The sequence below is a fragment of the Ranitomeya variabilis genome, chromosome 1 (genome assembly GCF_051348905.1).
Source record: "Ranitomeya variabilis isolate aRanVar5 chromosome 1, aRanVar5.hap1, whole genome shotgun sequence".
In the NCBI taxonomy this organism is placed as follows: domain Eukaryota; kingdom Metazoa; phylum Chordata; class Amphibia; order Anura; family Dendrobatidae; genus Ranitomeya; species Ranitomeya variabilis.
This window is the reverse complement of record NC_135232.1, coordinates 546,523,834-546,668,012: the sequence shown is the minus strand read 5'-3', so window position 1 is coordinate 546,668,012 and position 144,179 is coordinate 546,523,834. Positions and strand designations below refer to the sequence as shown.

At 47.4% G+C, this 144,179-nt stretch overlaps 1 protein-coding gene across 2 annotated transcripts; it reads left to right on the top strand.

Annotated features, from left to right (window-relative positions):
* The first annotated feature begins 50,254 nt into the window (after positions 1-50,254).
* DENND4B (DENN domain containing 4B) lies at positions 50,255-119,701 on the top strand. Of its 2 annotated transcripts, XM_077255113.1 has the most exons (28): positions 50,255-50,527; positions 64,905-65,218; positions 65,289-65,541; positions 69,327-69,396; positions 69,467-69,636; positions 69,703-69,944; positions 70,663-70,729; positions 70,798-70,856; positions 72,000-72,144; positions 72,228-72,403; positions 72,479-72,579; positions 72,656-72,871; positions 72,947-73,092; positions 74,203-74,342; positions 74,423-74,546; positions 74,619-74,825; positions 74,978-75,106; positions 98,724-98,895; positions 115,391-115,573; positions 115,673-116,082; positions 116,161-116,277; positions 116,351-116,526; positions 117,555-117,690; positions 117,764-118,006; positions 118,101-118,200; positions 118,287-118,455; positions 118,525-118,589; positions 118,674-119,701. In XM_077255113.1, the coding sequence occupies exons 2-28, from the start codon at positions 64,923-64,925 to the stop codon at positions 118,817-118,819; spliced, it is 4,458 nt and encodes a 1,485-aa protein (XP_077111228.1). In that variant the 5' UTR covers positions 50,255-50,527; positions 64,905-64,922; the 3' UTR covers positions 118,820-119,701. The 2 variants fall into 2 exon arrangements, with proteins under 2 accessions (XP_077111228.1, XP_077111235.1); XM_077255120.1 differs by lacking the exons at positions 117,555-117,690; positions 118,101-118,200; positions 118,287-118,455; positions 118,525-118,589; positions 118,674-119,701 and having other exon boundaries at positions 50,388-50,527; positions 117,764-117,927.
* Positions 119,702-144,179: the final 24,478 nt, after the last annotated feature.

The following is a 144,179-nucleotide window of genomic DNA, read 5'->3' as shown; positions in this document are numbered from 1 at the left end:
CCGGCAAGCACAGCGGTGACGTCAGACGTCACCGCTGTGCTCGCTTTCCGGCCGGCAGACGCTCACACAGTGGAGAGAAGCTGAGACGCTGGAGGACAGACACCGGAATGTAAGTATGTACTGTTTGTTTTTTTACGTTTACGCTGGTAACCACGGTAAACATCGGGTTACTAAGCGCGGCCCTGCGCTTAGTTACCCGATGTTTACCCTGGTTACAAGCGAAGACATCGCTGGATCGCTGTCACACACAACGATCCAGCGATGTCAGCGGGTGATCAAGCGACGAAAGAAAGTTCCACACGATCTGCTACGACGTACGATTCTCAGCAGGGTCCCTGATCGCTGCTGCGTGTCAGACACTGCGATATCGTAACGATATCGCTAGAACGTCACGAATCGTACCGTCGTAGCGATCAAAATGGTACTGTGTGACAGTACCCTTAGACTGAAAGACCCTGGGTGGTTCTAAGGCTAGGTTCACATTGCGTTAATGGGCACGCGCTAGTGATGTGCCGTTATTTTCTGACGGACCTCGGACGCTGCTTGCAGCGTCCGAGGTGCGTCCGAGGTCCGGTCCTCGCTAGCGCAGATTGGGGATCTGCGCTAGCGGGATCGGCAAACGCGATCCCTATAGAAACATTGCGTTAGCGCAATCCGCTAGCGCTATGCGCTTAACGGATTGCCCTAACGCAATGTGAACATAGCCTAAGGGTAGCTTACATGCCTTGGGTATAAAAAGACTCAGAGATCACATCCTGGAGGAGACTGAAGTACACAGAGCTACCAGCCAGACATTCTGCAAACCACCCAAGAGACAAAAGAAAGGACTGCAGCCAATTCATCATGGCACCATCACGAGGGACACTGATCTATGAATCTATTGGAAACAACCCAGGGGTTTTCGGCTCCGGTTGGAAGGACACAGATCAGATCCAGTGACCATCTCTGAACCATGGATCTGTTTGGAGAAAGCCAGGGTTGGGACCCGCTGGTCGCCTGGTTCCATGGAGATGGTCAGATAAGCCAGGTGGTGACCCTCGTGTCAACTGGCTTTGGACCTTGTATGGACTCTATGGACAGTTCCTGGTCATCTACCTATGCTTGTCGTTACCCCTTCTCTGTGCGTTCATCCACAGATGGAGTAGCGACCCTGGGAGCTCTGACATCGTGCTGAGGTAATCGGTTTTTGACAACTATGAGAGACAATTACCTTTCACAACTGGTTCAGGACCCAACAAGGAGGGGGGCACTGCTAGACCTAATATTAACCAACAGGCCAGACCGCATATCAAATATAAGGGTTGGGGGTCACTTGGGGAATAGTGATCACAAAATAATAAGTTTTCATGTAACCTTTAATAAGATGGGTAGTAGGGGGGTGACAAGGACACTAAACTTCAGGAGGGCAAATTTCCAACGGATGAGAGAGGATCTTGGTGCAATTAACTGGGACGATATCCTGAGACACAAAAATACACAAAGAAAATGGGAGACATTTATTAGCATCCTGGATAGGACCTGTGCACAGTATATACCGTATGGGAATAAACATACTAGAAATAGGAGGAAACCAATATGGCTAAATAGAGCTGTAAGGGGCGCAATAAGGGACAAAAAGAAAGCATTTAGAGAATTAAAGGAAGTAGGTAGTGAGGAGGCATTAAATAAATACAGAAAATTAAATACATTCTGTAAAAAGCAAATCAAGGCAGCAAAGATTGAGACCGAGAGACTCATTGCCAGAGAGAGTAAAAATAATCCCAAAATATTCTTTAACTATATAAATAGTAAGAAACTAAAAAATGACAGTGTTGGCCCCCTTAAAAATAGTCTGGGTGAAATGGTGGATGAGGATGAGGAAAAAGCCAATATGCTAAATGACTTTTTTTCATCAGTATTTACAAAAGAAAATCCCATGGATGACAATATGATCAGTGATAAAAATTCCCCATTAAATGTCACCTGCTTAACCCAGCAGGAAGTACGGCGGCGTCTAAAAATCACAAAAATTGACAAATCTCCGGGCCCGGATGGGATACACCCCCGAGTACTGCAGGAACTAAGTACAGTCATTGATAGACCATTATTTTTAATCTTTAAAGACTCCATAATAACAGGGTCTGTACCACAGGACTGGCGTATAGCAAATGTGGTGCCAATATTCAAAAAAGGGGCAAAAACTGAACTCGGTAATTATAGGCCAGTAAGCTTAACCTCTACTGTGGGTAAAATCCTGGAGGGCATTCTAAGGGACGCTATACTGGGGTATCTGAAGAGGAATAACCTCATGACCCGGTATCAACACGGGTTTACTAGGGACCGTTCATGTCAGACTAATTTGATCAGCTTCTATGAAGAGGTAAGTTCCGGACTGGACCAAGGGAACCCAGTGGACGTAGTATATATGGACTTTTCCAAAGCTTTTGATACAGTGCCACACAAAAGGTTGTTACATAAAATGAGAGTAATGGGGATAGGGGAAAATATGTGTAAGTGGGTTGAGAGCTGGCTCAGGGATAGGAAACAAAGGGTGGTTATTAATGGAGCACACTCGGACTGGGTCACGGTTAGCAGTGGGGTACCACAGGGGTCAGTATTGGGCCCTCTTCTTTTTAACATATTTATTAATGACCTTGTAGGGGGCATTCAGAGTAGAATTTCAATATTTGCAGATGACACTAAACTCTGCAGGGTAATCAATACAGGTGAGGACAATTTTATATTACAGGATGATTTATGTAAACTAGAAGCTTGGGCTGATAAATGGCAAATGAGCTTTAATGGAGATAAATGTAAGGTCATGCACTTGGGTAGAAGTAATAAGATGTATAACTATGTGCTTAATTCTAAAACTCTGGGCAAAACCGTCAATGAAAAAGACCTGGGTGTATGGGTGGATGACAAACTCATATTCAGTGGCCAGTGTCAGGCAGCTGCTACAAAGGCAAATAAAATAATGGGATGTATTAAAAGAGGCATAGATGCTCATGAGGAGAACATAATTTTACCTCTATACAAGTCACTAGTTCGACCACCCTTAGAATACTGTGCACAGTTCTGGTCTCCGGTGTATAAGAAAGACATAGCTGAACTGGAGCGGGTGCAGAGAAGAGCGACCAAGGTTATTAGAGGACTGAGGGGTCTGCAATACCAAGATAGGTTATTACACTTGGGGCTATTTAGTTTGGAAAAACGAAGACTAAGGGGTGATCTTATGTTAATGTATAAATATATGAGGGGACAGTACAAAGACCTTTCTGATGATCTTTTTAATCATAGACCTGAGACAGGGACAAGGGGGCATCCTCTACGTCTGGAGGAAAGAAGGTTTAAGCATAATAACAGACGCGGATTCTTTACTGTAAGAGCAGTGAGACTATGGAACTCTCTGCCGTATGATGTTGTAATGAGTGATTCATTAATTAAATTTAAGAGGGGACTGGATACCTTTCTGGAAAAGTATAATGTTACAGGGTATATACACTAGATTCCTTGATAAGGCGTTGATCCAGGGAACTAGTCTGATTGCCGTATGTGGAGTCGGGAAGGAATTTTTTTCCCCATGGTGGAGTTACTCTTTGCCACATGGGGTTTTTTTGCCTTCCCCTGGATCAACATGTTAGGGCATGTTAGGTTAGGCTATGGGTTGAACTAGATGGACTTACAGTCTTCCTTCAACCTTAATAACTATGTAACTATGTAACTATGTAACTGGCTTTGGGCCTTGTATGGACTCTATGGACAGTTCTTGGTCATCTCCCTATACTTGTCGTTATCCCTTCTCTGTGCGTTCATCCACAGATGGAGTAGCGACCCTGGGAGCTCTGACATCATGTCATACTGGAAATACATGGAGACGCAGTGATATTTTATATGCGCTCATGTAACCATACAATTCCAGCCATGGTGGGATTGTTCTGTTTGCTATTGTGTGCTGTGGTTCAATAAAGTATTGCCACACTGTTTTACCTTAACCCTGTGTTGTCTGTGTAGTATATTGCCCACGGGGAGATAGAGCGGGCGTTCAGTGGTATGAGCCGTGGTCCATGCAGTCTTGCTAAAGACAGCCGGGCCAGCGGACGAGAGCACCCACTGACCCCGTTTCTCCACAATTGGTGGCAGCAGTGGGATTTTATATGCACCCATGTAATCAAGGAATTCCAGCCAGCGTCCTTCATTCAGAATCCAGCCAAGGCAGAGTGGACCTCCTGAAACACGGGGTGGTACCTAAAGAGGTACTACAGCACAGTAGACCCCGTTACACTCAGTATATATTTTTAGTACATTTTTAGTACTATTTACTTAGGTGGTGGTTGTTTTAGTCTTCTTCATCTCCTTATGTGGAGTCGTTTCCATCATGTTTTTATATTTTTTATGTGGTTTTTTTTGTTCATTGTCCTCTTTTTCTTTTTTTATCTAGTATTCTTACTAAACATTCACGCTGTATGGCCCGGCTGCTAGAGATCATCGCCGTTTTGTTCTGGACCCTGCCTGCCTCCCTGGTCACTGTTATGAATAGAAAGGATGTGCTTTTCTTCATATATATTATTTTTCCCATAACACATAACTGTAACCATTTTGTCACAGTTATTGATATGATATTTGCACTTGAGTCACTTTATTATTATAAGGAAGTTTTTTCCTCTGTTTAATATATATCACGTTCCCATAATGATTTTGATTACGTGACTATTATGCACTCCTGTCACTTTAGCAATATTTATGTTAAACTTTTTTATTGTCTGTATATTATGTATACTGTTTGTCTTTTTAATATAATTCAATGGTATTGACTGCCTTTTGATTGTATATATGTCACACAGAATGTTCAGTGAGGAGGTTAGTGTATACAGACTTACGTCCTATCCCCTGTAAGATGGCCGTCCCCTTGGGCTTTAAAAAAATGGCCGCTGTGAGCCCGCATGCGCATTACGATTCCATTGTACTTCACCTCTCCAGCGGCTATCATTATCCTTCATGTGCGCATGTTAGATGATGTCACCTGGCGGACTTCCACCTCCGTGCGTGCATGATGGTGACGGCTATGGGGGTTGTGGAGCTTGGTCTCTGGTGCACGTGCGCCTTTAATCAGCGGCAGTTCCGGTTTGCGGATTATTTAAACATATTAGAATGGTCAATGTTCAACCCCTTTTGAGAAAGCTTGACCCCGAAACGCGCGTCAGGGGGCTGCTGGGGCAAGTGGGAGAGCCGTCCGTTTACTTCATGGGTAAGCATGCATGGATGATTAATTGACAAGGAGTATTGTGCGGGGTACTGCTTTTGGCACCCATTTATTGTATAAAAATACCCCTTGTTATGTGGGTAGCACTTGGATCATTACAGTTGTTGATGGTGTGCTTGCCCTTTAGCTCTTTCCACCTAAACCAGCTTACCTTCAGGTTTCCTCCATATTTCCTATCTGTATGGGTTACAATACCTGTTATTTATTGGTATGTATTTTTGTAATAATAAAGTTTCTTCTTTTATGACTATTATGGTTTAAGGGATTTGTATACTCCGTTTCTTCTCTTTATTCTATGGTTATTGGAGTTGTCCTGGTGACCCAGTGAGTCTGGGCATTAATTCTGGGAGAGCTCGATCTTTCTGCTCTCGGCTACAAGATAAGATTGCGCTTCATGATTATTTTTTTGCGCAGAGAATCCGGGAACCGGTAGCCCGAGGCTTATGTGGATTATAATACACGGAGCAGAACCGGAGGGCATTGAATTACATGGACTTTGCCCATATTTACCTGTGGCACAGCAGCACTTTGGTGCCTGGAGTCACCGTGAAAGGACCCCAGTAGGCACGGCTCAAGCTGCCTGCCATACAAGTACCTGTCTCAGGACAGGAGAACGAATAAGGACCTTGTTTGAGACACTTAGTGGGACCTCAGAGACAGTGAGCGCAGAGTGGAAGGTCCCTACCTAACCTACCTAAGGAGCCCGCTTGTCTCTGGACTGCCCGGACTCCTAACCAACCTGTTGCTGGTACCCTGGACTGTGGCCTGTTAGGCCACAAGTAAACCAGGTAAAGACTTATCACTTGTCTCCTCCATTTATTCACCGGCAACACCATCTACACCACACATCATAGGTCCCCTGGGGACCCAGCTTTACCTGTGGGTAGTGTAACATCTGGGCTGCTGCAACATCCCCCAGGGGACCCCTTTAATGCAGCGTCGGTCCCCCTATTGACCGAACTCCATAGGTGGTGTCACGACAAACTTTGAACATTAACCCCTTTAACGTTGATGCCCAGGGCCACGGACCGGGTCGCAGCCATCGTGACATCCCCCTTTGTGACTGGACCTGGCACCGAGTACCCCACTGCCCTGTGGGCGCATCAACTTTGGCGTCAGAAACAGGATTTTGTGCCCTGGCATCGCCAGGTACTGTGACAGTTTGCCGCCAAAACTGCCATTGCGGAGACATACCTTCGTGGGCGGAGCAGCTGGAAAGAGCGCAAAGCAGGAGAAATGGGTGCCGCACTGCTGAGAGGAACGCCAGAAGTGAAGGCGCCGTACAGCGACGCCAGAAGTGAAGATGCTGCAAAGTGCCGAGCAGCGCACCGGAGGAACCGCTGCAGACTCCAGAAAGGAGGCACGGCTTGTACCAGGTTAGCGAGGGGGAAGAGCCATGTTCGACTCGGGAGGATTGGCGACGGACGCAGCTGCAGGCCCCATAGCACCCTCAGGCCCTGCAGTGGACCCACCGGCAGGCCCAGTGATGCCCCCAGGCCCCACAGTGGAAGCAGCCGCAGGCCCCGTACTGCTACCAGGCCCCGCAGAGCCCGCAGTTCCAGTAAGCCGGCTGGACACCGCCACAGCTACGGCGCCCATCATGCCCCTCTCCATGCCATAAGTACCTGGAGCCGCACTCCGGAGAGTCACATACTTTAAATGACTTTAAGGAAAGGCTCTGTAGCCTGTTTGAATTTTATCCTTTGACAGAGCATCAGAAAATTAACATTTTGACTGGTCAGCTGATTGGTGCGGCCCTGAGAGAGGTAAAATCCTGGCCAGATGTGATAAAAGGACTGTGCAGTTCTTTGGTAAGCTAAAAGTTACCTTTGACACCCGCACCGCTGCAGAGATAAAAATGAAGTTCTTCGGGTTTAATCAAAAACCACAAGACAGTATACGGGACTATGCCCTCAATTTGAAGGAGGCGCTCCGGGCTGTTAATCAAGTGGATCCTAACAGTGTACAGGATGGAGATAGACTCTTAAAAGAGAAGTTCATTTAGGGGCTCCTGTCCAGCACCCACAGGACTTAGTTACGCATCCTGGCCTTGCAAATCCCTAACCTGGACTTTGCGCAATTTAAGGACAGAGCCATCCGGGTGCTACACGAACCTCTGCCCAGCCGTGCAGTGCCTCTTAAGCGTCCAGCCCTCAACTACCACCAGGAGGTGGCATCGTATCCTCAGGTCCCCGTTGAAGCTGATGCACAGGTCGTAGATGAGGATTCTTCTACAGGACTATGCCTCCGGGTGAAGGAACTGACCAAGAGTGTTGCTGCATTAGCCCGGATCCTACAGTCTCTACAGGAATCCCCTAAGGAGAGGATCAAGCTGGCTTCCAGACCCAAGAACGTCCCCTGGCGACGACAGAAGAGGATCCCGCCGACCAGAGGGAGAGACGACGATGGTTATCACCAGGATGAATGACCCATCTGCCGCCGCTGCAACCAGGCAGGACACATTGCAAGGTACTGTCATTTAAACGAGCGACCCCTGGGGCAAAGGGCCAAACCCCAGGAATAGGACGACCAGGTCCACACAACTGGCAAGCCAAATATGTCGGAGGATGACCTGTTCTCACCATTGTGATCGATGGCATCCCGATGAACGCTTTGTTGGACACCGGTTCACAGGTTACAACCATGCCTTACATCCTTTATAAGCGTTATTGTGCCGATACAGACATTACCGGTGGTCCAGATAGTGACTTAACGATAGTAGCCAGTAATGGTCAGCCTTTGTTGCAGGTGGGATACAAGGAGGTCACCATTAAAGTGGGGCGGGTAGAATTAAAAGCCCAAGGGATGGTGATTGTTGATATTGATCGACGTGAATGTAACCCTATGATGACCATTGGTACTAATGTTATTGAAAATTGTCTGGCGGAGGTTATTGTCTTGTTACAACAGGTGGCAGAAACTGCTGGTTCCAGTGAACAGAGAGTCCTGCAAAAGGAAATCAGAGCCCTGGTACAAAGACAACAGGTAGGACTATCTGGTGGAGAAATTGGCTGTCACAGTGAGTGATCCAATCCCCATTGCTATACCCCCCAGAAGTGAAATGTTGATATGGTGTCGGGCAGCAAGAGGTATCAGAGGTAAAGACTACCAGGTGCTGGTAGAATCTGTGTATTCGGACAGTAGGCCTACAATTCTGACAGAGGGGTGGTTGAAGTTCGCAAGGGGAGGGTACCAGTACGTGTTCTCAACTGTGGGGAGAAGGAGGTTCACTTAACCAGATATGCCACAATAGCCAAACTGTTTACTGTTGATAACGATGTGATACAGGCGACAGAACCCTTGGTCCCGCCCAACCAGGTGGAGGACAATGGCTCTGCAGGACAAATGGAAGATTGGTGTCAGAAACTACACATGGGCACTGATTCTACACCTTCACACCAGAAACAAGGGGCTTACTGGGTGGTCCAAGAGTATGAACGGGTCAACACCCACTGGATTTTGGGCAGGTAAAAGAGGTACGGGAAGTCATCCGCCCATCCGGCCTGTACCTCCAGCTCATTACCAGTGTGCCAAAAGTATGTTGCGAGAGATGAAGGAGGCTGGGGTAATCAGAGATAGTTGTAGCCCCTGGGCAGCTCCATTAGTCCTCGTCAGGAAGAAAGATGGCACCATGAGAATGTGTGTAGATTATAGGCAAATAAAAAGCATTACACACAAGGATGCATACCTGTTGCCTAGAATAGAAGAGTTGTTGGCTGCATTAAAATCTGCTAATTACTTTTCTACCTTGGATCTCACCAGTGGGTACTGGCAGGTTCCCGTAGCAGAGGTGGACAAGGAGAAGACGGCCTTCACCACACCAATGTTGTCTCGCTGAATTTAATTACATGCCGTTTGGACTGTGCAACGCCCCAGGGACATTTCAGAGAATGATGGAGTGCTGTCTCGGGCACAAGAACTTCAAAACTGTCTTGTTGTACCTGGACGATGTCATTGTCTTCTCCAAGATGTATGAAGATCACCTGAAGCACCTGGCCGAAGTGTTTGAAGCCCTGTCCAACTTTGGCTTGAAGGTAAAACCATCTAAATGTCACCTGTTGAAATCCAAAGTACAGTACCTGGGCCATGTGGTGAGCTCTGATGAAGTGGCCCCAGACCCTGACAAGGTCACCGTGATCAAGAACTGGCCAAAACCCAGTAACCTCCATGAAGTCCGACAGGTCCTCTGGTTGGTGGCCTATTACAGAAGATTTATTAAAGACTTTACCAAGGTAGCCGCACCACTGCAAGACCTGTTAGTGGGCCAATCTAAGAAAACCAAGAGTAAGAATACCCCATTTGATTGGAATGATGGGCTGGAAGGATCCTTCACCCGGTTGAAGTTGGCTCTCACAGGAGATGAGGTACTGGCCTACCCAGAATATGACCAACCACTTGTGCTGTACATGGATGCCAGCAACGTGGGATTGGGAGCAGTACTGTCCCAGGTACAAAAAAGGCAAACGCCAGCAGGAAGCTTCACCTTACAGAAAGGAACCCTGAAAATTATAGTTCCTTTAAGCTGGAGTTCCTCGCCATTGTCTGGGCAATGACAGAAAGGTTCAAGCACTACCTGGCCTCAGCAAAATTCACAGTCTATACTGATAACGATCCGCTGACTCACCTGGAGGCGGCAAAACTTGGTGCCTTGAAGGAGCAGCGATGGATGGCCCGGTTGTCTAATTATGACTTCACAATCAAGTACCGTGCAGGGCACAAGAATGCCAAGCCGATGCGTTATCTAGAATGCCCAACCTACCAGATGTAGGAGAGGATTCAGAGGAATTTGAGGAAGTAGAGCTGCCAGCTTTCCATTGCCCTGGAGCGACTCAGTACTCACATTATGTGAAAAACAGGCACAGAAACAAACAAGAAGCCACGCTGAACCCGTTGCCCCACCATGGATGGGTAGAAACACAGGACAGTGACCCCACGGTCCGTCTGGTGAAAGAGCTGCTGACACAGGCAGATTCGCACCCTGGTCCAAATGATCTGCAGGAGATGCAACAACTGTGGAAGGAGAAAGGCAAACTATTCATATACGACGGTAAGCTGTGCCAAAGAAACATCGATCCACGCACTCATGGCAAATAGTGGTCCCAAGACAAGATGCGCCAATGGTTCTGGAAGCATACCATGATGGAGCAGGACAGTTCGGATTCAAGAAGTTGGAGATCCTGTTACGTGGAAGATTTTACTGGATTGGCATGAGGAAAGCCTTTGAAAAGTGGTGCTGAGAGTGTGGCCCATGTAACCTGCGCAGAAAGGACCATGACAGTCAGAGAGCTCCCCTACAGACCATAGTCACCAAACGGCCACTTGAACTGGTGGCCTTAGATCATGTGAAGCTAACTCCAAGTCGGTCAGGTTACGTCTATGGAGCGCCCCCACACCTGCCGCAGGGCCGAGGGGTACCCGGAGCCGGGCCTCTGAGAGTCTCTGTTCAGTTCTGGGGTTGTCACGGTGGCTAGACCCGGTCCGTGGCCCTGTCTGTCAGTAGGGGACGTCCGGTGCAATAAGTGGTGTTGTAACGGTGCAGTTGTGGGGTGCAAATCGTGGTAAATAACGAAGACACCAGGTTGCAGTCTCTTTACCTCTTTACTGAAGGTTTTGGAGACCTCAGTCCAGAGCGCTGTTAACTAGGTTGTCAGAGACCGGCCGGTCCAAAGGCACATCAGGAGTTCTCTTTACAGGTGGGAATCAGTGTCTACCTTCTAGCGCTGGATGTTGTAGTTCTTCCCTGCTGAGCTCCCGGGATAGTCCTCACAACTGTTTCTGTCTGTCTCTGATGTTCGTTCTCTCCGTCCCCCAGATGATATGGTAGGACGCACCCGTATGACGGGGTAGGCCTGGAGTTCTTCCGGGACCCTAGAGTCGCCCCTCTCCCACAACTGCCTCCGTTGTCTGCTTAGGTGTTAAGTGAGACAGCCAACCTGTAATTAGCTGTCCGGCCGTGGTTTGCAGTGTACTTAAAGTCTCTTACTTGCTCGGCGTTCCGGCCACCGACTGTTTGCGCCTCAGAAGGATGTTGCCTCGGTCTAACAGCACGACTCCTTCTGGTCCCAATACTTCTTTACTGTATTCCCGTTGTGCACTGGTTAGTTCTGTTCTGAGGAGTCTGCCAGGATCCCATCCCTAACAGGTCCTCTCACTAGCTCTTCCCAGCTACTTCTCCCTGTCTTCCTGTCCAACCCCCAGTTTTACCAAGTGTGAGGAGTGGCCTACTAGATAGGACCACCCCCCCTGGTGGCCGGAGTGTGAAGTGTAGTGAGGTGTTACCTGGTCAGAGAAACTCCTTAGTGCAATCAGACGTACCATAGCTCCCCATAGTGGCGGAGCCACAGTACTGCAACAACCAGGACTCTGGGGTGCTGCACTCCCCCCCGGTTAAATCCAGTACTCCGGGACTGGGAAAACAAGAACAATAATACATGTTAACAGAAAACACACAAATTTTTGAAATAGCATAACAATTGAACATAACAATGCTTCCCTTTACGGGAGGTGAGGATTCTTGAACGTTGCAAAAGTTAGGTCATGCACAGTTTATGACTCTCAGTTCAGTGGTTGAAACAGCGGGGACCCCGGGTAAACAAAGGGGTCCCCCTTATGAAAGTTTTTGAGCAATTCACCGTCCATTACTCTATTGTCCATTTAAAACCTGTAACAAAAATACACACAAAAACATTCTTAACTAAAGAGCAGCCCTTATTAATACCTCCAAGGTTTGTAGCGGAGGGGAGTTTGGTTTTGAGTGCTGCGTGTGGACCTTCGCAGCGCAGGGGTTGCTATTGGCCTAACAGGGCCCGCTATGCTTGCTACCGCTGGTGTAGTGCACTGTCTTCTAGCTACACTTCTAGTGAGTCTGGGTAGCACTGGCAGGTTGGGGCTCTCAGAGCTGCTGCTAGCAACAGTGGGTACAGCAGATTCACTGATAGCAGAGGGAGGATTTGCCGGTTCAACGGTTGGCATGGCTTCATCAGGTAAGGCCTGTTGAGGTAGCGGGGCCGGATGATCTGGTATCACCATTGTTTCTGGTGGGTCCGGCTGTTGAAACATTAGAACAGGCACCACGAGGGCTTGGTTTATCTGAGTCCAGGACTGGGGAAAGTCACCAAGGACGGTGTGGAACATCTTCTCCTTTTCTACCGGCGGGGAGATTTCTGGGGCCGTGCCCCTCTCTTTCAACTTATCGGGGCAGACCTTAAGGTGATCCCTGGATACCGCTGCCGAGGTCTCCCCTCTGTCTTTGCTGATGAGACAGACTTTTGTGTTGTCGAAGTCGGATGGCAGGATGGTGTACGGTTCCGCTTCCCATTGGTCATCAAGCTTGTGTAATCTCCTCTTTCGTTTAAGTACTTGCTCGCCAGGTGACATGGGAATCGCAGGAGCGTGTTGGTTGTAGTCTCTTTCCTGTTTCTGCCTAGCCTGGGCGAGACTTCTTTCTACACACTCCTGTACTTCGCGGTACCTTCGCTGCCTTTCTGCATCCCAATCTGCATCCGGCGAGGTATCTTCGGGTACTAGGACCCCCATGTCCAGATCAACGGGTAACCGACTAGATCTTCCTCGCATCAGGTACGCTGGGGTACAGTTGGTGGAACTTACTGGGATGTGATTGTACATATCCACCAGGTCAGGCAACTTTGTCGGCCACAGGTTCCGTTCCTCCACGGGTAAGGTCTTCAATAAATCAATTACCACTTGGTTCATCTTCTCGCACATCCCGTTGGTTTGAGGATGGTACGGTGTGGTTCTGATCTTCTTACACCCGTACAGTTGGCAGAATTCTTGGAACACTTCCGCTTCGAATGCAGGTCCTTGATCGGTCAGTACTTTCTCTGGGTAGCCATGGGGCCTACAAAAGTGTTGCTGGAAGGCCCTGGCGGCAGTCCTGGCCGTTAGATCCTTGACAGGCACAACCACCAAAAACCTGGAGTAGTGGTCCACGATGGTAAGGGCGTAGATATAGCCCGACCGGCTAGGTGTCAGCTTCACATGATCCAGCGCGACCAGTTCGAGCGGCCGTTTGGTGATGATAGGCCGCAAGGGAGCCCATTGACTGTCACGGTCTTTCCTGCGCAGACTACATGGACCACACTCCCGACACCACTTCTCAATGGTTCTCTTCATGCCAATCCAATAGAACCTCCCTCGGAGTAGCTTCTCCAGCTTCCTCCATCCGAAGTGTCCGGCTCCATCATGGTAGGCTCCCAGAACCATGGGCGCATCTCGCCTTGGCACCACTATCTGCCACACCAATTCATGAGTACGTGGGTCGATGCTCCTCCTGCACAGCTTGCCATCATGGATAAACAGCTTGCTTCTCCCCTTCCACAGCTGTTGGGTTTCTTGTGGATCATCTGGGCCAGGGTGTAACCCAGCCTGCGTCAAGAGCTCCTTCACCTGACGGACCGCGGGGTCACTATCCTGGGTTTCTGCCCATCCGTGGTGGGGCAGGGGATTCAGCGTGGCATCCGGTTGGTTCTTGTGCCTGTTCTTCACATGGTAAGAGTTCTGAGTGGCTTTGGGGCGATGGAAGGCAGGCAGCTCCACCTCTTCAAGTGCCTCCGGGTCTTCTCCCACTTCTGGTAAATTGGGCATTCGGGACAGAGCATCGGCATTGGCATTCTGGTGTCCTGCCCGATATTTGATGGTGAAATCATAGTTGGACAGCCGGGCCATCCACCGCTGTTCCAAAGCCCCGAGTTTGGCAGTATCCAGATGCGTTAGCGGATTGTTGTCCGTGAAGACGGTGAATTTCGCTGAGGCCAGGTAGTGCTTAAACCTCTCTGTCACTGCCCAGACAAGGGCAAGGAATTCCAGTTTGAAGGAACTGTAGTTGTCAGGGTTCCTTTCCGTGGGACGGAGTTTCCTGCTGGCGTAAGCGATCACTCTTTCTTTGCCTTTCTGGACTTGAGACAACACGGCTCCTAGTCCCACATTACTGGCATCTGTGTACAGCACAAACGGTTGGTCGTATTCGGGGTAAGCCAGTACCTCTTCTCCCGTCAGCGCCGACTTCAAGCAGGTGAAGGATTCCTCCAGCTCCCCGTTCCAGTCAAAGGGGGTGTTCTTCCCCTTGGTCTTCTTTGGTTGGCCCACCAACAGGTTTTGCAAGGGTGCGGCCTTCTTGGTGAAGTCTTTAATGAACCTCCGGTAATAGCCTACCAGCCCGAGGAACTGCCGGACTTCGTGGAGGTCATTGGGCTTTGGCCAGTCCTTGATCACTGTGACCTTGTCGGGGTCTGGGGCCACTCCTTCAGCGCTCACCACATGGCCCAGGTACTGCACTTTAGGTTTCAGCAGATGACACTTGGACGGTTTCACTTTTAGGCCGAAGTTGGACAAGGCTTCAAACACCTCGGCCAGGTGCTTCAGATGGTCTTCGTAGGTTTTAGAGAAGACTATGACGTCATCCAGATATAGCAGCACGGTTTCAAAGTTCAGGTGTCCCCGGCAGCACTCCATCATCCTCTGGAACGTTCCGGGAGCATTGCACAATCCGAAGGGCATGTAGTTGAACTCACAGAGACCCATTGGCGTCGTGAAGGCCGTCTTCTCTTTGTCCGCCTCCGCTACAGGAACCTGCCAGTACCCACTGGTGAGATCTAAGGTAGAGAAGTAGTTAGCAGATTTTAAGGCAGCCAGAGACTCCTCTATCCTGGGCAGTGGGTATGCGTCCTTATGTGTAATGCGATTCAACTGCCTGTAATCAACACACATCCTCATTGTACCATCTTTCTTTTTAACAAGGACTAACGGAGCTGCCCAGGGGCTGCAGCTGTCTCTCACCACCCCAGCCTCCTTCATTTCCCGCAACATGTCCTTGGCACACTGGTAATGAGCTGGGGGTACAGGGCGATATCTCTCTTTTATGGGTCGGTGATCTCCCGTGGGGATGTGATGTTGGATCCCTTTCACCTGCCCAAAATCTGAGGGGTGTTTGCTGAATACCTGCTCGTACTCGTGTACCACCCTGTAAGCCCCCTGTATTTGATGAGATGGGGTAGAGTCAGTGCCCACATGCAATTCCCGACACCAGTCTTTCGAGTGCTCTGCAGAACCTTTGTTCTCCGCCACGTTTGACGGGACCAAGGGTTCAGGTGTCTGTATTACACTATTATTGACAGTGAACAGTTTGGCGAGCGTGGTATACTTGGTTAGGTGGACCTCTTCCTCCCCACAATTGAGGACACGTATGGGCACTCTCCCCTGACGGACGTCGACCACCCCCCGGGCTGTCAGAACAGTAGGCCTATTGTCTGAATATACGGGTTCTACCAAGGCCTGGTAGTCCTTACCCCTGAGGCCTATGGCTGCTCGACACCATATTAACATTTCACTCTTGGGGGGTATCGCGATGGGGTTTGAATCACTCACAGTGACACGACCAATCTCACCACCAGTCAGCTCTACCTGCTGTCTCTGCATCAGAGCTCTGATTTCCTTCTGCAGGGCACGTTGCTCACTGTGGCCAGCGGTTTCTGCCACCTGTTGCAACAAAACAATCACTTCTGCAAGACAATTTTCTATAACATTAGTACCAAGAGTCATCATGGGATTACATTCTCGACGATCAATATCTACAATCACAATCCCTTGGGCTTTCAATTCCACCCGTCCCACTTTGATGGTGACCTCCTTATACCCCACTTGTGGCAACGGCTGACCATTACTGGCGATTATGGTGAAATCATCGTCAGGGCCACGAGTAATATCAGCATCCTCCCAATACCGTTTGTAGAGCACGTAAGGTATAGTCGTCACCTGAGAACCGGTGTCCAGCAAAGCATTCAAGGGGATTCCATCAATCACTACAGGGAGAACTGGTCGTCCTCCAATATACTTGGTTCTCCAATGCTGCGGGCCTGACCGTCCTACTCCTGGGGGTTGGCCCTTTGCCCCAGGGGTTGCTCGTTTAAAGGACAGTACCTTGCAAGATGGCCCACCTGGTGACATCGGCGGCAGATGGGTCGTCCATCCTGATGGAAGCGATCGCTGTCCCGGCCTCTGGTCGGTGGGGTCCTCCTCTGTCGCGTCCAGGGAACATCCTCGGGTCCGGAGGCTAGCTGGATCTTTTCTTTGGGGGCCTCCTGTAGGGACTGCACCGTCCGGGCTAGGGCAGCAACGCTCTTGGTCAGCTCCTGCATCTGAAGACGGAGTCCTGCAGGGGAGTCGTCCTCGAGGCTCTGGGCGTCGGCCTCTGCGGCAACTGGGGTATCCGATGCCACCTCCTGGTGGTATGTGAGAGCGGGGCGCCTGGGTGGTATTGCGCGGCTGGGCTGTCGCTCCTGCAATGCCTGGATAGCTTTATCTTTAAACTGCGCAAAAGTCAAGTCTGGATTTTGCATGGCCAGGAAGTGCAATTGGCCCCGCTGGTGACTGCACAGGAGCCCCTCAATGAACCGCTCCTTCAGGATTTTATCCTCATCCTGCATGCTGCCGGGGTCACTCTGCTTAATGGCCCGCATCGCTTCCTGGAGATTAAGGGCATAGTCCCGTAAGCTATCCTGTGGCCTTTGTTTGCATCCATAAAAAGTCAGTTTAATTTCTGTAGCAGTGCGAGTATCAAAGGTGGCTTTAAGCTTGGCAAAAATCTGTTGTGCAGTTTCTTTATCCTCAGTGGGCCAGGATTTCAATTCTCTCAGAGCCGCCCCAAAGAGTTGGCCGGTTATCATATGGACCTTCTGAGGCTCGGTTAGGGGATAGAACTCGAGCAGGCTGCAGAGCCCCTCTTTAAAGTCAGTGAACGTATGCGACTCCCCAGAGTATCGCGGAAGCCAGGCCGCTCCGGGCAGGTACGGCATAGAGAAGGGCATTATGGCTTTTGTGTTAGCGGCAGCGTCCGGCTGGCTGGGAGGAACAGCGGGTTCTGCGGCTACCGGTGGTGGTATTAGGGCCGCGGCTCCGTCCGCTGCGGGGACCGGAGCTGCCCCTGCGTCTGCGGCTGCGGCCGCCACCTCCTCTCCTCCCGACTCGGACATGGCGGTCCCTTCCTCCCACTAACCTGCTGGAGGTCGGAGTTCCTCTTCCGGGATTGGCGCCTTACCGCGCTTTCCGTTCCGCGCTTCTTTTGGCTGATTCCGCCCACGTAGCTAAGGCTCCTCCCTCCGTGCGCGGCAATGGCGAATTTTTGGCGGTAAATGGCAGTACACAGTCTTTTCACTAAAGTACAGTTCAAGCGCAATAAATCACAGTTCCAAAGCACACATGACCTGATTCTTCAGGCTTAAGTAGATCCTGTTCGTGACGCCAAGTTTGGAGCGCCCCCACACCTGCCGCAGGGCCGAGGGGTACCCGGAGCCGGGCCTCTGAGAGTCTCTGTTCAGTTCTGGGGTTGTCACGGTGGCTAGACCCGGTCCGTGGCCCTGTCTGTCAGTAGGGGACGTCCGGTGCAATAAGTGGTGTTGTAACGGTGCAGTTGTGGGGTGCAAATCGCGGTAAATAACGAAGACACCAGGTTGCAGTCTCTTTACCTCTTTACTGAAGGTTTTGGAGACCTCAGTCCAGAGCGCTGTTAACTGGGTTGTCAGAGACCGGCCGGTCCAAAGGCACATCAGGAGTTCTCTTTACAGGTGGGAATCAGTGTCTACCTTCTAGCGCTGGATGTTGTAGTTCTTCCCTGCTGAGCTCCCGGGATAGTCCTCACAACTGTTTCTGTCTGTCTCTGATGTTCGTTCTCTCCGTCCCCCAGATGATATGGTAGGACGCACCCGTATGACGGGGTAGGCCTGGAGTTCTTCCGGGACCCTAGAATCGCCCCTCTCCCACAACTGCCTCCGTTGTCTGCTTAGGTGTTAAGTGAGACAGCCAACCTGTAATTAGCTGTCCGGCCGTGGTTTGCAGTGTACTTAAAGTCTCTTACTTGCTCGGCGTTCCGGCCACCGACTGTTTGCGCCTCAGAAGGATGTTGCCTCGGTCTAACAGCACGACTCCTTCTGGTCCCAATACTTCTTTACTGTATTCCCGTTGTGCACTGGTTAGTTCTGTTCTGAGGAGTCTGCCAGGATTCCATCCCTAACAGGTCCTCTCACTAGCTCTTCCCAGCTACTTCTCCCTGTCTTCCTGTCCAACCCCCAGTTTTACCAAGTGTGAGGAGTGGCCTACTAGATAGGACCACCCCCCCTGGTGGCCGGAGTGTGAAGTGTAGTGAGGTGTTACCTGGTCAGAGAAACTCCTTAGTGCAATCAGACGTACCATAGCTCCCCATAGTGGCGGAGCCACAGTACTGCAACAACCAGGACTCTGGGGTGCTACATCTACGCTTTGACTATTGTGGATCACTACTCCAGATTCCTGGTAGTTGTACCTGTCAAGGATCAGACAGCAAAGACAGCAGCCAGGGCCTTCCAACAGCACTTCTGTAGACCACATGGATATCCTGAAAAAGTACTTACTGACCAAGGGCCAGCCTTTCACGCGGAAGTATTTCAAGAATTCTGCAACCTGTATGGATGCAAAAAGATTAGAACCACACCGTTCCACCCGCAAACCAACAGAATGTGTGAAAAGATGAACCAGGTGATAATTGATCTGTTAAAGACCTTGCCTTTACATGAAAGGAACTTATGGCCAGAGATGTTACCAGACTTGGTAGACTTGTACAACCACATTTCAGTGAATTCCACCAACTGTACTCCAGCATACCTGATGAGAGGAAGATCTAGCAAACTACCAGTTGATCTAGACATGGGAGTCCTAACCCCAGAAAGTACCTCACCAGATACAGATTGGGATACTGAGAGACAAGAAAAATACCGTCAAGTACAAGAATGCTGTTGTGGATTCTGTTTGTGGGCTCCCTCTGGTGGTTACTGCTGGTACTGGGTGACTTTGGTGGGTTGCGGCCTTTGGTTTCCACCTGTCCATCAGAGGCTGGGTGTTTCCTATTTTACCTGGCCTTTTTGTCATTCCCTTGCCGGCTATCAATGTATTCAGATGTGCTCTGTTTGGTTCCTGCCTACCTGCTCCCAGATCTTTCAGGATAAGCTAAGTGCTGATTTTCAGTTGTTTGGTTTTTTTTGTCCAGCTTGCTTATTATGTCTCTATGCTAGCTGGTAGCTCTAGTGGACTGAGGTTCTCCCCATGTGCCATGAGTTGGCACATGGGTTCTTGTAATCTCAGGATGTTTTTTTTGATTAGGGTTTTTTGCTGACCGCTCAGTCCCCTTTTGTATCGTTCTGCTTTCTAGTTTACAGCGGGCCTCAATTTGCTAAAACTATATATATCATCTCTATGTGTGTGCCTTCCTCTCATTTCACCGTCAATACATGTGGGGGGCAACTATATCTTTTTGGGGTTCATTCCTCTGGAGGCAAGTGAGGTCTTTATTTTCTCTGCAGTACTAGTTAGCTCTTAGGCTGGTGCGTGGCGTCTAGAACCAACGTAGGCACGCTCCCTGGCTATCTCTAGTTGCATTTGTCAGGCGTAGGGCAGCGGTCAGCCCAGGTTCCATCACCCTAGAGCTCGTCCGTTATTTATTTGTACTTTGCTTGTCCTGTGCTATCCCTAGCCATTGGGGATTCATGACAGTATAGCCGGCCCACAAAGTGTTAATTGTTTGGGCTGAAGCAGGAGAAAAAGAAGTGTTTAAGGGAAATTTTTTTTTTTTTTTCTTTCCCTTCAGAGTTTTGCTGCCTAGCCCTTAATTGCTGTCTAGCTGCTTCTTACCTCCTCTTAACCCTTGAATGGCTCTGATCTTAGCTGTTTAACATGGATGTCCAGAGTTTGGCTTCCAGCCTGAGTAATCTCGCGGCAAAAGTTCAAAACATACAGGATTTTGTTGTTCACACTCCCATGTCTGAACCTAGAATTCCTATTCCAGAGTTCTTTTCTGGAGATAGATCTACCTTCCTGAATTTCAGGAACAATTGTAAATTGTTTCTTTCTTTGAAATCTCGCTCCTCTGGAGACCCTGCTCAACAGGTCAAGATTGTAATATCTTTCCTGCGGGGCGACCCTCAGAATTGGGCATTTGCATTGGCACCAGGGGATCCTGCATTGCTCGGTGTGGATGCGTTTTTTCTGGCATTGGGATTGCTCTATGAGGAACCTAGCCTGGAGATTCAGGCTGAAAAGGCTTTATTAGCCCTCTCTCAGGGGCATGATGAAGCGGAAATATATTGTCAAAAATTTCGGAAATGGTCGGTGCTTACTCAGTGGAATGAGTGCGCCCTGGCTGCTAACTTCAGAAATGGTCTTTCTGAGGCCATTAAGGATATTATGGTGGGGTTCCCTACGCCTACAGGTCTGAATGAGTCTATGGCTATGGCCATTCAGATTGATCGGCGTTTATGGGAGCGCAAACCCGTGCACCAGTTGGCGGTGTCTTCTGAACAGGCACCTGAGACTATGCAATGTGATAGAATTCAGTCCAGAAGTGAACGGCAAAATTATCGGCGGAAAAATGGATTGTGTTTTTATTGTGGTGATTCAGCTCATGTTATATCAGCATGCTCTAAACGCACAAAAAGGGTTGATAAATCTTTTGCCATTGGTACTCTGCAGCCTAAGTTCATTTTGTCTGTGACTCTGATTTTTTCACTGTCTTCCATTTCCGTCGATGCCTATGTGGATTCGGGCGCTGCCCTGAGTCTTATGGATTGGTCATTTGCTAAACGCTGCGGTTTTAGTCTGGAGCCTCTGGAACTTCCTATTCCTCTGAAGGGAATTGACTCTACACCATTGGCTATGAATAAACCGCAGTATTGGACACAAGTGACCATGCGCATGACTCCCGTTCATCAGGAGGTGATTCGCTTCCTTGTACTGTATAATTTACATGATGTACTAGTGCTTGGTCTGCCATGGTTACAAACTCATAATCCTGTCCTGGACTGGAAAACAATGTCTGTGTTAAGCTGGGGATGTCAGGGGGTTCATGATGATGCACCTCCGATTTCAATCGCTTCATCTACTCCTTCTGAGATCCCTGCGTTTTTGTCTGACTATAGGGATGTTTTTGAGGAGCCTAAGCTCAATTCGCTCCCTCCTCATAGAGAGTGTGACTGTGCTATAGAATTGATTCCTGGCAGTAAGTTCCCTAAGGGTCGTTTATTTAATCTGTCACTGCCAGAGCATACTGCTATGCGGAATTATATTAAGGAGTCCTTGGAAAAGGGACATATTCATCCATCTTCGTCCCCTCTGGGAGCAGGGTTTTTTTTCGTGGCAAAAAAAGATGGTTCCCTGAGGCCTTGTATAGATTATCGCCTTCTGAATAAGATTACAGTCAAATACCAGTATCCATTGCCATTATTAACTGATTTGTTTGCTCGCATTAAGGGGGCTAGGTGGTTCACTAAGATAGATCTTCGCGGTGCGTATAATCTGGTGCGGATAAAACAGGGTGATGAGTGGAAGACCGCATTTAATACGCCTGAGGGCCATTTTGAGTATTTGGTAATGCCTTTTGGACTCTCCAATGCTCCGTCAGTCTTTCAGTCCTTTATGCACAATATTTTCCGTGAATATCTGGATAAGTTTATGATTGTGTATTTGGATGATATTTTGGTGTTTTCTGATGACTGGGAGTCTCATGTTCTACAGGTCAGGAAGGTGTTTCAGGTTCTGCGGGCCAATTCTCTGTTTGTGAAGGGCTCAAAGTGTCTCTTCGGAGTCCAGAAGATTTCTTTTTTGGGGTACATTTTTTCTCCTTCTACTATTGAGATGGATCCCGTCAAGGTTCAGGCTATTTGTGACTGGACACAACCTACATCTGTTAAGAGCCTTCAGAAGTTCTTGGGGTTTGCTAATTTTTATCGTCGGTTCATTGCTAATTTTTCCAGTATTGTTAAACCTTTGACTGATTTGACTAAAAAGGGTGCTGATGTTGCTGATTGGTCTCCTGCGGCCGTGGAGGCCTTTCAGGAACTTAAGCGCCGGTTTTCTTCTGCTCCTGTGTTGTGTCAACCAGATGTTTCACTTCCTTTTCAGGTTGAGGTTGATGCTTCCGAGATTGGAGCGGGGGCGGTTTTGTCACAGAGAAGTTCTAATGGCTCGGTGATGAAGCCATGTGCATTCTTCTCTAGAAAATTCTCGCCCGCCGAGCGCAATTATGATGTGGGTAATCGGGAGCTTTTGGCCATGAAGTGGGCATTTGAGGAGTGGCGTCATTGGCTTGAGGGTGCTAAACATCGTGTGGTGGTCTTGACTGATCACAAGAATCTCATTTACCTTGAGTCTGCCAGGCATTTGAATCCTAGACAGGCTCGTTGGTCGTTGTTTTTTTCTCGTTTCAATTTCGTGGTTTCATACCTGCCAGGTTCAAAGAATGTGAAGGCAGATGCTCTTTCCAGGAGTTTTGTGCCTGACTCTCCTGGAGACTCTGGGCCTACTGGTATCCTTAGGGATGGGGTAATATTGTCCGCCGTATCCCCAGACTTGCGACGTGCATTGCAGGAGTTTCAGGTGGATAAACCGGATCGTTGTCCACCAGAAAGACTGTTTGTTCCGGATGATTGGACCAGTAGAGTCATCTCCGAGGTCCATTCTTCTGTGTTGGCTGGTCATCCTGGAATATTTGGTACTAGAGACTTGGTGGCCAGGTCTTTTTGGTGGCCTTCCTTGTCTAGGGATGTGCGTACCTTTGTGCAGTCTTGTGAAGTGTGTGCTCGAGCTAAGCCTTGCTGTTCTCGGGCCAGTGGGTTGTTGTTATCCTTGCCCATCCTGAAGAGGCCTTGGACGCACATTTCCATGGATTTTATTTCTGATCTCCCGGTTTCACAGAAAATGTCCGTTATCTGGGTTGTGTGTGACCGCTTTTCTAAGATGGTTCATTTGGTGCCCTTGCCTAAGTTGCCCTCCTCCTCTGAGTTGGTCCCTTTATTTTTTCAGAACATGGTTCGTTTGCATGGGATTCCGGAGAATATCGTTTCTGACAGGGGATCCCAGTTTGTGTCTAGATTTTGGCGGACGTTTTGTGCCAAGATGGGCATTGATTTGTCTTTCTCGTCTGCATTCCATCCTCAGACGAATGGCCAGACGGAGCGAACTAATCAGACCTTGGAAACTTATTTGAGGTGTTTTGTTTCTGCTGATCAAGATGACTGGGTTGCTTTTTTGCCACTGGCCGAATTTGCTCTTAATAATCGGGCTAGTTCTGCCACGTTGGTCTCTCCTTTTTTTTGTAATTCGGGGTTTCATCCTCGTTTTTCCTCTGGTCAGGTGGAGTCTTCGGATTGTCCTGGAGTGGACGTGGTGGTGGACAGGCTACATCAGATTTGGAATCAGGTGGTGGACAATTTGAAGTTATCTCAGGAGAAGACTCAGCAGTTTGCTAATCGCCGTCGCCGCGTGGGTCCCCGACTTCTTGTTGGGGATTTGGTGTGGTTGTCTTCTCGTTTTGTCCCTATGAAGGTCTCTTCTCCTAAGTTCAAGCCTCGGTTCATCGGTCCTTATAGGATCTCGGAGATTCTTAACCCTGTATCTTTTCGTTTGGATCTCCCAGCATCGTTTGCTATTCATAATGTGTTCCATCGGTCGTTGTTGCGGAGGTATGAGGTGCCCGTTGTTCCTTCGGTTGAGCCTCCTGCTCCGGTGCTGGTGGAGGGAGAATTGGAGTATGTTGTTGAGAAGATCTTGGATTCTCGTGTTTCCAGACGCAAACTCCAGTATTTGGTTAAGTGTTGTGAATTCTGTTTGTGGGCTCCCCCGGTGGTGTTTGATGGTAGTGCCACTTGTGTGCTTTCTGCTATCTCTGCTCACCTGTTGCCACCCATTAGGGGAGTTTCCTATTTAAGGCTGCTTGGCTGTTAGTCCTATGCCGGCCAACAATGTATCAGTAGCATTCTGTTGCATTCTCCTGCCTCAAGTTCCTGTTCAGCTAAGTTGAATTTTGTTTTGAGTTTATGCTAACTTCTTGTCCAGATTGCAGTAATGTGTCTCGCTGCAGCTGGAAGCTCTTGTGGACAGAAATTGCCACTCCAAGTGGCATGAGTTGTCACTGGAGTTTAAAGTAATTTCTGGATGGTGTTTTTGAGTAGTATTTTAAGTTGACCGTGAAGTAACACTTTCCTGTCCTTCTGCTATCTAGAAAGCGGAGCTCTCTATGCTAAACCTGCTGTTCATCCTACGTATGTCATTTCCTCTGAACTCACCGTCAATATCTGTGGGGGGCTGCTATCTCCTTTTGGGGTACATCTCTGGAGGTAAGACAGGCCTGTATATTCCTCTGATAGGGGTAGTTAGATCTCCGGCTGGCGCGTGGTGTCTAGGGCATCATAGGAACACTCCCCGGCTGCTTCAAGTGTTGTGTGAGGTTCAGGTCACGGTCAACTTTAGTTACCATCACCCGAGAGCTAGTCCGTTTTGTTATTTTTTATTTCCTTGCCATTGGGAAATCATGACAGTTTGGCCGGACTGATGTGTTAAAACCATGCACTAAAGCAGGAAAGGATAAGAAAAGTTTTTTCCTCTATTGTGTTTGAAACTGCTTCTTAGTTTGCTCATTTGTACTTCTTGCTTAAACTGCAGTCTTCAGCCTTTTTTTTTTTTCCTCTCCTCTTAATCTCTGAATGGCTTTGGTTACACCTGTTTGAATCATGGATCCACAGAGTCTGGTTGCAGGTTTGAATAACCTTGCTACAAAGGTTCAGAACTTACAAGATTTTGTTTTACGTGCTCCAATGTCTGAACCTAAGATCCCTATGCCTGAATATTTTACCGGAGACAGATCCCGTTTTTTGAATTTCAAAGAGAATTGTAAATTGTTTTTGTCTCTGAGATCTCACTCCGCTGGTGATCCTGCACAACAGGTTAAAATTGTTATTTCTCTGCTGCGGGGTGACCCACAAAATTGGGCATTTGCATTGTCGCCAGGGGATCCTGCGTTGCTAAGTGTGGATGCGTTTTTTCTGGCTTTGGGGTTGCTTTATGAAGAACCTAATTTAGAGATTTTGGCTGAGAAGGCTTTAATAGCCCTTTCCCAAGGGCAAGACGAAGCTGAGCTATACTGCCAAAAATTTCGTAAATGGTCGGTGCTTACTAAATGGAATGAGTGCGCTCTAGCAGCGAATTTCCGAGAGGGTCTCTCTGATGCCGTGAAGGATGTCATGGTGGGGTTCCCTGTGCCTACAGGTCTGAATGATGCCATGAAATTGGCTATCCAGATTGATCGGCGTTTGCGGGAACGCAAACCTGTGCACCATTTGGCGGTATCTTCTGAGCAAAAACCTATGCACCATTTGGCGGTACTTTCTGAGCAAAAACCTGTGCACCATTTGGCGGTGAACTCTGAAAAGGCACCAGAGCATATGCAATGTGATAGTGTTCTGTCTAGAGGCGAACGACAGAATTACAGGCGTAAAAATGGGTTGTGCTTCTACTGTGGGGATCCAGCTCATGTTATATCAGCATGCTCTAAACGCATGAAAAAGGTTGATAAAAAGGTTGATAAATCTTTTTCTATGGGTACCTTGCAGTCTAAATTTATTTTGTCCGTGACATTGATTTGTACATTATCATCTGTTACCGTGGATGCTTATGTGGATTCTGGCGCCGCTCTGAGTCTCATGAATTGGTCCTCTGCGGCTGTGGAGGCCTTTCGGGAGCTTAAGCGCCGCTTTTCTTCTGCTCCTGTGTTGCGCCAGCCCGATGTGTCGCTCCCTTTCCAGGTTGAGGTGGATGCTTCCGAGATCGGAGCAGGGGCAGTTTTGTCGCAGAAAGGTCCTGACTGCTCAGTAATGAGACCATGTGCGTTTTTTTCTCGAAAGTTTTCACCCGCTGAGCGAAATTATGATGTTGGAAATCGGGAGCTCTTGGCCATGAAGTGGGCATTTGAGGAGTGGCGTCATTGGCTTGAGGGTGCTAGACACCAGGTGGTGGTCTTGACTGATCACAAGAATCTGATTTATCTTGAGTCAGCCAGGCGTCTGAATCCTAGACAGGCGCGCTGGTCGTTATTTTTCTCCCGATTTAACTTTGTGGTTTCATATCTGCCTGGTTCTAAAAATGTGAGGGCGGATGCCCTCTCTAGGAGTTTTGAGCCTGACTCGCCTGGTGATTCCGAACCTACTGGCATCCTGAAGGATGGGGTGATATTGTCAGCTGTCTCCCCAGACCTGCGACGCTCATTGCAGGAGTTTCAGGTGGATAGGCCTGATCGCTGTCCGCCTGGTAGACTGTTTGTCCCTGATGACTGGACCAGTAGAGTTATCTCGGAGGTTCATTCTTCCGCGTTGGCAGGTCATCCTGGAATTTTTGGCACCAGGGATTTGGTTTCTAGGTCCTTTTGGTGGCCTTCCTTGTCTCGAGATGTGCGTATGTTTGTGCAGTCTTGTGATGTTTGTGCTCGGGCCAAGCCTTGCTGTTCTCGGGCTAGTGGGTTGTTGTTGCCCTTGCCTATTCCTAAGAGGCCTTGGACGCACATCTCTATGGACTTTATTTCTGACCTTCCTGTTTCTCGTAGGATGTCTGTCATCTGGGTGGTGTGTGACCGTTTTTCCAAGATGGTTCATTTGGTACCCTTGCCCAAGTTGCCCTCCTTGTTATGACCCCAATGGCGAGGGTCTCAGAGGAACGTGGAAGTCTGCAGAATACAAAAATCCAGCTCATAGGGCAGTGGTAACTGGGTTGACCATATATCTACTCCTAACGCCAACACTAGAAGTAGCCGGGGATCATTCCTACGTTGATTCTAGATGACACGCGCCAGCCGGAGAATCTAGCTACCCCTAGTAGAGGAAAACAAAGACCTTTCTTGCCTCCAGAGAAGGGGACCCCAAAGCTGGATAGAAGCCCCCCACAAATAATGACGGTGAGGTAAGAGGAAATGACAAACACAGAAATGAACCAGGTTTAGCACAGAGAGGCCCGCTTACTGATAGCAGAATAAAGAAAGGTAACTTATATGGTCAACAAAAACCCTATCAAAATCCACACTGGAAATTCAAGAACCCCCGAACCGTCTAACGGTCCGGGGGGAGAACACCAGCCCCCTAGAGCTTCCAGCAAAGGTCAGGATATAGATTTGGAACAAGCTGGACAAAAATACAAAACCAAAACAAATAGCAAAAAGCAAAAGGCAGACTTAGCTGATATAACTGGAACCAGGATCAGTAGACAAGAGCACAGCAGACTAGCTCTGATAACTACGTTGCCAGGCATTGAACTGAAGGTCCAGGGAGCTTATATAGCAACACCCCTAACTAACGACCCAGGTGCGGATAAAAGGAATGACAGAAAAACCAGAGTCAAAAAACTAGTAACCACTAGAGGGAGCAAAAAGCAAATTCACAACAGTACCCCCCCCTTAGTGAGGGGTCACCGAACCCTCACCACGACCACCAGGGCGATCAGGATGAGCGGCATGAAAGGCACGAACTAAATCGGCCGCATGAACATCAGAGGCGACCACCCAGGAATTATCCTCCTGACCATAGCCCTTCCACTTGACCAGGTACTGAAGCCTCCGCCTGGAGAGGCGAGAATCCAAGATCTTCTCCACCACGTACTCCAACTCGCCCTCAACCAACACCGGAGCAGGAGGCTCAGCAGAAGGAACTACAGGCACAATGTACCGCCGCAACAAGGACCTATGAAATACATTGTGAATAGCAAACGACACAGGAAGATCCAGACGAAAAGATACAGGATTAAGGATTTCCAATATCTTGTAAGGCCCAATAAAACGAGGTTTAAATTTGGGAGAGGAGACCTTCATAGGAACAAAGCGGGAAGAAAGCCATACCAAATCCCCAACGCGTAGTCGGGGACCCACACCGCGGCGGCGGTTGGCAAAGCGCTGAGCCTTCTCCTGTGACAACTTCAAGTTGTCCACCACAAGATTCCAGATCTGCTGCAACCTATCCACCACAGAATCCACCCCAGGACAGTCAGAAGGCTCCACATGACCCGAAGAAAAGCGAGGATGGAAACCAGAGTTGCAGAAAAAAGGCGAAACCAAGGTGGCGGAACTAGCCCGATTATTAAGGGCAAACTCAGCCAACGGCAAGAATGTCACCCAATCGTCCTGATCAGCAGAGACAAAACACCTCAAATAAGCCTCCAAAGTCTGATTGGTTCGCTCCGTCTGTCCATTAGTCTGAGGATGGAAAGCAGACGAAAACGACAAATCAATGCCCATCCTACTACAAAAGGATCGCCAGAACCTGGAAACGAACTGGGATCCTCTGTCTGACACAATATTCTCAGGGATGCCGTGCAAACGAACCACGTTCTGGAAAAACACAGGAACCAGATCGGAAGAGGAAGGCAGCTTAGGCAAAGGAACCAAATGGACCATCTTGGAGAAGCGATCACATATCACCCAGATAACGGACATGCCCTGAGATAGCGGAAGATCAGAAATGAAATCCATGGAGATATGTGTCCAAGGTCTCTTCGGGACAGGCAAGGGCAAGAGCAAACCGCTGGCACGAGAACAGCAAGGCTTAGCTCGAGCACAAGTCCCACAGGACTGCACAAATGACCGCACATCCCTTGACAAGGAAGGCCACCAAAAGGACCTGGCCACCAGATCTCTGGTGCCAAAAATTCCCGGGTGACCTGCCAACACCGAGGAATGAACCTCGGAAATGACTCTGCTGGTCCACTTATCCGGGACAAACAGTCTGTCAGGTGGACAAGACTCAGGCCTATCAGCCTGAAATCTCTGCAACACACGTCGCAGATCCGGAGAAATAGCTGACAAGATAACTCCATCTTTAAGAATACCAACAGGATCAGCGACTCCAGGAGCATCAGGCACAAAGCTCCTAGAAAGAGCATCGGCCTTCACATTCTTTGAACCTGGTAAATACGAGACAACAAAATCAAAGCGGGAGAAAAACAATGACCAGCGGGCCTGTCTCGGATTAAGGCGTTTAGCAGACTCGAGATACATCAGATTTTTGTGATCAGTCAAGACCACCACACGATGCTTAGCACCCTCGAGCCAATGACGCCACTCCTCAAATGCCCATTTCATGGCCAACAACTCCCGATTGCCCACATCATAATTTCGCTCGGCAGGCGAAAACTTCCTAGAGAAAAAGGCACAAGGTTTCATAACAGAGCAACCAGGGCCTCTCTGCGACAAAACGGCCCCTGCCCCAATCTCCGAAGCATCCACCTCAACCTGAAAGGGAAGTGAGACGTCAGGCTGGCACAAAACAGGCGCCGAAGTAAACCGGCGTTTCAACTCCTGGAAAGCCTCCACGGCAGCAGGAGCCCAGTTAGCTACATCGGAGCCCTTCTTGGTCATATCCGTCAAAGGTTTCACAATGCTAGAAAAATTAGCGATAAAACGACGGTAGAAGTTAGCGAAGCCCAAGAACTTCTGAAGACTCTTAACTGACGAGGGCTGAGTCCAATCAAGAATAGCTCGGACCTTGACTGGGTCCATCTCCACAGCAGAAGGGGAAAAAATGAACCCCAAAAAGGGAACCTTCTGTACACCAAAGAGACACTTTGAGCCCTTGACAAACAAAGAATTTTCACGCAAAATTTTAAAGACCAACCTGACCTGCTCCACATGCGAATCCCAATTATCCGAAAAAACCAAAATATCATCCAGATAAACAATCAAAAATTTATCCAGATACTTCCGGAAGATGTCATGCATAAAGGACTGAAAAACTGAAGGCGCATTGGAGAGCCCAAAAGGCATCACCAAGTACTCAAAATGACCTTCGGGCGTATTGAATGCGGTTTTCCATTCATCACCTTGCTTAATGCGCACAAGGTTGTACGCACCACGAAGGTCTATCTTGGTGAACCACTTGGCACCCTTAATCCGGGCAAACAAGTCAGACAACAGCGGTAAAGGATACTGAAATTTGACAGTGATCTTATTTAAAAGCCGATAATCAATACAAGGTCTCAAAGATCCGTCCTTTTTTGCCACAAAAAAGAATCCCGCACCAAGAGGGGAAGAAGACGGACGAATATGTCCTTTCTCCAGAGACTCCTTGATATATGAACGCATAGCGGTATGTTCAGGTACCGACAGATTAAACAGTCTTCCCTTAGGAAACTTACTGCCTGGGATCAAATCTATAGCACAGTCACAGTCCCTATGAGGAGGCAGTGCACTGGACTCAGACTCACTGAAGACATCCTGATAATCAGACAAATACTCCGGAACTTCCGAAGGCGTAGAAGAAGCAATAGACACAGGCAGGGAATCCCCATGAATACCACGACAGCCCCAACTTGAGACTGACATAGCCTTCCAGTCCAGGACTGGATTATGGGTCTGTAACCATGGCAGCCCTAAAACAACCAAATCATGCATTTTATGTAAAACCAGGAAACATATCACCTCGCGGTGTTCAGGAGTCATGCACATGGTAACCTGTGTCCAATACTGCGGTTTATTTGCTGCCAATGGTGTAGCATCAATACCCCTAAGAGGAATAGGATTTTCTAATGGTTCAAGAGTAAAACCACAGCGCTTAGCAAATGAGAGATCCATGAGACTCAGGGCAGCACCTGAATCTACAAACGCCATGACAGGATAAGATGACAGGGAGCAAATCAAAGTTACAGACAGAATAAATTTAGGTTGCAAATTACCAACGGTGACAGGACTAACAACCTTAGCTATACGTTTAGAGCATGCTGAGATAACATGTGTAGAATCACCACAGTAGTAGCACAAGCCATTCCGGCGTCTATGAATTTTCCGCTCATTTCTAGTCAGGATTCTATCACATTGCATTAAATCAGGTGTCTGTTCAGACAACACCATGAGGGAATTTGCGGTTTTTCTATCACATTGCACCGAATTAGGTGTCTGTTCAGACAACACCATGAGGGAATTTGCGGTTTTGCGCTCCCGCAACCGCCGGTCAATTTGAATAGCCAGTGCCATAGTATCATTCAGACCTGTGGGAATGGGAAAACCCACCATAACATTCTTAATGGCTTCAGAAAGGCCATTTCTAAAATTAGCGGCCAGTGCACACTCGTTCCAATGTGTCAGCACGGACCATTTCCGAAATTTTTGGCAATACACTTCAGCCTCGTCCTGCCCCTGAGACATAGCCAGCAAGGCCTTTTCTGCCTGAATCTCAAGATTGGGTTCCTCATAAAGTAAACCGAGCGCCAGAAAAAACGCATCAAGATCAGCCAATGCCGGATCTCCTGGCGCCAGCGAAAAAGCCCAATCCTGAGGGTCGCCCCGTAAGAACGAAATAACAATTTTTACTTGCTGAGCAGAATCTCCAGATGAACAGGGTCTCAGGGACAAAAACAATTTACAATTATTCACGAAATTCCTAAACTTAAACCTGTCTCCGGAAAACAGTTCAGGAATCGGTATTTTAGGTTCTGACCTAGGATTTCTGATAACATAGTCTTGTATGCCCTGCACACGAGTAGCCAGCTGGTCCACACTTGTAATCAAGGTCTGGACATTCATGTCTGCAGCAAGCATAGCCACTCTGAGGTAAAGGGGAAGAAGAAAAAAAAAACTCAGAATCTTCTTTCTTATAATCCCTCTTCTGCAATGCATTAAACATTTAATACTGGCCTGGCAAACTGTTATGACCCCAATGGCGAGGGTCTCAGAGGAACGTGGAAGTCTGCAGAATACAAAAATCCAGCTCATAGGGCAGTGGTAACTGGGTTGACCATATATCTACTCCTAACGCCAACACTAGAAGTAGCCGGGGATCATTCCTACGTTGATTCTAGATGACACGCGCCAGCCGGAGAATCTAGCTACCCCTAGTAGAGGAAAACAAAGACCTTTCTTGCCTCCAGAGAAGGGGACCCCAAAGCTGGATAGAAGCCCCCCACAAATAATGACGGTGAGGTAAGAGGAAATGACAAACACAGAAATGAACCAGGTTTAGCACAGAGAGGCCCGCTTACTGATAGCAGAATAAAGAAAGGTAACTTATATGGTCAACAAAAACCCTATCAAAATCCACACTGGAAATTCAAGAACCCCCGAACCGTCTAACGGTCCGGGGGGAGAACACCAGCCCCCTAGAGCTTCCAGCAAAGGTCAGGATATAGATTTGGAACAAGCTGGACAAAAATACAAAACCAAAACAAATAGCAAAAAGCAAAAGGCAGACTTAGCTGATATAACTGGAACCAGGATCAGTAGACAAGAGCACAGCAGACTAGCTCTGATAACTACGTTGCCAGGCATTGAACTGAAGGTCCAGGGAGCTTATATAGCAACACCCCTAACTAACGACCCAGGTGCGGATAAAAGGAATGACAGAAAAACCAGAGTCAAAAAACTAGTAACCACTAGAGGGAGCAAAAAGCAAATTCACAACAGTACCCCCCCCTTAGTGAGGGGTCACCGAACCCTCACCACGACCACCAGGGCGATCAGGATGAGCGGCATGAAAGGCACGAACTAAATCGGCCGCATGAACATCAGAGGCGACCACCCAGGAATTATCCTCCTGACCATAGCCCTTCCACTTGACCAGGTACTGAAGCCTCCGCCTGGAGAGGCGAGAATCCAAGATCTTCTCCACCACGTACTCCAACTCGCCCTCAACCAACACCGGAGCAGGAGGCTCAGCAGAAGGAACTACAGGCACAATGTACCGCCGCAACAAGGACCTATGAAATACATTGTGAATAGCAAACGACACAGGAAGATCCAGACGAAAAGATACAGGATTAAGGATTTCCAATATCTTGTAAGGCCCAATAAAACGAGGTTTAAATTTGGGAGAGGAGACCTTCATAGGAACAAAGCGGGAAGAAAGCCATACCAAATCCCCAACGCGTAGTCGGGGACCCACACCGCGGCGGCGGTTGGCAAAGCGCTGAGCCTTCTCCTGTGACAACTTCAAGTTGTCCACCACAAGATTCCAGATCTGCTGCAACCTATCCACCACAGAATCCACCCCAGGACAGTCAGAAGGCTCCACATGACCCGAAGAAAAGCGAGGATGGAAACCAGAGTTGCAGAAAAAAGGCGAAACCAAGGTGGCGGAACTAGCCCGATTATTAAGGGCAAACTCAGCCAACGGCAAGAATGTCACCCAATCGTCCTGATCAGCAGAGACAAAACACCTCAAATAAGCCTCCAAAGTCTGATTGGTTCGCTCCGTCTGTCCATTAGTCTGAGGATGGAAAGCAGACGAAAACGACAAATCAATGCCCATCCTACTACAAAAGGATCGCCAGAACCTGGAAACGAACTGGGATCCTCTGTCTGACACAATATTCTCAGGGATGCCGTGCAAACGAACCACGTTCTGGAAAAACACAGGAACCAGATCGGAAGAGGAAGGCAGCTTAGGCAAAGGAACCAAATGGACCATCTTGGAGAAGCGATCACATATCACCCAGATAACGGACATGCCCTGAGATAGCGGAAGATCAGAAATGAAATCCATGGAGATATGTGTCCAAGGTCTCTTCGGGACAGGCAAGGGCAAGAGCAAACCGCTGGCACGAGAACAGCAAGGCTTAGCTCGAGCACAAGTCCCACAGGACTGCACAAATGACCGCACATCCCTTGACAAGGAAGGCCACCAAAAGGACCTGGCCACCAGATCTCTGGTGCCAAAAATTCCCGGGTGACCTGCCAACACCGAGGAATGAACCTCGGAAATGACTCTGCTGGTCCACTTATCCGGGACAAACAGTCTGTCAGGTGGACAAGACTCAGGCCTATCAGCCTGAAATCTCTGCAACACACGTCGCAGATCCGGAGAAATAGCTGACAAGATAACTCCATCTTTAAGAATACCAACAGGATCAGCGACTCCAGGAGCATCAGGCACAAAGCTCCTAGAAAGAGCATCGGCCTTCACATTCTTTGAACCTGGTAAATACGAGACAACAAAATCAAAGCGGGAGAAAAACAATGACCAGCGGGCCTGTCTCGGATTAAGGCGTTTAGCAGACTCGAGATACATCAGATTTTTGTGATCAGTCAAGACCACCACACGATGCTTAGCACCCTCGAGCCAATGACGCCACTCCTCAAATGCCCATTTCATGGCCAACAACTCCCGATTGCCCACATCATAATTTCGCTCGGCAGGCGAAAACTTCCTAGAGAAAAAGGCACAAGGTTTCATAACAGAGCAACCAGGGCCTCTCTGCGACAAAACGGCCCCTGCCCCAATCTCCGAAGCATCCACCTCAACCTGAAAGGGAAGTGAGACGTCAGGCTGGCACAAAACAGGCGCCGAAGTAAACCGGCGTTTCAACTCCTGGAAAGCCTCCACGGCAGCAGGAGCCCAGTTAGCTACATCGGAGCCCTTCTTGGTCATATCCGTCAAAGGTTTCACAATGCTAGAAAAATTAGCGATAAAACGACGGTAGAAGTTAGCGAAGCCCAAGAACTTCTGAAGACTCTTAACTGACGAGGGCTGAGTCCAATCAAGAATAGCTCGGACCTTGACTGGGTCCATCTCCACAGCAGAAGGGGAAAAAATGAACCCCAAAAAGGGAACCTTCTGTACACCAAAGAGACACTTTGAGCCCTTGACAAATAAAGAATTTTCACGCAAAATTTTAAAGACCAACCTGACCTGCTCCACATGCGAATCCCAATTATCCGAAAAAACCAAAATATCATCCAGATAAACAATCAAAAATTTATCCAGATACTTCCGGAAGATGTCATGCATAAAGGACTGAAAAACTGAAGGCGCATTGGAGAGCCCAAAAGGCATCACCAAGTACTCAAAATGACCTTCGGGCGTATTGAATGCGGTTTTCCATTCATCACCTTGCTTAATGCGCACAAGGTTGTACGCACCACGAAGGTCTATCTTGGTGAACCACTTGGCACCCTTAATCCGGGCAAACAAGTCAGACAACAGCGGTAAAGGATACTGAAATTTGACAGTGATCTTATTTAAAAGCCGATAATCAATACAAGGTCTCAAAGATCCGTCCTTTTTTGCCACAAAAAAGAATCCCGCACCAAGAGGGGAAGAAGACGGACGAATATGTCCTTTCTCCAGAGACTCCTTGATATATGAACGCATAGCGGTATGTTCAGGTACCGACAGATTAAACAGTCTTCCCTTAGGAAACTTACTGCCTGGGATCAAATCTATAGCACAGTCACAGTCCCTATGAGGAGGCAGTGCACTGGACTCAGACTCACTGAAGACATCCTGATAATCAGACAAATACTCCGGAACTTCCGAAGGCGTAGAAGAAGCAATAGACACAGGCAGGGAATCCCCATGAATACCACGACAGCCCCAACTTGAGACTGACATAGCCTTCCAGTCCAGGACTGGATTATGGGTCTGTAACCATGGCAGCCCTAAAACAACCAAATCATGCATTTTATGTAAAACCAGGAAACATATCACCTCGCGGTGTTCAGGAGTCATGCACATGGTAACCTGTGTCCAATACTGCGGTTTATTTGCTGCCAATGGTGTAGCATCAATACCCCTAAGAGGAATAGGATTTTCTAATGGTTCAAGAGTAAAACCACAGCGCTTAGCAAATGAGAGATCCATGAGACTCAGGGCAGCACCTGAATCTACAAACGCCATGACAGGATAAGATGACAGGGAGCAAATCAAAGTTACAGACAGAATAAATTTAGGTTGCAAATTACCAACGGTGACAGGACTAACAACCTTAGCTATACGTTTAGAGCATGCTGAGATAACATGTGTAGAATCACCACAGTAGTAGCACAAGCCATTCCGGCGTCTATGAATTTTCCGCTCATTTCTAGTCAGGATTCTATCACATTGCATTAAATCAGGTGTCTGTTCAGACAACACCATGAGGGAATTTGCGGTTTTTCTATCACATTGCACCGAATTAGGTGTCTGTTCAGACAACACCATGAGGGAATTTGCGGTTTTGCGCTCCCGCAACCGCCGGTCAATTTGAATAGCCAGTGCCATAGTATCATTCAGACCTGTGGGAATGGGAAAACCCACCATAACATTCTTAATGGCTTCAGAAAGGCCATTTCTAAAATTAGCGGCCAGTGCACACTCGTTCCAATGTGTCAGCACGGACCATTTCCGAAATTTTTGGCAATACACTTCAGCCTCGTCCTGCCCCTGAGACATAGCCAGCAAGGCCTTTTCTGCCTGAATCTCAAGATTGGGTTCCTCATAAAGTAAACCGAGCGCCAGAAAAAACGCATCAAGATCAGCCAATGCCGGATCTCCTGGCGCCAGCGAAAAAGCCCAATCCTGAGGGTCGCCCCGTAAGAACGAAATAACAATTTTTACTTGCTGAGCAGAATCTCCAGATGAACAGGGTCTCAGGGACAAAAACAATTTACAATTATTCACGAAATTCCTAAACTTAAACCTGTCTCCGGAAAACAGTTCAGGAATCGGTATTTTAGGTTCTGACCTAGGATTTCTGATAACATAGTCTTGTATGCCCTGCACACGAGTAGCCAGCTGGTCCACACTTGTAATCAAGGTCTGGACATTCATGTCTGCAGCAAGCATAGCCACTCTGAGGTAAAGGGGAAGAAGAAAAAAAAAACTCAGAATCTTCTTTCTTATAATCCCTCTTCTGCAATGCATTAAACATTTAATACTGGCCTGGCAAACTGTTATGACCCCAATGGCGAGGGTCTCAGAGGAACGTGGAAGTCTGCAGAATACAAAAATCCAGCTCATAGGGCAGTGGTAACTGGGTTGACCATATATCTACTCCTAACGCCAACACTAGAAGTAGCCGGGGATCATTCCTACGTTGATTCTAGATGACACGCGCCAGCCGGAGAATCTAGCTACCCCTAGTAGAGGAAAACAAAGACCTTTCTTGCCTCCAGAGAAGGGGACCCCAAAGCTGGATAGAAGCCCCCCACAAATAATGACGGTGAGGTAAGAGGAAATGACAAACACAGAAATGAACCAGGTTTAGCACAGAGAGGCCCGCTTACTGATAGCAGAATAAAGAAAGGTAACTTATATGGTCAACAAAAACCCTATCAAAATCCACACTGGAAATTCAAGAACCCCCGAACCGTCTAACGGTCCGGGGGGAGAACACCAGCCCCCTAGAGCTTCCAGCAAAGGTCAGGATATAGATTTGGAACAAGCTGGACAAAAATACAAAACCAAAACAAATAGCAAAAAGCAAAAGGCAGACTTAGCTGATATAACTGGAACCAGGATCAGTAGACAAGAGCACAGCAGACTAGCTCTGATAACTACGTTGCCAGGCATTGAACTGAAGGTCCAGGGAGCTTATATAGCAACACCCCTAACTAACGACCCAGGTGCGGATAAAAGGAATGACAGAAAAACCAGAGTCAAAAAACTAGTAACCACTAGAGGGAGCAAAAAGCAAATTCACAACACCTCCTCCTCTGAGCTGGTTCCTCTATTTTTTCAGAATGTGGTGCGTTTGCATGGTATTCCTGAGAATATAGTGTCTGATAGGGGTACTCAGTTTGTGTCTAGATTTTGGCGGGCGTTCTGTGCCAGGATGGGCATCGATTTGTCTTTTTCGTCTGCATTCCATCCTCAGACTAATGGCCAGACTGAGCGTACTAATCAGACTTTGGAGACTTACTTGAGGTGTTTTGTGTCCGCTGATCAGGATGATTGGATTGATTTTTTGCCGTTGGCAGAGTTTGCCCTTAACAATCGGGCCAGTTCTGCCACTTTGGATTCTCCTTTTTTTTGTAATTCGGGGTTTCACCCTCGTTTTTCGTCCGGTCAATTGGAGTCTTCGGATTGTCCTGGAGTGGATGCCGTGGTGAATAGGATGCATCAGATTTGGGGACAGGTTGTGGACAATCTGAAGTTGTCCCAGGAGAAGACTCAACAGTTCACTAATCGTCATCGGCGTGCTGGTTCTCGTCTTTGTGTTGGGGACCTGGTGTGGCTGTCTTCTCGATTTATTCCTATGAAGGTCTCGTCTCCTAAGTTTAAGCCTCGGTTTATCGGCCCTTATAAGATTCTGGAAGTGCTTAATCCTGTGTCCTTTCGTTTGGACCTCCCAGCATCTTTTACTATTCATAATGTTTTTCATCGGTCATTGTTGCGGAGGTATGAGGTGCCCGTTGTTCCTTCTGCTGGTCCTCCTGCTCCTGTGCTGGTCGAGGGTGAATTGGAGTATGTGGTGGAAAAGATCTTGGACTCCCGTGTTTCCAGATGGAGGCTTCAGTATCTGGTTAAGTGGAAGGGCTATGGTCAGGAGGATAATTCCTGGGTGACAGCATCCGATGTTCATGCTCCTGATTTGGTTCGTGCATTTCATAGTGCTCATCCAGATCGCCCTGGTGGTTCTGGTGAGGGTTCGGTGCCCCCTCCTTAAGGGGGGGGTACTGTTGTGAATTCTGTTTGTGGGCTCCCCCGGTGGTGTTTGATGGTAGTGCCACTTGTGTGCTTTCTGCTATCTCTGCTCACCTGTTGCCACCCATTAGGGGAGTTTCCTATTTAAGGCTGCTTGGCTGTTAGTCCTATGCCGGCCAACAATGTATCAGTAGCATTCTGTTGCATTCTCCTGCCTCAAGTTCCTGTTCAGCTAAGTTGAATTTTGTTTTGAGTTTATGCTAACTTCTTGTCCAGATTGCAGTAATGTGTCTCGCTGCAGCTGGAAGCTCTTGTGGACAGAAATTGCCACTCCAAGTGGCATGAGTTGTCACTGGAGTTTAAAGTAATTTCTGGATGGTGTTTTTGAGTAGTATTTTAAGTTGACCGTGAAGTAACACTTTCCTGTCCTTCTGCTATCTAGAAAGCGGACCTCTCTATGCTAAACCTGCTGTTCATCCTACGTATGTCATTTCCTCTGAACTCACCGTCAATATCTGTGGGGGGCTGCTATCTCCTTTTGGGGTACATCTCTGGAGGTAAGACAGGCCTGTATATTCCTCTGATAGGGGTAGTTAGATCTCCGGCTCCGGTGTCTAGGGCATCGTAGGAACACTCCCCGGCTGCTTCAAGTGTTGTGTGAGGTTCAGGTCACGGTCAACTTTAGTTACCATCACCCGAGAGCTAGTCCGTTTTGTTATTTTTTATTTCCTTGCCATTGGGAAATCATGACAGTTAAGTGGAAGGGTTATGGTCAGGAGGATAATTCCTGGGTGGTCGCCTCCGATGTTCATGCGACTGATTTGGTCCACGCCTTCCATAGAGCTCACCCTGATCGCCCTGGGGGTTCTCGTGAGGGTTCGGTGACCCCTCCTCAAGGGGGGGTACTGTTGTGGATTCTGTTTGTGGGCTCCCTCTGGTGGTTACTGCTGGTACTGGGTGACTTTGGTGGGTTGCGGCCTTTGGTTTCCACCTGTCCATCAGAGGCTGGGTGTTTCCTATTTTACCTGGCCTTTCTGTCATTCCCTTGCCGGCTATCAATGTATTCAGATGTGCTCTGTTTGGTTCCTGCCTACCTGCTCCCAGATCTTTCAGGATAAGCTAAGTGCTGATTTTCAGTTGTTTGGTTTTTTTTGTCCAGCTTGCTTATTATGTCTCTATGCTAGCTGGTAGCTCTAGTGGACTGAGGTTCTCCCCATGTGCCATGAGTTGGCACATGGGTTCTTGTAATCTCAGGATGGTTTTTTTGATTAGGGTTTTTTGCTGACCGCTCAGTCCCCTTTTGTATCGTTCTGCTTTCTAGTTTACAGCGGGCCTCAATTTGCTAAAACTATATATATCATCTCTATGTGTGTGCCTTCCTCTCATTTCACCGTCAATACATGTGGGGGGCAACTATATCTTTTTGGGGTTCATTCCTCTGGAGGCAAGTGAGGTCTTTATTTTCTCTGCAGTACTAGTTAGCTCTTAGGCTGGTGCGTGGCGTCTAGAACCAACGTAGGCACGCTCCCTGGCTATCTCTAGTTGCGTTTGTCAGGCGTAGGGCAGCGGTCAGCCCAGGTTCCATCACCCTAGAGCTCGTCCGTTATTTATTTGTACTTTGCTTGTCCTGTGCTATCCCTAGCCATTGGGGATTCATGACAGAATGCGTAGAGAGAAGTCTATCACAAGCGAGACAAAAGCAAGAGAGAGACTATAACCAACGTGCCCCTGCAATTCCCTTGTCACCAGGTGAACAAGTGCTCAAACGTAAAAGGAGATTGCACAAACTTGACGACCAGCGGGAAGCAGAACCGTACACTATCCTACCTTCAAACTTCGACAACACGAAAGTCTGCCTTATCAGTAAAGATGGAGGAGAAACTTCAACTGCAGTATCCAGAGACCATCTTAAAGTATGCCCTGATAAATTGAGGAACAGAGAAACAGACCCAGGAACATCAACACCCATGGAAGAAGAAGTAAAGAAAATTCACTCTGTTCTTGGAGATTTTCCCCAGTCTTGGACTCAGATACATCAGGCCATAGTGATACCTGTCTTAACTTTTCCCCAGCTGGAAATACAAGAAGACGTGACTCAGAACCATCCTGAACCAGAAGAGACTCTACACCAGCAGGTTCAAGCAGCCAATGTCACCCCAGCAGTGGAACCAGAAAATCCACCCTCTGCTGTTGGTGAAACTGTCAGACCTATGGTGAATTTGAGAACTCGCAGACAATTACCTAGTATACCTACACAATGCAGGTCTACACATAGCACATGCACTAGTGGGTACACTACAACAGACATGGTAGACCAGGAAGTACGTATAGGTCTACTCGAAGCACCAAGGGTCAAATCCCAGCCCGTTATAGAAACTGTCAATAATTGGTGTTACCTGTTTAAAATGTTTGCATGTATTCTGTTACAGGTTAAAAATGGATATTGAGGTAATGGACATTGATTACCCAGAACTTTCATTGTAAATAGTTTGGCACCCTCAGGGTGCACCCTGGTTCTGTCCACTTGCTGGCGTGGGTAGAGCCTTCCTTTGTTTCCACGGACCAAAGACAGAACCCAATGTACTGTTTAACGTATGGACATGGACACCCTGGTATAAGGCGAGACAAACTTTTATAAATTGTTTGCAACGTTCAAGAACCGTGCCTCTCATAAGGGATGAAAAGTTTAACCTGTTTTGATGTGTTTCCAATGTATTTACAAAAATGTCTTTGTTAACCTGTTGTTTATGTTTCTTTTCCCAGTCCAGAAGTACTGGATTTAACGGGGGGGGGGGGGGGGGAAATGTGGCACCCCGGGAGTTCGGGTGCCATAGTAGTGCTGCCTTCCTCTCGGGGAGGGTAGTGTTATGGCTGGAGACAAGTGAGATTCCCTTTGGTAGGTTTTAACACACACAACACCTTCCAAATCCAGGCCTGGAGGGGGAGCTCAAAACCCTGTTTTAGAGCAGCTTCCCTGATAAAGATCCTGGTTTGGAGGCGGAGTGAGTTCAGTTAGTGCAGACAGTGTGTGTGCGAGGACAGACAGGGACGGAGCACAATGGAGAAACAGGACTCCAGGAGGCCACGAGTAGGCCCCAGGGAGTCAGTGCTCATAAAATCCGGGAACCAGGAGCCCGAGGCTTATGTGGATTATAATACACAGAGCAGAACCGGAGGGCATTGAATTACATGGACTTTGCCCATATTCACCTGTGGCACAGCAGCACCTTGGAGCCTGGAGTCACCGTGAAAGGACCCCAGTAGGCATTTCTCAAGCTGCCTGCCATCCAGGTACCTGCCTCAGGACAGTAGAATGAATAAGGACCTTGTTTGAGACACTTAGTGGCAGCTGGGACCTCAGAGACAGTGAGCGCAGAGTGGAAGGCCCCTACCTGACCTACCCAAGGAACCCGTTTGCCTCTGGACTGCCTAGACTCCTAAACATCCTGTTGCTGGTACCCTGGACTGTGGCCTATCACCCACAAGTAAACCAGGTAAAGACTTATCACTTGTCTCCTCCATTTATTCACCGGCTACACCATCTACGCTACACACCATAGGACCCCTGGGGACCCCGCTTTACCTGAGGGAAGTGTAACATCTGGGCTGCCGCAACATCCCCCAGGGGACCCCTTTAATGCAGCGTCGGTCCCCCTATTGACCAAACTACGCAGGTGGCGTCACGACAAACTTTGAACATTAACCCCTTTAACGTTGATGCCCAGGGCCACGGACCAGGTCGCAGCCACCGTGACATCCCCCTTTGTGACTGGACTCGGCACCGAGTACCCCACTGCCCTGTTGTTGCATCAGGGGCGCAGGATGGAAGCAGCACATTACAGAATGGGGGCGCAGCATGGGAGCAGCACATTTCAGAATGGCAGTGCAGGATGGGAGCACATGACAGGATTGGGGCGCAGGATGGGAGCAGCACATGACAGAACGGGGACACAGGATGGGAGCAGCACATGACAGAACGGGGGTGCAGGATGGGAGCAGCACATACCAGAATGGGGGCGCAGGATGGCAGCACCACATGACAGGATTGGGGCGCAGGATGGGAGAACATAACAGGATGAGGGCTCAGGATGGGAGCAGCACATGACAGAATGGGGGTGCAGGATGGGAGCAGCACATGACAGCATAGGGGTGCAGGATGCATACCTCCCAACCGTCCCGGATCCAGCAGGACTGTCACGATTTTGACAGTCTCCCCCACTGTCATGGCCGGGACAAGTATGTCCCTCACTGGTTGGGAGGTGTGCAATGTATCAGCCGGTCATCCCTGCACCCGCAGAGCCTTACACCACATATTGGCTGCTCTGTGCGCACAGGACCTGTGATGAGGTCACAGGAGGGGAGGAGTCAGGGGTCACATGATCGGGACCTCCGTGGATTGCAGGACACGACTGTGCTGGTTGCCAACTTGCCATGGTGCTGCTGGATGAGGTAAGTAAGCTGCCTTATGTGTGGGGTCAGGAGGTGTTTACAGTGTGGATGTAGCAGAGCCATGTGTGTACAAGGTGTATGGAGCAGAGCCATGTGTGTATGAGGTGTATGGAGCGGAGCTGAATGTGTATGATGTGTATGGAGCGGCGCTGAATGTGTACGAGGTGTACGGAGCGGAGCCGTGTGTGTATGAGGTGTATGGAGCTGAGCTGAATGTGTACACGGTGTACGGAGCGGAGCCGTGTGTGTATGAGGTGTATCGAGCCGAGCCGTGTGTGTACGAGGTGTATGGAGCGGAGCTGAATGTGTACGAGGTGTATGGAGTGGAGCTGAATGTGTACGAGGTGTATGGAGCGGAGCTGAATGTGTACGAGGTGTATGGAGCGGAGCGCGTGTGTACGAAGTGGAGCCGTGTGTGCAAAGTGTACAGAGTGCAGCCGCGTGTGTAGGAGTAGCTATGTGTGGCCATTATACGGTACGAATTATCATATGCGGCCAATATACAGTATGGAGCATCATGTGCGGCCACTATACAGTATGGAGCATCATGTGGGGCCATTATACAGTATGGAGCATCATGTGTGGTTATTATACAGTATGGAGCATCATGTGGGGCCATTATACAGTATGGAGCATTGTGGGGCCATTATACAGCATGGAGCACTGTGTGGCCATTATATAGTATTATTAAGCATAATGTGTGGCGATTATACAGTATGGAGCACTGTGTGGCCATATTTTTTGTTTAGAATTATTGTTTATGAAGCAGTGTGATCAGCAGTGCTAAATGGGTGTGGTTGGGACGTGGATATGGGTGTGACTAGTTATGAATGGGTGTGGTCAGAGTTGTAGCCTAAAATTTGCCGCGGCGCACGTTGCGCACACCAAACTTTATCCCTCTTTCCCATCTTCAAAAGTTGGGAGGTATGAGGATGGGAGCACCACATGACAGGATTGGGGTGCAGGATGGGAGCACATGACAAGATGAGGGCTCAGGAAGAGAGTAGCACATGACAAGATGGAGGCACACAAAACAGGATGAGGGCGCAGGATGGGGGCTGCACATGACAGGATGAGGGCGCAAGATGGAAGCAGCACATGACAGAACAGGGAGCAGGATGGGAGCAGCACATTATAGAATGGCGGCGCAGGATGGGGGCTGCACATGACAGGATGGAGACCATATACCAATATAAATTCTCGCCACCCAGGCGTAGAACGGGTTCAATAGCTAGTATAATATATGAGTTTCACTTCTTGTATTGAAGAACTGAAATAAACTTTTTGATGATATTCTAATTTTGTGAGATGCACCTGTATCTCATGCGTGGGGTCACAGTTAATAAGAGGAGGGAGGTCTCTGGATAATATATTGGGCCTGAAATGAATAAATCAAAATGGAGACTCCCTCGTCCCTCACACCCGGAGCCTCCTATAGATGGCAGTAAATAGAGGTAATTCCCACTATTACCTAGAGCATACTGTAACTGGCGGTATATACAGGTAATTACCGGTGCACAGGAACTCCGTCCTGATGAGGTGATATGTAGCAGAGAAAAAAAAAAGGTCTTTGTTCCAGCTCCTTAGATAAAATTTGAAAATTTATTTCATCAATTAAAAATGACAAAAGGCATGCTCCAAGACCGCATCATGTGCACACAGAAACAGCAGGTGACGCGTTTCGATCGCAAGTGCGATATTTATCATGCAGTCTTGGAGCATGCCTTTTGTCATTTTTAATTGATGAAATAAATTTTCAAGATTTTATCTAAGGAGCTGGAACAAAGACCTTTTTTTCTCTATTACCCAGAGCCTCCTGTAGGTAGCGGTTTATAGATTTAATTCCTGCTATTACCCAGAGCCTACTGTAACTGGCGTTATATATAGAGGTAATTTCTCCCACCACCAAGGACAACATCTGCAAAGAGTTTGTATGTTCTCTCTGTGTTTGCATGGGTTTCCATGCATGCGCTATATAAAAAATAAAGATTATTATTATTAAGTAAATCCCGGTATTTCCTGGAACCGCCTGTAGGTGGCAGTATATAGAGGTAAATCACTGTATTACCCGAAGCCTCGTGTACGTGGCGGTATAGAGAAATAAATCCTGGTATTAGCAGGAGCCTCCTGTAGGTGGTGGTATATAGAGGTAATTCCCGGTATTACCCAAAGCTTCCTGCAGGTGGCAGTATATTAGAAGTAAATCCTTGGTATCAGTTACTACTCTATTATACAGTTCACACCCAACTGTCCCGAATCCCCTCATCCAGCTCATGTGACCGGTCACGTGATCGTGACATCATCACAGGTCCTGAAGCTGAAGTCGCTCCTCTCATGCATCTGCTCGCGCTGCTCATATAAGGCTGTTCTGTGCACACAGGACCTGTGATGAGGTCACAAGAGGGGAGGAGTCACATGATCAGTGGCTGTATGCAGGACTCTGCTGTGCTGGTTGTCATGGTGCTGGATGAGGGTAAGTTTATGTGTGAGGTCAGGAGGGGTTTGCAGGGTGGATGTAGCAGAGCCGTGTGTGTTCGAGGTGTATGGAGCGGAGCCGCGTGTGTACAAGGTGTATGGAGCGGAGCTGTGTGAGTACTTCATGTACGCATACCTCCCAACTTTTGAAGATGGGAAAGAGCGACAAAGTTTGCGGTGCGCGAAGCGCGCTGCGGTAAATTTTAGGCCCCGCCTCTGACCACACCCATTCATAATTAGTCACACCCATATCCACGACCCAACCACACCCATTTAGCACTGCCGATCACACTGTTTCATATACAATAATTATAAACAAAAATATATGGCCACACAGTGCCCCATACTGTATAATGGCCACACATGATGCTCCATACTGTATGATGACCACACATGACTCTCCATACTGTATAATGACCACACATGATGCTCCATACTGTATAATAAACACACATGATGCTCCATACTGTATAATGACTGCACATGATGCTCCATACTGTATAATGACTGCACATGATGCTCCATACTGTATAATGACCGCACATGATGCTCCATACTGTATAATGACCGCACATGATGCTCCATACTGTATAATGACCGCACATGATGCTCCATACTAAATAATGACCCCACATGATGCTCCATACTGTATAATGACTGCACATGATGCTCCATACTGTATACTGGCCGCACATGATGCTCCATACTGTATAATGACCGCACATGATGCTCCATACTGTATAATGACTGCACATGATGCTCCATACTGTATAATGACCGCACATGATGCTCCATACTGTATAATGACCGCACATGATGCTCCATACTGTATAATGACCGCACATGATGCTCCATACTAAATAATGACCCCACATGATGCTCCATACTGTATAATGACTGCACATGATGCTCCATACTGTATACTGGCCGCACATGATGCTCCATACTGTATAATGACTGCACATGATGCTCCATACTGTATAATGATTGCACATGATGCTCCATACTGTATAATGACTGCACATGATGCCCCATACTGTATAATGGCCACACAGTTCTCCATACTGTATAATGATCCCACATGATGCTTAATACTGTATACTGACCCCCCTCCTGTATGTATGGCTCATATTCCCCCCCCCCTGTATGTATGGCTCATATTCCCCCCCCTATGCATGGCTCATATTTCCCTCCCCCACCCTATGCATGGCTCATATGGTGACCCAACTTTTATTAAAAAAAAACAAACAAAAAACAGCCACAAACCTTGCTCAGGTGCCGCCCCCTGCATTGTCCCCGCCCTAGGCACGTAGTGCGGGACAACTAATGTCCCTCCCGGGATCGCGGGTGTTGTGAACTCTGTTTTCGGGCTCCCTCTTGTGGTCACAGGTGGTATTGTGTGAGTTTTGTTTTTGGGCTCCCCCTGGTGGCTTTGTTTGTTATCCTGCGGATCTGTGGCTGGATCAGCTGCCTCGTTATGCACTAGGGAGTTTCCTATTTAGCTCTGCTTCACCTCCACTTGTTGCCGTCTGTCGATGTATTCAGTGCTATTCTGATCTCCCCTGATTATCTTCGTTTTCAGTCTCTTCTGGAGAAGCTAAGTTTCTGTTTGATTATTTTTTGCTCATCAGTCTGCAATATGATTTCAGTGTATGATGAGTTAGGTCCAGCTTGCTAATATGTGAGTTCTTGCTGCTGGTAAGCTCTGGGGTACGGAGTTGCTTCCCCCGCACCGTTAGTTGGTGCGGGGGCTCAAGCAATCTCTGCGTGGATATTTTGCTTAGGGTTTTCTATTGACCGCACAGCTCCCTTCCTATTTTCTGCTATCTAGTGTTAGCGGGCCCCATTTGCTAAATCTATTTCATCTCTGCGTTTGTGCTTTCCCCTTAACTCACCGTTAATATTTGTGGGGGGCTTTTCTATATCTTTGGGGTCATTTCTCTGAGGCAAGTAAGGACTTTACTTTCCCTCTAGGAATAGGTAGTTTCTCAGGCCGTGAAGAGACGTCTAGGATTTCCAGGTAACGTTCCACGGCTGCCTATAGTTGTTTGCGGATAGGATCAGGTTGCGGTCAATCCAGATACCACTTCCCCAGAGCTGGTCGTCGGTTTAGTTACTTAGCTAGTCTAACTTGCGATCCTTGCCACTAGGATCAGAACACGCGGGGCTGACTGTCAAAATCAGGACAGTCCCGCGGGATCCGGGATGGTTGGGAGGTATGTGTACGGAGCGGAGGCTCATGTGTACGAGGTGTATGGAGCGGAGCTGTGTGAGTACTTTGTGTACGGAGCAGAGTCTCGTGTGTACGAGGAGTATGGAGCGGAGCTGTGTGTGTATGAGGTGTGCGGAGCGGAGCTGTGTGTGTACAAGGTGTACGGAGCGGAGCCATATGTGTACGGCGCAGAGCCGCATGTGTACGAAGTGTATGGAGCAGAACCGTGTGTACAATGTGTACAGAGCAGAGCCGTGTGTGTACGAGGTGTATGGAGTGGAGCCATGTGTGTACGATGTGTGCGGAGCGGAGCGGAGCCGTGTGTGTACAAGGTGTGCGGAGCAGAGCCATGTGTGTACGAGGTGTGCAGAGCTGAGCCGTGTGTACAAGGTGTATGGAGCGGAGCCGCGTGTGTACTTGGTGTACGGAGCGGAGCCGTGAGGGTATGGGGTGTACGGAGCGGAGCCGCATGTGTACGAAATGGAGTCCTGTGTGTACGAAGTGTACGGAGCTGAGCTGTGTGTACAGAGTGGAGCAGAGCTTTGTGTGTACGGGGTGTATGGCGCGGAGCCACATGAGTACAAGGTGTATGGAGCAGAGCCGCATGTGTGCAAGGTTTATGGAGTGGAGCCATGTGTGTACGAGGTGTACGTAGCGTGGCCGTGTGTATACAAGGTGTACGGAGCAGAGCCGCATGTGGACGAGGTTTACGGAGTTGAGCCATGTGTGTACTGAGTGGAGCCGTGAGTGCGCGAGGTGTACGGAGCGGAGCCGTCTGTGTACGAGGCATGCAAAGCGGAATCGTGTGTGCATGAGGTGCGTGGAACCGTGCGTGTACGAAGTCGGTGTATGTTGGGGAGCAAATTTCATACCTCCCAACCGTCGCGTATCCAGCAGGACAGTTCCGATTTTGAGAGTCTGCCCCGCTGTCCCGGCCGGGAGCTTACTTTTCTCTGTTCTTTCTTTTTATCTCTGTTCTTTCTTTCTATCTCTGTTCTTTCTTTCTTTGTTTCTTTCTTTCTCTCTCTGTTGTTTATTTCTTTCCCCTTTTTCTTTCTCTCGCTCTCTGTTCTTTCTTTCTTTTTCTCTTTCTTTCTTTTTCTCTTTCTTTCTTTTTCTTACTCTCTGTTCTTTCTTTCTTTCCCCTCTTTCTTTCTCTGTTCTTTCTTTCCCCTTTCTTTCCTTTCTTACTTTCTCTCTCTGTTCGTTCTTTCTTTCTCTCTGTTGTTTCTCTCTCTCCTTTCTTTCTTTCTTTCTCTGTTGTTTCTTTCTTTCCCCTTTCTTTCTCTCTCTCTGTGTTCTTTCTTTCGTTTTCTCTTTTCTGTCTCTGTTATTTCTTTCACCTTTCTTTTTCTCTCTGTTCTTTCTTTCTTCCCCTCTTTCTTTCTCTCTGTTCTTTCTTCTCTTTCTTTCTCTCTGTTCTTTCCCCTTTCTTTCTCTGTTCTTTCTTTCTCTCCTTTCTTTTTTCTCTCTGTTCTGTCTTTCTTCCCCTTTCTTTCTCTCTGTTCTTTCTTTCTTTCTCTTTCTCTGTTCTTTCCTCTCTTTCTCTCTGTTCTTTCTTTCTCTCTCTCCTTTCTTTTTTCTCTGTTCTGTCTTTCTCTCTGTTGTTTTTTTGTTTCCTCTCTTTCTTTCTCTCTGTTCTTTCTTTTTCTTTCTTTCTCTCTGTTCTTTCCCCTCTTTCTCTCTCTCTGTTCTTTCTTTCCCCTCTCCTTTCTGTTTTCTTTCTTTCTCTCTGTTCTTTCTTTCCCATCTTACTCTCCCTCTCTGTTCTTTCTCCTTTCTTTCATTCTCTCTCTGTGCTTCCTTTCCCTATAATCAAGGAACAGAAAAAGGGGGTGAGGGTGTTAAAAAGTTACTACTGGCCTCTCAGATCCTCAATATTAATCTGACCCGATAGCAAAATGACTATAGTTGCCCATAGGATGAATAGTATATACGTGATCTCATTTATATGGTACAAATAAGTAAGTGGTGTTTATAAGAAAAGGATGTTATACCCATACATGTTATTGTGACTTACTTGGGCAAGTGGAGGACATATCCTATGGGCAACTATAGTCATTTTGCTATCAGGTCAGATTAATATTGAGGAGCTGAGAGGTCACAAGTACCTTTTTAACCCCCCCTCCCCCCTCTTTTTTCTGTTCGCTGGTTATAGGGCACTAACTTCACTGTGGTACCCCTTTGTTTTTGTTTGGCTAATTTGGCTTTTTACAATTTTACCTAATCTAAGAAGTGAAATCTGGCATTGTACTGTACCTATATTTCTCTGCTGTATCTGTGCATCATGAATCGTGGTAACTTAAGTGTTAAAGAGGGGCCCACTGAGACGCTTTCGCCCGAGCCCACAAAAACCTGGAGCCGACCCTGCTTGGTATTACCCAGTGCCTACTGTAGGCGGCGGCATATAAGGGTAGATCCTTGCATTTCCCTAAGCATGCTGTAAGTTGGCGGTAAAAAGAAGTAATCGCTGTATTATCCAGAACCTCCTGTAGGTGGCGGTATATAGGGATGGATCCAGGTATTACCTATAATTTCCTATAGATGGCGGTATATGACTGGTGAAGTTTATTAGATCCCAGTTCACTTCGTTTATGGTCTGTAGTGTAAAGTCACAGATCTGCCTGTAGAGGGCGCTGCTCGTTACTGTACGTTTCCGCGGTCTCCTAAATGGTGCAGTAACACAGCTCTGTCTCTAGAGGTCAGACCAGTCGGAGTCGCCGCTCTACCTTCAGTTAGAAACATGGGCGCTCTTTGCATATTGTTGTACATCTATCATTAAGGCCGCCAATCTCCATAGTGATTATAGACGTTCTAGTCTAGTTTATTCGTCTTTATGGTGGCTTAAAGTCTCTCTATACAGATCAATGGATTCTCTATTGTAGGCTGAGTGACAGGCAGCGAGGAAGACCGGGTGCTGTCAACCAGGGAAATGTGAGGAGAGAACGGAGAGAAGCGCTGGACAGAGGGGTGAGTGTGCGGAGTGGAAGTGTCTGTGGTGGGCGCTATACTGAGGAGACTTGTTCTTTGTGCACTGGGATGAGGGGTTTGGGGAGACACTTTCCAGCAGTGACGATATGGGGGTGGTGTCCTCCTGTGCGCTGTGTGTTTGGGGTGGTGTCCTCCTGTGCGCTGTGTGTTTGGGGTGGTGTCCTCCTGTGCGCCGTGTGTTTGGGGTGGTGTCCTCCTGTGCGCCGTGTGTTTGGGGTGGTGTCCTCCTGTGCGCTGTGTGTTTGGGGTGGTGTCCTCCTGTGCGCTGTGTGTTTGGGGTGGTGTCCTCCTGTGCGCCGTGTGTTTGGGGTGGTGTCCTCCTGTGCGCCGTGTGTTTGGGGTGGTGTCCTCCTGTGCGCTGTGTGTTTGGGGTGGTGTCCTCCTGTGCGCTGTGTGTTTGGGGTGGTGTCCTCCTGTGCGCTGTGTGTTTGGGGTGGTGTCCTCCTGTGCGCTGTGTGTTTGGGGTGGTGTCCTCCTGTGCGCTGTGTGTTTGGGGTGGTGTCCTCCTGTGCGCTCTGAGTTTGGGGTGGTGTCCTCCTGTGCGCTGTGTGTTTGGGGTGGTGTCCTGCTGTGTGTTTGGGGTGGTGTCCTGCTGTGTGTTTGGGGGGGTGTCCTGCTGTGTGTTTGGGGGGGTGTCCTGCTGTGTGTTTGGGGGGGTGTCCTGCTGTGTGTTTGGGGGGGTGTCCTGCTGTGTGTTTGGGGGGGTGTCCTGCTGTGTGTTTGGGGGGGTGTCCTGCTGTGTGTTTGGGGGGGTGTCCTCCTGTGTGTTTGGGGTGGTGTCCTGCTGTGTGTTTGGGGTGGTGTCCTGCTGTGTGTTTGGGGTGGTGTCCTGCTGTGTGTTTGGGGGGGTGTCCTCCTGTGTGTTTGGGGTGGTGTCCTGCTGTGTGTTTGGGGGGGTGTCCTGCTGTGTGTTTGGGGTGGTGTCCTGCTGTGTGTTTGGGGTGGTGTCCTCCTGTGTGTTTGGGGTGGTGTCCTCCTGTGTGTTTGGGGTGGTGTCCTCCTGTGTGTTTGGGGTGGTGTCCTCCTGTGTGTTTGGGGTGGTGTCCTCCTGTGTGTTTGGGGTGGTGTCCTCCTGTGTGTTTGGGGTGGTGTCCTCCTGTGTGTTTGGGGTGGTGTCCTCCTGTGTGTTTGGGGTGGTGACCTCCTGTGTGTTTGGGGTGGTGACCTCCTGTGTGTTTGGGGTGGTGACCTCCTGTGTGTTTGGGGTGGTGACCTCCTGTGTGTTTGGGGTGGTGACCTCCTGTGTGTTTGGGGTGGTGACCTCCTGTGTGTTTGGGGTGGTGACCTCCTGTGTGTTTGGGGGGGTGACCTCCTGTGTGTTTGGGGGGGTGTCCTCCTGTGTGTTTGGGGGGGTGTCCTCCTGTGTGTTTGGGGGGGGTGTCCTCGGGTGCGCTGTGTGTGTGTGGGGAGTACAGTATCCTCGGGTGCTCTGTATATTTGGCCAGGGCTGTGGAGTCGGTAAGCCACAGTTACGACTCCGACTCCTGGATTTTATCAGGTTCCGAGTCCGACTCCTTCATAAATGGCCAATTCGTAACAATAAATTTACTGTTGTAAAATATTAACATCGTGCTTATTCAGTTTCTCACCATCATATAAGTAATCAGACCACTTAGAGCAAAAACTATATTTATTAGAATACAATTAGAATATAGCAAATCACTTTTATAAACTTTTCTAAACTCTTGTAAGTAAATATGCAATAAACACTGTTATGCAGTAAATAAGAAATCTATAAATTTGTCCTCAGAAAAAGTATTGCCTCTGTCAGATCCTCCTTCATGGATGCCCTCAAATCTGATCTAATTATTTTGGGAGCAGAGAACAACCTCTCTACACTAACTTGGGTTGGTGGCAAAGCAGTAACCACTCGGGCAACATCTCTGACAATGTCAGGATACAGAGGAATCGCTTGTTGCACTGTTATTTTTGATGAACGGTCAAATTTCTCAATTTCTTTTAGTGCACATGAAAAATTCTGCTGAAATGTACTGGCTGTGTTCTTTGATGGGGATGACTCTTCTTCTATGCTTGAACGCTTTGCACGGTCCTTGTGATCCAAATATTTTTCGAAATTAAATTCTTCATCAGTTGATGAGGGTGAAGATGTGGCAGGACGACCAAATTCTTCTTGTTCCTCCTGACTGTTCTGCAACCCTTTCATCCTTACGGCTATTTCAAACAGAGCTTCTTTTCCTTTAGTTAGCTGTTGATCATCTAGAAGAATCCGATGCATTGGGTCTACATAAACAGCTGCCAAAAGCATGTTATTTTGTAAAAGTAGCTCCTCTCTCCGTTTCATTGATGTAGCAATGCCACTTGCAATTAACCCTCCTCTTTGGGACAGGCGAAATATCAGGGTCTTCCTTTAAGAAAATACCTGGAGTTAAGTCCCCTGCTTCTAATTTTTTAGTCACTGTAAATGGGTGCTCTAACAATTTTTCCACCTCAGTCACCTGATTCCACTGACTTTCATTTAGCGTCAGTTGAGGGTTAGCCATGTCTACAAGAAAGGTTTTCAGTTCAACCAAGCGCTGAATCATTAAGTAAGTACTGCCCCATCGTGTGGCTTGATCAATAATTGCCCCTTTTCCAGCACGTCTCTTCAAAATTGAGTCCACTTTAGGGGTTCTGGCAACAGTAGCCAATTTTCTCACCTTGCCAATCAGTGCAGCAGCATGTCCTTCTTGCAGACTGTCTCTTATAGCCAGCTGTAGCGTATGCACAACACAGCGCATGTGATGAATGAAAGAACGTATTGACACAGTTTCAACAAGATCATCTAAACTATCATGTTGCTGTTCATCTGAAGCAACTTCAGTTTGCTCCTCAGTTACAATACTGTGTTCCTCTATTTCAAACATTTCTGTGTCTGTGGACACAGAATGTTCTAGCTGCTGGTCACCATCATTACTCTCATTCATTAGCTTATTAGTACTTATCATATTTGAAGCATTGTCAGTTACGACAGAAAGAACTTGCTGTTTTTTAAGTTCATAGTCTTGCAGAACCTTTTCCACCAAGACCTGGAGAAACTCACTGGTGTGATGAGCTTTGGTGTCTTTTACTGCCAATGTCTTGGTAACTATTTCATTTTTGTCACAAACAAATCGGACATTGATGGCAAAATAATTCACTCTGTGACGTGTGCAGGCATCCATTTTAAGAAACAGAAAGCGTCCCTTGAGAGTTTTTTTAAGTTCTTCCTTTTGTTTAAAAGCTTCTTCGATTACTAATTTTCTAATACTCTCTCTCTCTCCAGAGAAACACCAAGCTTGCGGGCCATTTCCCCATTCAGACACATAAAAGCTGGTCGTGAAAATAATGAATTAGGCACACTATCCTTTACAACAAGCTCTAGGATCTGTTTTTTAAATGTATCTACTGTCATTGTCACAGTAACTTTGTCACTGACAAAATATCTTGCAACTGATGGCTGCAAAGTTCTCTGCTCCTTTGTTTGGCTGGAAGAGCTGGGCACTGGTTCATTGGTTTGGATGCAGTCTTTCTCATCCACTGCTTTCAGTACTTCTGGATGAAAGCGCTGTAAATGTCTCTTTAGATTAGAAGCTCTGGTAGGAGCATTTTTATCTTTGCCTGAATATGCACTGATCTTGGCTTCACAGCATTTGTTTTCGTCTGGATCATTTGTCATACACTGACAGACATAATGTTTTCTATCTTGAGTGATGGTGAAATGTTCAAATACAGCTGATTTAATGTGACGCTTCTTTGACATTCTCAGGTTTTTAATTCTGCATTTACAATCCAAATGACAATTGTTTTTCCTAAAAACAATTGTACAAAATTATTGCCAGGTCGTACAACTGATATAGTGGTCAGTAATACTGTTATTCCTCATGTACTCACAGTTAACTGATGCAAAGTTTGTTGAAAGGATAATACTTCTTACAGTCTTCCTCTTCTGAGTAGCAGCTGTGAGATGCTTGGAAGACGCACACCTAGTAAACATCTAGTCTAGAGGAGGAGCTTTACTACTAAAGGTACCGTCACATTTAGCGACGCTGCAGCGATCTAGACAACGATGCCGATCGCTGCAGCATCGCTGTGTGGTCGCTGGAGAGCTGTCACAGAGACAGCTCTCCAGCGACCAACGATGCCGAAGTCCCCGGGTAACCAGGGTAAACATCGGGTTACTAAGCGCGGCCCTGCGCTTAGTAACCCGATGTTTACCCTGGTTACCAGTGAAGACATCGCTGAATCGGCGTCACACACGCCGACTCAGCGATGTCTGCGGGAGATCCAGCGACGAAATAAGGTGTTGGCCTTCTAGCTCCGACCAACGATGTCACAGCAGGATCCTGATCGCTGCTGCGTGTCAAACACAACGATATCACTATCCAGGACGCTGCAACGTCACGGATCGCTAGCGATATCGTTGTTAAGTTGTTGAGTGTGAAGGTACCTTAAGAATTTGCAACACATTTTCACTTTCAGTTTCATACATTGTAAGGAGGGGGGTTGGGGCAGCATGAGGTTAACCAAGTAAAAGATTAGATAAGGGCAGTGGAGAACAGTGACACACAAGAAGTAAGAAATGTCTCTATCTCCAGCAGAACTGCTTATCACTGTTGTTCATAGTTTGATAGAACATATATATTTGAGTAACATTTATAAAATTCATATGAAAGTTCAATTATGAAATATTAAAGGGCCACTGTCACCCCCTCCAGCCGTTATAAACTAAAAGAGCCACCTTGTGCAGCAGTAATGCTGCAGTCTAACAAGGTGTCTCTTTTAGTTTTTGATTCCGTTATTCCCTCAATAAAGCAGGCGCCGGATTTAAGAAGAAACAGCGCGAAGGGGGCGGCGACCACATCCCCAGAAGAGAAGAGTGACGGCCGTTGGGAGATTCACAGAGGAGGCTTCGGACCGCCTCCAGGTCTACAGACAGGTAGTTAGGGCAAATTTTAAAACGCTTTATTGAGGGAATAACGGAATCAAAAACTAAAAGCCACCTTGTTAGACTGCAGCATTACTGCTGCACAAGGTGGCTCTTTTAGTTTATAATGGCTGGAGGGGGTGACAGTGGCCCTTTAATACATTTTTTTTAAAGCTGGAGTCGGTACATTTCTACCGACTCTGACTCCAACCAAAACTAACTCCGACTCCACAGCCCTGTATTTGGCGGGTGGTATCCTTGAGTGCGCTGTATGTTTGGGGTGTGGGAAGGCGGGATCCTCAGGTGCGCTGTATGTTTCAGGTGTGTGAGGAGCGGTATCCTGAGTTGCACTGTATATTTGGGGTGTGGGGAGGCAGTATCCTCAGGTGCGCTGTATATTTGGGGTGTGGGGGCGGTATCTTTGGGTGCACTGTATGTTTGGGATCTGGGGAGGCAGTATCTGGTGCACTGTATGTTTGGGGCGGTATCCTCTGGTGCGCTGTATGTTTGGGATCTGGGGAGGCAGTATTCTCGGGTGCGCTGTATGTTTGGGATCTGGGGAGGCAGTATCCTCGGGTGCGCTGTATGTTTGGGGTCTGGGGAGGGCTGTATCCTCGGGTGCGCTGAATGTTTGGGGTCTGGGGAGGGCGGTATCCCCGGGTGCGCTGTATGTTTGGGGTCTGGGGGAGTGGTATCCCTGGGTGGTCTTTATATTTGGGCTGTGGGGGATGGTATCATTGGGTGCGTTGTATGTTTGGGATGGTATCCTCTGGTGCGCTGTATGTGTGGGGTGGACGGTATCCCCGGGTGCGCTGTATATTTGGGGTGTGGAAAGCAGTATCTTCAGGTGCACTGTATATTTGGGGTGTTGGTGATGGTATCCCCGGGTGCTCTGTAAATTTGGGGTGTGGGGCGCGATATCCCCAGGTGCGCTGTATGTTTGGGTTGTGGGGGGGGCGGTTTCCCTGGGTCACCTTGGGTGCACTGTATATTTGGGGTGTGGGGCGCGGTATCCTTTGGTGTGCTGTATGTTTTGGGTATGGGGGAGTGGTATCCCCGGGTGCACTGTATATTTGGAGTGTGGAAGGCAGTATCCTCGGGTACGCTGTATATTTGGGGTGTTGGTGATGGTATCACCGGCTGCGCTGTATATTTGGGGTGTTGGTGATGGTATCCCCGGGTGCTCTGTAAAGTTGGGGTGTGGGGGGGCGGTATCTTCTTCTGGTGCTCTGTATGTTTAGGGTGTGGAGGAGCGGAATCCTTGGGTACTCTGTATGTGTGGGTGGCGGTATCCCCGGGTGTTTGTGGGGGGAGTGTTATGAACTGGTGGTTTCGGAGCAACATGGGACGAGCTCTGGAGGAGGTGGTACCTGTACTGACTGCAGTTCCTGAGCTTAACACAACACTAGAAGTAGCCGTGGGATGTTCCTGTCACTCCCTAGACACCTCGTCACAGCCGGAGGACTAACTACCCCTAAAGATAGAAACAGGAAAGCTATCTTGCCTCAGAGAAAACTCCCAAAGGATAGACAGCCCCCCACAAATATTGACTGTGAGTGGAGAGGGAAATGACATACGCAGAATGAAACCAGGATGAAGCAAAGGAGGCCACTCTAGCTAGATAGATAGAATAGGACAGAATACTGTGCGGTCAGTATTAAAAAACTAGAAAAATCCACCACAGAGTTTACAAAAATCTCCACACCTGACTAAAGGTGTGGAGGGTAAATCTGCTTCCCAGAGCTTCCAGCTTAACTGAATAAATCCATACTGACAAGCTGGACTAGAAAAAACATAGAAAGTGCAGAACGATAAAGTCCACAAAATGTGGACAGCAAAAGAACCAAGCAAGGACTTATCTTTGCTGAACTGGTCAGAACATCAGGGAAATCCAAGCAGAGATGTGAATCCAACCAGGAACCATTGACAACTGGCACTGGCTGAAGGATAGAGCCAGGCTTCAATAGCCGAGCCAGAATAGACGATCAGTGGAAGCAGCTGCTGACTGCTAAATCCAAGGAGCAGCCGTTCCACTTAAAACCACCGGAGCCCAAGAGCAGAACTCACAACAGTACCCCCCCCCCCTTGAGGAGGGGTCACCGAACCCTCACCAGAGCCCCCAGGCCGATCAGGACGAGCCAAGTGAAAAGCACGAACCAAATCGGCGGCATGAACATTGGAGGCAACAACCCAAGAATTATCCTCCTGGCCATAACCCTTCCACTTGACAAGATACTGAAGCCTCTGCCTCGGAAAACGAGAATCCAAAATTTTCTCAACCTCATATTCCAACTCCCCCTCAACCAACACCGGGGCAGGAGGATCAACAGAGGGAACAACGGGCACCACATATCTCCGCAACAAAGATCTATGGAAAACATTATGGATGGCAAAAGAGGCTGGAAGGGCCAAACGAAAAGATACCGGATTGATAATCTCAGAAATCTTATAAGGACCAATAAACCGAGGCTTGAACTTAGGGGAAGAAACCTTCATAGGAACATGACGAGAAGATAACCAGACTAAATCCCCCACCCGAAGCCGGGGACCAACACACCGACGGCGGTTAGCAAAACGTTGAGCCTTTTCCTGAGACAACGTCAAATTGTCTACCACATGAGTCCAAATCTGCTGCAACCTGTCCATCACAGAATCCACACCAGGACAATCAGAAGGCTCAACCTGCCCTGAAGAAAAACGAGGATGAAAACCAAAATTACAAAAGAAAGGCGAAACCAACGTAGCCGAACTAGCCCGATTATTAAGGGCAAACTCAGCCAACGGCAAGAAAGCCACCCAATCATCCTGATCAGCAGACACAAAGCATCTCAAATAGGTTTCCAAGGTCTGATTAGTTCGCTCAGTTTGGCCATTTGTCTGAGGATGAAACGCCGAAGAAAAAGACAAATCAATGCCCATCCTAGCACAAAAGGCCCGCCAAAACCTAGAAACAAACTGGGAACCTCTGTCAGACACTATATTCTCCGGAATGCCATGCAAACTAACCACATGCTGAAAAAACAATGGAACCAAATCAGAGGAGGAAGGCAATTTAGGCAAAGGTACCAAATGGACCATTTTAGAGAACTGGTCACAAACCACCCAGATAACAGACATCTTCTGGGAAACAGGAAGATCCGAAATAAAATCCATGGAAATATGCGTCCAGGGCCTCTCAGGGACCGGCAAAGGCAAAAGCAACCCACTAGCGCGGGAACAGCAAGGCTTGGCCCGGGCACAAGTCCCACAGGACTGCACAAAAGAACGCACATCCCGCGACAAGGAAGGCCACCAAAAGGACCTAGCAATTAAATCTCTGGTACCAAAAATTCCAGGATGACCAGCCAACACCGAACAATGAACCTCAGAAATTACCTTACTTGTCCATCTATCAGGAACAAACAGCTTCCCCACTGGACAGCGGTCAGGTTTATCAGCCTGAAATTCCTGAAGCACCCGCCGTAAATCAGGGGAGATGGCAGAAAGAATCACCCCTTCCTTAAGAATGCCAACCGGCTCAAGGACTCCAGGAGAATCAGGCAAAAAACTCCTAGAGAGGGCATCAGCCTTAACATTCTTAGATCCCGGAAGATACGAGACCACAAAATCAAAACGGGAGAAAAACAGGGACCATCGAGCCTGTCTAGGGTTCAGCCGCTTGGCCGACTCGAGGTAAATCAGATTCTTATGATCGGTCAAGACCACAACGCAGTGCTTGGCTCCCTCAAGCCAATGTCGCCACTCCTCAAATGCCCACTTCATAGCCAACAACTCCCGATTGCCGACGTCATAATTGCGCTCCGCAGGCGAAAACTTTCTGGAAAAAAAAGCACACGGTTTCATCAAAGAACCATCAGAACTTCTCTGAGACAAAACGGCCCCTGCCCCAATCTCAGAAGCGTCAACCTCAACCTGAAAAGGAAGAGAAACATCTGACTGACACAACACAGGGGCAGAAGTGAATCGGCGTTTAAGCTCCTGAAAGGCCTCAACAGCCGCAGAGGACCAATTCGTCACATCAGCGCCTTTCTTCGTCAAATCGGTCAGGGGCTTAACCACACTGGAAAAGTTGGCAATGAAACGGCGATAAAAATTAGCAAAGCCCAAAAATTTCTGAAGGCTCTTTACAGATGTGGGTTGAATCCAGTCATGAATGGCTTGGACCTTAACAGGATCCATTTCTATAGACGAGGGAGAAAAAATAAAACCCAAAAAAGAGACCTTCTGAACTCCAAATAGGCACTTAGACCCCTTCATAAATAAAGCATTATCACGAAGGATCTGGAATACCATCCTGACCTGCTTCACATGAGACTCCCAATCATCGGAAAAAATCAAAATATCATCCAAATACACAATCATGAATTTATCAAGGTAATTGCGGAAAATATCATGCATGAAGGACTGAAATACAGAAGGAGCATTAGAAAGCCCGAAAGGCATCACAAGGTATTCAAAATGGCCTTCGGGCGTATTAAATGCAGTTTTCCATTCGTCACCCTGTTTAATACGAACAAGATTATATGCCCCTCGAAGGTCAATCTTAGTAAACCAACTAGCCCCCTTAATCCGAGCAACAAATCAGAAAGCAAAGGCAAAGGGTATTGGAATTTGACCGTGATCTTATTAAGAAGGCGATAATCAATACAGGGTCTCAAGGAGCCATCCTTCTTGGCAACAAAAAAGAATCCCGCTCCCAATGGTGACGAAGACGGCCGAATATGCCCCTTCTCCAAAGACTCCTTAACATAACTCCGCATGGCGGCATGCTCTGGCACAGACAGATTGAAAAGTCGGCCCTTAGGGAACTTACAGCCAGGAATCAAGTTAATAGCACAATCACAGTCCCTATGTGGAGGAAGGGAACTGGACTTGGGCTCATCAAATACATCCTGGAAATCCGACAAAAACTCAGGGACTTCAGAAGAGGGGGAAGAGGAAATTGACATCAAAGGAACGTCACTATGTACCCCTTGACAACCCCAACTAGTCACAGACATGGATTTCCAATCCAGCACTGGATTATGTACCTGTAACCATGGAAAACCCAGTACAACAACATCATGCAAATTATGCAACACCAGAAAACGGCAATCTTCCTGATGTGCTGGAGCCATGCACATGGTCAGCTGAGTCCAATACTGAGGTTTATCCTTGGCCAACGGTGTAGCATCAATGCCCCTCCAAAGGAATAGGGCTCTGCAAAGGCTGCAAGGAAAAACCACAGCGCCTGGCGAATTCCAAGTCCATTAAGTTCAGGGCAGCGCCTGAATCCACAAATGCCATGACAGAAAAGGACGATAATGAGCAAATCAGGGTCACAGATAAGAGAAATTTAGGCTGTACAGTACTGATGGTAACAGACCTAGCGACCCTCTTAGTACGCTTAGGGCAAACAGAAATAACATGAGCAGAATCACCACAGTAAAAATACAGCCTATTCTGACGTCTGAATCCCTGCCGTTCTGCTCTAGTCAAAATCCTATCACATTGCATAGGCTCAGGACTCTGTTCAGAGGATACTGCCATATGGTGCACAACTTTGCGCTCGCGCAGGCGCCGATCAATCTGAATGGCTAGAGACATAGATTCGCTCAAACCAGCAGGCGTGGGGAACCACACCATAACATCTTTAAGGGCTTCAGAAAGACCCTTTCTGAAAATTGCAGCCAAGGCATCCTCATTCCATTTAGTGAGCACAGACCATTTTCTAAGTTTCTGGCAGTATAATTCTGCCACTTCCTGACCCTGACACAGGGCCAACAAGGTCTTTTCTGCATGATCCACAGAATTAGGTTCGTCATACAATAATCCGAGCGCTTGAAAAACTGCGTCTACATTAATCAATGCCAGATCCCCTGATTCAAGGGAGGATGCCCAGTCCTGAGGGTCACCACGCAGCAGCGAGATGACAATTTTAACCTGCTGAATGGGATCACCAGAGGAACGGGGTTTCAAAGCAAAAAACAATTTACAGTTATTTTTAAAGTTCAAAAACTTAGATCTATCCCCAAAAAACAAATCAGGAGTAGGAATTCTAGGCTCTAAAGCCGGAGTCTGGACAACATAAGCTTGGATACTCTGTACTCTTGCAGCAAGTTGATCCACACGAGAAAACAAACCCTGAACATCCATGCCAGCGCCAAAATCCTGAACCACCCAGAGATTAAGGGGAAAAAAGACAAAACAGACTGCAGAAAAAAAAATGGCTCAGAACTTTTTTTTCCTTCTTTTGAGATGCATTTAATCCATTTTTGGCCAGTTGAACTGTTATGAACTGGTGGTTTAGGAGCAACATGGGACGAGCTCTGGAGGAGGTGGTACCTGTACTGACCGTAGTTCATGAGCTTAACACAACACTAGAAGTAGCCGTGGGATGTTCCTGTCACTCCCTAGACACCTCGTCACAGCCGGAGGACTAACTACCCCTAAAGATAGAAACAGGAAAGCTATCTTGCCTCAGAGAAAATTCCCAAAGGATAGACAGCCCCCCACAAATATTGACTGTGAGTGGAGAGGGAAATGACATACGCAGGATGAAACCAGGATGAAGCAAAGGAGGCCACTCTAGCTAGATAGATAGAATAGGACAGAATACTGAGCGGTCAGTATTAAAAAACTAGAAAAATCCACCACAGAGTTTACAAAAATCTCCACACCTGACTAAAGGTGTGGAGGGTAAATCTGCTTCCCAGAGCTTCCAGCTTAATTGAATAAATCCATACTGACAAGCTGGACTAGAAAAAACATAGAAAGTGCAGAACGATAAAGTCCACAAAATATGGACAGCAAAAGAACCAAGCAAGGACTTATCTTTGCTGAACTGGTCAGAACAACAGGGAAATCCAAGCAGAGATGTGAATCCAACCAGGAACCATTGACAACTGGCACTGGCTGAAGGATAGAGCCAGGCTTAAATAGCCGAGCCAGAATAGACGATCAGTGGAAGCAGCTGCTGACTGCTAAATCCAAGGAGCAGCCGTTCCACTTAAAACCACCGGAGGGAGCCAAAGAGCAGAACTCACAAAAGTGCCACTTGCAACCACCGGAGGGAGCCCAAGAGCGGAATACACAACAGGGGAGGGGGCAGTTTCCCTGGGTGAGCTTGGGTGCGCTGTATTTTTGGGGTGTGGGGTATGGTATCCTTTGGTGCGCTGTATGTTTGGGGTATGAGGGTTTGGTATCCCAGGGTGTGCTGTATGTTTTGGGTATGGGGGAGTGTTATCCCCTTGTTCACTATATTTTTGGGGTGTGGGAAGGGCGGTATTCCCGGGTGCACTGTATGTTTGTGGGGTGTGTGTGGGGGGGCGGTTTCCCTGGGTGAGCTTGGGTGCATTGTATGTTTGGGGTGTGGAGTGCGGTATCTTTTGGTGCGCTGTATGTTTGGGGTATGGGGGTTGGTATCCCAGGGTGTGCTGTATGTTTTGTGTATGGGGGAGTGTTATCTCCATGTGCACTGTATTTTTGGGGTGTGGGGTGGGCGGTATTCCCGGTTGTGCTGTATGTTTGGGGTGTGGGGTGGTATCCTTGGGTATGCTGTATATTTGGAGGGTCTGGAGAGGCATGGAGAGGGGTCACCCCTTGCTCTGTTTTGCCTGGATCAGATAATTTCCCCTGGATCAGATAATTGATGGGGGTGAGGTGGGAGTTGATGACTGGCGTAGTGGGCGATACCCGTCGCTATGTGCCCCGCCCCTTTCCTACTTGTAGCAGGTTCCTTGCAGTGGGGTTGTACTGTTCCTCTGTCTCTGGGTGTATTTTTAGCTGGGGGCTATTTTTAGAGATAACGTCCTAGAAGGGTCTTATCGACAGTGACAGGTGCGGGCTCCATTCATGCCACGTTGTATATCATTCCTGAAATATACTAATGTGCCTCTCTTTGCCCCTGTATAGTCAGCTTGGCACTATCTTGCACCGTCAGCTCTCTGCCCTTGCACTTACACTTGTTCTCATTCTTTCAGATGTGCCTTTGTGCCCAGTACAGACAATTACCCCCTGTGTGCTGTCCCTGGCCTGCCAGCCTCCGGGGGTCACTGTAGTGCAGGTGCCTGTCTGTGCCCGTTGTTGGCAGCTTCTGAACGCTGCTCTGTGTGGGTTCGGCTTCCCTGACTTGTTATTTCCCAGAATCCCCTGATTGTGCAGATTCTGCTGTGGGGTCAGGAAGTAACACACTTCCTCTTTTTATGTCTTCTCTCTCACATTCACCAGCTGCATTTCATCCGGTGTCGTTGCCACCGCACCATCCCCAGCTCTGCCCGCAGCGTCCCTGGCCCTGACCATAACTTTACCAGTCGGCACCATCCCCACCTCTGCCCGCAGTGTCTCCGGCCCTGACTATAACTTTTCCAGTCGGCACCACCCCCAGCCCTGACCATAACTTTACCAGTCGGCGCCATCCCCTGCTCTGCCCGTAGCGTTCCTGGCCCTGACCATAACTTTACCAGTCGGCACCACCCCCAGCGTCCCCGGCCCTGACCATAACTTTACCAGTTGGAACCATCCCCAGCTCTGCCCCCAGCGTTCCCGGCCCTGACCATAACTTTCCCAGTCAGCTCCATTCCCAGTGTCCCTGGCCCTGACCATAACTTTACCAGTCAGCTCCATCCCCAGCTCTGCCCCCAGCATCCAAGCCCTGACCATAACTTTACCAGTCGGCACCATCCCCAGCTCTGCCCCCAGCATCCAAGCCCTGACCATAACTTTACCAGTCAGCACCATCCCCAGCTCTGCCCCCAGCATCCAAGCCCTGACCATAACTTTACCAGTCAGCACCATCCCCAGCTCTGCCCCCAGCATCCAAGCCCTGACCATAACTTTACCAGTCAGCAGCATCCCCAGCTCTGCCCCCAGCATCCAAGCCCTGACCATAACTTTACCAGTCAGCTCCATCCCCAGTCCTGACCATAACTTTACCAGTCAGCACCATCCCCAGCTCTGCCCCCAGCATCCAAGCCCTGACCATAACTTTACCAGTCGGCACCATCCCCAGCTCTACCCCCAGCGTCCCCGGCCCTGACCATAACTTTACCAATTGGCACCATCCCCAGCTCTGCCCGGAGTGTCCCTGGCCCTGACCATAGCTTTACCAGTCGGCACCATCCCCAGCTCTGCCCCCAGCGTCCCCGGCCCTGACCATAGCTTTACCAGTCGGCACCATCCCCAGCTCTGCCCACAGTGTCCCTGGCTCTGACCATAACTTTACCAGTCGGCACCACCCCCAGCGTCCCCAGCCCTAACCATAACTTTGCCAGTCGGCACCATACCCATCATCTTCTGGTCACTGATCTGAGGCCAGAGGGACCTTCAGCAGCCGCCCTGCCACATTTCAGGGTGAGTTGCTGCTCCATTGGCTTGTGACCCGGATTGTCTGTATAGTTTAACTACTCCAATTTCCACTAATAATTTGATGGGAGTTGTGTTCCGCCATGAATGAGTCTGTTGTGTCCCCCCCAGCGCCCATGAGATGCAGCCATGATGGAGGAGGGGCCACCCAAGCTGGTGGATTATTTTGTGGTGGCAGGGTTGACGAGCACATCTCGCCCACTGGAGGAGGAGAATCGACAGAGACCAGCGCGGCCGGCAGAGCTAATCACTGATGTCGCCGTCATCATCCGCTCTCAGGCCGAGGAGGTGCCACATGGATTCACCTGCATCGAGAAGACCCCAGGGGGCCATACGGCTGACCTCAGCTCCAGCTTCATCAGCAACCAGCAGATGTACCTGTGCTACCGCCGCAGCCGGGATAAGACGCCCATCACAGAGCTGGGGTGAGGGTGAACCCCGAGGAGCGTGGATACCATGTCCCAGCGGGTAATAAACTGTGTGTCCTCTTCACAGCGTCCACTACGAAGGAAAAGAGATGCTGCGCCCCAGCTTCCAGGTCATCGACACCACCCCCTACAGTCACTCTGCCAACCTGAGCTCCGGGGCCCCCGGCCATCCCAAGACCTTCCTCATCTACAAGCGGGCACCCGAATCCCTGGGGCTGAACACGCTGGGCGTCATGGACATTTGCATCATCAATCCCAGCAAGGGGGACAGCACTCCGCACACATTCTGCAAGGTGAACCGGAACCTGAACACCAGCATGGTGAGTGCTGACCGCCCTCTGCTGACCCCAGAATAGTGACTACAGCTCTGGAGGTGGCAGGAGGATAAGACACGATCTAACTGCAGAATAGTGACTGCAGCTCTTGGGGTGACTGAACAATAACAGCATAATAGTGACTGCAGCTCTTGAGGTAACTGGAGGATAAGACACTATATAACAGAAGAATAGTGACTGCAGCTCTGGGGGTGTCTGGGGGATAAGACACGATGTAACGGCAGAATAGTGACTGCAGCTCTTGAGGTAACTGGAGGATAAGACAGGATATAATAGTAGAATAGTGACTGCAGCTCTGGGGGTGACTGAACAGTAACAGCATAATAGTGACTACAGGTCTTGAGGTGACTGGAGAATAATACAGGATATAATTTATTATTATTATTATTATTATTCATTTTTATAGCGCCATTTATTCCATGGCGCTTTACATGTGAAATACGGGGCAAATATAGACAAATACATTAAACATGAGCAAAAAACAAGGCACACGGGTACATAAGGAGGGAGGACCCTGCCCGCGAGGGCTCACAATCTGCAGGGGATGGGTGATGATACACTAGGAGAGGGCAGAGCTGGTTGTGCGGCGGTTCAGTAGGTTCAGGATCACTGCAGGCTGTAGGCTTGTCGGAAGAGGTGAGTCTTCAGGTTCTTTTTGAAAGTTTCTATGGTAGGCGAGAGTCTGATGTGCTGGGGTAGAGAGTTCCAGAGTATGGGTGAAGCACGGGAGAAGTCTTGGATGCGGTTGTGGGAAGAAGAGATGTGAGGGGAGTAGAGAAGGAGGTCTTGAGAGGATCGGAGGTTGCGTGTTGGTAGGTACCGGTTGATCATGTCACAGATGTATGGAGGAGATAGGTTGTGGATGGCTTTGTAGGTCATTGTGAGGGTTTTGAACTGGAGTCTCTGGGCAATAGGAAGCCAGTGAAGGGCTTGGCATAGGGGAGAGGCTGGGGAATAGCGGGGAGACAGGTAGATTAGTCGAGCAGCAGAGTGTAGGATGGATTGGAGTGGTGCCAGAGTGCTAGAGGGGAGTCCAGAGAGTAGGAGGTTGCAGTAGTCGAGGCGGGAGATGATAAGGGCATGCACTAGTGTTTTTGTGGTGTCACGGTCAAGGAATGCGCGGATCCGGGAAATGTTTTTGAGTTTGAGGCGGCAGGAGGAGGCAAGGGCTTGGATATGTGGCTTGAAAGAGAGGGCAGAGTCGAGGATCACCCCGAGCCACCGGGCGTGTGGGACTGGGGAAAGTGAGCAGCCGTTGACATTGATGGATAGGTCTGGTGGAGGGGTAGAGTGAGATGGGGGAAAGATGATGAATTCTGTTTTGTCCATGTTCAGTTGTAGAAAGCGAGCAGAAAAGAAGGCTGAAATAGCAGACAGACAGTGCGGGATTTTGGTAAGGAGGTGAGGTCAGGTCCGGATAGGTAGATCTGCGTGTCATCAGCATAGAGGTGGTACTGCATACCGTGGGATTCTATGAGCTGTCCCAGACCGAAGGTGTAGATGGAGAAGAGTAGGGGTCCTAGAACAGAGCCTTGAGGAACACCGACTGACAAGGGGCGAGGTGAGGAGGTGGTGTGGCGGAGGGAGACACTGAATGTCCGATCTGTCAGATATGATGAGATCCAGGAAAGGGCCAAGTCTGTGATGCCAAGAGATGAGAGGATTTGTAGCAGAAGGGAGTGGTCCACAGTGTCAAAGGCAGAAGACAGGTCCAGGAGAAGGAGGACAGAGTAGTGTCGCTTGTTCCTGGCAGTTAGTAGGTCATTGGTGACTTTAGTTAGGGCCGTTTCAGTTGAGTGATGGGAACGGAAGCCAGATTGTAATCGATCAAAGAGGGAGCAGGAGGAGAGGTGAGAGGACAGTTCAAGATGGATGTGTTGCTCCAGCAATTTGGAGGCATAAGGAAGAAGAGATATCGGGCGATAGCTAGACACAGAGGATGGGTCGAGGGAGGGCTTTTTGAGGATGGGTGTGATCTTGGCATGTTTGAAGGATGAGGGGAAGACACCTGTTGTGAGTGAGAGGTTGAAGAGGTGCGTTAGGGTTAGGATGAAGACCGTGGAAAGGTTAGGGATGAGGTGAGATGGGAGCGGGTCGAGCGTGCAGGTGGTGAGGTGTGATCTCGACAGGAGGGTGGAGAGCTGATCTTCTGTCATGGTGGAGAAGCTGGTTTTGGAGGAGCAGGGGTGAGCAGCTAAGAGGGGCAGTGGGCGCTGTGGGCCAAAGCTTTCTCTGATCGTATCGATCTTCTGTTTAAAGAAGGAGGCAAAATCTTCAGCAGAAATGAGAGGGGAGGGAGGGGGTGCAGGGGGACGGAGTAGAGAATTGAAAGTGTTGAAAAGCTGTTTAGGGTTGTGAGACAGGGAGGATATGAGAGATGAGAAGTAAGTTTGTTTTGCGGCAGTGAGCGCGGACTTGAAGCTGGCGAGGGACTGCTTGTATGCGGTGAAGTGGTCAGCAGAGCAGGATCGCTTCCATCTTCGCTCAGCGATCCTGGAAGCCCGTCTCAGTTCTTTAGTCAGGCTGGTCAGCCAGGGCTGCCTGTTGACTGTACGAGTTTTGCTATGCATGAGCGGGGCGGCCGAATTGAGTGTTGCTGTTATTGTGGCGTTATAAAAAGCAGCAGCAGCATTTGTGTCATGAAGGGAGGCTATGTCGGTAAGAGGGAGAAGGGACTCAGAGAGTGATTGTAAGTTGAGATGTTTGAGATTTCTGCGAGGGAGTTCGTGGAGTGGGGGTTGCACACTAGGAGAGGAGAGGGAAGAGAATGTCAGTAGGTTGTGGTCAGACAGGGGGAGGGGTGAGTTAGTGAGATTAGTAAGGGAGCAGAGGCGGGTGAAGACGAGATCCAGCGTGTGGCCATCTTTGTGAGTGGCCTCAGAGGACCATTGAGTGAGGCCAAAGGAGGCAGTCAGTGATAAAAGTTTAGAGGCAGCTGAGGTGGAAGTGTCAATCGGGATGTTGAAATCACCCATGATGATAGTGGGGATGTCAACAGAGAGGAAATGAAGTAGCCATGTGGTGAAGTGGTCGAGAAAGGTGGAGATGGCTAGTTCTGGGGGGCGGTAGATGACAGCAGATAATAGCAGAATAGTGAATGCAGCTCTGGGGGTGACTGGAGGATAACAGCGGAATAGTGACTGCAGCTCTGGAGGTGACAAGAGGATAAGACGGGACGTAACGCCAGAATAGTGACTGCATCTCTGGGGTGACTGGAGGATAACAGCAGAGTAGTGACTGCACCTCTGGAGGTGACAGGAGGATAAGACTGGATGTAAAACAGAATAGTGACTGCAGCTCTGTGGGTGACTGGGGGATAACAGCAGAATAGTGACAGCAGCTATGGAGGTGACTGGAGGATAAGACGTTGTGAATGCAGAATAGTGACTGCAGCTCTGGAGGTGACTGTTAATCACTTCTGCCGTTTGTTCGGGCCGGCTCTGTTGGTCTCTCTGTGGTGTGGGCTGGTTATCAGGGTGGCCCTTTCTCTCACATCTGTCATTCTCTCTCAGTTGGGGCTGTTTCTGTCGCTCTCTGTGGTGTCGGGCTTGTTGTCAGGGCGGCCCCTTTTCTCACTTCTGCTGTTCTCTCTCCCTCAGTTAGGGCCGGCTCTGTCGCTCTCTGTGGTGTCGGGCTGGTTGTCAGGGCGGCCCTTTTTCTGACATCTGCCGTTCTCCCTCAGTTGGGTCCGGCTCTGTTGCTCTCTATGTTGTCTGCCTGGTTGTCAGAGCGGCCCCTTTTTCTGACATCTGCTGTTCCTTCTCCTTCAGTTTGGGCCGGCTCTGTTCCTCTGCTACAAAAAGGCGACGGCTAAGGTGCACAGCCTGGTGTATGAAGCAGGTCAGTCCACATCTAGGGCCTCCGGTAATGGAGGGTCAATAGATTGGGTGTAACCCTGTGTTGTCTCCAGGGGTGATTAGCCGGTTTCCGGAAACGGACAGTGAAATGTTCTCTTTTCCGGAGTTGGTCCCAATCTTCTGTCTTCCGATGGGAGCCACCATCGAGAGCTGGTCGCTGAGCACCAAGTACCACCTGCCTGTCTTCTCCACCTTTGTGCTGACTGGGGCGTCTGGAGACAAGGTGAGCGCCGGTGTGGCCTGGTATGTGTGTCACTTGCCAGAGTAGCTGATCATCTGCTTCCTGCAGGTTTATGGGGCTGCCATCCAGTTTTACGAGCCGTACGCCCGAGAGGAGCTTTCTGAAAAGCAGTGCCAGCGCCTCGGCCTCCTCAGTGTCGTGGACAAGCGTCCGGTGAGCAGCAAGTCTGTCCAGACCAAGAAGAGCATCTGCGTCCTGTCCCGCTGGCCGATGTTCGATGTGTTCCAGAAGTTCCTGACTTTCATCTATCGTTACTCCATCTCGGGACCCCATGTGCTTCCCATAGAGAAGTGAGTAAGACAATAAACATGGAAGAGTGCAGCATGAGAAGCACCAGGTGGTTGATTGAGATGTTTCAATGGAAGGTGGGGGGATTAGCCTCTCGCCTGGAAGGGTTGTGCACCCCTGCATAACTCCGATATCGGACGTCTCCGTGCACTCCTGCGCTGTTGCTCCGGGACCGGTCGTGTGCTGGGCTTCATGGTCTGGTCACGTGGGCCCAGGATCCAGTCACGTGATGCCACTTCACAGGATGTGATGTCACTTCAGGTCCTGTTGCCTGGAGATGAACTCTATGGCCCCAAGCTGCTCCAGCCACAATCCCTCAAGGGGAATGTAAACATTTTTTTGGAAAAAATGTGGTCAATTTAAGGAGCGCTATGGCTATAGAGCACACTGCAATGTATTAGTGGTAAACAAACCTTTTATTGAACCACTACATGTTTTGGCAGCGGACTGCTACCTTCCTCAGGTGGAAGGTAGCAGTCCGCTGCCAAAATGCGTACTGGTTCAATAAAAGGTTTGTTTACCACTAATACATTGCAGTGTGCTCTATAGCCATAGCGCTCCTTAAATTGACCACATTATTTCCAAAAAAATAGAAGTGAGTGGTATCCATCATGGCCGCCAGGTCTTCTTAGGGGGCGGATCACTGACTTCCATAGCTACGGCCCCGCATATCCAGCTGGGGGCTGTAGCTTTTTCATGGACTCGCTTTTCTTTTCACAGACACATATCCAATTTCATGTTCAATGTCCCTTTCCCGTCCCCACAGAGACCTCGCATCCTGATCCAGGTGGGTATTTGAGCAAGGGTGTATGGTGCCTCTCCCTGCCCAACTTCACCCTCCATCTCTCTCTCCAGATGTCTCCGTATGATAACGTTCTGCTCTGCCAGCCGGTGTCCTCGCCCCTGCCCCTCAGGTAAGATGGGGTGCACCTGACAGTGTATGCAAAGCCCCCAGCACAGAGGGCAGTATGCTCATCCAGTGTATGGGGTTCATTAACGTGCCCCTGTTATCAGGATTGTGCACTGTAACTACAGTGTCAGGTCGGCACTGTTATACTGATTACACTGATACCTAGTGATGAAATCCGTCTCGTGGTTGTTGAGTAATTTGTGTTTTCAGTTTTTAGTTAATGATAAGCTAGTGCCCCAGGGCAGCCTGTGGGGGGTCTTCATGTGGTGCTCTGATTAGGTATTCACCAGTATGGCATCTGACAGGTCACTGATCCCTCACTGACCTGCCCTCTAGTTTACATAATAAATATTATGTATATTTAAAAAAATAAATAAATAAAAAATCAGCTTCAGAAGGCAGGAGGATATGTGTGTATATATATATATATATATATATATATATATATATATATATATATATATATATATATATATATATATATATATATATATATATATATATATATATTAAAAAAAATCACCTCCGGCAGGTGGCGGCAGTGCTGCAGCATGGTCGCATGTACTGTATAATGTACATTCAATTATTGTATTTGATGATATACATTTATGAAAAAAAATATTGGTAAGATGGCGCTGCTGGTGCCTACACAGTAGCATGTATCTGCGATTTTTTTTGATGAATATATTTATAGCATGAAATAAAATAATTAAATGCGCATTACACATGTGATCGTGCTGCATCGCCGACGGCGCCTGCCTTCTGAAGCGGATTTTTTTTTAAATATACATAACAGTCATTATGTGAACTAGGGGGCAGGTCAGTGAGGGATCAGTGACCTGTCAGATGCCATACTGGTGAATACCTAATCAGAGCACCACATGATGACCCCCCCCACAGGCCACCCGGAGCACGAGCATGCCATAAACTGAAAATACAGATTACACAACAACCACAAGACGGATTTCATCCCCTGGTATCAGTGTAATCAGTATAACGGCGCCGTCCTGACCTGTCTGTTGTTACTGAGCACAATCCTGATCACAGGTTCCCTTTAAGTCCCCAATATTTGCTTCACCGTCATTTCCCTGCCCAAATATAATGTAATGATATGTCGCCCCCTTGTGACCTGGCTGTGGCATTGCAGCGGGGCCAGTTACGTGACGTTCCTGCAGAACCTGGGCCCGGAGAACGCAGTCACCTTACTTCTGGCTGTCCTGACGGAGCAGAAGCTGCTGATCCATTCGCAGCGGCCGGACGTGCTGACCAGCGTTGGAGAAGCCCTGGTGTCGGTGAGTAGCATCATTCCTGGGCACGGTGGGGGACAGACAAGATGTAGTTTGGATTGGACCCCTTTCACGCCTTGTGTCTGCAGATTATCTTCCCACTCCGATGGCAGTGCCCCTACATCCCCCTGTGTCCGCTCAGTCTCTCCGACGTCCTCTGTGCCCCTGTGCCCTTCATTGTAGGGATCCATTCCAGCTACTTCGACCTCCATGATCCGCCACCGGATGTCCTCTGTGTGGACCTGGACACCAACACCCTGTTCCAGTGAGTACACTTGTAACTTGTGAGCATGAAGGGCCTTACTGACCGCTGCTGATCAGTGACCGTCGCCTTCTCCAGGAGTGAAGAGAAGAAGATCCCGTCGTACCAGGTGCTACCTCGGAAACCCTGCAAAGTGCTGCGCAGCTGCCTGAGCGACCTGCACAAGCAGCTGGACGAGAGTAAGGCTGCCCCTGTCTCCTCGTCCTGTCCCCCGCTGTATCTTCTGCTGCCACTGACCTTCACCTTTTCCACCAGTGTACAATAAGCCCATGGAAGAAGCATCTCTAGAATTTCTACTCAAGGACTACGACCTGATATATGGGCGCCGGACGCAGCTGGAGCTGGATGTGCGCGCCTCCTTCCTGCGCTTCATGGCCTGTCTCTTTAAAGGCTACCGCTCCTACCTGCTGCCAATTACACAGGCACCGTCAGAGTGTACACGTGACTCCAGCAACCTGTTCAACCTGGAGGGTAGGGTCACAGTAGTGGCTGATAACAGGGAGAAGTACTGGAAGTGAGATCATCTGACCTAAATCATTACTGCAGGATTCAGGAAATCCCGGGACCGCGCTCATCAGAAGTTCTCTGCACAGATGGTGAAGACACAGATGTTCATGCAGTTTATTGAGGACTGCTCTTTTGTCAGCGACCGCCAAGCTTCACTGGAGTTTTTTGACAATTGCGTAGAGAAGGTGAGCACCCCCTGTGCCCTTCTTTTTCTTCTCTTGGCATCCACATCCATAACTCCCACTCCTCTCTGTCCCCTACTTTTGCTCCTCAACCCCTCCCCGACTTCTGCTCCTTTCCGTTCCTTGCTCTTGCCCCCTGGCCTCTCCACATTCCTGACTCCTTTCTTTTCACTGTTCCTGCCCCATTGGCCTCCATGTCCCTGACTCCTTCTCCTCTATGACCCCTGCTCGTCTCCGTCCCTTGCTCTTTCACCCCCTGGCATCCATGTACCCGACTCCTGCTCTTCTCAATTCGCTGCTTTTGTCCCCCCGGCCTCCTTGTCCCTGACTCCTGCTTCTCTCCGTCCTCTGCTCTTGTCCCACCGGCCTCCTCGTCCCTTACTCCTGCTCCTCTCCATCCCTTGCTCTTTTCCCCCCTGATGTTCGTGTACCCGACTCCTGCTCCTCGCCGTCCACTGTTCTTGTCCCCCCCGGCCTCCTCGTCCCTGACTCCTGCTCCTCTCCGTCTACTGTTCTTGTCTCACCGGCCTCCTCGTCCCTGAATCCTGCTCTCCTCCGTCCACTGTTCTTATTCCACCGGCCTCCTCGTTCCTGCTCCTCTCGGTCCCTTGCTCTTTCCCCCCCTGGCATTCTTGTACCCGACTCCTGCTCCTCTCCATCCATTTCTCTTGTACCCACGACCTCCTTGTTCCTGACTCCTGCTCCTCTCGTGCCCACACCTGTTTTTCCCTTTGGCCTCCGTGTACCCGACTCCTGCCGTTCTCTATCCACTGCTCTTGTCCCCCCTACCTACTTGTCCCCCCTACCTACTTGTCCCTGACTCCTGCTCATCTCCCACCCCAGGCCTCGGCGTCCCCGACTCCTACTCCTCTCTGTCCGTGGCTCCCCCTCCACAACCCGGCCTCCCTCCATACCTGTCTCTTTGTCCTCTCCATCACCTGCTCCTTCCCCCTTCGCATCCCCGGCTCCTTCTCATGCTCGGCTCCTTCTCCTCTCCGTCCCCGGCTCCTTCTCCGTCCCCGGCTCCTTGTCCTCTCTGCCTCCGGCTCTTGCTTTCCCTGGTGGCTTCTCCATCCCCCTCTCACCCACTCTCCTCCAAATTGTGGGCCTTAGGTGCAGGTTGAGGGGGAGAAGATGGAGGATCTCCACCTGGTGGAGCTGGATGAGTCCCATCGAAGTGAGCACACCGTCTTTATCATGCCGGCAGAGGAACCAATGGACCTAAACGGATCAGAGCCTCCGGCGCTATACAAGTCAGCCATTTGTTTTTGCTTCGTATTCCCCATGTACAGCCCTCCACTGCTGAGACAACTCCGTATGTCTCCCCTCACAGGTACGAGAGTTTCCCTGCTCTCCAAAGAGATTTGTGTGAGCTGCAGCAGGACTCCCTCATGGCGCCACTGAGCCAACTCAAAACCAGTGCCCCTAGCAGTCCGGCCCCGCGACGAACCAAGCAGGTGAAGAAACTGGTTAATGCCGGTAATTTCGTCATCCCCTCTGTTCCTGACCGGCTGCCTTCTGTCTTTCAGGAGATCAAGTCTGCTCAGCGTGTTGCCCATATCTACTCCTCCATGCCCGAGATGTGGGCCAAGTGCCTCCTGGGGCACTGCTATGGCCTGTGGTTCATCTATCTGCCCACATTTGTCAGGGCGACAGTCTGCAAGGTGCGAGCTCTGCAGACGGCATACGACACCCTGAAACAGATGGAGACTAAGAACGTGGTTTTACCCGATGAGGTGAGCGGGAAGGTGATGGTTGGTCGTAAGACCCCAATAAAGTGCGGGCACAGGAGCTACACCACCATCATCCGCAGTGGGTCCCTAAGGCTGCTGCTACATTCCTGTGGCGCCCCCTACGGTCTGTCCTAACACCATATCACCCCCTACAGGTCTGTTACCGTATCTTGATGCAGCTGTGTGGTCAGTACGGGGAGCCGGTGCTGGCGGTGCGGGTCATGCTGGAGATGAGGAAAGCGGGGATCGTCCCAAACGCCATCACCTATGGCTATTACAATAAGGTGCATGATGTGGGAGTGACCCCGCTGTGGTGAGCAGCGTGATATGGCGTTGAGCCTGATGTGGTTCTGGAGCAGTGTGATATGGAAGTGAGCAGCGTGATGTGCTGGTGATCCCAATGTGCTGGGTAATCAGTGTGATTCGGTTGTGACACCAATGTGGTGGGTGAGCAGCGTGATGTGCTGGTGGCCCCAATGTGGTGGGTAATCGGTATGATGTGGTGGGTGAGCAGCATGATGTGGTGACCCTGGTGTGGTACTGGAGCAGCGTGATATGGAAGTGAGCAGCGTGATGTGCTGGTGATCCCAATGTGCTGGGTAATCAGTGTGATTCGGTTGTGACACCAATGTGGTGGGTGAGCAGCGTGATGTGCTGGTGGCCCCAATGTGGTGGGTAATCGGTATGATGTGGTGACCCTGATGTGGTGGGTGAGCAGCATGATATGGTGGTGACCCTGATATGGTACTGGAGCAGCGTGATGTGGTGACCTTGATGTGGTGGTGACCCCTATGTGGTGGGTGAGCCGCGTGATATGGTGGTGACCTTGATGTGTTACTGGAGTAGCGGGATGTGGTGATGAGCCTGATGTGGTACTGGAGCAGCGTGATGTGGGGGTGATCTTGATCTGCTGGGTGAGCAGCATGATATGGTGGTAATCCTGATGTGGTACTGGGGCAGCGTGATGTGGTGGTGATCCCGATGTGGTAATGGAGCAGCATGATAGGGTGGTGACCCCAATGTGGGTAAGCAGCTTATGGTGGTGACCCTGATATGGTACTGGAGCAGCGTTATGTGGTGCTGACCCCGATGTCGTAAGTGAGCAGCGTGCTATGGTGGTGATCCTGATGTGGTACTGGAGCAGCGTGATGTGGGGGTGAGCCCGACGTGGTTCTGGAGCAGTCTGATGTGATCCGTGAGCAGCATGATATGGTGGTGACCCTGATGTTATGGGTGAGCAGCATGATATTGTGGTGACCCTGATGTGGTACTGAAGTAGTGTGATGTGATGGCGAGCCTGATGTGATGGGTGAGCAGCATAATATGGTGGTGACCCTGATGTGGTACTGGAGCAGCGTGATGTGGGGGTGACCCTGATGTGGTGGGTGAACAGTGTGATATGGTGGTGACCCTGGTGTACTAGAGCAGCGTGATGTGGTGGTGACTCCATTGTGGTACTGGAGCAGTATGATGTGGCGGGTGAGCAGCATGATATGGCGGTGAGCAGCATGATATGGTAATGACCCTGATGTGGTGGGTGAGCAGCATGTTGTGGTAGTGATCATGATGTAGTACTGGGGCAGCGTGATGTGGTGGTGAGCCTGATGTGGTACTTCAGCAGCGTGATGTGGTACTTCAGCAGTGTGATGTGGTGAGCCTTCTGTGGTGGGTGAGCGGCGTGATATGGTAGTGACCCTGCTGTGGTACTGGAGCAGCGTGATGTGGTGTGGTGACCTTGATGTGGTGGTGAACCTGGTGTACTGGAGCAGCGTGATGTAGTGGTGACCCCATTGTGGTACTGGAGCAGTCTGATGTGGTGGGTGAGCAGCATGATGTGGTGATGACCCTGATGTGGTACTGGAACAAAAGGCGAAGAGAAAAAAAGCAGTCTAAAGTCCAATTATATTCAAAATAGAAAAACAATCTTTATTAAGATTAAAAGGTAGACAGAATAGCAGGGAAGGATCCCTCATAGTATTCTCAGCAAGCATAAATAGGGTGCAAACAGGTGCAGATGTAAATATCCATTATTAATAGTGATGTACCAAATTGACAGAATAATGCAGACCTGGCTGCCACTTAATATAACTTATAATACCCACAGTCATTGTTTAAATAATGGTACATACCCGTATGGAAGAAGTGTAAAACACACCGCACTCACTGCTGCGCCCTCCCCGACGCGCGTTTCGGCTTAAATGCCTTTTTCAAGGGGTGGTGGTGGTGACCCTGATGTGGTGGGTGAGCAGCATGATATTGTGGTGACCCTGATGTGGTACTGGAGCAGCGTGATGTGGTGGGTGGGGAACGTGATATGGTGGTGACCTTGATGTGTTATTGGAGCAGAGTGATGTGGTGGTGATGAGCCTGATGTGGTACTGGAGCAGCATTATGTGGTGGGTGAGCAGCATGATATGGTGGTGACCGTGATGTGGAGGGTGAGTAGCATGATATGGTGGTGACCCTAGTGTGGTACTGGAGCAGCGTGATGTGGTGGTGACCCCGATGTGGGTGAGCAGCATGATATGGTGGTGACCCTGATGTGGTGGGTGATCAGCATGATGTGGTAGTGACCCTGATGTGGTACTGTGGTACTGGAGCAGCGTGATGTGGTGGTGAGCCCAATGTGGTACTGGAGCAGTCTGATATGGAGGATGAGCAACATGATATAGTGGTGACCCCAATGTGGTGGGTGAGTAGCGTGATATGGCGGTGACCTTGATGTGTTACTGGAGTAGCGGGATGTGGTGAGCAGCATGATAGGGTGGTGACCCTGATGTGGTACTGGAGCAGCGTGATGTGGTGAGCAGCATGATAGGGCGGCGACCCCAATGTGGGTGAGCAGCATGATATGGTGGTGACCCTGATGTGGTACTGGAGCAGCGTGATGTGGTGAGCAGCATGATAGGGTGGTGACCCTGATGTGGTACTGGAGCAGTGTGATGTGGTGGTGAGCCCGATGTGGTAATGGAGTAGTCTGATGTGGTGAATGAGCAGCACGATAGGGTGGTGACCCTGATGTGGTGGGTGAGCAGCATGATAGGGCGGCGACCCCAATGTGGGTGAGCAGCATGATGTGGTGGTGACCCTGATGTGGTACTGGAGCAGCGTGATGTGGTGAGCAGCATGATAGGGCGGCGACCCCAATGTGGGTGAGCAGCATGATATGGTGGTGACCCTGATGTGGTACTGGAGCAGCGTGATGTGGTGAGCAGCATGATAGGTTGGTGACCCTGATGTGGTACTGGAGCAGTGTGATGTGGTGGTGAGCCCGATGTGGTAATGGAGCAGTCTGATGTGGTGAATGAGCAGCATGATAGGGTGGTGACCCTGATGTGGTGAATGAGCAGCATGATAGGGTGGTGACCCTGATGTGGTGGGTGAGCAGCATGATGTGGTGGGTGAGCAGTATGATAGGGCGGCGACCCCAATGTGGGTGAGCAGCATGATATGGTGGTGACCCTGATGTGGTACTGGAGCAGCGTGATAGGGTGGTGACCCTGATGTGGTACTGGAGCAGTGTGATGTGGTGGTGAGCCCGATGTGGTAATGGAGTAGTCTGATGTGGTGAATGAGCAGCATGATAGGGTGGTGACCCTGATGTGGTGGGTGAGCAGCATGATAGGGCGGCAACCCCAATGTGGGTGAGCAGCATGATGTGGTGGTGACTCTGATGTGGTACTGGAGCAGCGTGATGTGGTGGGTGAGCAGCGTGATATGGTGGTGACCTTGATGTGTTACTGGAGCAGCGTGATATGGTGGTGACCCTGATGTGGTGGGTGAGCAGCATGATATGGTGGTGACCTTGATGTGGAGGGTGAGCAGCATGATATGGTGGTGACCTTGATGTTTTACTGGAGCAGCGTGATGTGGTACTGGAGCAGCGTGATATGGTGGTGACCCTGATGTGGTGAGTGAGCAGCACGATAGGGTGGTGACCCTGATGTGGTACTGGAGCAGTGTGATGTGGTGGTGAGCCCGATGTGGTAATGGAGCAGTCTGATGTGGTGAATGAGCAGCATGATAGGGTGGTGACCCTGATGTGGTGGGTGAGCAGCATGATGTGGTGGGTGAGCAGCATGATAGGGCGGCGAACCCAATGTGGGTGAGCAGCATGATATGGTGGTGACCCTGATGTGGTACTGGAGCAGCGTGATGTGGTGAGCAGCATGATAGGGTGGTGACCCTGATGTGGTACTGGAGCAGTGTGATGTGGTGGTGAGCCCGATGTGGTAATGGAGTAGTCTGATGTGGTGAATGAGCAGCACGATAGGGTGGTGACCCTGATGTGGTGGGTGAGCAGCATGATAGGGCGGCGACCCCAATGTGGGTGAGCAGCATGATGTGGTGGTGACCCTGATGTGGTACTGGAGCAGCGTGATGTGGTGAGCAGCATGATAGGGCGGCGACCCCAATGTGGGTGAGCAGCATGATATGGTGGTGACCCTGATGTGGTACTAGAGCAGCGTGATGTGGTGAGCAGCATGATAGGTTGGTGACCCTGATGTGGTACTGGAGCAGTGTGATGTGGTGGTGAGCCCGATGTGGTAATGGAGCAGTCTGATGTGGTGAATGAGCAGCATGATAGGGTGGTGACCCTGATGTGGTGGGTGAGCAGCATGATGTGGTGGGTGAGCAGTATGATAGGGCGGCGACCCCAATGTGGGTGAGCAGCATGATATGGTGGTGACCCTGATGTGGTACTGGAGCAGCGTGATAGGGTGGTGACCCTGATGTGGTACTGGAGCAGTGTGATGTGGTGGTGAGCCCGATGTGGTAATGGAGTAGTCTGATGTGGTGAATGAGCAGCATGATAGGGTGGTGACCCTGATGTGGTGGGTGAGCAGCATGATAGGGTGGCAACCCCAATGTGGGTGAGCAGCATGATGTGGTGGTGACTCTGATGTGGTACTGGAGCAGCGTGATGTGGTGGGTGAGCAGCGTGATATGGTGGTGACCTTGATGTGTTACTGGAGCAGCGTGATATGGTGGTGACCCTGATGTGGTGGGTGAGCAGCATGATATGGTGGTGACCTTGATGTGGAGGGTGAGCAGCATGATATGGTGGTGACCTTGATGTTTTACTGGAGCAGCGTGATGTGGTACTGGAGCAGCGTGATATGGTGGTGACCCTGATGTGGTGAGTGAGCAGCATATGGTGGTGATCCTGATGTGGTGGGTGAGCAGCATGATTTGGTGGTGACCGTGATGTGGTGGATGAGCAGCATGATATGGTGGTGACTGTGATGTGGTACTGGAGCAGCGTGATGTGGTGGTGAGCCCAATGTGGTACTGGAGCAGTCTGATGTGGTGGATGAGCAGCATGATATGGTGGTGACCCTGATGTGGTGGGTGAGCAGCATAATATGGTGGTAACCCTGATGTGCTACTGGAGCAGCGTGATATGGTGGTGACCTTGATGTGGTGGTGAGCCCGATATGGGTGGGTGATCAGCATGATGTGGTAGTGACCCTGATGTACTGGAGCAGCGTGATGTGGTGGTGACCCCTATGTGGTGGGTGAGCAGCGTGATATGGTGGTGACCTTGATGTGTTACTGGAGTAGCGGGATGTGGTGATGAGCCTGATGTGGTACTGGAGCAGCGTGATGTGGGGGAAGAGCCCGACGTGGTTCTGGAGCAATCTGATGTGGGTGAGCAGCATGATATGGTGGTGACCCTGATGTGGTGGGTGAGTAGCATGATATGGTGGTGACCCTGAGGTGGTGGGTGAGCAGCATGATATGGTGGTGAGCAGCATAATATGGTGGTGACCCTGGTGTGGTACTGGAGCAGCGTGAGGTGGTGGTGAGCCCGATGTGGGTGACTAACATGATGTGGTGGTGACCCTGATGTGGTGGGTGAGCAGCATGATATTGTGGTGACCCTGGTGTGGTCGGAGTTGGAGTTAGTTTTGGTTGGAGTCGGAGTCAGTAGAAATGTACCGACTCCAGCTTTAAAAAAAAATGTATTAATATTTCATAATTGAACTTTCATATGAATTTTATAAATGTTACTCAAATATATACATTCTATCAAACTATGAACAACAGTGATAAGCAGTTCTGCTGGAGATAGACATTTCTTACTTCTTGTGTGTCAGGGTGTGTGCACACGTCAGGATTTCTTGCAGAAATTTCCTGAAGAAAACCGGAAATTTTCTGCAAGAAATCCGCATTTTTTTTTTTTGCGTTTTTTCCCCGTTTTTTTTTAGTATTTTGCAAGCGTAATTAGCTTGCAGAATGCTAAAGTTTTCCAAGCGATCTGTAGCATCGCTTGGAAAACTGATTGACAGGTTGGTCACACTTGTCAAACATAGTGTTTGACAAGTGTGACCAACTTTTTACTATAGATGCAGCCTATGCAGCATCAATAGTAAAAGATAGAATGTTTAAAAATAATTAAAAAAAATGGTTATACTAACCTGCAGACAGCCGATCTCCTCATCGGCTTCCGTTCCTATAGATGGTGTGTGTGTGTGCAGGACCTTCGATGTCGTCACGGTCACGTGACCGCGACGTCATCGCGGTCATCGCAGGTCCTTCACACACACACCATCTATAGGAACGGAAGCGGCAGCATGCACCGCTGAGAGGCGGGAAGACTGCGGGGGCCATCGAAGATGAGTATATGACTATTTTTTTCCATCATACATGACGGCACCACGAGAGAGGGGATCCGCCCATCAAGGACAGGAAACCTTCAAGATAAAAGGGGCGGCTCCTCTCTCCACATCAGTTGGTTTCCTGTCCTTGACGGGGAACCCTCAAGATGGAAGACGTCTGATGAAGACAGAAGAGGATGCTGGGGCCTGGGTCTGGTGGATTTGGGCAGGCGCTGGTCTGCTGCACCCGTCGCCAGGTACCCGTAGTCGCCTCGGGGGTCAATGTATACCATGCCCCCCCTGAGCGAAGCATGGCCACAGCCCGCGAGGCGAACGCCCGGGTGAAGATTCTCCACGGGGGCCGCAGGTGCACTCTCCCCCCCTGTCGAGTTAAAAAATCCTGCTGTCCACGGGGGTCACCTTTTGGTGCCCCCCCCTGTTGACCAAAGGTGGCCATGCAGTCCGTGAGGCACATCGGTGCCCGGGCTAGGTAAGCTCCTTGGAGGGGTTTGGGGGCCCTCCCTGTCGAGCGTGAAAAGCAGGTCTTCCCCCCTCCCTCCTTCCTCCTCCCTGGCAGTACCTGATGCTACAGGGAGATGAGTGCGGCAAGCATGGAGCGGTGTCCGGAGCATTAAGGGGACATCTGGCGTTGGAGGTGAGTGCGGCGCTGCCTCCTGGAGTCTGTGGTCTGGAATTCCTGGCGCTGTGAGTCCCTTCTCAGCCGGCGTCGGGTGTCGGAAATGGTGGGTACGCGCGTGCTCACGATACCCGGCGGCAGCACTCGGAACTTTTCACAGGGGCGAAGGGGAAGGGGGACCGAAAGAGGCGGCGCTCACCGGAAGTAGTGTCCGGATGCGCGCCTGGAACAACAGCAGCGCGCACCAGAAGTAAGGTCCAGGTACGCGCGCAGTGCTCTGGCAGAGGCAGGATCAACCAGGTAAATGGTGGATATAAAAGCGCGCGCCTGAAGTGGTTGCCAGGTGCGCGCTTAGACATATGTATATAGCACAGGGTTGGGCTGACAGCTGAGGCGCAGGATCAACCAGGTAATTGATTGCATCACATGCACCGGAAGTGGTGCAGGCACGATCAGCCAGGTAATCAATCATGTTTAATGAAACGACCAATAATGGCAGGATCAACCAGTTGATCCATTAAAAAAAAAAAAAAGAGTGAATCTATTTAAACAAGCCAGTTGCGCTGCCCTGTGTCACTAAAACCAGGTCAGGTTGAAGGTGACTACTCTTGTTGCGTGGTGGTGTGTATAATGGAGAGCTTTTCACCAGAGCATTTGATGCCACAGCAAGAGGTGCAGGAGAGGTGGTCTCGCTCAAGCGAAAAGAGCCAGATCCGCCATGGCAGCAGCAGAAGCCGCTCGGACAGCGTACGGACGAATCGCCATGCCAAGGAGGGGTCCCTAGTCTCAGTGGGAGACACGGAGAAAACCAGCCAACCTCCGGATCCGGTACCCGTACTTTGAAAGCGTCCGAGTGGTGAGTGAACTGCGAGAAAGTCCAGCACGCTAATGTCTGTTCTTTTCTCTTCTCTTATCTCCGTCTCTCCCCTCTTTTCTTACATACATTGCGGGGTGGCGTATAGGAGGTCCCCAAAAAGTATAAGGGAAAAACTAAAAATAAGGAGTGTCCCTTATGTAAAAAGCCTTTAAAGACATCTTGGGGTAAAAGACTGTGTCAGGAGTGTATCAACAGGACGGTGGCGGAGGAAACACCCTCCTTTACGGACAGCCTAAGATCTCTCATCCAGTCCGAAGTCTCTAGGTCCGTAAGGGCATTACAGACAGCTGACACAGAGGCCAGATCTAGGGACAGATCCAGCCCTTCAGTAGGATCCCAAAGAGATTCCTCGGGGTCAGAGCAGGATTCAGATACGGCCCGCTGCTCTGATAGTAGCTCAGGAGGAAGACACTTTTCCAGCAGAGGCTACGGATAAGCTTATTAAAGCTGTTCGCTCTACCATGGGGCTGGTAGATGAGAAGGCCAAAAAGACAGCCCAAGAACTTATGATCGGTGGTCTACAAAATTAAAAACGGAGGTCATTCCCTGTTAATGAACAGCTACAAGAACTAATATAAAAGGGAATGGCAAAAGCCAGAAAAAAGGTCCCAGATAACCACCTCCCTAAAAAGAAGGTATCCTTTTGAAGAGGAGGCGTCCTTATCTTGGGACAGAGCCCCAAAGATTGATGTGGCAGTCTCAAAAGTTGCCAGGAAATCCTACCTGCAATTCGAGGACCTAGGTTCTCTAAAAGAACCTCTGGATAGGAAGGTGGACAGTTCCCTGAAGACAGCTTGGGAAGCCTCAGCAGGAGCATTAAGGCCAGCTATCGCGGCCACTTGTGTAGCCAGATCCCTTAAAATCTGGATAGACAACCTGGAGGAACAGGTAGGACAAAAGGTTCCCAGGGAGGCTATCCTGGAGGCAATACCAACCATGAGAGCAGCGGCTGTGTTTCTAGCTGAGGCATCAGCAGACTCGGCTAGGCTGGCAGCAAAATCAGCAGCTCTAGCCAACACAGGACGCCGTGCCGTATGGCTTAAATGCTGGCCGGGAGATACTCAGGCGAAGATGAAGCTTTGCTCTTTGCCTTGTGAGGGGAACTTCCTGTTCGGACCGGCATTAGACGAGGTATTGGAGAAGGCCGGTGATAAAAAGAAAAACTTTCCAAAACAGCCCTTTCGTCGCTCCTTTCGGAGAGGCCAGAAATTCCGAAGGCAGCAGTACAGAGACCGAGACAGGAGCAACCTGGACAAGCGACCCAGGGGAGGAAAGGGCTTCTATTTTGGCAAGTCCCTCAGAGACACCAAAAAACTCTCCCAGTGACGGTCCTTCTCAGGTGGGAGGGAGGCTCTCTCACTTCCTTCCAGCCTGGGAGAGGATCTCATCCAGCATATGGATCCGGCAGATCGTAGGATCAGGCCTAAAACTAAAATTCCACCACTGGCCTCCAAGAAGATATATGCAGACTCCGGTACAGTCCTCCCAGGAGAAACAAGACAGTCTGGAGGGGGAAGTAACATCACTCCTAGACAAGCACGTCTTGGAAGAAGTTCCTATAGAGGAAAGGAGGGAAGGATTTTATTCCCCTCTTTTTCTCATAAAAAAAACGGACAACTCTTGGAGGACCATAATAAATTTAAAAGGCCTCAACAAATTTCTTGTAATACCATCATTCAAGATGGAGACCATAAAATCAGCGGTGAAGCTTCTATATCCCCAGTGTTACGTGTCCGTCCTCGACCTCAAGGACGCTTATCACGTCCCAATCAGACAACAAGACCGTCGGTTTCTCAGAGTGGCAGTTCAGATGGGGTCCCAGTTGCGTTACTTTCAATACAGGGCTCTGCCCTTTGGGATAGCAACAGCCCCACGGGTATTCACAAAGCTGATAGCAGAGGTCACAGGACATCTCAGGCCATGTGCACACGTTCAGTATTTTTCGCGTTTTTTTCGCTATAAAAACGTGATAAAAACGCGAAAAAAACGCTTACATATGCCTCCTATTATTTTAAGTGTATTCCGCATTTTTTGTGCAAATGTAGCCTTTTTTTCCGCGAAAAAATCGCATCGCGGAAAAAAAAGTAACATGTTCATTAAAATGCGGAATTGCAGGGGATTCCGCACACCTAGGGGTCCATTGATCTGCTTACTTCCTGCACGGGGCTGTGCACACCATGCGGGAAGTAAGCAGATTATGTGCGGTTGGTACCCAGGGTGGAGGAGAGGAGACTCTCCTCCACGCACTGGGCACCATATAAGTGGTCAAAAAATAAGAATTAAAATAAAAAACAGTCCTATACTCACCCTCGATGTCTTCCCGCCTCCACTGCACACTGCCGTTCGGTTCCTGTAGCTGGTGTGCGGCGAAAGACCTGCCGATGACGTCACTGTCCTGTGATTGGTCGTGAGCGGTCATGTGACCGCTCACGTGACCGTGACATCACGGAAGGTCCTGTGCGCACAGACCAGCTATAGGAAGAGGAGCCGGACGCCGGTGAGGAGATGTCTGGGTGAGTATAAGCATTTTTTTATTTTTTTTATTATTTTTAAACATTCTATCTTTTACTATAGATGCTGCATAAGCTGCATCTATAGTAAAAAGTTGGTCACACTTGTCAAACGCTATGTTTGACAAGTGTGACCAACCTGTCAGTCAGTTTTCCAAGCGATGCTACAGATCGCTTGGAAAACTTTAGCATTCTGCAAGCTAATTACGCTTGCAGAATGCTAAAAAAACGCGAAAAAAACGGAAAAAAAACGCAAAAAAAAAAATGCGGATTTCTTGCAGAAAATTTCCGGTTTTCTTCAGGAAATTTCTGCAAGAAATCCTGAACGTGTGCACATACCCTCAGAGAAAAAGACACTCTGATAATTCCCTACTTGGACGACTTCCTGATAGTGGGGAATAACTTTTCTCATAGTCAGGAGCAGGTCAGGATAGTGATGGACACTCTACAGACACTGGGATGGCAACTAAACCTCAAGAAGTCCAAGCTAGAGCCAGGAATGGTCCAGAATTTCCTGGGGATAACGGTAGACTCCGTGGCACAGGAGTGTCGCCTCCCAGAAGAAAAAAAGGAAAAAATCAAACAGATGATTATGTCCACATTAAAAAAGTCGGAAATGACTTTAAGAAGAGCCATGTCGGTGTTAGGGTCCCTAACCTCCTGCATACCGGCAGTAAAATGGGCCCAGTTCCATGCAAGAGAACTGCAATGGTGTGTGCTGCAGAACGACCTGGAACTTCAGGGGCAGCTAGAGCAGAAGCTCACTCTCCCACTCTCTGTGCTCCAATCTCTCAGATGGTGGTTACAGATAGTCATCCCCGAGAGGAGTTCCCTGGACATTCACAGCCTCCAAGGTAATCACAACAGATGCCAGTCCATGGGGGTGGGGAGCTCACTCAGACACACTATGGGTCCAAGACCCCTAATGGGCTCAAGAGGAGAAAGATCTATCCTCAAACGGGTGGGAGCTCCTAGCAATAGAAAAGGCGCTAGAGAGGTTACTTCCACACTTGGCAGGGCATCATGTGACAGTCCTATCGGACAACCGAACAGCGGTCGCATACGTGAACCACCAGGGAGGCACCCACTCTCGGGCACTGATGCACATAACCACAAGACTCATGTCTCTAGCCGAAAGGCACTTCCTTTCATTATCGGCCCTGCATATCCGAGGTGTGGACAACATAAAGGCAGACTTTTTAAGCAGGAACCACTTGAGGCAAGGAGAATGGTCCCTAAAAAAGTAAAAAAGTCAGTTTTTCAACGGATAGTGCACATGTGGGGAAAACCCAGGGTAGACCTCTTTGCCTCAAAAGCCAACAGAAAAGTTCAAAAATTCTGCTCCCTGAACCCAGCAGACAGGCCGTTGGCAGTAGACGCCTTCAGCATAGAATGGACGTCAGGACTCCTGTATGCCTTCCCACCGATATGTCTAGTTCCAGCAGTTCTGAGGAAGATCAGGGAGGACAAGGCCAGGGTAATTGTCATAGCTCCCTTCTGGCCGAAAAGACCGTGGTTTTACTGGCTGAGAGTGATGTCAGTGACGGACCCGTGGGTTCTCCCGGAAGACCAGGACCTTCTAACGCAGGGTCCCTTCAACCACCTGCAGAACTCCGGGCTTCATTTGACAGCCTGGCATTTGAGCGGTCGTTACTAGAGAAAGAAGGGTTCTCAGCTGGGTTAATATCCACCTTGCTCAGCAGCAGAAAACCGGTAACGACCAAGATCTATGGGAGAATATGGAAGAAATTCCTCTCCAGCTCAGGGCCAATACGGGAAGGGGAGGTCGCAATAGTGGCAATACTGGAGTTCCTGCAAAAGGGCTTAGATCTGGGGTTAGCTGTTAGTACCCTCAAAGTACACATTTCAGCCTTAGCAGCCCTATTCAACTGTGACCTGGCGGGCAATAGATGGGTGATGAGGTTTATCTGAGCCTGTAGTAGAGCTGACTCTGTTCCATCCCCTACTCCTCCAAAATGGGATCTAAATTTAGTATTGACAGCTTTAACAGAAAGCCCCTTTGAGCCTTTAAATACAGCATCTGATAAAGTACTGACATTAAAGACAGCTTTGTTAGTGGCCCTTACATCGGCCCGTAGGGTGGGGGACTTACACGCGTTGTCAGCTGACCCCCCTTACACACAAATCATGGACGATAGGGTTGTATTAAAATTAGATCCAGCATATCTCCCCAAAGTGGTATCGAGATTTCATAGGGCTCAGGACATAACCCTACCCTCTTTCTGTCCCAATCCTAGTAACAAGAAAGAGGAGAGACTCCATTGCCTAGATGTCAGGAGATGTATCCTGCAGTATTTAGAGAGTACAAAATCCTGGAGGAAACAGAGGGCTTTATTTGTTTCGTTCCAAGGGTCAAGGAAGGGCCTTAAAGCCTCGAAACAGACTATAGCTAGATGGGTGAGAGAGGCCATTATTCTAGTGTATAGGCAGGCAGGGTTATTCCACAGGGTCTGAAAACCCATTCCACGAGGGCCATGGCGACATCGTGGGCGGAGAGAGCAGATGCTACCATCAACCAAATCTGTAAGGCGGCCACTTGGTCCTCTCCGTCTACATTTTTTAAACATTATAGGCTAGACCTATCTGCTACCTCTGATCTCACATTTGGGAGAAGAGTGTTACAAGCAGTGATCCCTCCCTAAAGAGAATACAATCTCTGTAACTCTCGTGGTGCCGTCATGTATGATGGAAAAACACGGGTATTACATACCTGGTAATGTGTTTTTTCATGAGACATGACGGCACCCTTATATTCTCACCCTTTTGATCACGTCATTAGTTGGGTGCATTATTTGTATTATACACTCCCTGGGGTATCGGTGAATAGAACCGTATAGGATGTATTATTTATGTGTACACTAACCAGCGGAGTTCAACTGTACTCTGTAAAACAACTGATGTGGAGAGAGGAGCCGACCCTTTTATCTTGAAGGTTTCCTGTCCTTGATGGGCGGATCCCCTCTCTCGTGGTGCCGTCATGTCTCATGAAAAAACACATTACCAGGTATGTAATACCCGTGTTTTATTTTAATTCTTTTTTTTTTTTTACCAATTATACGGTGCCCAGTCCGTGGAGGAGAGTCTCCTCTCCTCCACCCTGGGTACCAACCGCACATGATCTGCTTACTGCCCGCATGGTGGGCATAGCCCCATGCGGGAAGTAAGCGGATCAATGCATTCCTAGGTGTGCAGAATCCCCGCGATTCCGCAAATTTAATTAACATGTTGCTTTTTTTTCCGCGATGCGATTTTTTTCGCGGAAAAAAAATGCAACATTTGCACAAGAAATGCGGAATACACTGAAAATAATGGGAGGCATATGTAAGCGTTTTTTTCGCGTTTTTATCACTTTTTTATAGCGAAAAAACGCGAAAAATACTGAACGTGTGCACATGGCTTCACTGTTCTCCACTGCCCTTATCTAATCTTATACTTGGTTAACCTCATGCTGCCCCAACCCCCCTACTTACAATGTATGAAACTGAAAGTGAAAATGTGTTGCAAATTCTTAGTAGTAAAGCTCCTCCTCTAGACTAGATGTTTACTAGGTGTGCGTCTTCCAAGCATCTCACAGCTGCTACTCAGAAGAGGAAGACTATAAGAAGTATTATCCTGTCAACAAACTTTGCATCAGTTAACTGTGAGTACATGAGGAATAACAGTATTACTGACCACTATATCAGTTGTACGACCTGGCAATAATTTTGTACAATTGTTTTTAGGAAAAACAATTGTCATTTGGATTGTAAACGCAGAATTAAAAACCTGAGAATGTCAAAGAAGCGTCACATTAAATCAGCTGTATTTGAACATTTCACCATCACTCAAGATAGAAAACATTATGTCTGTCAGTGTATGACAAATGATCCAGACGAAAACAAATGCTGTGAAGCCAAGATCAGTGCATATTCAGGCAAAGATAAAAATGCTCCTACCAGAGCTTCTAATCTAAAGAGACATTTACAGCGCTTTCATCCAGAAGTACTGAAAGCAGTGGATGAGAAAGACTGCATCCAAACCAATGAACCAGTGCCCAGCTCTTCCAGCCAAACAAAGGAGCAGAGAACTTTGCAGCCATCAGTTGCAAGATATTTTGTCAGTGACAAAGTTACTGTGACAATGACAGTAGATACATTTAAAAAACAGATCCTAGAGCTTGTTGTAAAGGATAGTGTGCCTATTTCATTATTTTCACGACCAGCTTTTATGTGTCTGAATGGGGAAATGGCCCGCAAGCTTGGTGTTTCTCTGGAGAGAGAGAGAGAGAGAGAGTATTAGAAAATTAGTTTTCGAAGAAGCTTTTAAACAAAAGGAAGAACTTAAAAAACTCTCAAGGGACGCTTTCTGTTTCTTAAAATGGATGCCTGCACACGTCACAGAGTGAATTATTTTGCCATCAATGTCCGATTTGTTTGTGACAAAAATGAAATAGTTACCAAGACATTGGCAGTAAAAGACACCAAAGCTCATCACACCAGTGAGTTTCTCCAGGTCTTGGTGGAAAAGGTTCTGCAAGACTATGAACTTAAAAAACAGCAAGTTCTTTCTGTCGTAACTGACAATGCTTCAAATATGATAAGTACTAATAAGCTAATGAATGAGAGTAATGATGGTGACCAGCAGCTAGAAGAACATTCTGGGTCCACAGACACAGAAATGTTTGAAATAGAGGAACACAGTATTGTAACTGAGGAGCAAACTGAAGTTGCTTCAGATGAACAGCAACATGATAGTTTAGATGATCTTGTTGAAACTGTGTCAATACGTTCTTTCATTCATCACATGCGCTGTGTTGTGCATACGCTACAGCTGGCTATAAGAGACAGTCTGCAAGAAGGACATGCTGCTGCACTGATTGGCAAGGTGAGAAAATTGGCTACTGTTGCCAGAACCCCTAAAGTGGACTCAATTTTGAAGAGACGTGCTGGAAAAGGGGCAATTATTGATCAAGCCACACGATGGGGCAGTACTTACTTAATGATTCAGCGCTTGGTTGAACTGAAAACCTTTCTTGTAGACATGGCTAACCCTCAACTGACGCTAAATGAAAGTCAGTGGAATCAGGTGACTGAGCTGGAAAAATTGCTAGAGCACCCATTTACAGTGACTAAAAAATTAGAAGCAGGGGACTTAACTCCAGGTATTTTCTTAAAGGAAGACCCTGATATTTCGCCTGTCCCAAAGAGGAGGGTTAATTGCAAGTGGCATTGCTACATCAATGAAACGGAGAGAGGAGCTACTATTACAAAATAACATTCTTTTGGCAGCTGTTTATGTAGACCCAATGCATCGGATTCTTCTAGATGATCAACAGCTAACTAAAGGAAAAGAAGCTCTGTTTGAAATAGCCGTAAGGATGAAAGGGTTGCAGAACAGTCAGGAGGAACAAGAAGAATTTGGTCGTCCTGCCACATCTTCCCCCTCATCAACTGATGAATTTAATTTCGAAAAATATTTGGATCACAAGGACCGTGCAAAGCGTTCCCGCATAGAAGAAGAGTCATCCCCATCAAAGAACACAGCCAGTACATTTCAGCAGAAAATTTCATGTGCACTAAAAGAAATTGAGAAATTTGACCAGTCATCAAAAATAACAGTGCAACAAGCGATTCCTCTGTATCCTGACATTGTCAGAGATGTTGCCCGAGTGGTTACTGCTTTGCCACCAACCCAAGTTAGTGTAGAGAGGTTGTTCTCTGCTCCCAAAATAATTAGATCAGATTTGAGGGCATCCATGAAGGAGGATCTGACAGAGGCAATACTTTTTCTGAGGACAAATTTATAGATTTCTTCTTATTAACTGCATAACAGTGTTTATTGCATATTTACTTACAAGAGTTTATAAAAGTTTATAAAAGTGATTTGCTATATTCTAATTGTATTCTAATATAGTTTTTGCTCTAAGTGGTCTGATTACTTATATGATGGTGAGAAACTGAATAAGCACGATGTTAATATTTTACAACAGTAAATTTATTGTTACGAATTGGCCATTTATGAAGGAGTCGGACTCGGAACCTGATAAAATCCAGGAGTCGGAGTCATAACTGTGGCTTACCGACTCCACAGCCCTGTGTGGTACTGGACCAGCGTGATGTGTTGGTGACCCCGATGTGGTGGGTGAGCAGCGTGATATGGTGGTGACCTTGATGTGGTACTGGAGCAGCGTTATGTGATGGGTGATCAGCATGATGTGGTAGTGACCCTGATGTGGTGGGTGAGCATGTGATATGGTGGTGACCCTGATGTACTGAAGCAGCATGATGTGGTGGTGACCCCATTGTGGTACTGGAGCAATCTGATGTGGTGGGTGAGCAGCATGATATGGTGGTGAGCATCATGATATGGTTATGACCCTCATGTGGTGGGTGAGCAGCATGATGTGGTAGTGATCATGATGTAGTACTGGGGCAGCGTGATGTGGTGAGCCTGATATGGTACTTGAACAGCGTGATGCGGTGAGCCTGTTGTGGTGGTTGAGCGGCGTGATATGGTGGTGAACCGTTTGTGGTACTGGAGCAGCGTGATGTGGGGGTGGCCCCGATGTGGATGAGCAGCATGATATGGTGTGGTGACCTTGATGTGGTGGGTGAACAGCTTGATATGGTGGTGACCCTGGTGTACTAGAGCAGCATGATGTGGTGGGGACCCCATTGTGGTACTGGAGCAGTCTGATGTGGGTGAGCAGCATGATATGGTGATGACCCTGATGTGGTACTGGAGCAGCGTGATGTAGTGGTGACCCTGATGTCGTGGGTGAGCAGCGTGATATTGTGGTGACCCTGATGTGGTACTGGAGCAGCGTGATATGGTGGTGACCTTGATGTGGTACTGGAGCAGCGTGATGTGTTGGGTGGGGAGCGTGATATGGTATTGGAGTAGCGTGATATGGTGGTGACCTTGATGTGTTACTGGAGCAGAGTGATGTGGTGATGAGCCTGATGTGGTACTGGAGCAGCATTATGTGGTGGGTGAGCAGCATGATATGGTGGTGACCGTGATGTGGAGGGTGAGCAGCGTGATATGGTGGCGACCCTGGTGTGGTACTGGAGCAGCGTGATGTGGTGGTGAGCAGCGTGATATGGTGGTGACCTTGATGTGTTACTTGAGTAGCGGGATGTGGTGATGAGCCTGATGTGGTACTGGAGCAGGGTGATGCGGGGGTGATCTTGATGTGGTGGGTGAGCAGCATGATATGGTGGTGACCGTGATGTGGAGGGTGAGCAGCATGATATGGTGGTGACCGTGATGTGGAGGGTGAGCAGCATGATATGGTGGTGACCCTGATGTGGTACTGGAGCAGCGTGATGTGGTTAGCCCGATGTTGTGGGTGAGCAGCATGATATTGTGGTGACTGTGATGTGGTACTGGAGCAGCGTAATGTGGTGGTGAGCCCAATGTGGTACAGGAGCAGTCTGATGTGGAGGATGAGCAGCATGATATAGTGGTGACCCTGATGTGGTGGGTGAGCAGCATAATATGGTGGGGACCCCAATGTGGGTGAACAGCATGGTATGGTGATGACCCTGATGTGGTACTGGAGCAGCGTGATGTGATGGTGACCTTGACGTGGTGGGTGAGCAGCATGATATGGTGGTGACCTTGATGTGGTGGTGAGCCCGATGTGGTGGGTGATCAGCATGATGTGGTAGTGACCCTGATGTGGTACTTGAGCAGCGTGATGTGGTGACCCCTATGTGGTGGGTGAGCAGCGTGATATCCACGTCTGTGGAGAAAATCTAATCTACCCAAAGATTTCATCCATTATAAGTTCATGCTAAAAACATACAACTCTGCCGTTCACCTGTCCAAACAAACCTATTTCAACACCCTCATCACCTCGCTGTCCAATAACCCTAAACGTCTCTTTGACACTTTCCATTCCCTACTCAACCCAAGAGTGCAGGCCCCAACCACGGATCTCCGCGCTGACGATCTGGCCAATTACTTCAAAGAAAAAATTTACCACATTCGACAGGAAATTATCTCCCAATCCCTTCATACCATGCACTGTCCTCCCTCCCCCACTGCATCTAGCTCACTCTCTGCCTTTGAACCAGTTACAGAAGAAGTAGTAATCAGGCTCCTTGCATCTTCTCGCCCAACCACTTGCACCAGTGACCCCATTCCGTCACATCTTCTCCAGTCCCTTTCCCCGGCTGTCACCTCTCGCCTAACAAAAATATTCTGACTATCGCAGCTGACATCCGGCACTAAGTGCCAGGAGCGGTCACAGACCGCCCCCGGCACATTAACCCTCGGCACACTGCGATAAAACATTATCGCAGTGTTCTGGCGGTATAGGGAAGCATCGCTCAGGGAGGGGGCTCTCTGCGTGCTTCCCTGAGACCCTCGGAGCAATGCGATAAGCGCTGGTAAGCCTGCAGGAGTGCACGTCAGATTGCTGATCTGACACAGTGCACAGCAAAGTGTCAGATCAGCGATCTAACACTATAACATGATGCCCCCCCCCCCCCTGGGGCAATGTTATAGTGTAAAGAAAAAAAATAATATTCACATGTGTAAAAAAAAAATAAAAAAATAAATCCTGAAAAAATAAATAAATATATTGTTCCCATAAATACATTTCTTTATCTAAATAAAAAAAAAATAATAAAAGTGCACATATTTAGTATCGCCGCATCCGTAACGACCCGACCTATAAAACTGTCCCACTAGTTAACCCCTTCAGTGAACACCGTAAAAAAACGAGGCAAAAAACAACGCTTTATCATACCGCCAAACAAAAAGTGGAATAACATGCGATCAAAAAGACGGATATAAATATCCATGGTACCACTGAAAACATCATCTTGTCTCGCAAAAAACGAGCCACCATACAGCATCATCAGCGAAAAAATAAAGTTATAGTCCTCAGAATAAAGCAATGCAAAAATAATTATTTTTTCTATAAAATAGTTTTTATCATATAAAAGCGCCAAAACATAAAAAAATGATATAAATGAGGTATCGCTGTAATCATACTGACCCGAAGAATAAAACTGCTTCATCCATTTTACCAAACGCGGAACGGTATAAACGCCTCCCCCCCCCCTTCCCCCCCCAAAAGAAATTCATGAATAGCTGGTTTTTGGTCATTCTGCCTCACAAAAATCGGAATAAAAAGCGATCAAAAAATGTCACGTGCCCAAAAATGTTACCAATAAAAACGTCAAGTCGTCCCGCAAAAAAAAAGACCTCACATGACTCACATGTGGACCAAAATATGGAAAAATTATAGCTCTCAAAATGTGGTAACGCAAAAACATTTTTTTGCAATAAAAAGCATCTTTTAGTGTGTGACGGCTGCCAATCATAAAAATCTGCTAAAAAACCCGCTATAAAAGTAAATTAAACCCCCCTTCATCACCCCTTAGTTAGGGAAAAGTTAAAAAATTAAAAAAATGTATTTATTTCCATTTTCCCATTAGGGTTGGGGCTAGGGTTAAGGCTACAGTTAGGGTTGGGGCTAAAGTTAGGGTTAGGATTACATTTACGGTTGGGATTAGGGTTAGGGGTGTGGTTAGGGTTTCCGTTGGGATTAGGGTTAGGGGTGTGTTTTGGATTAGGGTTTCAGTTAAAATTGGGGGGTTTCCACTGTTTAGGCACATTAGGGGCTCTCCAAACGCGACATGGCGTCCGATCTCAATTCCAGCCAATTCTGCGTTGAAAAAGTAAAACCGTGCTCCTTCCCTTCCGAGCTCTCCCATGCGCCCAAACAGGGGTTTACCCCAACATATGGGGTATCGGCGTACTCAGGACACATTGGACAACAATTTTTGGGGTCCAATTTCTCCTGTTACCCTTGGGAAAATACAAAACTGGGGGCTAAAAAATAATTTTTGTGGGAAAAAAAATATTTTTTATTTTCACGTCTCTGCGTTATAAACTGTAGTGAAACACTTGGTGATTCAAAGCTCTCACAACACATCTAGATGAGTTCCTTAGGGGGTCTACTTTCCCCGCTACTTGTGGGGGGTTTAAATGTTTAGGCACATCAGTGGCTCTCCAAACGCAACATGGCGTCCCATCTCCATTCCAGTCAATTTTGCATTGAAAAGTCAAATGGCGCTCCTTCCCTTCCGAGCTCTGCCATGCGTCCAAACAGTGGTTTACCCCCTTACCCCCACATATGGGGTATCAGCGTACTCAGGACAAATTGTACAACAACTTTTGGGGTCCATTTTCTCTTGTTACCCTTGGTAAAATAAAACAAATTGGAGCTGAAGTAAATCTTTTGTGAAAAAAAGTTAAATGTTCATTTTTATTTAAACATTCCAAAAATTCCTGTGAAACACCTGAAGGGTTAATAAACTTCTTGAATGTGGTTTTGAGCACCTTGAGGGGTGCAGTTTTTAGAATGGTGTCACACTTGGTTATTTTCTATCATATAGACCCCTCAAAAGGACTTCAAATGAGATGTGGTCCCTAAAAAAAAATGATGTTGTAAAAATGAGAAATTGCTGGTCAACTTTTAACCCTTATAACTCCTTAACAAAAAAAAAAATGTTGGTTCCAAAATTGTGCTGATGTAAAGTAGACATTTGGGAAATGTTACTTAAGTATTTTGTGTGACATATCTCTGTGATTTAATTGCATAAAAATTCAAAGTTGGAAAATTGCTAAATTTTCAAAATTTTCGCCAAATTTCCGTTTTTTTCAAAAATAAACGCAGGTAATATCAAATAAATTTTACTCTCATCATGAAGTACAATATGTCACGAGAAAACAGTGTCAGAATCCCTGGGATCCGTTGAAGCGTTCCAGAGTTATAACCTCATAAAGGGACAGTGGTCAAAATTGGCCTGGTCATTAACATGCAAACCACCCTTGGGGGTAAAGGGGTTAAAAAACCATCCCTCGACCAAAACTGTGTGGCTAATTATAGACCTGTCTCTAATCTTCCCTTCATCTCTAAACTCCTCGAACGCCTGGTCCACTCCCGTCTTACCCGCTATCTCTCAGATAACACTCTTCTTGACCCTCTTCAATCTGGTTTACACTCTTTACACTCTACTGAAACTGCCCTCACTAAAGTCTCTAATGACCTACTAACAGCTAAATCTAATGGTCACTACTCCATGCTAATTCTCTTGGATCTCTCCGCAGCATTCGACACTGTGGATCATCAGCTCCTCCTCACTGTGCTCCGCTCCATCGGCCTCAAGGACACCGTTCTCTCCTCGTTCTCCTCCTATCTCTCTGACTGCTCTTTCACTGTATCTTTTGCTGGTTCCTCCTCCTTTCGCCTTCCCCTTACTGTAGGGGTTCCACAATGATCAGTCCTAGGCCCCCTCCTCTTCTCTTTGTATACCGCCCCTATTGGACAAACAATCAGTAGATTTGGTTTCCAGTACCATCTCTATGCTGACGACACCCAATTATACACTTCTTCTCCTGATATCATGCCGACCTTTTTAGAAAACACCAGTGATTGTCTTACCGCTGTCTCTAACATCATGTCCTCCCTCTATCTGAAACTGAACCTGTCAAAAACTGAACTCCTTGTGTTTTCTCCCTCTACTAACCTACCTTTGCCTGACATTGCCATCTCCGTGTGCGGTTCCACCATTACTCCAAAGCAACATGCCCTCTGCCTTGGAGTCATACTTGATTCCGAGCTTTCATTCACCCCCCACATCCGATCACTGGCTCGCTCTTCTTATCTGCATCTCAAAGACATTTCTAGAATTTGCCCTTTTCTTACTTTCGACTCTGCAAAAACTGTGTTTCACTTATTCATTTTCGTCTGGACTATTGTAACTCTCTACTAATCGTCCTCCCTCTTACCAAACTCTCCCGCTCCAATCTGTCCTGAATGCTGCTGCCAGGATCATATTCCTCACCAACCGTTACACCGATGCCTCTACCTTGTGCCAGTCATTACACTGGCTACCCATCCACTCCAGAATCCAGTACAAAACTACTACCCTCATCCACAAAGCACTCCATGGCTCAGCACCACCCTACATCTCCTCTCTGGTCTCAGTCTACCACCCTACCCGTGCCCTCCGGTCCGCTAATGACCTCAGGTTAGCATCCTCAATAATCAGAACCTCCCACTCCCGTCTCCAAGACTTTACGCGTGCCGCGCCGATTCTTTGGAATGCACTACCCAGGTTAATACGATTAATCCCCAATCCCCACAGTTTTAAGTGTGCCCTAAAAACTCATTTGGTCAGATTGGCCTACCGCCTCAATGCATTAATCTAACTATCCCTGTGTGGCCCATTCAAAAAAAAAAAACCCAAAAAAACCTTAAACCATAATCCTGTTCCTCGCATCATGTTCTCATACACTTTTTATACAGTTAATAGCCCTTTGTGTCTGTATTGCTACATACTTAGGCGGTGAACTGGTTCGTGCAGCTTTACATGAACACCCGATTCTTACACCTTGGCTGGTCCAAATAAAGCAATTGTTACCATCCACCTCTCGTGTCTCCCCTTTTCCACATAGTTTGTAAGCTTGCGAGCAGGGCCCTCATTCCTCTTGGTATCTATTTTGAACTGTGATTTCTGTTATGCTGTAATGTCTATTGTCTGTACAAGTCCCCTCTATAATTTGTAAAGCGCTTCGGAATATGTTGGCGCTATATAAATTTATTATTATTATTATTATATGGTGGTGACCTTGATGTGTTACTGGAGCAGCGTGATGTGGTGGTGAGCAGCATGATATGGTGGTGACCATGATATGGTGGTGACCCTGATGTGGTACTGGAGCAGCGTGATGCGGTGGTGAGCCCGATATGGTAATGGAGCAGTCTGATGTGGTGAATGAGCAGCATGATAGGGTGGTGCTCCAATGTGGGTAAAGCAGCATGATATGGTGGTGACCCTGATGTGGTGGGTGAGCAGCATGATAGGGCGGCGACCCCAATGTGGGTGAGCAGCGTGATATGGTCGTGATCCTGATGTGGTACTGGAGCAGCGTTTTGTGGTGGTGACCCCGATGTGTTGGGTGAGCAGCCTGTTGTGGTACTGGAGCAGCGTGAGGTGGTGGTGACCCCGATGTGGTGGGTGAGCAGCATGATGTGGTTGGGGAACCCCAGTGTGATTGAAGAGAGCATCGTGATGTGGTGGTTGGGAAAACCCAGTGTGATTGTGGGGGGCACCGTGATGTGGGGGGACCCCTATGTGGTGTGGGAACCATGTGATGTGCTGGTTAGGAGACCCTAGTATGATTGTGGGGGTCAGTGTGATTTGGAGGAGTACTCCGACCTATTTACTCACCGCTCTGTGTCCTCCGCAGGCTGTGCTGGAGAGTAAATGGCCGTCAAGCAGCCAGAGCGGCCGGCTGCGCTGGGCTAAATTGCGGAACGTTGTCCTGGGAGCCGCCCAGTTTCGTCAGCCACCCTGTCAGCGTTCGCCGGGGTCGAAGACTCCCCTGCCAAGTGGGGACTTGTCAAAAAACAGATCAAGAGGTGAGGGGCCTTCCCAGAACAATGACCCCAAGTCCAAAGATAATAGTGGTGGTGGTGCGAGCGCTGGATGGAGGCAGTTGAGAACTGACCACTGCCGCGTGACATCACTCCTGTCCTGATATAGGGGGATATAAAAAGTCTACATGCCCCTGTGTAAATATTTCAGGATTTTTTTCCACTTTAATGTTGGCCATAATTTGTACAAATCAATTGAGACACAAATGGAAAATATTTTGGGCGGAAAAGATGTAAACTAATGTGGTTGCATAAATCTCCACGACTACTTTATTGTAGTCCCCTGTGAATTTATGGCAGCATTTTGTCTTTTCACCAATGTTTGAGGGATCCTGTTCTCGGTAATGTCAGTATTGTGCTACATTTAGGTCTCATCTTGATGACGTCTTCACAGTGTCCATGATCGACCTGATGCCAGTGAAATGTCTTTGTAGTTTCTCCTGACTGACAAGTTTTCACAATGAGATCCTTTGCTGTGTTGTCAACTGTTTGACCTGAAGATGTCAGGAAAATCATCTGCGCAAATTTACTTTTTAGACCAAACTGACTATCTCAACAAACCGTTCTCCATAGAAGAAATTAGTGACATTATTAGGAATCTGGAAAAAGTTAAATCACCAGAGGGTTTCAATAACAAATATTATTCCACCCTTTTAGAGGCGATCCATCCTCTACCAAAAGCTATCGGCAGATGTCCATCTTGAATTCTGATCTAACAATCTAAAGGCCATTGCTATTTGAGTAAAGTTAGGCTAGTTTCACACTAGCGTTTAGCCGGGCTGCGGAGGGATGCGGAATTCCTCTGTGAAGCTCCGCCCACTGCCGCGCCTCTTCATTCAGCCTTGCCTACGGCTGCATGTTGCGTGCGCACCCTATCTTTAACATTGGGTATGCAGGTCATGCCGCTGTATGCGGATGCCTCCGCATGCGTCGTTTTGATGGTGCGACGACCTGCGCCAAACGCAACGAGTTGCAATTTTGTGCAGATGCCGCACCGTCAAAACAACGCATGCGGAGGCATCCGAATACAGCGGCATGGCCTGCGTACCCAATGTTAAAGATAGGGTGCTCATGCAGCCGTAGGCGGAGCTGAATGAAGAGGTACGGCAGTGGGCGGGGCTTCACGGAGGAAGTCCGCAGCCCGGCTAAACGCTAGTGTGAAACTAGCCTTAATAATCCCCAGTTTGATCCACCAGGATCATGTGGCTTTCATAACCAACAGGCAAGCTTCAGATGCCACCCGTAGATTAATTAATCTTTTAAACTTATTGATTCTGACAAAGTACCTTCCCTGCTCCTGTCATTGGATGCGGAAAAGGCCATTGACAGAATCCATGATGGTTTTTTTTTCCAAAAAAAACTTTTAACTGCCCAATATTGAAAGGAATTGTGGCTCTATATAATAATCCAGCTGCTTGAGTGGTCTCCAACACACATCAGATACTTTTAAAATTTCTAAAGGCACCAGACCAGGCTGTCCTCTGTAATCCCCTATTCCTTCTCATGACACCAGACCAGGCTGTAATCCTTAATTCCCAATTCCTTCTCATTGGCATCAGACCAGGCTGTCCTCTATAGGCCCCTATTCCTTCTCATGACACCAGACCAGGCTGTAATCCTTAATTCCCAATTCCTTCTCATTGGCATCAGACCAGGCTGTCCTCCGTAATCCCCTATTCCTTCTCATAGCACCAGACGAGGCTGTCCTCCATTATCCTCTATTACTTCTCATAGCACCAGACGAGGCTGTCATCCGTAATCCCCTATTCGTTCTCATGGCACCAGGCAAGGTTGTCCTCCTTAATCCCCTATTCCGTCTCATGGCACCAGACCAGGCTGTCCTCCGTAATCCCCTATTCCTTCTCAAGGCACCAGACCAGGCTGTCCTCCGTAATCCCTTATTCCTTCTCATGGCACCAGACCAGGCTGTCCTCCGTAATCCCCTATTCCGTCTCATGGCACCACACCAGGCTGTCCTCTGTAATCCCCTATTCCTTCTCATGGCACCAGACCAGGCTGTCCTCCGTAATCCCCTATTCCTTCTTATGTCACCAGACGAGGCTGTCCTGCGTAATCCTATATTCCTTCTCATGGCACCTGTCATGAACCGGGCGTGTTTGGTTGCCCCCAGTTCGTTCTGCTGGGAATTATTTATATCCCACTTCCCAGTTCCGGTTTGAAACTTGCAGCTCTCTGGCGCCTGCTTACCCTCGTTCAGGGAACTGCACCTAGGATAATCAGTCGCCAGAAAGGCTGCCTGCTATGTACTGGCTATTGGGCGCACACTGCAGTAAGGGTTATATAATTATTCCCAGCCTCAGCTGAGCAATACATTTATAAACCCCGTTCTGTCACTGCCAGCGTTACCCAACAAGCTCCCTACAATCTGCTGCCACCAGCTTCTATTTTTATAACTAATAGCGGGTCAGGAGCCAATCCAATCAGTAGCGAAATTTACTTCAGAGGACGCTGGAGGTACGTTTTAGAGCAAGGAGGACGAGACTAGTAAATATTATAACTTTTACTATAAAAAGATTAGGCAGTGTTTACAAAAGTACACTGTGTTCCAAATTATTATGCACAAAGAGTTTAGCAGTGATAAGGTTAGAATTTTTTTGTTTGTCATTTAAACTCATTGATGGTGATGTGTGTCAGGGCTCTTTATATCACTGAAAGCAATTGCAGATAACTGTGCAAATTAGTTTGGCAGGTGTGTCCAAATAAAGGCAAGACTACTTAAGAAGGCTGTTCCACATTATTAAGCAGCCTACATTTTTTGCCAAAATGGGAAAGAAAAAGGATGTGTCGGCTGCTGAGAAGCAACAAATTGTGGAGTATTTAGGTCAAGGCATGACTACAATCAACATTGCCAAGACACTTCATCGTGATCATCGCACAATCAAGAAGTATGTAGCTGATTCCCAGCACACACGTGTGCGTGCTGATATGGAAAAATTGAGGACTCTTTCCAACAGGCAATTGCGTAAGGTTAAAAGAGCAGCTGCAAAAATGCCTTGTCATAGCAGCAGACTAGTTTTTGAAGCTGCTGGTGCCTCCAACGTCCCCAGAACAACAAGATGCAGGGTCCTTCAGAGGTTTGCAGCTGTGCGTAAGCCATCCTGTCGACCACCTCTATCCACTGCACACAAGCAGAAACGGCTCCAGTGGGCCAAACGATACATGAAGACTGACTTCCAAACTGTTTTGTTCACCGATGAGTGCCGTGCAACGCTCGATGGTCCAGATGGATGGAGTGGAGGATGGCTGGTTGATGGACACCCCATGAAAACACGGCTAAGGCGCCAACAAGGAGGAGGTGGAGTAATGTTTTGGGCTGGAATCATGGGGAGAGAGATTGTCGGCCCCTTTATGATCCCTGAAGGGGTAAAGATGAACTCCATAATCTATGTGGTTTCTAAAACAACACTTCCTGCCATGGTTCAAGAGGAAGAACCGTGCTTTCCGCAGCAAGATCATTTTCATGCATGATAATGCACCGTCTCATGCTGCAAAAAACACATCTGCATCTCTGGCTGCTATGGGCATAAAAGAGGACAAACGTATGGTGTGGCCACCATTTTCCCCTGACCTCAACCCCATTGAGAACCTCTGGAGCATCATCAAAAGGAGTGTCTATGATGGCGGGAGGCAGTTCATATCTAAGCAGCAGCTCTAGGAGGGTATTCTGTCCACATTCAAAACAATTGAAGCAGAAACCATCCAAAAACTGATAAATTCAATGGACGAGAGAGTTCAGAAGCTTCTTTCGAACAAGGGGTCCTATGTGCAAATGTAACATCACCTAGAATAAAGTTTTCACTTGAAAACTGTTTGATTTCATTTTGTAATAAGCTGATAATGCTTATAACTTCACAATTGAACATTTTTTTTGTTCAAAATAATAAGAAAAAAAGGTTGAAAACTCTGCTGTGCATAATAATTTGGAACATGCATTTTGAGTGTTTATTTTTTTTTTTAAAGATACTGTTTTCATAGGCAGTTTGTTCCAAAACATTGCAATTATACTAGAATAGTAGATGACTGAAAAATAACAATGACTGCAATTCAGATAGGTAATTTAGAGAAAATATGAGGAAATATTATTTGCATAATAATTTGGAACACAGTGTATATAAAAAGATATTACCAAAATGAGACAATCTAGTATGTGCAATTACAAAATAAAAGGGATTAAAGGTGAGAAAACACTTACAGGTCTCTCATATCATGGCTGACCATGCGGCGTGGGGGAGAGGTGATATTAAAATGCATCGCAGAGCTTCTCTTGGCCAGCTCCCTGGGCAAAGACTAGTGCAAAATGAGATCCCGCTATCTTATACCCTTCTGGTCATGACATCACTGAAAGGGCTGCGCCATGGACTCCACTCCCCTTTCCAAAAGTTATGATATACTGCTATTAGCCATAACTCCAGGGGAGAAGCCTGAAGATGGCTGACAAAATTATCATGTTTCTCAGCATGAAATGAACGTTTTGGGTATGTGCCTCGGTTAAGCAGTAATCCATTTCTCGAATTCTGCTGGTACAGGAAATTAGAAAACGCACTGGTGTGTCGGTCTATTAATGCACATTCCAAAAATGTCAGCTTCACCCCTATATCACAACTTGGGGTCGAGTTATTTCATCTGGAATAACCCTCTCTAACATAAAGAAGCACATGGCTAGTAGAACTGCTTTCAGCCAGTTTCACAGCTACACAGGAGGGAGGAGGAATGAGTGGTTTAGAATTACAGAGGCAGACTGAGGGGGCTATACAGCTGTGCGTTTGGACCAGCGAACCTAAAAGATGTAGCAGAGCTCTGTATGAGTCATGGCACAATGAGGCTTACGTCATATTTCATGACCGCACCAGACGAGACTGTCCTCCGTAATCATCTATTCCTTCTCATGTAACCAGACAAGGCTGTCCTGCGTAATCCCCTATTCCTTCTCTTGACACCAGACAAGGCTCTTCTCCATAATCCCTTATCCCTTTTGTTTTAATTCTGGAGCCATTTGCTGAAAGAATAAGAAATGGTCTCATTATTAATGGGGTGCCTACTGAAATTTATAAAATCAGTTTATTCTTTCAGTGACAAATCCACCGTCATCCTTGAGAGAAATTTCTAAAGAATTTGAAGAATTTGCGAAAGTCTTGTATTATAATTTTTTTTTATCGAAATCCGAAATTTTAGACTTAAACATAGACACTGAGCTAAAAGAAATAATTCAGGATGAGTTTGACACTGAATGGGACTTTCCCATATCTGAGAATGGAAATTACAAGAGTTACTGTAACAAGGTGGCACGGGGGTGGTAGTCGTGGGCGAGTTCACTAAGCAACAAGTAGAAAACAACAAGGCACTCAACAAAAATGACTTGTGGATGGTGCTCAAGTAAGGTATCCAACCCGTAATCTAAGCAAAAATAAACTAGGCACTCAAATTGATGAACGATAAGGAAATTTCATTTATTTTGCATCCAGACAAAAAACAGAAGAAATTACTTTACGTTTTCGGTCTCACATTGGACCTTCATCAGAGTATCTTGCTGAATGCTATTTAAGGAGGCAAGATTGAATGTGGCTAAATTAAATGTAGCGTGTCCATAATCTAATCTACATATACAGCAACCAGCACTTGGTCACAACGATAGTGATTACCTATAATGGACATGCTGAACTGAATTCTGATTCCCCACGCAGCATCCAGTACTCAACTACACTACTCTAATGGCAGTCGCCATTTATGGACGTGCTACATTTAATTTAGCCACATTCAATCTTGCCTCCTTAAATAGTATTCAGCAAGAGACTCTGATGAAGGTCCAATGTGAGACCGAAAACGTTCAGTTATTTCTTCTGTTTTTTGTCTGGATGCAAAATAACTGAAATTTCCTCATCTTTCATCAATTTGAGTGCCAAGTTTATTTTTGCTTTGCTTTCACTAAAGGTACCTTCACACTGAACAACTTTCCAACGAGAACGACAACGATCCGTGACGTTGCAGCATCCTGAATAGCGATATCGTTATGTTTGACACGCAGCAGCGATCTGGATCCCGCTGTGATATCGTTGGTCGGAGCTAGAAGGCCAGCACCTTATTTCGTCGTTAGGTCGGTGTGTATCGTCGTGTTTGACAGCAAAAGCAACGATGCCAGCAATGTTTTACAATGGTAACCAGGGTAAATATCGGGTTACTAAGCGCAGGGCCACGCTTAGTAACCCGATATTTACCCTGGTTACCATTGTGAAAGTAAAAAAAAAACACTACATACTCACCTTCTGATGTCTGTCACGTCCCCCGGCGTCCGCGCTGCTGCTCAGAGCTTCCTGCACTGAATGTGTCAATGCCGGCCGTAAAGCTGAGCACAGCGGTGACGTCACCGCTGTGCTCTGCCGGCCCTGACACATTCAGTGAAGGAAGCTCTGAGCAGCAGCGCGGACGCCGGGGGACGTGACAGACATCAGAAGGTGAGTATGTAGTGTTTTTTTTTTTTTACTTTTACATTGGTAACCAGGGTAAATATCGGGTTACTAAGCGCGGCCCTGCACTTAGTAACCCGATGTTTACCCTGGTTACCCGGGTGCTGCAGGGGGACTTCGGCATCGTTGAAGACAGTTTCAACGATGCCGAAGTCGTTCCCCTGATCGTTGGTCGCTGGAGACAGCTGTCTGTGTGACAGCTCCCCAGCGACCTAAACAGCGACGCTGCAGCGATCGGCTCGTTGTCTATATCGCTGCAGCGTCGCTGAGTGTGACGGTACCTTAAGCAACAGTCAGTGAGCGCCCCGACACCTTGTACATGAAAAGATGAATAATGTCCCTTGTGCTGCATGTGCAACCTGCACCACAGCACACTCTCAAGCTCTGTTAGATTCCCCTCAGCGGCAGCCATGCTGACCCCGCATTCATGAGCTCCGCATATCACTTCAGAGATGAGGCCTTGTTCCAACAGCTTAACTTTACTAGACAGTAGCGTATTTATTTCACAGGCAGCACAGTTCAAACACAGAGACATCTTCTTATCTGCATTCTTCACATCAACAGCACAGTTCACACAGGGCAATGTTTCCTGTACTTTCCCTTCCTCTGCCAGACGGGCAGACTCTAGTATCTGTCATTTCTGTCTCTGTACTCTCAGCGTTTATGGCCATACCTCTAGCCAGACTCTGTCCTGTCTGCGCTTTCCTCTGCCATGCGGGCAGCATCTTTGGACAGTTCCTGTCCCATCTGTACCTTCATCATCACCAGCTCCTTGTCAGCCCTTTGTCCGGTTCCAATAAGGAAAGGTTCTGGGAACTCATCTCGGCTGCTCCCTCCCTGGTCGTAGACCCCGAATTTTTGGGGATGGTCCTGTTGAGCTGGTGCCCGACTGCACTATTCTTCAGCCGGGGGGGCCCTTACTACCATCTGCCAACTTATCCCCCACAGCCTGTAACTGTGTCACTGTATGCGTTCTGCCCCTTGGGCAGACTACCCTGGTGTCTGACAGAACCAAGAAGTGTCTGTCCTATATCTCCCTGCTCTGTGCTGCTCTGCGCCCTTCCCATCTACTTAACTCCTTGCTGCCTTTGCCTAAACTAATATCTCTAATGTGCCCCCTCTATTCTAATCCCCCTATGGACCTATACTGTCCCTAAGCTTACACACAGTATATAACAAGTGCATCGCATTACAATACATGACACACATTAACCCCTTCCCGACCCATGACGCCACGTAGGCGTCATGAAAACCCGTGCCAATCCGACCCATGACGCCTATGTGGCGTCATGGAATGATCACGTCCCTGCAGATCGGGTGAAGGGGTTAACTCCTATTTTACCCAATCTGCAGGGAGAGGGGGAGTGGTACTTCAGCCCAGGGGGGGTGGCTTCACCCCCCCCCCCCCCCCCCGTGGCTACGATCGCTCTGATTGGCTGTTGAAAGTGAAACTGCCAATCAGAGCGATTTGTAATATTTCACCTAAAAAACTGGTGAAATATTACAATCCAGCCATGGCCGATGCTGCAATACCATCGGCCATGGCTGGAAAATCTGAAGTGACGCCCCCCCCACCCCCACCCCACCGATCGCCCCCCCAGTGCTCCGTTATGGGGTCCGGTCCCCTCCGTCCTGTGCTCCGCTCCCCCGTCCTCCTGCCCGCTCCCCCCCTGCTCCTATGTCACCCCCCGGTGCTCCGACGCCCCCCCCCCGTGCCCCGATCTCCCCCCCCTTATACTTACCGAGGCTTCCGGTGTCGGTCCGTCTCCTCGCTGGGCGCCGCCATCTTCCAAAATGGCGGGCGCATGCTCAGTGCGCCCGCCGAATCTGCCGGCCGGCAGATTCATTACAAGTACATTTTGATCGCTGTGGTAGGTTCTATCACAGCGATCAAAATAAAAAAATAATAAATAACCCCCCCCCCCTTTATCACCCCCATAGGTAGGGACAATAATAAAATAAAGAAAATATTTTTTTTTTCTTTTTCCACTAGGGTTAGGGTTAGAACTAGGGGTAGGGTTAGGGGTAGGGTTAGGGTTACGGGTAGGGTTAGGGGTAGGGTTATGGCATGTGCACACAGAGCGGATCGGCCGCGGATCCGCAGCGGATTGGCCGCGGATCCGCAGCGGATCGGCCGCGGATCCGCAGCGGATCGGCCGCGGATCCGCAGCGGATCGGCCGCGGATCCGCAGCGGATCGGCCGCGGATCGGCCGCGGATCCGCAGCGGATCGGCCGCGGATCCGCAGCGGATCGGCCGCGGATCCGCAGCGGATCGGCCGCGGATCCGCAGCGGATTGGCCGCTGCGAATTCGAAGCAGTTTTCCATCAGGTTTACAGTACCACCTAAGGAAAACCAAATCCGCTGTGCCCATGGTGCGGAAAATTCCGTGCAGAAACGCTGCGTTGTATTTTCCGCAGCATGTCAATTCTTTGTGCGGATTCCGCAGCGTTTTACACCTGTTCCTCAATAGGAATCCGCAGGTGAAATCCGCACAAAAAAACACTGGAAATCTGTAAATCCGCAGGTAAAACGCAGTGCCTTTTACCTGCAGATTTTTCAAAAATCGTGCGGAAAAATCTCACACGAATCCGCAACGTGGGCACATAGCCTTAGGGTTAGGGTTGGAATTAGGGCTAGGGTTTGAAATAGGGTTAAGATTAAGCTTGTGGTTAGGGTTACGGATAGGGTTAGGGGTGTGTTGGGGTTACAGTTGTGGTTAGGGTTGGGATTAGGGTTACGGTTGGGATTAGGGTTAGGATTAGGGTTGGAATTAGGGTTACGGGTGTGTTGCGGTTAGGGTTGTGGTTAGGGGTGTGTTGGGGTTAGGGTTGTGATTAGGGTTATGGCTACAGTTGGGATTAGGATTAGGGGTGTGTTGGGGTTAGTGTTGAAGTTAGAATTGAGGGGTTTCCACTGTTTAGGCACATCAGGGGTCTCCAAACGCAACATGGCGCCACCATTGATTCCAGCCAATCTTGCGTTCAAAAAGTCAAATGGTGCTCCCGCCCTTCCAAGCCCCGACGTGCGCCCAAACAGTGGTTTACCCCCACATTTGGGGTACCAGCGTACTCAGGACAAACTGGGCAACAACTGTTGGGGTCCAATTTCTCCTGTTACCCTTGCAAAAATAAAAAATTACTTGCTAAAACATAATTTTTGAGGAAAGAACAATTATTTTTTATTTTCACGGCTCTGCGTTATAAACTTCTGTGAAGCACTTGGGGGTTGAAAGTGCTCACCACACATCTAGATAAGTTCCTTTTGGGGTCTAGTTTCCAAAATGGGGTCACTTGTGGGGTGTTTCTACTGTTTAGGCACATCAGGGGCTCTGCAAATGCAATGTGACGCCCGCAGACCATTCCATCAAAGTCTGCATTTCAAATGTCACTACTTCCCTTCCGAGCCCTGACGTGTGCCCAAACAGTGGTTTACCCCCACATATGGGGTATCAGCGTACTCACAACAAACTGGGCAACAAATATTGGGGTCCAAATTCTCCTGTTACCCTTGTGAAAATAAAAAATTGCTTGCTAAAACATCTTTTTTGAGGAAAGAAAAATGATTTTTTATTTTCACGGCTCTGCGTTGTAAACTTCTGTGAAGCACTTGGGGGTTGAACGTGCTCACCACACATCTAGATAAGTTCCTTGGGGGGTCTAGTTTCCAAAATGGGGTCACTTGTGGGGGGTTTCTACTGTTTAGGCATATCAGGGGCTCTGCAAACGTAACCTGACGCCCGCAGAGCATTCCATCAAAGTCTGCATTTCAAAACGTCACTACTTCCCTTCCGAACCCCGACGTGTGCCAAAACAGTGGTTTACCCCCACATATGGGGTATCAGCGTACTCAGGAGAAACTGGACAACAACTTTTGGGGTCCAATTTCTCCTGTTACTCTTGCAAAAATAAAAAAATTCTGGGCTAAAAAAATATTTTTGAGGAAAGGAAACACATTTTTTATTTTCACGGCTCTGCGTTATAAACTTCTGTGAAGCACTTGGGGGTTCAAAGTGCTCACTACACATCTAGATAAGTTCCCTTGGGGGTCTAGTTTCCAAAATGGAGTCAATTGTGGGGAGTTCCTACTGTTTAGGCACATCAGGGGCTCTGCAAACGCAACCTGACGCCCGCAGTGCATTCCATCAAAGTCTGCATTTCAAAACGTCACTACTTCCCTTCCGAACCCCGACGTGTGCCAAAACAGTGGTTTACCCCCACATATGGGGTATCAGCGTACTCAGGAGAAACTGGACAACAACTTTTGGGGTCCAATTTCTCCTGTTACCCTTGGGAAAATAAAAAATTGTGGGCTAAAAAATCATTTTTGAGAAAAGAAAAATTATTTTTTATTTTCATGGCTCTGCGTTATAAACTTCTGTGAAGCACTTGGGGGTTCAAAGTGCTCACCACACATCTAGATTAGTTCCTTGGGAGGTCTAGTTTCCAAAATGGGGTCACTTGTGCGGGAGCTCCAATGTTTAGGCACACAGGGGCTCTCCAAACGCGACATGGTGTCCGCTAATGATTGGAGCTAATTTTCCATTCAAAAAGCCAAATGGCGTGCCTTCCCTTCCGAGCCCTGCCGTGCGCCCAAACAGTGGTTTACCCCCACATATGGGGTATTGGTGTACTCAGGAGAAATTGCCCAACAAAATTTAGGATCCATTTTATCCTGTTGCCCATGTGAAAATGAAAAAATTGAGGCTAAAATAATTTTTTTGTGAAAAAAAGTACTTTTTCATTTTTACGGATCAATTTGTGAAGCACCTGGGGGTTTAAAGTGCTCACTATGCTTCTAGATAAGTTCCTTGGGGGGTCTACTTTCCAAAATGTGGTCACTTGTGGGGGAGCTCCAATGTTTAGGCACACGGGGGCTCTCCAAACGCGACATGGTGTCCGCTAAAGATTGGAGCCAATTTTTCATTCAAAAAGTCAAATGGCGCTCCTTCCCTTCCGAGCCCTGCCGTGCGCCCAAACAGTGGTTTACCCCCACATATGAGGTATCAGCGTACTCAGGACAAATTGGACAACAACGTCCCTGGTGCAGTTTCTCCTTTTACCCTTGGGAAAATAAAAAAATTGTTGCTAAAAGATCATTTTTGTGACTAAAAAGTTAAATGTTCTTTTTTTACTTCCATGTTGCTTCTGCTGCTGTGAAACACCTGAAGGGTTAATAAACTTCTTGAATGTGGTTTTGAGCACCTTGAGGGGTGCAGTTTTTAGAATGGTGTCACTTTTGGGTATTTTCAGCCATATAGAACCCTCAAAATGACTTCAAATGTGAGGTGGTCCCTAAAAAAAATGGTTTTGTAAATTTTGTTGTAAAAATGAGAAATCACTGGTCAAATTTTAACCCTTATAACTTCCTAGCAAAAAAAAAAATTGTTTCCAAAATTGTGCTGATGTAAAGTAGACATGTGGGAAACGTTATTTATTAACTATTTTGTGTCACATAACTCTCTGGTTTAACAGAATAAAAATTCAAAATGTGAAAATTGCGAAATTTTCAAATTTTTTGCCAAATTTCCGTTTTTTTTCACAAATAAACTCAGAAATTATCGACCTAAATTTACCACTAACATGAAGCCCAATATGTCACGAAAAAACAATCTCAGAATCGCTAGGATCCGTTGAAGCGTTCCTGAGTTATTACCTCATAAAGGGACACTGGTCAGAATTGCAAAAAACGGCAGGGTCATTAAGGCCAAAATAGGCTGGGTCATGAAGGGGTTAATGAACATTAGGGAACCGCTCATTACATTAGCATTAGTGAACATGAATAACTGTTCAGGAGAGAGGAAGCACACGAGGGTCACTGCCACCTCCTCACATTACCAACAAATTGATAGAGAACACCTAGAAATTACTGTAGACTATTCAAGAAGATTTATTGAAAATATCTAACCATGAATGTCATGGTTGGGAAGAACCACAACTCACAAAAGGGATCCCTCTGCTAATTAGTCTGGAATGGATCTCTACATTTCAAGCTCAGTTATTGAGATTTGTGTGGAGGAATATAAATCTGTGTTGCTAACAAAACCCTTCAAAAAAGGAAAAAAATATGGGTCTGTGAGTGGAATATTTCTTCCCATCTGTAACATCCCTGAGCTTTCAATGGATAACGGCCAGTAATTTCTCCAGTTGGTCATTATTAGAAGAATGTCTGGTTAAAAACCCTGACCTTTGCCCATCTGTGCGACAATAAGTTACCCTCCCCACGATCTCCGACGATGCCGGGGAGTATGAACGCTGGGAAATCCCTATATAAATCACTAACATGGTCTCCGATAGGATTTGAAACTGAAATGCCAAGTGAATTGTTAGCCGTAATCATCTTGCATATCAATATGGAAAACTGGAAAAAGAAAGGTGACATATATTAATTATAGATTTATTTCTAGATTATAAACACTTTTTTCCCTTTTATCTCTTGAAAGAAAAATTCAAATTTGACGACTTTGTCCCATACTTAGCTAGAAAGAGATACCTTCACCAAAAAAGAAAGATTTGCCAAGAATCCTTTCACCATTAGTGATCTGCCTTACTCAGGATCCCTGCAGTTCCTCTAATTGGAGCACTACAAATCTCAGGAAACATTTGCCAAGAATCCTTTCACCAATGGTGGTCTCTGCCTCACTCGGGGGGCCTCGTAATTCCTCTAATAGGAGCACTACAAATCTCAGGAAACATTTGCCAAGAATCCTTTCACCAGCAGTGATCTCCGCCTCACTCGGGAGCCCTGCAGTTCCTCTATGTGGAGCACTACAAATCTCAGAAAACATTTGCCAAGAATCCTTTCACCAGCAGTGATCTCCGCCTCACTTGGGAGCCCTGCAGTTCCTCTACCTGGAGCACTACAAATCTCAGGAAACATTTGCCAAGAATCCTTTCACCAGCAGTGATCTCCAGCCACCTCAATCAGGAGCCCTGCAGTTCCTCTACGTGGAGCACTACAAATCTCAGGAAACATTTGCCAAGAATCCTTTCACCAGCAGTGATCTCCGCCTCACTCGGGAGCCCTGCAGTTCCTATACGTGGAGCACTACAAATCTCAGAAAACATTTGCCAAGAATCCTTTCACCAGCAGTGATCTCCAGACGCCTCACTCGGGAGCCGCACAGCTCCTATACATGGAGCACTACAATTAACTTTACTAAACCCACTAGTGTTCACAACTAGGAAAAAGATTATAATGAGGAGTGGGAGTGGGAGAGGACTCTGAAAATCTCCTACAAATGAAAGCCTTGCATCACTTACATGACACCTGAAAGATTGAGTTCTCTTCATCCCAGTCTCACCTTTGTTGGAGACCAAGTGGACACAGAGGACATTTAACCTTTTGTTTTGGGATTGCTGCAGTATCCGGGTACTTTGGAAAAAGGTTAAATCTCTTATTACTAAAGTAATAGGTAATCAAATCTCTCGCCCCTTCCCTAGCAATTCTATCTTCGGGCATCGCCAAACTGTTAAGAGCAGCAATACATTGTCTCCCGTACCCTAATTACTAGCAATATCTATATTGTGGGGCTGTACAGACCCTCCTACCGAGGATATCACGGAACGAGTAGCTGCACAATCCTAGCATAATCAGGCTCTTAAAAATTGCAGTTTTTTTTAAATTTGAAAACGCTTGGTGTCTTTGGAACAAGAAATTTGCCACTTCTTTGTGTTAAGCCCTTTCCAGTAGCGTTTATGGGCCTGTCCCATCTGTCAGCAGCAGTAACTCGGTGTAATACATGGTAAGCTCACTCATTCTCAAATGCAAGGGAAACTACGTTTACTGTGGGTACAGTGGCCACTTCTTGGCCACATACTGTGTGTTCACAGCTTCCTTTGTTTTGTGTGTCCCTTTTACCTTTTCCCCCATTACCCTTCCACTTTAACAATCTTTTGGTTTTAGATAAGATATTTTCCCTAATTCCTCCCCTTGCCGCCACCTCCCCTTTTGGAGCTGGCTATGGGCGAAGCTTTATGTGGTGCTCTACTTACATACACATCCTTATGGGCTTATGACAGGTCACTGATCCCTCAGTCACCTGCCTCCTATTTTACATACTGCACTTGCGCAGTTCATATTGTGGTCTTTGTTAAAAAAAAAAAAATGTATCTACAAAAAAGGTATGTACAGCAAACTGGAACTGGCGGCAGCGCATGTGCAGTAGCATCTGTGGAGACACAAGGGAAAATAACACATGGAACAGTCCCAGCAAAATATCCAAAATGGTGTAAAATTACAGAGTCTCATCCTTCTGCTGACTCGCCGGGGAGCAGCTGGGACTTCCAGAGCCGACTAACCCACGTGTGGCATGCACAAAGAGGAGGTAACAACAAGCTTAAGAAGCGGACAGTTCATTAAGGTACAAGGCCAGGTGACCGGAGGCTCACAACCTCGCTTCTCCGAACATCTCCATGAAGCCAGGCCATTCCTGGCCCCTACAAATGGACCCACCGGTTGCCTGAGCCCCATGGATACAAATCCTGACTACCTCAAACATATCCATGGATTCGCGATAATTAGTGGAGCAGATCTGTATTATTCCAGCTGGGCCCATGGTCCCCCTAAGTCGGCATCCTGTAGAATGACTAATCTGCGTCCCCTCGTAATGAAGCCAAGATGTCTTGGCTGCTGTCCTATAAAGAGTCTCTGGTTCTTTGGATCTCTATCTTTTGGATGACTGAAGGTATAATTGTTACAGAGAAGTGTCTCCTTTTTTTATGGTAAACAACTGACCTTCAAACCAGCATCCAGAGGTCAGGAGAAAGATGTGATGTAGTGAACTGTCATTGTTTGACAATTTTAATTTGCACAGTTTTTCCTCCTCTACTTTGCAAGTCAACAAGCTGGCTGGCCTGGACAATGTGCATTCAACTTATCAGCAAACATCATTGTTCCATGACCCTGTATCACTAGTCATCCTGGATAAAAGCACAATTTGTTACAACAAATTATCAACTTACAAGCCAATATTACAGGCTTACACGAACAAAAGTCAGTTTTTTTGACCAACTAGAAAGAAACACACATTCAAAAGTCAACATATAGATTAGTCTATTCCTCATGGCTTACTAAAAATGGACATCTGGTTAATTAAGATCAAATGCTGTCTTCTCAGCATCTGTTGCCGATGGGTGCTACTGCACATAGCTAGTCAGCTGCTCCATTTTGCTGTACATACATTATTTTTTTTAACAAAGACCACAATATGAACTGTGCAAGTGCACTATGTAAAATAGGAGGCAGTTGACTGAGGGATAAGTGACCTGTCATAAGCCCATAAGGATGCATATGTAAGTAGAGCACCACATAAAGCCCCCTCCACAGGCCGCCCGCAGCCCCCCTCTCCCACAGGCCGCCTGCAGCCCCCCTCCCCTACAGTCCGCCCTGGAGCCCCAGAATCCCAGTAATGTATGGAAGGGACATTGCTGCCCCCCTTATTGTGGGGTGTAACATATGGAGGGGATGTCTCTGCCCCCCACCGACTGTGGGGTTTAACATATGGAGGGGATGTCGCTGCCCCCCATATTGTGGGGTGTAACGTACGGAGGGAATGTCGCTGCCCCCCTTATTGTGGGGTGTAACGTATGGAAGGGACGTTGCTACCCCCCTTATTATGGGGTGTAACGTATGGCGGGGCCATCACTGACCCTCCCCGATTGTGGAGTGTAACGTACGGAGGGGACGTCCCTGCCCCCCACTGTGGTGTGTAATGTACGGAGGCGACGTCACTGCCCCCCACTGTGGTGTGTAACGTACAGAGGGGACATTGCCTCCCCTCCTGACTGTGGGGTATAACGAAGGGATGGGACCTCACTGCCCCCTCGATAGTGGGGTGTAACGTATGGAGGGGACGTCGCTGCTCCCCGATAGTGGGGTGTAAAGTACGAAGAGGACGTCCCTGCCCCCTGACTGTAGGGTGTAACGTACAGAAGGGACGTCGCTGCCCCCCGATAATGACCACCTGATAATGTATCTGTTCTTTGTGTTGCTCTGCAGATACCTGGACAGACAGCAGCTGCTCGAGAGACTTCCCCCCACAGCTCAGCCTACTGCGACAGACCTCTTGGTCCGGGCCCCCAAGTCGGGTTCCTAAGGGCATCACTACGGGGAAACTGGTGAAAAGCTGGAGCGTCAGCTGTACACGGAGTGACGCGTGTATGCTGGAACGGGTGACAAACCGTAAGTGACATGCAGAGCACAGTGCATTTTGGGGGCCTCCGTTTGGATGGAGAATCCCTTTGAGCTGTTTTTTTAACCACCATGTGTTTTTTTCCATAGTGGTGGAGGATCTGGAAGTGGAATCGGTTCCCATAGATCCAGACACCAGACCTGGTGAGGTGCCGCTGATTCTCGGACCCTCAGAAAATGGGAGCTTATCCAATGTCAGCTTTGTCACAGACGGCACAGGCAGTGGGACGGTCACATCTGATGACTCTGAGCTGCTCCTGACAGAGAGCTCCACTGTCAGCAGGAGCCGGGATGACTTGGGCAGCAGCGGCAGCTCCAGGGATGGGCTACGGAGACGGAGCCTGGCCGGGAAGATCCAGCAGCTGCTTACTCCCTCCAGGAAGCTGGCCAGGACCTCGCTACTGCGGAAGACCGGCAGAGTGTCCGAGGCACCTTCTCTAATGTTGGAGCACAATTCTGGATGGAGGGTCAACAGGAGACCTGAGTCTACGGCCTCTGAGGTGGGCCGCTGCTGCAGTAGTTGTAGGGGGGTCTCATGTTTTGATGGTGGGAATTAGTCCTGTTCACTCTTCTCCCAGAGCTCGGTGTCCCTGGGAAGCGAGGCCGACTGCTCCGATGCCTCAGTCTGTAACTTTGCGATCCATAAGTCCATGGAGCGTCTGTTGGATGGCAACCAGGATGTGGCCACTGTGGAGGTGGGTGTCATATCTATAAGGATGCCAGCTGTTGCTGACCTCGGCATGTGACTGCTCCTTCCCCGCTCCTTAGGTCCTGCTCTCCAGCTGCTCCCTATGTCCAGCCTGTCACTCCCTGATCTATGATGAGGACATCATGGCTGGCTGGACATCCGATGACTCCAACCTGAAGACTACGTGTACGTTCTGCGGACAACACTTTGTGCCCTTCCTGAACGTCAAGATCACTGACGTGCAGAGACTGCATAGGTGAGGGCTGACGCACCCCTCCGTGGGGTACTGCACTGATCCAGGGCTCGTGGTCTCCTGACGACCCGTGTCGAAATGGCGCTCAGCCTATGTGGGCACCATGTCCGCAACTGTGATGCGCTACCGCAGTTTCCTGTCTTTTAACTTTCTGTATCCTGCAGTCTTATAACAGGAAAGCGGCGCACATGATCTGTACCCACAGACACAACCCAGCGGGCTTTTGGAGGCCACTAGAGGTGTCTGCACTGCATACTTGGCTGCACTGAAAAAAGCAAAAAATGTAGAATAACTACCAGTGGTTAGAATGATCCCACCGAACGATAAATAGAATACAGCATAGGTGGAAATTAAAACATAACTTTTAATGTGAGCTTAAAACATACCACAAAAAAAAGTGTCACCCCAAGTGGAGTAAAACGGGGGGGGGGGGGGGGGTAAAGTTTCAATCATGTAAAACCAAGCCAATACAGAAACGAAAACCCCTTTAGGATAAAAAGATTTCTCTTGGCTATACCTAAATCAATATGGACCAGAGAATGGTGTGAAGAGCGTTACTGCACATGCAAATCACTCATGCAGGTGACAGCAATAGTTCTTATACCCTTGGCTGCATAAATAAATATCAGTTATCACATAAATGTCACAAACAATGACATGATATAAAATATGCAACCTGTGAGAATAAATCATAAAGAGGAACGATCTCACCAAGATCAGGCATGGGAGAAATGGATATTCCTGGGTTTAGGGATGATCCATGGAACAATGCGTGGGGAAGACAATACCCTGTCAATCCCTATTAGGCTAGCGGTAATCTATCCCCACCACTTCCGCCCTTACAAGGGCAGCCCACATGTACCCCTGTATTAAGCATGACCTGCACTCTCCGTTATAGATTGTTCCAACTCATTTCTTCCAAGCTGAATCATCAGGGGCCTTACTTGTATTAGGAGATAAAGCGCCTAAATGCTAGCCCCAATATTCAAATTACCCGCAGCTGCTCATTATATTGCCCTCTGTGTTGGCAGCACTGATGACCCCTGTGAAGCAGCCACAAAAGGAGGCACTGTGAGTCACGGCCCTGTATTAAGCGACCGCTACCAATGTTTGGTGCTGGACGAGGATGGGTCTCGTGTCCCGAGTAATGGCTATCCTCAGGTCCAGGTACTGTGCTGGGCATCCCTACCGGCAGAGTGGACATCAGTCCCTTTTCCTCATTCTGTTTCCTTCCTTTCAGCACAGCGCCAGGGATGTGAACTCAGAGATGGTGACGGTGGCGTATCTCTGCCCATTGGTCCTCCGCAAAGAGATGGAGAGCCTGCTGGAGAACGAGGGCGGTGACTTCCTGTCCCAACCGGAACTGGTGGACAGCCATCCCATTATCTACTGGAATCTGGTCTGGTATTTCCAGCGCCTGGCTCTGCCCAGTAACCTACCGCAGCTAGTTTTGGCGTCAAAGCATGTACAGCTGTCTGCACAGGTGGGAATGAGGCCGAGTGGTGGCGCGTCACTGGGGGGGGGGGGGGGTGTGTGTGTCACTGAGGTATCACTGACAGGCTCTTCCTGCCCTGCAGGTTATGGACCATCCACACGTCAGAATCCGTTTATTATGGGATGTCTTGCTGCAGGACCCTGACCGATGGCCGCCCATGTACTCCCTATGGAAGCTTCACCGTAAGTTATTGGCTCCTTTAGGATGCAATGGAGCAGTGCCACCTGGTGGGCAGGTTCCATAAACTTGCGCATTCTGTCCTGCACAGGAAACCTCCCCAATCACCTGCACGGCTGGCGCTCCCACTCTCACCCTTTTACTCTGGAGTTCCTGGAAAAGATCCTCAATTTCATTGGACTCTTTGAGGTCCATAAAGCAATTCAGCTGCTATTAAATGTCCTCCAGGAGCAGAACTCCCCACCGCAGATCATCCAGAGGTAGGTGATTATTAATGGGGGTCCACCTCACAGCACCCTGCCTCCAACCCATGCCCTGACCTCCTACAGGGGGATCTACCGCGAGATGCTGCTGCTGACAATGGCTGCCCTGGGGAGGGAGCACATGGATGTAGGTGAGTGACTGGTCACATCTGAGGTTGGGATACATGTGGAACCGTATGTGCCCTTAATCTATAGATCCCCTTTATAACCCGCAGCCGCATTCGACAGCCGATACAAGATGGCGTGTAAGAAACTGAGCAACTCACTGGGAAAGGAGGAACTGCACAAACGACGGGCTCAGCTCCCCAGCACCAAAGCCTTGGACTGCCGCAAGACTTTTGGCGCAACCCTGCAGTGCTAGGCCTCCTCGCCACTCGCTACGTGGAAAATGCAATATGGAGCGCCGTCTCTGTTCTAGTCAGAGACTGTGCGCACAGAGAGCTGTGAAGTGTAGGCAGCACTGTGATCTTGTCACGGGCACCGTGCCAGCATTGTATGCCTGCCACCCCCTCATGTCCTCGCTCTCCACCCTCTCACCGGCTGAGCAGAGTGACAGCTGCCAGCCTTTCCTGCATCTCATCAGACGCGTGCCAACCAGTGCCCGCCACCAGGACGCTCCACTGGACTCTTCACCATTTTTAATGCTGTGAGCTCAGTGTTCTGGAGCCACGACCCCTGCTGATAGCCCTCCCTGCTTTTTCCTGCTTAGGTCCAAGAGGGCGTTAATCTCAAGCGCCAAAGATTTTTTTTTTCCCACTTCCCATTACTGCCAAGGGTCTGTCTTCCAAAAATACTGGGCAGGCAGGAAACCCGTTGTAGCCTAGGTCAAGTGTGTTTTACATTTCTGGATGGGGGGAGCGGCACCACCCGCAGGATGCCATCAGTGTTACAAAGGTTTATATTTTGTTATTTATTATTGTGGGCCCCGGGGTCCCTGTGTTTACCGTACAGTGTTGAGGCATCCAGTATTATGTCACATGACTGCGCTGTGGAAACCTCTGCATCTGTAGCATTTTCTAATTATTTCCGGCCATTATTTTATAACCAGGTTGATGTATAGATTATATCATTTTTTTATCGTTTCTATTTTAGGTTTTTTTTTTTTTTTTTTTCTGTTTTTAATCCCACTGTACTTAGGGGGCAGGGGAGGCCATCCGACATCATTACCATCACCCATAGTGCTCAGTATACATTTGTATGTAGGACGGGGCTCGGGTTACTGGAAATAAAAGTGTTTACTTCATTCACTGAAGCAACTTTGTGCCATTTTTAGCAATATTCAATGAGGAAATAGAAGGTTAATAAAATATCCTCCGCTCTAAAAATGTGACAGGTCATAATGATACCTGTAACCTCGAGTATAGTGTCTGTCAACATACACTATGTTCCAAATTATTACGCAAATGACGTTTTTCTCGGATTTTCCTAAATGGTCAGTGCAAATGACAGTCAGTCTAATAAAAGTCATCACCCGTTAGAGTATACATCGAATTTTATTGAAGAAACCTCCCAATGATAATAGTAAAATCTCCAAAATGAATCAAAACTCAAAATGCACTGTTCCAAATTATTACGCACAGTAGTATTTCTAAACATTTGATATGTTTTAAAGAACTGAAAATGCTCATTTGTGGAATTTGCAGCATTAGGAGGTCACATTCACTGAACAAAAAAGCTATTTAACTCCAAAACATCCTAACAGGCCAAGTTACATGTTAACATAGGAGCCCTTCATTGATATCACCTTCACAATTCTTGCATCCATTGAACTTGTGAGTTTATGGAGAGTTTCTGCTTGTATTTCTTTGCATGAAGTCAGAATTGCCTCCCAGAGCTGCTGTTTTGATGTGAACTGCCTCCCACCCTCATAGATCTTTTGTTTGATGATACTCCAAAGGTTCTCTATAGGGTTGAGGTCAGGGGAAGATGGTGGCCACACCATGAGTTTATCTCCCTTTATGCCCATAGCAGCCAATTACTAAGAGGTATTGTCATGCATGAAGATGATTTTGTTCCTGAAGGCACGTTTCTGCTTTTTAGACCATGGAAGAAAGTTGTCAGTCAGAAACTCTATTTACTTTGCTGAGGTCATTTTCACACCTTTAGGAACCTTAAAGAGTCCTACCAGCTGGTTCCCCATGATTCCAGCCCAAAACATGACTCCTCCACCTCCTTGCTGACGTCGCAGCCTTGTTGGGACATGGTGGCCATCCACCAACCATCCACTACTCCATCCATCTGGACCGTCCAGAGTTGCTCGACACTCATCAGTAAAAAAGACTGTTTGGAAATTAGTCTTCATGTATGTCTGGGCCCACTGCAACCGTTTCTGCTTGTGAACACTGTTTAGGGGTGGCCGAATAGTAGGTTTATGCACCACAGCAAGCCTTTGAAGGATCCTACACCTTGAGGTTCGAGGGACTCCAGACGCACCAGCAGCTTCAAATAACTGTTTGCTGCTTTGTAATGGTATTTTGGCAGCTGCTCTCTTAATCCAATGAATTTGTCTGCCAGAAAACTTCCTCATTATGCCTTTATTTGCATGAACTCTGTCTGTGCTCTGTTTCAGTCACAAATCTCATCAGAGTATGATGATCACTCTTAAGTTTTCGTGAAATATCTAATTTTTTCATACCTTGTCCATGGCATTGCACTGTTTAACAATTTTCAGCAGCAGAGAGATCCTTTTTATTTCCCATATTGCTTGAAACCTGTGACCTGCATAATAATGTGGAACATCATTTTTGAGTAGTTTTCCTTTAATTAGAATCACCTGAAAAACTAATTCACATGTGTTTAAGATTGATTTCAGTGATTCATTGAGCCCTGAGACACAATACCATCCACGAGTTTATTTGAAAAACAAAACAATTAAATCTTTAAGACACTTAAATCCAATTTGCATAATAATTTGGAACACAGTGTAAAGGAGCAGAACCGGTCAGTGGTCTTTGGGGGTCAGTCTGGCCTGGAGGAGGAGCACATCCTGACCAATGGTGTTCGAGGGTCTGTCTAACCTAGAAGAGAAACAGGGCAAGGGCCACGGTCTATGAGGGTCACTGTGGGCTAGAAAAGGAACAGAGCCAGGGCTATGGTCAATGAGAATCACTGTAGCCCAGAGGAGAAGCAGAGCTAGGGCTATGGTCTACGAGGGTCACTCTGTCCTAGAGGAGGAGCAGAGCCAGGGCTATGGTCTATGAGGGTCACTCTAGCCTAGAGGAGAAGCAGAGCCTGGGCTGTGGTCTACGGCGGTCACTCTGTCCTAGAGGAGGAGCAGAGCCAGAGCTATGGTCCATGAGAATCACTCTGGCCAGAGGAGAAGCAGAGCCAGGGCTATGGTCTACGAGGTGCAAGTTACAAAAAAAGCAGTAAAGCCGCACCCTATAATTATATAGTCTCTATGGACATCAGGGCGCACGTCCTCACCAGGGGGTCCATCCCAGATAGAACATCCAAATCCAGACTGAAGAAAAGGACAGCGCCACACCGGATAGTGAAAAGCATCTCACATATTTATTCTGCCTCCTGCGGCAATGTTTCGGTCCGAAGACCTTTGTCAAGCATGTAACGCTGTCCTTTTCTTCAGTCTGGATGTGGTCTACGAGGGTCACTCTGTCCTGTCCTAGAGGAGCAGAGCCAGGCCTGTGGTCTATGGCGGTCACTCTGTCCTAGAGGAGGAGCAGAGCCAGGGATTTGGTCTATGAAGTCACTCTAGCCTAGAGGAGAAGCAGAGCCAGGGGTATGGTCTATGAGGGTCACTCTGGCCTAGAGGAGAAGCAGAGCCAGGGCTATGGTCCATGAGAATCACTCTGGCCAGAGGAGAAGCAGAGCCAGGGCTATGGTCTACGAGGGTCACTCTGTCCTAAAGGAGGAGCAGAGCCAGGGCTGTGGTCTACAGCAGTCACTCTGTCCTAGAGGAGGAGCTGAGCCAGGGCTATGGTCTACGAAGTCACTCTAGCCTAGAGGAGAAGCAGAGCCAGGGGTATGGTCTACAAGGGTCACCCTAGCGTAGAGGAGGAGCAGAGCCAGGGCTATAGTCCATGTGAATCACTCTGACCCAGAGGAGAAGCAGAGCCAGGGCTATGGTCTGAGGGTCACTCTACCCTAGAGGAGAAGCAGAGCCAGGGCTGTGGTCTACGGTGGTCACTCTGTCCTAGAGGACGAGCAGAGCCAGCGCTATGGTCTACGAAGTCACTCTAGCCTAGAGGAGAAGCAGAGCCAGGGGTATGGTCTACGAGGGTCACTCTGGCCCAGAGGAGGAACAGAGCCAGGGCTATTGTCTATGTGGTCACTCTAGCCTAGAGGAGACACAGAGTCAGGGCTATGGTCTATGAAGGTCACTCTGACCTGGAGAAGGAGCAGAGCTATTGTCAGGAATACCACCGCGCTGCTACCAATATGTCACGATTCATGGGGATGATACCTTTACCATCCCCACCACTCACACCAATTTGTCATGAACTGGGGTTGTTGGGTTGTCCCTGGTTATTTCTGAAGGGGATTTATCCATATCCCACTTCCGGTTTGGAACTTGCAGCTCACTTGCGTCCCCCCTTACCCTCAGGTCAGTCAGGGTACTGCACTTAGGATAATTAGTTGCCAGAAAGGCTGCCTTACTTTGTACTGGCTAATGGGCACACTGCAGCGAGGGCGATATAACTACTCCCACTCAGGCGGGAAAAATAATTAACGCCGCCGGTCGCTACAAAGCCCCCCAATTGCACAGGACAAATTCTGCTGCCACCAGCTCCGATTTCGTAATTATTGACGAGTCCGGAGCCAACCCAGATTAATAGTGTAATTCACTTCAGAGGACACGACCGTATGTTATAGAGCAAGGAGAGACAAGCTAGTAATTTTATATTTTACTCCAAAAAAAGGTAATCAGGGTTTACAAAGGTATAAAAGATATTAGAAAGAAGACAAATATTGTATGTACAATACAATTACAAATAAAATGGGATTAACGTTGAAAAATCATTTACATTTCGTTATGTCATCTTATCGCTGACCGTGTGCTGTGGGGAAGGACAAGTATATATCCAGATGCATCACCCCTGTATAGCAGCTAGACCCCAGACAAAGACACGTGAAGACTGTTTGCTTCCCTCACTTATTTCCTAGCCTAAACACAAGGCACTCCCCCTGTGGTGACCTCACTTAGAGGCTGAAACCTCCCCTTTTACTTGGTGTTATGGCAACAATTTTTCTACCTAGCTCGCTGTATAAATCTCGTATACGAAAGACACCAGGATCAAGAGGTGCACCACGTCAGAACGATTATTTTAAGTGTAAACACTGCGTACTTACATGACCCGCTTATGGAAAAACCCACACTTTGCACTCGTTGGGTTTAGCTTCTAGCGATTTCAGGGAGTTATAGAACCCTCGATGGACATCCTGAATATATAATTCTTATATCTCTAGCCCTGATCAGTGCCAATATAAATAACCTTGAAAGAACAATAGAAGCCTTGAAAGAACAATAGAAGCTCAGGCTTTCTATTCCAGTTTTAACCAGTACCAGGTGGGAGGGGGGAATGAAAAGGGAAGGGAGACTTATCTGCCCGCAGCATAGCCGCATAAATTCTTGAGGGTGGAGGGAAATTATTTGGGTTACACACTCAGGCAGAGTGGGAAGAGGGGGAGGGTCGGAAAGGCTCACAGCGTGTGTCTGAAAGCCATGGAACTTTTAGGTAGCTCCCAAACATGGCATATTCCCATTATCGTGACAGCCAGGCTATGGTCCACGAGAATCACTCTGGCCCAGAGGAGAAGCAGAGCCAGGGCTATGTTCTACGAGGGACACTCTGGCCTAGAGGAGACGCAGAGCCAGGGCTATGGTCTACGAGGGTCACTCTGGCCTAGAGAAAAGGAGCAAACCCAGGGTTATGGTCCACGAGAATCACTCTGGCCCAGAGGAGATGCAGAGCCAGGGGTATGGTCTATGTGGGTCAGTCTGGCCTAGAGGAGGAGCAGAGCCAGGGCTTTGTACTACAAGGGTCATTCTGGCCTAGAGGAGGAACAGAGTCGAGGAATAGTCTGAGTCAAACTAGTCTTGTTTTGGTTCAGGAGAGTCAGTTTGGCCTAGAGGTGCAGCAGAGCTGAGGCAATGGTCAGCTAGGGTCATTCCAGTCTACTAGAGGAGCACCGCCTGGGAATGGTCTACAACGGTAATTCTAGTCTGGTTTAGTAGTAGAGCCTGGCCAGTGGTCTGCGAGAGTCAATCTGGCCTAGAGGAGGAGGAGAGCCTGGCTAATCATCTACGAGGGTCTATCTGGCCTAGAGGAGGAGCACAGGCAGGGAAATGGACTATGGGGGTTAGTCTGGCCTGTAAGAAGACCAAAGCTGGTGGAATGGTCTATCAGGGTTAGTCTGGCCTAGAGGAGGATTGGAGCCAGAAAAATAGTCTACAAATGTATGTCTGACCTAGAGATGGAGCAGAAGCACGGAATAGTCTGAGAGTCTTGTCTGGTTTTGGTTTAGGATGGTCATTGTGGCCTAGAAGAGGAGCAAAGCCTGGCTAGTGGTCTACAAGGGTCAGTCTGGCCTAGAAGAGGAGCTGTGCCTGGCTAATGGTCTACGAGGGTCAGTCTAGCCTTTGAGGAAGAGCTCTGCCTGGCCAATGGTCTATGAGGATCCGTTTGATCTAGAGGAGGAGCTCTGCCTGGCCAATGGGCTGCGAGGGTCATTCTGGCCTAGAGGAGGAGCTCTGCCAATGTGTTTCTGCAGATCCTGTGTCCGTAGGCAAAATACGCTGACATACCCATATTTTTTTTTTTATCAGCAGCATGGGCTGTAAAACGTCCCACACACGGATGACACACAGGGATGTCATCTGTGTGACATGTACCGGTGCCTAAGAAGTAGCGGTACAGTTAGCCCTTTTCCCCGCCGCTGGGTGTTGAAGAATGCTCTCATCATTCTCCCCTGCTCTGCTGGCAATCAGCAGAATGTTGAGAGTTGTATTCAACTGATAACAGCGACAGCAGGTGACTGATTGGACTATTACTCCCATCAGCGTACACCTGCTGCCGCACATACCAGTGAGAGCAGGCAGTGGCTGATGGGAATTATTCATCACCTGCTCTAAAGATAAATAAAAATTCTGGTGTGGGTTCCCCTGTATTTTCTGTAACCAGCCAGGCAAAACTCACAGCTGAGGGCTGTTTTCCCCCCAGCCTAAAAATATCAGCCTGCAGCTGCCCAGAAAAGGCGCATCTATAAGAGCAGCGGTGACGTCATTGAGGTTCCTGCAGGTCATTGAGGCTGCTTTCCCAGCAGGACCAATGAACTGGTGACCTCGGCACCATGGGAAAAAGTCACCGAATTCACCACAAATCACTGTGAGAAATTCTAAAAGTGATCTGCTGTGAACTCACTGAGCTGAACTGCTGTGACCTCATCGCTGATTTTTTTTCCAACAGTGCTGTGGTCACAGCAGTTTAGCCCTGCTGGGGATGCAGCCTCAGTGACCAGCGGTGACCTCGATGATGTCACCGCTAGCCACTGAAGCTGCGCTCGCAGCAGCTCATTCAACAGTGGTTCTCAGCCAGGACTGTCCCATCTTGGCACCGTCCAGGTTAAAAACTTTTTAGGTAAACTACAGTGTTATTTTTGTTTTCTTACAGAAGAACGAGGGCTTCGGTGGAATTAGGCGTTAGATGAGTTTAACTCTGTTTCTTTTAAATAAAAATGGAAAAGTGTGTTTTGTTTTATTTCTAATAAAGGACTTTAGTCTGGCTGTGTCTTTATTTACATAACAACTATAGGACTAGTAATGGATAGGTGTCTTTATAGACACCTTTCCAGTACTAAGCCGTGGGCTTGATGTCACCTGACAATACAAAGGTGACATCAATCCCGAAAATATGAACCCCACTTGCCACCACTGCAGGGCAAGTGGGAAGAGCCGGGCAAAGCGCCAGAATTGGCGCATCTAAAAGATGTGCCTTTTTTGGGCGTCTGCTATTTTTAAGCTGGGCGTGAGGGGTGGGTGGCAATATCCATGGCTACTTACCAGCCTCAGAATATCAGCTTCCAGCTGTCAGTTTAGCCTACCTGGTTATAGAAAATACAGGTGAACCCACTGTGGATTTTTTATTTATTTATAGTGCATCCGATGGGTGATGAATACTCCCATCAGCCACTGCCTGCTCTCACTGCTATTAGCGGCAGGAGGTGTATGCTGATGGGAGTAATAGTCCTATCTGTCGACACCTGCTGTTATCAGTAGAATACAACTCTCATTATTCTCCCCTGCTCTGCTGGCAATCAGTGCGAATGTTGAGAGTTGTCTTCAGCATCCGCCAGGGAAAAGCGCTAATTGTACTACTGCTTCTCGGACGCCAGTACGTGAGCTGCAAGCATTACACACACGAAGACTGATATCTCGAGTAACGGAAAAAAACGGACATGTGAAACCGGCCTAATATTGAGGGTTAGCAGAAATGGAGTTGCCATTCAAGGGGCAATATATGGGGGAATTAAGGCGTGGCTGATGGTATGAAGGATACTTATATAACTACAGTGAGGGTGCAGTGTGGAGCCAGTGTTCGGTGCGGTGTAGCAGTGTGTCATGTTAATAGCAGAGGGCAATGCTAATAACTACGGGATCAGCCAGATATGCACCAGGAAACAAGTATGCAATAAACAGAAGTGTTCTAATAAGTAGTATAATATAAATATTTCACAACCATAAACCAATAATGACAAATTAAAAACATTTGAAAAGGCACAATGGCTAAAAATGATCCAGCCGGTGTATTCACTTAAAAACTTACACCAACACAGGAAAACCTAGTCCAATAGAAATATATTGAGGCCCACTCCACGTAACTGTGCAATAAGTATGCAAACAATGCACCAAGAAAGATAACATTTCAAATTATATGTCAAGAATAAAAGGCCACCATGATTGCACCATACATGAAATAAAGCAAACTGTAGGCAAAGCTAGCAGTTATTAGTGCACCTAATGTGCGTATAAGAGAAGTGCAGAGTAACGCCTTGTTATACAAGGAAAGTGTCATGAACCGGGGGTGTTTGGTTGCCCCAGTTTTTTCTTCAGGGATTTATTTATATCCCACTTCTGGTTTGGAACTGGCAGCTCTCTGGCACCCCCCTTACCCTCAGGTCAGTCAGCGAACTGCTCCTAGAGTAATTTGTCACCAGAAAGGCTGTCAGGTCCTGTATTGGCTATTGGGCATGCTGCAGTGAGGGCGATATACCTATTACCCGCCACAGCCGGGCAATACTCTTATAAAGTCCTTTCCGTCACTGCCAGCTATACCCAAAAAGCTCAGTACGCTCTGCTGCCACCAGCTCCTATTACTTTGATTAAGAGCAGGTCAGGAGCCAACCCAATCAGTAGCGTAATTTACTTCAGAGGACACTGGAGGTACGTTTTAGAGCAAGGAAAACAAAGCTAGTAAAAATTATAGCTTTTACTCCAAAAAGATTAGGCAGTGTTTACAAAAGGTATAAAAAAACGATATTGCAAGAGGAGACAATTATAGTATGTACAGAACGATTACAAAATAAAAGGGATTAAAGATGAAAAGCACTTAGGGTATGTGCACACGTTGCAGATTTGCATGCGGATTTTTCTGCACTAAATCCACAGCTCTTTATGCGTTTTTGAAAGCTAAATAAAGATGTATTATTGAACAACAAAAAAATTTGTGATGTCATTTCTTGTCCAAGCTCCATTTGTCTAACCCACACTCCCATTACACACACAGATAGACAGACAGACAGACAGATAATAGATAGATATAAATATACATACAAAATAGATAGAAGGAATGAGATGGCTAGATGATAGAATAGATAGAAGGAATGAGCTAGATAGATGACAGATCTATAGATAGATCTATACATAGAGCTATAGATATCTATATATATCTATCTATCTGTCATCTATCTATCTAGCTCATTCCTTCTATCTATTCTATATCATCTCTCATTCCTTCTATCGATAGATAGAAGGAATGAGAGATGATAGAATAGATAGAAGGAATGAGATAGAATAGATAGATAAATAGAAGGAATGAGCTAGATAGATCTATAGATAGATCTATACAGGGTTCAATATTGGATATAGTGAGGAAGTTTTTTCTGCTGTAGATCTATACATAGATCGATAGATATTATCTATCTGTAGATCTAGCTGTCATCTATCTAGCTCATTCCTTCTATCTATATCATATCTATAATCTATTTCATTCCTTCTATTAAATCTATCATCTATCTGCACTGTGTGCAGAATTATTAGGCAAGTTGTATTTTAGAGGATTATTTTTATTATTGATCAACAACTATGTTCTCAATCAACCCAAAAGACTCATAAATATCAAAGCTTAATATTTTTGGAAGTTGGAGTGTTTCGGTTTTTTTAGATTTGGCTATCTTAGGAGTATATCTGTTTGTGCAGGTAACTATTACTGTGCAGAATTATTAGGCAACTTAATAAAAAACAAATATATTCCCATCTCACTTGTTTATTTTCACCAGGTAAACCAATATAACTGCACAAAATTTAGAAATAAACATTTCTGACATGCAAAAACAAAACCCCAAAAAATTAGTACCAATATAGCCACCTTTCTTTATGATGACACTCAACAGCCTTCCATCCATAGATTCTGTCAATTGCTTGATCTGTTTACGATCAACATTGCATGCAGCAGCCACCACAGCCTCCCAGAAACTGTTCCGAGAGGTGGACTGTTTTCCCTCCCTGTAGATCTCACATTTTATGAGGGACCACAGGTTCTCTATGGGGTTCAGAACAGGTTTACAAGGGGGCCATGTCATTATTTTTTCTTCTTTGAGACCTTTACTGGCCAGCCACGCTGTGGAGTAGTTGGAGGCATGTGATGGAGCATTGTCCTGCATGAAAATCATGTTTTACTTGAACGATACCGACTTCTTCCCGTACCACTGCTTGAAGAAGTTGTCTTCCAGAAACTGGCAGTAGGTCTGGGAGTTGAGCTTCACTCCATCCTCAACCCAAAAAGGTCCCACAAGTTCATCTTTGATGATACCAGCCCATACCAGTACCCCACCTCCACCTTGCTGGCGTCTGAGTCGGAGTGGAGCTCTCTGCCCTCTACTGATCCAGCCTCTGGTCCATCAAGAGTCACTCTCATTTCATCAGTCCATAAAACCTTCGAAAAGTCAGTCTTAAGATATTTCTTGGCCCAGTCTTGACGTTTTATCTTATGTTTCTTGTTCAAAGGTGGTAGTTTTTCAGCCTTCCTTACTTTGGCCATGTCCCTGAGTATCGCACACCTTGTGCTTTTGTTACTCCAGTAACGTTGCAGCTCTGAAATATTTTCCTCAATTCATGGGCAGTTATTTAGCGCCTTTTTTTACCCAACATGCTTCTTGCGACCCTGTTGGCTATTTGCCATGAAACGTTTGATTGTTCGGTGATCACGCTTCAAACGCTTGGCAATTTCAAGACTGCTGCATCCCTCTGCAAGACATCTCACAATTCTGGACTTTTCAGAGAAAGTCAAATCTCTCTTCTGACCCATTTTGCCAAAGGAAAGGAAGTTGCCTAATAATTCTGTACACCTTATATAGGGTTGTGATGTCATTAGACAACACCCCTCCTCGTTACAGAGATGCACATCACCTGATTTACTGAATTGGTAGATGGCTCTCAAGCCTGAACAGCTTGGAGTAAGACAACATGTATAAAAAGTAATAATAATTCTGCGCACAGTGTATCTCATTCCTTCTATCGATACATAGATAGAAAGAATGAGATAGATAGATATATCTATTCATATATCTATCTATAGATATATCTATGGATAGATGTAGATAGATCTATGGATAGATATATCCATATATCTATCTAACTATCCATATATCTATCTACATCTATCCATAGATATATCTATAGATAGATATATGAATAGATATATCTATCACATTCCTTCTATCTAAAAGAAATAAAGCGGAACAGCACAATATATACTGTCGGGGGCACAGGCCTTTACTGCAATCTATCCACTATGCAAAAATTCCAATAACATTAGAAAAATAAGGCAGCACTCCTTTCTTTGGGTGAAAAATCTGTGATTTACTTCAGACCCACATGGCAAGCGGCGTTTTGGCTCCTGTGGCTTGAGAAAGGCTCCACAGGAGCCAAACGTCGCTTGCCATGTGGGTCTGAAGTAAATCACAGATTTTTCACCTAAAGAAAGTAGTGCTGCCTTATTTCTATCTATCTATCTATCTATCTATCTATCTATCCCATATCTTTCTATCTATAGAAGGAATGAGATAGATAGATATATAGATAGATCTATGTATCTATCTATAGATATATGTATGGATAGATATATCTATGGATAGATGTAGATAGATATATGGATAGTTAGGCTACTTTCACACATCAGTTTTTTTCTGTCAGGCAGGATCCGGCGAATTTTTTAAAAAACGGATCCGTTGCAAATGGTGAAAAACTGATGCAACTGATCCGTTTTTTGAGAGAGAGAGTGAACGGAAAATGTGCATGATTTGAATGGAAAAATGAATGGAAAACCGGATTCAGAGGCTGGATTCATTATTTCACATCTCAGTTTCATACGTTTTTCAGTCCCTGGGCATTTTTTCGCCGGAAAGAAAAAAACGTTCCTCTGTATGTTTTCTCCGTCCGCCGGAAGCAGCTTTTGTGACGGATCCAGCTAAAAACGGATGAAACGTGTGGCCATCAGGCGCAATCCGGCGCGAATACAACTGTATGAGAAAAAAAGTATCCGTTTTTTTCAAAACTCGCCGGATTGTGCCTGACGGCAAAAACCTGTGTGAAAGTAGCCGGATAAATATATGGATAGGTATATACAATGCCTACAAGTAGTATTCAACCCCCTGCAGATTTAGCAGGTTTAATAAGATGCAAATAAGTTAGAGCCTTCAAACTTCAAACAAGAGCAGGATTTATTAACAGATGCATAAATCTTACAAACCAAAAAGTTTTGTTGCTCAGTTAAATTTTTATAAATTTTAAACATAAAAGTGTGGGTCAATTATTATTCAACCCCTAGGTTTAATATTTTGTAGAATAACCTTTGTTTGCAATTACAGCTAATAATCGTCTTTTATAAGACCTGATCAGGCCGGCACAGGTCTCTGGAGTTATCTTGGCCCACTCCTCCATGCAGATCTTCTCCAAGTTATCTAGGTTCTTTGGGTGTCTCATGTGGACTTTAATCTTGAGCTCCTTCCACAAGTTTTCAATTGGGTTAAGGTCAGGAGACTGACTAGGCCACTGCAACACCTTGATTTTTTGCCTCTTGAACCAGGCCTTGGTTCTCTTGGCTGTGTGCTTTGGGTCGTTGTCTTGTTGGAAGATGAAATGACGACCCATCTTAAGATCCTTGATGGAGGAGCGGAGGTTCTTGGCCAAAATCTCCAGGTAGGCCGTGCTATCCATCTTCCCATGGATGCGGACCAGATGGCCAGGCCCCTTGGCTGAGAAACAGCCCCACAGCATGATGCTGCCACCACCATGCTTGACTGTAGGGATGGTATTCTTGGGGTCGTATGCAGTGCCATCCAGTCTCCAAACGTCACGTGTGTGGTTGGCACCAAAGATCTCGATCTTGGTCTCATCAGACCAGAGAACCTTGAACCAGTCAGTCTGAGTCCTCCAAGTGATCATGAGCAAACTGTAGACGAGCCTTGACATGACGCTTTGAAAGTAAAGGTACCTTACGGGCTCATCTGGAACGGAGACCATTGCGGTGGAGTACGTTACTTATGGTATTGACTGAAACCAATGTCCCCACTGCCATGAGATGTTCCCGGAGCTCCTTCCTTGTTGTCCTTGGGTTAGCCTTGACTCTTCGGACAAGCCTGGCCTCGGCACGGGAGGAAACTTTCAAAGGCTGTCCAGGCCGTGGAAGGCTAACAGTAGTTCCATAAGCCTTCCACTTCCGGATGATGCTCCCAACAGTGGAGACAGGTAGGCCCAACTCCTTGGAAAGAGTTTTGTACCCCTTGCCAGCCTTGTGACCCTCCACGATCTTGTCTCTGATGGCTTTGGAATGCTCCTTTGTCTTTCCCATGTTGACCATGTATGAGTGCTGTTCACAAGTTTGGGGAGGTGTTGTGAACTATATTTCTTGGCTCCCTCTTGTGGTCACTAGCGGTATTACACTTGGATCATCTTTCTCCAGGTTGGTACCCACCTGGTTCGTTAGGCCTTGGGTGTTCCTATTTAGACTTCCTGGAAACTCAGTCTAGTGCCTGGAATCGATGTAGTCAGTCTATGTCTGTTTGCTCCTGACTCCTGGTCTCCTGTTCTTTGCAAGATAAGCTAAGTCCTGCTTTCTTATTTTTGTTTATTCGCTTTGCTTCTATTTTGTTCCAGCTTGTTCATAATGTGATTCCTGATTTTTGCTGGAAGCTCTAGGGGGCTGATATTCTCCCCCCACACCGTTAGTCGGTGCGGGGGTTCTTGGATTTTCAGCGTGGATATTTTTTTGTAGGGTTTTTGCTGACCGTATAAGTCTCCTTCCTATTTTTTGCTATTAATTAGTGGGCCTCTCTTTGCTAAACCTAGTTCATTCTTACGTTTGTCTTTTCTTCTTACCTCACCGTTATTATTTGTTGGGGGCTTGTATTATAACTTTGGGGTACTTTCTCTTGAGGCAAGTGAGGTCTTATTTTCTCTGAAAGGGTTAGTTAGTTCTCCGGCTGGTGCGAGACGTCTAGAATCAACGTAGGTACGTTCCCCGGCTACTTCTAGTTGTTGTGCTAGCATTAGATATACGGTCAGCCAAGTTACCACCTTCCTATGAGCTGGTTTTTGTGTTTGCGGACTTAGCTGGAACTTCTGAGATCCTCTACCACTAGGATCATAACAGTATTCCAGGCCGAAAGTGAATATTTATTGCATTGCAGAAGCGGGATTAAAAGAAAAGAAGTTCTGAGTTTTTTTTTTTTTTTTTTTTTTCTTCTTCCCCTTTTTCCTCTGAGTGGCTTGAAGCTCTGCAGCAGACATGAATGTTCAGACTCTGATTATTAGTGTGGATCAGCTTGCTGCACGAGTGCAGGGCATTCAGGATTTTGTTATTAGTAGTCCTATGTCAGAGCCTAAGATACCTATTCCTGAGCTTTTCTCTGGTGATCGATTTAAATTTGGGAATTTTAGGAATAATTGTAAATTGTTTCTATCTTTGAGACCGCGTTCGTCTGGAGACTCAGCTCAGCAAGTTAAAATTGTTATCTCTTTCTTGCGTGGCGACCCTCAGGATTGGGCTTTTTCATTGGCGCCAGGAGATCCGGCATTGGCAAATATTGATGCGTTTTTTCTGGCGCTCGGATTGCTTTATGAGGAGCCCAATCTTGAAATTCAGGCAGAAAAAGCGTTGCTGGCTATCTCTCAGGGCCAAGATGAGGCTGAAGTGTATTGCCAAAAATTTCGGAAATGGTCCGTGCTTACTCAATGGAATGAGTGTGCTCTGGCCGCAAATTTCAGAAATGGCCTTTCTGAAGCCATTAAGAATGCGATGGTGGGTTTTCCCATTCCTACAAATCTGAGTGATTCTATGGCTCTGGCCATTCAGATAGATCGGCGTTTGCGGGAGCGTAAATCTGCTAATCCTCTGGCAGTGTTGTCTGAACGGACACCTGACTCAATGCTATGTGATAGAATTCAGACTAGAACTGAACGACAAAATCATAGACGTCAGAATGGGTTGTGTTTTTACTGTGGTGATTCTACACATGTTATCTCAGCATGCTCTAAACGCCTAACAAAGATGGTTAGTCCTGTCGCCATTGGTAATTTGCATCCTAAGTTTATTTTGTCTGTAACTCTAATTTGCTCATTGTCTTCCTACCCTGTAATGCAAAGAGCTGAAACCACCTTAGATACAGAAAAACACCAGAAAGTTTTGAAGCTTTGGGAATCGTTTAAATAAGCCTTTATTTCTAGAATTGGCAAAAATACTAAAAAATATATTTAAAAAGACTTGTAAATATTATAATATAAAATTTATATAAACATGTATTTGAAACCACCGCAGGAGCAGGATAAAAATACCCATATACAGAGTTGTTCCCCAATATATATATATATATATATATATATATATATATAAAAAATATATATATAAAAAAATATCTTATATCTTCATTTGATCACACTGTGTGCATAATAAAGTGCAGGAAGTGCAATAAAAAAACCAAGTAAAGAAAATCAATTATCATTATGTCTGTGAAAAATCATGCCATTATTTCATAATAGTGTGCAAGATACGCAATAGCAGCTATAAACTAAATCAAAAACGTGAGAAAGGGAAATTCTAAAAAAAGAAGTGCACCATATCAAAAAATATTTTTATATATATAATTAGCACCATGTATCTTAAAAAGTGCCTCCGTGCCTAGTGCCTGGATCAGTGTGAAGATAATGGACAAATGTCCACAAACAGCGGTATAGTGCTGCAGTATTATCGCCGCTACAAATACCTGGGGTTGTATAGGGTCCTGAACCTGCGGGTCCTGAACCTCAGGACCCTATACAACCCCAGGTATTTGTAGCGGCGATAATACTGCAGCACTATACCGCTGTTTGTGGACATTTGTCCATTATCTTCACACTGATCCAGGCACTAGGCACGGAGGCACTTTTTAAGATACATGGTGCTAATTATATATATAAAAATATTTTTTGATATGGTGCACTTCTTTTTTTAGAATTTCCCTTTCTCACGTTTTTGATTTAGTTTATAGCTGCTATTGCGTATCTTGCACACTATTATGAAATAATGGCATGATTTTTCACAGACATAATGTTTTAATAATTGATTTTCTTTACTTGGTTTTTTTATTGCACTTCCTGCACGTTATTATGCACACAGTGTGATCAAATGAAGATATAAGATATTTTTTTATATATATATTTTTTATATATATATATATATATATATATATATATTGGGGAACAACTCTGTATATGGGTATTTTTATCCTGCTCCTGCGGTGGTTTCAAATACATGTTTATATAAATTTTATATTATAATATTTACAAGTCTTTTTAAATATATTTTTTAGTATTTTTGCCAATTCTAGAAATAAAGGCTTATTTAAACGATTCCCAAAGCTTCAAAACTTTCTGGTGTTTTTCTGTATCTAAGGTGGTTTCAGCTCTTTGGGTTTCCCTAATCACAGTGGTTTCCGCTGTTGCTTTTACAGTACACCCTGATCACCGGTCACCTGCTATCTTGAAGAAATATACACATATATATAAAATATCTAAATATAGATTAATGGTATAAATTGAGGGATCTCATAAGGGTATACTGTATTCAATTTACTACCCTGTAATGGCATTTGTGGATTCAGGTGCTGCCCTGAGTCTTATGGACTTGTCGTTCGCCAAGCGCTGTGGTTTTGTCCTGGAGCCTTTGAAAAATCCTATTCCTCTTAGAGGAATTGATGCTACGCCATTGGCGGAGAATAAACCGCAGTATTGGACACAAGTGACCATGTGTATGACTCCTGAACATCGGGAGGTGATTCGTTTTCTTGTTCTGCATAAAATGCATGATTTGGTCGTTTTAGGTCTGCCATGGTTACAGACCCATAATCCAGTTTTGGATTGGAAGGCAATGTCTGTGTCAAGTTGGGGTTGTCAGGGAATTCATTGCGATTCCCCGTCGGTGTCTATTGCTTCTTCTACTCCTTCTGAAGTTCCGGAGTATTTGTTGGACTATCAGGATGTATTCAGTGAGTCCAGGTCCAGTGCCCTTCCTCATAGGGACTGTGACTGCGCTATAGATTTGATTCCTGGTAGTAAATTTCCTAAGGGACGATTATTTAATTTATCTGTACCTGAGCATGCCGAAATGCGTTCTTATATAAAGGAGTCTTTGGAGAAGGGACATATTCGTCCATCCTCTTCCCCTCTTGGTGCGGGATTCTTTTTTGTAGCCAAGAAAGACGGGTCTTTGAGACCTTGTATAGACTATCGGCTTCTGAATAAAATCACGGTCAAATTTCAGTATCCTTTGCCACTATTGTCGGACTTGTTTGCTCGGATTAAGGGCGCCAAGTGGTTCACCAAGATAGATCTTCGTGGTGCGTACAACCTTGTGCGCATTAAGCAGGGAGATGAATGGAAAACTGCGTTTAATACGCCCAAAGGTCATTTTGAGTACTTGGTGATGCCTTTTGGGCTTTCTAATGCTCCTTCAGTGTTTCAGTCTTTTATGCATGACATCTTCCGGAAGTATCTAGATAAATTTATGATTGTTTATCTGGATGATATTCTGTTTTTTTCTGATGATTGGGATTCTCATGTAAAGCAGGTCAGGATGGTGTTTCAGGTTTTGCGTGATAATGCTTTGTTTGTGAAGGGCTCAAAGTGTCTCTTTGGAGTGCAGAAGGTTTCCTTTCTGGGTTTCATTTTCTCCCCTTCTACAGTAGAGATGGACCCAGTCAAGGTCCGAGCTATTCATGATTGGACTCAACCCACGTCTGTTAAGAGTCTTCAGAAGTTCTTGGGTTTTGCTAATTTCTACCGTCGTTTTATTGCTAATTTCTCTAGCGTTGTTAAACCTTTGACGGATATGACCAAGAAAGGTTCTGATGTGGCTAATTGGGCTCCGGCAGCCGTGGAGGCTTTTCCGGGAGCTGAAGCGCCGGTTTACTTCGGCGCCTGTTTTGTGCCAGCCTGATGTCTCACTTCCCTTTCAGGTTGAAGTGGACGCTTCTGAGATCGGTGCAGGGGCTGTTTTGTCGCAGAAAGGCTCTGGTTGCTCTGTGATGAGACCTTGTGCTTTTTTTTCTAGGAAATTTTCGCCTGCGGAGCGGAACTATGATGTTGGTAATCGGGAGTTGTTGGCCATGAAGTGGGCATTTGAGGAGTGGCGTCATTGGCTCGAGGGAGCTAAGCATCGTGTGGTGGTCTTGACGGATCACAAAAATTTGATGTATCTCGAGTCTGCTAAGCGCCTGAATCCTAGACAGGCTCGTTGGTCGTTGTTTTTCTCCCGTTTTGACTTTGTGGTCTCGTACCTGCCTGGTTCGAAGAATGTGAAGGCCGATGCTCTTTCTAGGAGTTTTGTGCCTGACTCTCCGGGAGTCTCAGAGCCAGCTGGTATTCTTAAAGAGGGAGTAATCTTGTCGGCCATTTCTCCTGATTTGCGTCGTGTGTTGCAGAGATTTCAGGCTGGTAGACCTGACCCTTGCCCACCTGATAGACTGATAAATGGACCAGCAGAGTTATCTCCGAGGTTCATTCCTCAGTGTTGGCGGGGCATCCTGGGATTTTTGGTACCACAGATTTGGTGGCTAGGTCCTTTTGGTGGCCTTCCTTGTCGCGGGATGTGCGTTCTTTTGTGCAGTCCTGTGGGATTTGTGCTCGGGCTAAGCCTTGCTGTTCTCGTGCCAGCGGGTTGCTTTTGTCCTTGCCCGTCCCGAAGAGGCCCTGGACACACATTTCCATGGATTTCATTTCAGATCTTCCGGTGTCTCAAGGTATGTCTGTCATCTGGGTGGTGTGTGATCGCTTTTCCAAGATGGTCCATTTGGTGCCCTTGCCTAAGTTGCCTTCCTCTTCTGATCTGGTTCCTTTGTTCTTTCAGAATGTGGTTCGCTTGCATGGCATTCCTGAGAATATCGTGTCTGACAGAGGATCCCAGTTTGTGTCCAGATTCTGGCGATCTTTTTGTGCTAAGATGGGCATTGATTTGTCGTTTTCATCTGCCTTTCATCCTCAGACTAATGGCCAAACGGAGCGAACTAATCAGACGCTGGAGGCTTATTTGAGATGTTTTGTTTCTGCGGATTAGGATGATTGGGTGACCTTCTTGCCATTGGCTGAGTTTGCCCTCAATAATCGGGCTAGTTCCGCTACTTTGGTTTCGCCATTTTTCTGCAACTCTGGTTTTCATCCTCGTTTTTCCTCGGGTCATGTTGAACCTTCTGACTGTCCTGGGGTGGATTCCGTGGTGGATAGGTTGCAGCGGATTTGGAATCATGTGGTGGACAACTTGAAGTTGTCACAGGAGAAGGCTCAGCGTTTTGCCAACCGCCGCCGCGGTGTGGGTCCCCGACTTCGTGTTGGGGATTTGGTTTGGTTATCTTCTCGGTATGTCCCTCTGAAGGTTTCCTCTCCTAAGTTTAAGCCTCGCTTTATTGGTCCTTATAAAATTTTGGAAGTCCTTAATCCGGTGTCTTTTCGTTTGGATCTTCCGGTGTCATTTGCCATTCACAATGTGTTCCATAGGTCTCTGTTACGGCGGTACGTTGTGCCTGTGGTTCCTGCTGTTGACCCTCCGGCTCCGGTCTTGGTTGAGGGAGAGTTGGAGTACGTGGTGGAGAAGATCTTGGATTCTCGTCTCTCTAGACGGAGGCTTCAGTATCTGGTCAAATGGAAGGGCTATGGTCAGGAGGATAATTCCTGGGTGGTCGCCTCTGATGTTCATGCGGCCGATTTGGTGCGTGCCTTTCACGCTGCTCATCCTGATCGTCCTGGTGGTCTTGGTGAGGGTTCGGTGACCCCTCCTTAAAGGGGGGGTACTGTTGTGAACTATATTTCTTGGCTCCCTCTTGTGGTCACTAGCGGTATTACACTTGGATCATCTTTCTCCAGGTTGGTACCCACCTGGTTCGTTAGGCCTTGGGTGTTCCTATTTAGACTTCCTGGAAACTCAGTCTAGTGCCTGGAATCGATGTAGTCAGTCTATGTCTGTTTGCTCCTGACTCCTGGTCTCCTGTTCTTTGCAAGATAAGCTAAGTCCTGCTTTCTTATTTTTGTTTATTCGCTTTGCTTCTATTTTGTTCCAGCTTGTTCATAATGTGATTCCTGATTTTTGCTGGAAGCTCTAGGGGGCTGATATTCTCCCCCTCACACCGTTAGTCGGTGCGGGGGTTCTTGGATTTTCAGCGTGGATATTTTTGTAGGGTTTTTGCTGACCGTATAAGTCTCCTTCCTATTTTCTGCTATTAATTAGTGGGCCTCTCTTTGCTAAACCTAGTTCATTCTTACGTTTGTCTTTTCTTCTTACCTCACCGTTATTATTTGTTGGGGGCTTGTATTATAACTTTGGGGTACTTTCTCTTGAGGCAAGTGAGGTCTTATTTTCTCTGAAAGGGTTAGTTAGTTCTCCGGCTGGTGCGAGACATCTAGAATCAATGTAGGTACGTTCCCCGGCTACTTCTAGTTGTTGTGCTAGGATTAGATATACAGTCAGCCAAGTTACCACCTTCCTATGAGCTGGTTTTTGTGTTTGCGGACTTAGCTGGAACTTCTGAGATCCTCTACCACTAGGATCATAACAGGGAGGGTCTTAAATAGTCAGAAAAGGCTGGAAAAAGAGATAATTAATCCAAACATGTGAAGCTCATTGTTCTTTGTGCCTGAACTACTTCTTAATACTTTAGGGGAACCAAACAGAATTCTGGTGGGTTGAGGGGTTGAATAATAAATGACCCTCTGAAAAGACTTTTCACAATTTAAAAAAAATAAATAAAGCAATAACATTCTTTTTTGCTGCAGTGCATTTCACACTTCCAGGCTGATCTACAGTCCAAATGTCACAATGCCAAGTTAATTCCAAATGTGTAAACCTGCTAAATCTGCAGGGGGTTGAATACTACTTGTAGGCACTGTATATAGATATATCTATCTATAAATATATCTATAGATATATCCATAGTTATATCTATAGATATATTCATAGTTATATCTATAGACATATCCATAGATATATAGATTTATCCATAGATATATAATAGCAAGGCTGATTTTGAGTAATGAACATCTTTAACCCCTTAAGCCCCGAGGGTGGTTTGCACGTTAATGACCGGGCCAATTTTTACAATTCTGACCACTGTCCGTTTATGAGGTTATAACTCTGGAACGCTTCAACGGATCTTGGCGATTCTGACATTGTTTTCTCGTGACATATTGTACTTCATGGCAATGGTAAAATTTATTCGATATAACTTGCGTTTATTTGTGAAAAAAACGGAAATTTGGCAAAAATGTTGCAATTTTCCAACTTTGAATTTTTATGCCCTTAAATCACAGAGATATGTCACACAAAATACTTAATAAGTAACATTTCCCACATGTCTACTTTACATCAGCACAATTTTGGAACCAACATTTTGTTTTATTAGGGAGTTATAAGGGTTGAAAGTTGACCAGCAATTTCTCATTTTTACAACACCATTTTTTTTTTTTAGGGACCACATCTCATTTGAAGTCATTTTGAGGGGTCTATATGATAGAAAATACCCAAGTGTGAAACCATTCTAAAAACTGCACCCCCCAAGATGCTCAAAACCACATTCAAGAAGTTTATTAACCATTCAGGTGTTTCACAGGAATTTTTGGAATGTTTAAATAAAAATGAACATTTAACTTTTTTTCACACAAAATTTATTTCAGCTCCAATTTGTTTTATTTCACCAAGGGTAACAGGAGAAAATGGACCCCAAAAGTTGTTGTACAATTTGTCCTGAGTACGCTGATACCCCATATGTGGGGTAAACCACTGTTTGGGCGCATGGCAGAGCTCGGAAGGGAAGGAGCGCCATTTGACTTTTCAATGCAAAATTGACTGGAATTGAGATGAGACACCATGTTGCGTTTGGAGAGCCCCTGATGTGCCTAAACATTGAAACCCCCCACAAGTGACACCATTTTGGAAAGTATACCCCTTAAGGAACTTATCTAGATGTGTGGTAAGCACTTTGACCCAACAAGTGCTTCACAGAAGTTTATACTGCAGAGCCGTAAAAATAAAAAATCATATTTTTTCACAAAAATGATCTTTTTGCCCCCAATTTTTTATTTTCCCAAGGGTAAGAGAAGAAATTGGACCCCAAAAGTTGTTGTGCAATTTGTCCTGAGTACGCCGATACCCCATATGTGGGGGTAAATGACTGTTTGGGCGCATGGCAGAGCTCGGAAGGGAAGGAGCGCCGTTTGACTTTTCAATGCAAAATTGACTGGAATTGAGATGAGACACCATGTCGCGTTTGGAGAGCCCCTGATGTGCCTAAACATTAAAACTCCCCACAAGTGACACCATTTTGGAAAGTAGACCCCCTAAAGAACTTATCTAGATGTGTTTTGAGAGCTTTGAACCCCCAAGTGTTTCACTACAGTTTATATCGCAGAGCCGTGAAAATAATTTTTTTTTTTTTTTTTCACAAAAATGATTTTTTTTAGCCCCCAGTTTTGTATTTTTACAAGGGTAACAGGATAAATTGGACCCCAAAAGTTGTTGTTCATTTTGTCCTGAGTACGCTGATACCCGATATGTGGGAGGGAACCACCGTTTGGGCGCATGACAGAGCTCGGAAGGGAGGGAGCGCCATTTGGAATGCAGACTTAGATGGATTGGTATGCAGGTGTCACATTGCATTTGCAGACCCCCGATGTACTCAAACAGTAGAAACCCCCCACAAGTGACCCCATATTGGAAACTAGACCTCCCAAGGAACTTATCTAGATGTGTTGTGAGAACTTTGAACTCCCAAGTGTTTCACTACAGTTTACAACGCAGAGCCGTGAAAAAAAAAATAATTCCACAAAAATTATTTTTTAGCCCCCAGTTTTGTATTTTCCCAAGGGTAACAGTTGAAATTGGACCCCAAAAGTTGTTGTCCAATTTGTCCTGAGTATGCTGATACCCCATATGAGGGGGGGGAACCACCGTTTGGGCGCATGACAGAGCTCGGAAGGGAAGGAGCGCCATTTGAAATGCAGACTTAGATGAATTGGTCTGAAGGCGTCACATTGCATTTGCAGAGCCCCTGATGTACCCAAACAGTAGAACCCCCCCCCCCCAAAGTGATCCCACATAGGAAACTAGACCTCCCAAGGAACTTATCTAGATGTGTTGTGAGAACTTTGAACCCCCAAGTGTTTCACTACAGTTTACAACGCAGAGCCGTGAAAATAATAAAAAAAAAATTTCCCACAAAAATGATTTTTAGCCCCCCAAATTTTTATTTTCCCAAGGGTAACAAGAGAACTTGGACCCCAAAATTTATTGTCCAATTTGTCCCGAGTACGCTGATACCCCATATGTTGGGGTGAACCCCTGTTTGGGCGCACAGGAGAGCTTGGAAGGGAAGGAGCACTGTTTTACTTTTTCAACGCAGAATTGGCTAGAATTGAGATCGGACGCCATGTCGCGTTAGGAGAGCCCCTGATGTGCCTAAACAGTGGAAACTCCCCAATTCTAACTGAAACCCTAATCCAAACATGCCCTTAACCCTAATCCCAATGGTAACAACCACACCCCTACCCCTGACACACCCCTAACTCTAATCCCAACCGTAAATGTAATCCAAACCCTAACCCTAACTTTAGCCCTAACCCTAACTTTAGCCCCAACCCTAACTTTAGCCCCAACCCTAACTTTAGCCCCAACCCTAACTTTAGCCCTAACCCTAACTTTAGCCCCAACCCTAACTTTAGCCCCAATCCTAACCCTAGCTCTAACCCTAACCCTAACTTTAGCCCTAAGGGGAAAATGGAAATAAATAAAAAAAAAATAATTTTATTATTTTTCCCTAACTAAGGGGGTGATGAAGGGGGGTTTGATTTACTTTTATGATTGGCAGCTGTCACACACTAAAAGACGCTTTTTATAGCAAAAAGTTTTTGCGTCTCCACATTTTGAGACCTATAATTTTTCCATATTTTGGTCCACAGAGTCATGTGAGGTCTTGTTTTTTGCGGGACGAGTTGTCGTTTTTATTGGTAACATATTCGGGCACGTGACATTTTTTGATCGCTTTTTATGCCGATTTTTGTGAGGCAGAATTACCAAAAACCAGCTATTCATGAATTTCTTTTGGGGGGAAGGGGGGGGGGGTGCGTTTATACCGTTCCGCGTTTGGTAAAATTGATAAAGCAGTTTTATTCTTTGGGTCAGTTCGATTACAGCAATACCTCATTTATATCATTTTTTTATGTTTTGGCGCTTTTATACGATAAAAACTATTTTATAGAAAAAAATAATTATTTTGGCATCGCTTTATTCTGAAGACTATAACTTTTTTATTTTTTCACTGATGATGCTGTATGGTGGCTCGTTTTTTGCGGGACAAGATGACGTTTTCAGCGGTACCATGGTTATTTATATCCGTCTTTTTGATCGCGTTATTCCACTTTTTGTTCGGCAGTATGATAATAAAGCATTGTTTTTGGCCTCTTTTTTTTTGTTTGTTTTTTTATGGTGTTCACTGAAGGGGTTAACTAGTGGGACAGTTTTATAGGTCGGGTCATTACAGACGCGGCGATACTAAATGTGTACTTTTATTGTTTTTTTTAATTTAGATAAAGCAATGTATTTATGGGAATAATATATATATTTTTTACTTAGGTTTTTTTTTTTGTTTTTTTTTACCACATGTGGAAATTTTTTTTCTTTCCTTTGTCCCAAGGGGTGACATCACAGATCGCTGATCTGACAGTTTGCACAGCACTCTGTCAGAACAGCGATCTGACTTACAGCGCTGCAGGCTTAACAGCGCCTGCTCTGAGCAGGTGCTTGGTAAGCCACCTCCCTGCAGGACCCGGATGCAGCCCCGCGGCCATTTTGGATCCGGGGCCTGCAGGGAGAGGAGGTAGGAGACACTCGGAGCAACGCGATCACATCGCGTTGCTCCGAGGGTCTCAGGGAAGCCTGCAGGGAGCCCCCTCCCTGCGTGATGCTTCCCTA

Coding starts and splice junctions, on each gene's coding strand:
- DENND4B (XM_077255113.1), top strand. CDS start 64,923: ATGATGGAGGAGGGGCCACCCAAGCTGGTGGATTATTTTGTGGTGGCA. Junction 73,093..74,202: donor TTGACAATTGCGTAGAGAAG/GTGAGCACCCCC, acceptor TGTGGGCCTTAG/GTGCAGGTTGAGGGGGAGAA. Junction 117,691..117,763: donor ATGGCTATCCTCAGGTCCAG/GTACTGTGCTGG, acceptor CCTTCCTTTCAG/CACAGCGCCAGGGATGTGAA.